Below are 144179 nucleotides of genomic sequence, written 5' to 3' on the forward strand. Positions count from 1 at the left end.
GGCCCGGCCCAGCCCAGCCCGGCCGCCGCACGCGGGAGCTCCGGGCACCCGCCGGGACCCGCGGGAGGCCCGAGGGGCCCCACCGGCCTGCAGCCCCGGGGCGAGGGGCTCCCCCCGCCTCCCCCGCAGCGCTTACCGCGCTCTGCAGCCCTAGGGCGGAGAAGAGCAGAGTGTGGTTGCAGGGCTCCGCCCGCCACCGGCAACTATCGGCAGCTGCCGCTAACACGACCTCCCACCGCGTGCGCTCGCGGCCGCCGCCATTGTCGCGTGACGTCACTCCGTGGCGACCGCGACGCCCGCGAGCGCGTTCCCAGGGGGCAGTGCTGGCCGCTGGGAGGAGGCGGCGTGCGCATGCGGCCCGCAGTGGGCGGGGACCTGGCCCCGGGGAGCGGCGGTGGCACGGTACAGGGTGCTGCGGCCCGGCGCGGCTTTCGTCACCGTTACCCGCTTCTGCGCGTCCCGCTGGCCGGCCCCGTGGAGCGAAGGGCTCGAGGGCAAGCGCCTGCCGTTAAACGGCCGGGTTTCCGCGCCGCCTGGCAGGTGCGCCTCGGCTGCTTGGGGACGGGACGGGGCTTGTCCCTTACCGAGGTTGCTGGCTGGGGCTATGCGGAGCGGGGGTGGTGCTGAGAGGTGCTGTGCAGCCGCCGGTGTCTGCTGTTTCTCCCAGAGATAAAGCAGTGTGCAGGTCAAGCGTGAGGGTTGTTAACAAGGCCTTACTTTAGGTGCCCTAACACGGCCCCTAATAGTGCTCTAGATTCCCTCTACGTTTGGCTGTATGATTGAGCTTCTTTAAGGAGACGAGCTTTCTAATATGTAAGCAACTAATGTGAAGAAATGAGGATATTCCCTCTTCTTGCCCGTTTTTAAAGTTACTGGAGCGTAGCATCTACTTGCTAGTGTTACTATCAAGGTAACTTTTTACTGCAGCTTACATTTTAAAGCAAACATCAGGCTAGCTGTGGCTTGCAATGTCCTTGGGCTGATCGTGACAGCTACTTCACCAGCATGGAAGAGGACATAATCTTTTTTCTAATCAGCCTTTGTCTTTATTTTTAACAAGTACATTAGTAGCTATGGTGCTGTTTGCATAAATAATACAAAAGTGTAGATTAGCCATACTGCTGCAGCCCTGACAAAGAAGGAATAGGAAAATTTGTTTACCTTCCTGCAACTGAAAATTTTCTTTCAGAATATAATCAAGATCTCTATAGATCATTTGTGTATTATTGTGTGCATAACATGTCTCATTCCAGAAAGAATGCATAAAGGGCCTCTTAAATTTCAACTCTAAAACAGCTAAGGTTGAATGTCATCAGCATTGCTCATTCAATAAAAAAGCTTGTTATTCATGCCTGCTTATGTGTTAATGTGTTGTTTATTATTCCTTGTTTGGAAGAGTATTGTGGGTAAAGTAATGCAATTTGGAGAAAAGTTGCAAATAGCTATAGAAGGAAGCATACCACTGAGGTCACAGCATGGTGTTTTTTTCCTCCTGTGCAATCAAGTGCTCTTTGCATCTTGATCTTGGTGTAGGAAGAGGACGTCATAAATTATATACTATGATAATGGTAGATTCTTATTTCTGCTAAAAGATTGGCAGGTGCTCTGAACAGCTTTTGCTCTGAGACATGGGGAAAAGAGGAAGAAACAGGAGGTTTCTAGGTGATAGAGACTAGGACAGTAGATTAAGGTGCAATTACAACAGCAATTACAATTATTTCTTCTCTGCGGTATCTGCAGGTGCTTCTTGGTTCTGTGAGAAGATGGGAAAATGGAAGGTTGTTTTCTTTGCCTTTTTTTTTCCTTTTTTAATGTGTTAAGGCCAAGGGCAGAAATAGGCACATTAAATGTTTTCAAGAACAGTTTCAGTTCCAGGTAATCATCGTTAATCCAACGCACAACATGCGGAGTTGCTTCCAGTTCATATCCCCATTTGATGCTTTGTCCTCATGTTCTGTAAGAAATGAGTTGAAATCAGTGAGAGTCCTAAAGTGGGTTCAGGAGCCGGATTTAATACAGCAGCTTTAACGCTTCAAGTAGCAAACCTTATTTATGTAGTGCTGAACTGGAGACAGAGGTGACTGACAGTGCTAGCTTGCTGATAGGAGCTGTGACTGCATTTTCACAGTTAAGTTTAATGAGGACTTTCAGCTGTCTTTATGCATTCCTTCATTAAAAGTGTCTTTCCTTCCACGTTGTGTAGATTCAAATTTATAAGTCACAATTTTGCTAGTTTACAATTTTTACGCTCTATCTATTTTACTGGATATTAGCAAAAGCAAATTTACAGAAGCAAAAGAAAATGATACTCTCAAATTCTGGTGTGGCTGACTTAATGCTGATCATGAATAAAAAGTAAAAAAAAAAAAAAAATGTGGACAGGAGACTTCTTAGCTGTTAATCAGTCCTTACACAGTTTCAGAGTTTGCAGCTCTGGCCTGAAAGAAAGATTTAACATGGAAATGACTTGCCAAATTCTGTTGAATTATGCTTTTTAATGTAATTACAGACACATTTTTACAGGACATAGGAGTATTCTGATTTTTTTCCTTAAGAATCTGTTTATGGATGCAGCTGACTTTTCTTCTTGATCAGTATTGAGCTCTATATACTATTTATAGACTAAAGGACTGAATTACAGGCCCTAAATCTCAATTTGAAAGAAGGCACATGCCTATTTGTAATGAGCGTGGAGGTTCAGAATGGTCTTACCTACATAGAGGTGGCAACTCTTCTTACTGCCATGGTGTGAACTGGTTGTATAAGAGGCATTAATTTTCTGAGTTGCTCTGAAAAGGGATAACCAAGGGAACGAAACATTTGCTTAGTTTTAGAGTAACAATAGTCTTCCTGAGCCTTTGAAACCTGAAAGTGACACAGATTTGGTATGTTGTGACAAGGCTTTGTCAACATGAAGTGCGTGTTTGTGTCCTACCAGAGAGTCAGCTGTTACACTCTCAGTAAATACAATTCCATTATTGACAGTGCAAAGCAAGCTCTTGGTTAAAATGCCAACGACAAACAAAGAAGTCGTCTGCCTTCCCCTCCTACCAACTTCTTTAGATCAACAGTTATTTAAATACCAGGAAATTGTGAATTGAAGATAATAACATGTATTAATAATAGTTAAGGAGTCATGTAATTTGTATGCTTGCATAGCTCACGTCAGGATATACATTTTGATTATTTTATCAATAATTTCCACATTATTTAAGCCAGTATGTTTGAGGGCCTAAGAGAAACTGAGAGGTTTGATGTCTTTATTGCAGAAGTTTAGCTGACAACAGATCCTTCTGTCCTTCCCAGCTGTAAACTTACAGCCCTGCAGATCAGTAGCCAAGAGATCATGGTTTGGTCCCTACTGTGCAATATTAGATATTATATGCTTTGTCAATTAATATTTTGATGTTTTGTAAAACATAAAAGACTTCTACTAAGATAGGTCAAGCCAGATATCTTTCTGATGCACACCTTTAATTCTGGGATTCAGATAGCTGATTTCAGCACCAGGAACTGTTGAATCTGCATGTGAGCAAACTGATGTAGGTTTTCACTTAGTAATCAAATTCTTTGGTTTCTCTCTTCTTTTTTCTTTGTCTTTTGCAGGAAGATAAGTATCTGCTTAACTACTGATTTTAATAGTCATTACAGCTAATAAAAGAATGTCACCATACTGTGATTTATATTAATACTCATTGTGCATTTTGCATATGAAAAACATGCAGCCACTGGCTGGTACTTGATGTCTCCTGTGCTTTGCAGGCTGTAGAATTTGCTCTTCTGTCTTTTCTCGCATGTCAGATGCAGCCCATCGTCCTGGTCTTGAAGTGGGAAGGTAAAATCTTGGTTCTCTCAGGCTCAAGGCCTTTGTTCTCACATCCAGAAGTTCTGGAACATCGTTCTAGGACTGACAAGACCTTCAGATATAGCCCCATAAAAATAATATGGTTATGATGTTATTAAAAATAACTCTGGGAGATGGGTTGTTAACTGGAGGAGAGCTTTAGGTTGGATTCTTCTTTCTGTCTTCTGCAGCATTCTGGAATATTTTTCCTATGTTTCTCCAATTTATTAGTTCTCTATCGTTAAACCTCATTTGAAAACACATACCCCTTTGCCTGCGCTGCCTTTTTTTTTTTTTATTTTTCTTTCTTTGTGCTTTTTTCTAACTTTGCAGATGAGTCGCTTACTTATCTCCATGAAGCATTTTTGGTATATAGTATGCTTTGTTGAAGATGTAGTGCTGCTTCTTCAGCTAATGTGTTCATAAAGCCAGGACAACAAGATAATCTCCAGGCATGACATTTAAGAGTACTGACACATTTACTCTAGTTACAATAGGAAAGACTTTTTCAACTACCAATATATCAAGGTGACGATTTTTCTGTACGACTGGAGAATAGCAGACACCTTCATTTAAGAGGAGGGAAACATTTGCAATGGTTGCAAATGCAGTCAGATGCAATAGATACTTCAGAATGTATTTTGAAGGAAGAATGATGAAGTTACGAAGATAACAGGGAATTAAATAAAAGGCTGTATTGGTTAACCAAGGGGAAATGGGAAGTCATGCCATGTCACTTGATAGGGTAACTGGTTTTCTGGGCAGAAAAACAAAGTTCATCTAATCTATCTGGTCATCCTCAAAATATTTTTTTGTATGAGAAATGATTAATACCAAGGAATAGGAGAGAACTTTGAGGTGAAAGGAGTTGGCTAAAGAGGAAGGGAAATGCCTGTTTTATTTGGGGAGCACATTGTAGTGTATATCTATAGATTAAGCTATCGGGTATATGGAGTTTACTCACGGAGTTTCTTAAAGTCTTGTGGACTAATCTTATTTCATTAATAACTGTGATACAGTATTAAATTTTCTGATGACATAGTTATTAATACAGAGGAGAATTATGGTATCAGGCAGATTGAAAGGATGTTGAGGACCAGAATAATTGGATGAATTTACTCATACAAAGTGCAGCACCATTCAGCTAGTCTAATACTGAGAATTTATACTATTAAGAGTTAATTAGTTTTAGATCACTGTGGATGAGAATGACCTCATGTATTAATTGATCACAAGATAACTGTGAGCTGCAAATGCAGTATATTTGGTAAACTAATTCCTGTACAGACATTCATTCTTCACAGGAGGCATTACTTCCTTGAAATTTTTATTTGCAATACAATATTCTGATCACCTTAATTCAAGAGAGCTGAAGTCAAATTGCAGCAGATGCCAAGAGGACTGTTAGGGTGATCATGGGAATGAAGAGCCTGTTTTAGGAGTGAAGACTAAATGCTGAGCTTAGCTTGTTTAACCCGGGATTAGAGCAGATATGACTGCAGTCTTAAATACCAGAAAAGGAAGAATAATTTAAAGGACAACACTGGCACAAGAAGAAACTCAGTAAACTGGCCAACAGTAATTTTAGGTAGGAAATCTGGAGTTTCTATGGCAACCAATGAGTAAAGAATACTTGAAGGCAAAAAGTTGTTAGTTTTAATATAAAGTTTGACATGCATATGACAGATAGTGTTCATGGTTGTCACAGCAAGAAACTGGACTCATGGAACTGGACTGTACCTCTGTGTTATGAATATAACAGAGCTGGTTTGGGTTTTGGGGCCACTCTTGTTTAACATCTTTATTGATGATCTAGACAAGGGGATCGAGTGCACCCTCAGTAAGTTTGCAGACGACACCAAGCTGGGTGGGAGTGTTGATCTGTTTGAGGGTAGGGAGGCTCTGCAGAGAGACCTGGACAGGCTGGAGTGATGGGCTAAGGCCAACTGTAGGAGTTTCAATAAGGCCAAATGCCGGGTGCTGCACTTGGGCCACAACAACCCCCAGCAGCACTACAGGCTTGGGGAGCAGTGGCTGGAGAGCTGCCAGTCAGAGAGGGACCTGGGGGTGTTGATTGACAGCCATCTGAACATGAGCCAGCAGTGTGCCCAGGTGGCCAAGAAGGCCAATGGTATCCTGGCTTGTATCAGAAATAGCGTGGCCAGCAGGGACAGGGAAGTGATCTTACCCCTGTACTCGGCACTGGTGAGGCCGCCCCTCGATTACTGTGTTCAGTTTTGGGCCCCTCACTACAAAAAGGACATTGAATTACTCGAGCGTGTCCAAAGAAGGGCAACGAAGCTGGTGAAGGGTCTGGAGCACATGTCGTACGAGGAGCAGCTGAGGGAACTGGGGTTGTTTAGTCTGGAGAAGAGGAGGCTGAGGGGAGACCTCATCGCCCTCTACAACTACCTGAAAGGAGGTTGCAGAGAGCTGGGGATGAGTCTCTTTAACTGAGTAACAAGCGATAGGACAAGAGGTAATGGCCTCAAGTTGCACCAGGGAAGGTTTAGACTGGATATTAGGAAGCATTTCTTTACAGAACGGGTTGTTAGGCGTTGGAATGGGCTGCCCAGGGAGGTGGTGGAGTCCCCATCCCTGGAGGTGTTTAAGAGTAGGGTCGACATAGCGCTGAGGGATATGGTGTAGTTGGGAACTGTCAGTGTTAGGTTAATGGTTGGACTGGATGATCTTCAAGGTCTTTTCCAACCTAGATGATTCTGTGGTCTTTGGCTTTAAGGCAGTCTGGTGTGGCTTCACCATGTCCATACTGGTACGCTCTCTTGACCTCTCGAGTTCGGGCGCTTGCATCCTTACTGCCTGCAGGGAGGTGCCTGGGCAGGCACTAACCCTGGCCTGAACCAGGGAACCACGTGGGAGCATGCAGGCTGGCCTTGGGGACTGCACTGGCAATGTCACTGTGTGAAACACTGAGCTTCAGTCCCGGTACTGTTTAATCTGTTACTGGTTCCAGAGGTGTTTTCTGTTCCCTGCTCACTGTAAAGGGTTGAAAAAAATGCCAGTAGAATATGGTGTAGACCTCCCTACTGAAATACTGATGGCACTGAGACTTCTGCCATTATTGCTCCTATTTCTTAAATGTAAACTCTGCTTTCTGCAGTTTATTTGAAAAAAATAGTAAACCTGGGCAAAACATGTTATTTTTTTACAATAGAATATAATTCACTTGAACTTCATAAAGTAGTTTGCTATTAGATCTTACTCTCACCTCAAAAATCCTACAAATAGCTGGAAGATGTGAGGAAAAATGGCACTTTCTATTTGCTCTGTTGTTATTCTGTCTTTGTGCATGTGCTATTTACTTTTGGAGAGGGTAGCAGATTAGACACTGTAGGAGGAGAATGTTACTAGTTCTTCCAGAAAGACATGAGGAATTCAGTGATTGCAATCTTACAAATTTTATATATTACATAAAAACAAAAACAAATTTAAGGATCTTTTCTGTGTTCTTGTAAAATAATCTTTCTGGTTTTTTAGATCTTATTGGAGGCTACTAAGTTACAAGAGAGAGTATGGGAGACCAGTTTACAGACAATGAAAGCATGAATACATTCCAGTGTTTTTTCCTTTATACCCCTTTTTAATTATATAGCTGTTACAACGAGATGACTGAATTGGCAAAAGAACAATCAGAAATTTTCTGCAAATGACAATAGGAAAATGAAGCAACAGTTTCTTAGCAACAAACTCGAAAATATGCTAAATAATATTTTTTTCACTGAGATTTGTGTATGTTATGTTCCAAGCGTTGTTCTGAAGTAGACACAGATTTTTGTGTGTGTTTCTTTCAGATTAATGTTCTTATAGGTTTGCCCTGACATGGACTTTTTCTGAAGAACCACTGTTCATGGAGACATTCTTACTTGGAGTATGAATGGAATCAAAAATCTTGTTTTGTAAGGCTAAGGCATTAGATGGAACATTAAAGCTGCATTTTTTTCAGGGTTTGGTGAACTGTAAAAAAACCCCAACATTCCAGTCAGAGGTTGCTCATTTGGAAATTATGAGCAACGATTGATACTGCTCTGTCTGTTAACGTGGTAGTGAACAGACTGAATTGAACTTCCTCACAGTTTAGGTGCTGAGTCCTGAGAAGAACTGTGCTTACACAGTGCATAATCTACATAGTGTACATTATGGAAGGTGGTGGCATGGTTTGTTTTTTTTTTTTTTGTTTGGCCATTGCATAAGAAATTCTGGCTTTTAATCTGGAGTGCACACATTTTGCCTGAAAGCATTTCTTGGCATGTCCTGTATCCCCCAAACCAGTTCCTTCATATTCCAGGTGATGCAGGTATTGCAATACATGCTGAGACTTCCTAAATTTTCAGCTTCTCTGTGAATAATTTGATTCACAGGTTAGTTCTTTGGGAATGTGTAATAAGTGAAGTAAGAATTGCAACCTTTTCAGAGTAATTTCCAGAAGGCAGACACCTAACTGCTGGGTAGCAAAGGACGACTGTGCGACATGACAAATCCCTTCACCCAAGAGTCCTTCAGGTACAAAGTCCTCCCATCTATTTTGTCTTTTTTTGATCTTTGTCTGTATTGCGTTTAGAGTTTATTGCTTTAGAAGGCATGAATAACACTTATTTCTCTTCTTCCAGTAGGTATGAGTGCCATTTTCCCAGGTGCTCTGTAGTTGTCTCCATCAATGAAGGACTATTTAAAATCAGCCCTGTTTTGGCTTTGCAAGCTTCCACAGCTCCTGTGTTAAAATGGAGGCTCCAATTCACTCTGGATTTCACAAAAGCAGTACGAAATAGCTCTTCATTCTATTACAATAGCTGTGACAAGGTTAGAACGAATCTGAAAGTAGAGCTTTATTTGTGAGAAGAGAGTAGTGGAAAAGGGAGGAGCTGAAAGCAGCAGCAGTGGAAGGGAAGTCATGCGTGACTTTCATCGCAGATGAGAATGACAGACCAGTTGGGGTGAATATGCCTGCAGATTTACATTCAGAGGGGATTAATTTTTATATATGTGGTTGTGGAACAAAATATGCAAGCTTTTTTTTTTCCTGTCTGAGAAATGTGTGGGTCTAAAGGAGATATGTTTATGTTGAATCTGAGCAAGCTAATTCCTTAAGTGATCTTTATTCTGGTCCAGTATTCATTTTGCAGAAGAAAAATCTTGTTTTAATTCTGCTCTTCACATTTCCAGGATATTTGTGGATCTCCTTGACATATCTACTGATGTTAAAATTAATGGGAGTCATGCCTGCACAGTGTTTCCTGGACTGTTACAAGGACAGATTTTTAAAGGCATTAGGGAGCTGTTTACATGTTTATAAAGCCCCCTCTTCTTTAGTGGCTTACAAAATATATGTAAAACATGATATGATAAGTCAGCCTAATTGTATATCTAAATTCCACGTTCTTCAGTCTTTAAAACCGAGTTATGAAACACCTGATTTGAAAACTGCAATGAATTCCTAGTTCAAGGCACACAAGAGAAAATGTCTTTGGTCTCATAAAATCTGTATGAGATTCATGAGAACTATTTGCAAGGTGAAATAACCACAAATTGTCTTTGAAAGAACTTGCAAAAGGATTTTCCTAACTAATTGAGATTGGGATTTCAATACATTTTCCTAATACTTATCCTTGGCAGAAACCTGCATGTCAGGATTCTCAATTTGGGAACATTTTATAAAACTTCTGTTTTTCCGTGTGGTGCTAGTTAATGAACTACTCTGAGCTGACTTAGGTTCAGTTACAGCTATTACATTTGCTGTCTGATGATGTTCCCCGGTTAAAAGGATAATACAAAGGAGATGTTCAAAATGGTGTTTCTCATTTTAATTTGTCATTATGCCTTGAAAACTCCAATTGGTTTTAGTTTTCTGTTATATAACAGTTTAATTATCTATATGTACTTTGGATTAGATTTTTCTGCTAGTAATTCTGTTGTACATTTGAAATTAATGGAGATGCTTTAATTTATTACTGTTTTACTGGTTTAACTGAGCACAGGATTTGGCCTAACTGGTACACGGAGGACCACGTTTATTTTTTGCTAAATAAAAGCTGAGGTACTTACCAATCATAAAATAAAAGTTAATCAAATTCTGGGCAATATAGTACATAGTATTACCTAATCCTTACAATTTCTGGAATTTTTATACTTTATCAACAAAACTTACTGGGTCATGTGGGCATTTCACACTAATAGGGAAATGTTGCACCCACTCAGATAAGCCCTTGTAAAATATTTACGGGGTGTTTCTAACTCCTGGTGTGTGATTGTTTAGTTGTGTTCCATATAATCATTGCAAAGGCCACTGTTTTGAGGCCCGCAGAATGACTTTGTTCAGTAAATGGTAAGTGCAACTATGTGTGTTGATTCTTGTCCTGCATGCATTTTGCATCACTAACATGCCCCAAATGAAGCTGTCTTTCTAAATCTTTAAGAAATATATAATTTTCCATGCATATGTGTCCACTAGTCCGGGGTAAAAATGGCATACCTTTATTTTGAAATAAACTCTCCCTTGTACCCCCAATGTACTCTGTATTTGTGAGCCAGAACAATAAATCCTACAGCATCCAAGGCCTAATTGCATCAGGAAGAATATCCATGTCTGCCCTGCTGCAAGTATGAGCGGTGTGTTGCCAGGGTCAGGGAAAGGGCTGTAAAGGTGAGGAATGAGAAGTTACAAAGCGCTGACGTGATGCCTTTGGTGTAGAGTCACAGTTCATTGCCGAGGACGTCAAGGGTTTTTCTTGGGTCTTTTTAGAATAATATAAAAGCATTCATTGGGGGAGGAACCTGCTTTGGACTTTTCATTAAAATCAGCATGTTTATAGCCTTTTTCTGTGTAATTCTTCTTTGCAGTAGCTGTGGGAGCGGGCCAGGACGCTGGCGAGGTGTCCTGGCACAGGTGGAAAGGGACCCTACCCGAGCTGAGGGAGAGGGAGCACTGACGAGGAGCCCCCCCGGGGAGGCCGCAGCAGTGGAACGGGAGCTTCAGGGAGGCTGTAGCTGTGGGAGGGCAAGCCCATGGCGGCCACTGCTGCGGCAGAGGAGCCCCGCGGGCGGCCGCAGCAGGCCAGGGGGGCCCGGCGGGGCAGGCTGGGCTGTGGGGGTCGGGCCCGCCGGCGGGGCAGGCTGGGCTGTGGGGGTCGGGCCCGCCGGCGGGAGGCGGCGGGCAGGGGCGGAGGGGGCGGCGGCGCCCCACGCGCGTTCGGCGGTTGCCGCGCTCGGGAGCTGTTTTGCCCCGCGGAGGCCGCTGTAGCGCCGCGTTGCCCCGGCGACCGGCTCGGCAGTGCTGGGGCGGCCCCACCGCGGGGGCCGGCGCCGTGCGGGCCGCGGGGCAGCCCCGGGCCGGGCCGGTGCCGAGGCGCTCGCGCCGGCAGGGCGACTGGGGCGGGGGGGGGAGCTGCGCCGCGGGAGCGGGACGGGGGCGGGGAGCGTCACCGCACCGCAGCGACCGTCCGTCCCTCCTCCCGGGGTGGGAGGGCAGAGGCGGCAGCCGGGCACCGCGGCGGGGGGGCTGCTCCGCTCCGCTCTGCGCCGTCGGTGAGGAGCGAGCCGCGCGGCCGGGGCGCTGCGCGGAGGGGTGCCGCCGTCCCCTGCCCGCGCCCCCCCTCGGGGGCGGGGGGAAACTTGGCTCGAAACTCCCCACGCCCCGTCGAGGTACCCGCGGCCGCACGGGGCTGCCGGGGGCTGCGGGCGCCGGCCCCGCTCCCTGCCCTCCCGGGGCAAGCGGAGAAAGTTTCCCGGCAGGAGGCTCGGCGGGGGCGAGCGGCGGCGGGCGGCCGGTGCCGCAGTGTGTGCGCCGAGGCGAGGCCGGCGGCGGGTTCCTGGCGGCCTCCCGGCGGCAGGAGGCAGGCGGCTGGCGCGCTCGGAGGGGGTGTTGCGCCGTGTCGGTCCTGCCTCCTTCAGCGCGATGTGAGAGTCGGGGAGAGCAGCGGTTGCCAAAGGCTTTAGGTGTTACATGCATCCAATAATCATCTTCTCCAAAATGGATTTTAGTCAGAGCAATTTATTTGGATACATAGAAGACCTGCAGGAACTAACTATTATAGAGAGGCCAGTACGCAGGAGCCTGAAGGTATACACTTCAAAATAGAATGATGCTTTAAAATCCATTTGAAATTGTGTCTGTTTTATTTATGCACAGCTAACTGAATAGGCAGTTTATTTTTCACAGCACCAGGATACTAAAAATGGTTTTTGGTCATTTTGGAATAAGCAGTCTCGAATTCTATACAGCAGAGGCTTAATATTTTCAGTATAAGAATATTAAGCTGGAAAAAAATAGACTAACTTAGTTCGTTAGATTAATTCCTATGTGACTTGTTTATACTTTAAGTGATTAATAGTGATGGTGGCTGACATGGAACTGTACTTCTATTACATTCTGTCTTTTCCTGGTGAAAGATTTATTTGATTGAATTTGAAATGTTGGCTAGAGATTTCAGGGATTAAATTCAAATTACTTATGGAACTATCCCTGGATATGTGGGGAGGAAGGGGTTGTTTTAAGAAGATTAAAATGATGAAATAGTAAGGCATTGTAAACTCATAATCTCTATTTCACGCTTGACAGACACCAGAAGAAATAGAAAGATTGACAGTTGATGAAGAGCTCAGTGATATTGAAAGGGCTGTTTATCTCCTCAGGTATTTCCTAAAATATTACTGTGAAACATTGCTCACCATCATGCTTACATACAGCTTTTTTTTTGGTGCTTTACTCTTTATTTTCTGTCTTTCAGTAGTAGTTTTTTTACTTTCTGCTGCATTAAACATATAGGCAAGATAAAAATAGGTACTGTAATTTTTCAAAAAGATGCATAGAATGGCATGCCTATGTACATGTATAAACATTTCTTTTCTGAGTTTCTAATATGGCCCTCACCAACACTGAGTTGTACTTCATCTTCTTTTAGCCTGCAGTTGATTTTGCAAGATTCCCTGAGTGTTAACATTAATAACACCAATCATCCAGTGACTTCATATTCACCCTAAGGCATGAGCAGTTACCACAGACTGGTAACAGGGCTGTTTGAGCATACTCTATATGTCTGGGCTTTCAGAAGAGAAAATTTAAGAGATTAGTTTTATAGTCCTTGGGAAATACTGTAGAAGATACTATATTAATACTTCCCAGTGTTCTGGTTTTTCGTTTTACCTCCTTCTTGTTCTTTGTTTATTTGCAGCTACTTGAATAACTTAAATTTTGATAGTTTGAGATACTGATCTTTCAACTACTGTGTAAGTCATCTTTGAGAGTACAAATGTTCTGAGGGATTTTTGATTTGAATATGCATTTTTAAACAATACCTAGTAATTGGAGAACCAGCTGCAGCTCCCTCTCAGTTTGCTTATTCTGCTATTTTAAATGCTCTTCTAGTCTATGCCTGTCCTCAATGTTTCTCTTTTTGGGGTGCATGCCATTATTTTTAGGCAAGTATTTTTGTCCACTGATACTACTTTTGATACTGAGTTTTGTTTATTTTTTTTTTTTAATGCTGAACTTTAATAAATAGTGGATATTAAAACTTGCTTTGGTAATAGTTCCTGTAATCAAAGCAGTCTGTTGACTCTAGGGAAATTCAGAGGAAACACTTTGCATGTGGTGTGTATCATTGCAAAGGATGCATATAAATTTTTGGTTTTACCTCACAGCAATCAGCATAGTTGAATTTTTTTCCCCCTTTCCCTGTGTGGCAGCAAATTTCTTTGCTCTTTTCCAAATTAAAGATCAGGTTTCCAGCAATATGTCTTTACTGGATCATTGCCTTGTTAAAGGGTAAAAGGTTCCACTTCGTATCTTTCATCTTAATAATTGCTTTTCAACCTGGCCTTGAACTTCTCCCGACATCTTCATCTGCTTTCTCTCTACTTGAGCAGCTGTTCTGGGGACATAATATTCTTTTCCTTGTGATGAAGTTTTCATTTTTGCCTCTGCATTGTCCTCATTGCTGAAAGGTAGCTTCAACTCTGCTTGATAAACTTCTTGTAAGGCAGTCACTTGCTGTGATTGTCCAGGTATGTTAATACAATAATCCGGTGGAAGCTTTTGGCTGTTCAGTAGTATATTATCTTCCCTGTACTGAGTGGAGTATAAGCAATCAGAGTTGAAAAGCTGCCTGTAACACAGGTAGTATCCTTTATATAATGTACAAAGGAATGTAGTTTTGGCTTGTCTGGAGTTTTTTAATCTATTATAATACAATAACCCTCCCTGTTCCTGTTTGACAATAATGTCAGTCTGGTCTTTTCATGCCTCATTTTCTCACATGGATGCATTATTTACTGTCCTTCAGGTTGTCCCTTATGTGGGACTCTCCTTGATGTTATCCAAAACAACACTGCGTTTTCTGAAAATCCCCCTATAAAAATTGCTTTGGTGAGATTGAAATGAATTGTTAATGATGTCTGTGTTGTGCTCCATTTGGAAAGGATGAGGCTATCTCCATATACATTAAAAAATACGCAAGAACAATAATAGAAAGCAAATATCTTACTTTAAATTCTACAAATAGTATCAAAATACTTAATGTTGTGTCACATTGTCTTTTATATTGTCACTTACTTATGCAACCCTAATCTGCAAGTTGGAGATTTTTAATTTACTGAGGAGGGTATCTTTGGTGTTGCTTGTACAGTACAATGGAGCTGACTAATACTGAGTGAAACCTTTGTATGATACAACAAAGCTAATGTTTACTAATTATTTCCTATGAAAGTGCAAGAGTCCTCACATTTTAATGGCTTTCATTCTGAACGAAAAAGCCCAATCACTTACTTCTCTTTTCGCATGCTCCTTTCCCTACAAAAACTGTCCCAACTTCTCTCCTCCCCACCCTTGAACTTGGATACTCTGGTCTGCTTATATGCAGAGTCGTACCTTTAGTAGATACTTGCTTTTTCTAGATTTCTGCTTCTGAAGTCTTTTACTATTGTAGTCTGAAAACAGGTACATTGACATCATAGTTGGAGAGAATAGTACAGCCTTTTACTGTCTGAGGTTTTTGGTGCCTGAATAGTGGGTTTTGTTTCGTTTGGTTTGTGGCTTTTTTTTTCTTTTTTCCTGTGACTGATTCTTGGTATACTGTGTATATGAGGAGGTATTAATTTCCCAACTCTGATCAGTTTCATCAGTTCATTCTTCTCTTTTCACCTCTTGTATTACTTCTAATTTGCCAGTAATACTATGGAGTTTCTGACATGCTCTTTTACTTCTTGATATTCTAGTTATTTGTTTTGCTCATCTGGTATGTATTTGTATCCATCTAATGATTATTTTGTATTTCCACAATATCTTGTCTGTCTCTATCTAGCCATGATGTATTGTCATAGATTTTGTAAATTTCTGTTCATTATCTTCTCCTAAGTATGACATAAATCTGTGTCTACCAATGTTCTTAGCACATGGTAAGTACATTGACATATTAATCCTGTTTCAAACCTCACTCCCACAGGAATGTGGCTTCATTTTAATTGGTTTTCTATTGTTACTTATCATGGTTTGGTTTTACATTCTAAAGTGCTAATTGTCATTTTGCCAATCCCAACAAGTTTTTATATATATATTTGATATTTTTAGGGGATGACTTTGCTTTCAGTCTCCCCTTTTCTGCCAGTACTATTCTTCAGATAGCTATGTAATGATGTAGACTGACAAAATGATCTAGCTATAGCTAATCATTTTTAGTCAGATTAGTTTTCAGCTAAATCAACTCCTTGATACAGAAACAGTCATGCAAGCAAAAGAAAAGGACTCAGTAGCTCTCCTGGTGGCCAGAGTCACTTTAATATGACATAAGCATGGGTGAACTTCAGCTTTAGATCACTGTTGCCCAGAGTACTCAGTTTTAATTAGGTAACATTCTGCAATTAGACTTAGCAAGTTCTAATTTAATAAGAATGCGGTAGCAAATTGGACTGTCATTTGTTGTAGTCTCAATTAACCTTGATTCTGGTTGAGGAACTGGGCTTCCTTAGACCAGTTTGTCAGGGATGTTTATGAATTTGCCACGGAAATCAAATGGATTGTGGTACCTAAAGAGGGAGAGGCATCTGAGTGTCTAGGATCTGTTTTAGAGCTTCAGCCTGAGTGCTTTGGGGGTTTCTGGAACATCTAACTGGAATCACTGAAGAGTTGTATTCTGACTGTATTTTGGATATTGCTGGACCAACAGAAGAACAAGGAGAGCAAAATAGTTATGTACATCTCAACCATGTTGTTTTCAAGATTGATGGCTTATCATAAAACCATCAGCAGGTTAAGACGAGGTGCCAGACTTTGCACCGAACCGACTGAATGGTTTGCATTCTGCTTCAGGGCATCATGACCTCTACCAGGACAGTGGCAATAAGCAGCTCAGGGACAGTAATTTTTATGCCTGCTATGAACTTTTGCCTGTAATCTTAGTTTTTGTGTTGGCTGATGTTTGATTGATGTTATTACTTATTTGTCTTACATATTGGCATACAGCCAATAGCAAAATATGTATTCTTTGCCTGGTTTGAATCTGGTTTGGGTACAGGGATGCTTACTGCCATGCACGCCGTAGCATGGTTTGTTTTCTGAGGACTTTTCTGATAGATTTCCTAGGGGTTTTACATTGTTGTGTGTATTGTATTATTTTGTATTCAGCTACTTTTTGTTTATTTCTGCCTGCTTTATGTTAAAGCTTCCAGGCCTTGACATTTCTGTCATACTCAAAATAACAGGGTAATAATGAGTTATCAAGGTGGAAGATTGAATTATTCACCCTTTTAGGAACATACTGTAATTTGTTTTTGGTGTGATCCTATCTCTCAGTTTAGAAAACAACACAATCCCCCTCCAAAACATTTTGAAGACACAATAGATACTTTATCTAGATTAGAAAGAATTCAATGCCTATAAACTTGGTGTGTCTTTAAAAAAAAAAAGTTATACTTTATTGTAGTCATCTGTGATTAGCTAGAGTATTCTCAGATTCTAAACAACTTTTTATACAGTATATGTTGTTAATTGCGAGTGTCAAAACCACTACTATTAAAAAGATTTTTAAAATTTTCTTTCTAGTTTTTAGTCTTCATCATGTTAGTTTTGGAGGTTGTAGGTGCAGGCAATGCACCTTTGAATTTAAATAGAACCCTTCATTTAAATGTAACTTTAGGAACTGATTTTCTAATATAAACATTGTGTCAATTTTTTTGTGTTACATAATCCTGAGAACTGGCTTCTCTCTTCCAATTATACAGCTTCTGAATTTATGGTCCTGATGCGTACATTGTATACTGAAAGATCCAGCTGTCATGCTAAGGACATTGGAAGATAATTCTTCCAACTATACTGGCAAGCTGTAAATACTAACATAAAAAGTATTTCTTCAGTCTTGTTTTTTTTCCCTGTCTTTTATTTTGTAAATGACAAATTTTATACAAGTTTCATTCCTGATTCACTTAATTGGATGGATGAGTTGCCTGACCTTGATTCAGTTACACAAATAAATTAATATATATGAAATTGATTCTTTCATCTTAAAGTGAAAGGTGTACCTGTAGTCTTCTGAAATGATGCCAAGTCACATCCTTCTTATTAAAATTTAGATTTATGCAAATACTTTGGTTGATCATATTTGCTGAGTTGAAACTACAGCTGAGGAATCAGCTCTAAGTGTACAGAGCAGAGTTCATGTAGTGCTCTGAGAAACCTCAAAAAAAAAAAAAGGGGGGGAGAAAAATCTTCAGTTTTCTTTCTCTGGCTACAATCAGTGCAGGAAGATGGCAGTGCCAGTCCTCTCCCCATTCTGGTGTTTGTGCTACGTTTGCCCTTGTGCCTGCACAGCGCATTGGGGAATTTGTCTGAGGCAAACCGTGAAAATAATGGTTAGTTTTAAAACAGATCAATTGTGTGATCCAGGACCTTGTGCAACTGAAAAAAAGCCCTGTGTCAGCACAAGAGAATTGGGAACAGTGCTTGGGAGTGGGTGAAATGGCTTTGAGACTTACATTTGACTGGCTTATAGTATTCATGAAGCTAAGGTTTCCTGGTGTATAGTTTTGCAGTCAAGTTAAGCTGAATGAAGCTCTTCCTATATCAGAAAGAGTAGCTCTTCTCTCCTTCCTTACATAACTGCGTGTTACTGATAAATTTTGTGTGCCTGCACTAATGCTATTGCAGCCATGCAGTCTCAGTCTGATTAGGGAACAGATGCTAATCCTAAGAAATTTTTCAGGTACTTGCTTCCAACAAAATGTGCAACTGCATGAGTTCTCGTGCTACTGTAAGCCGAAGCATGAACAGAGAAGTCACAGCTGGAACATCACTCTCCCATCAACAGTAGAACAGATTTAGTTCAGGTTACGCTAATCTTGAATCTATACTTTGAATCCGTGAAGTCAAATACTGGTTGAAATAATCAGAGAGTATAAAGTATTAGCTGTAGTGTATTTAATGAGCCCTTTGACATTAAATGGACTTCTGGAAGTCTATGTGAGAGCTGCGATGTGTGAGATCAGTGGTAGCTCTTCCTTATGCATTGCTTAATTCTCCTCTGGAGATATCAATTATATTTATGTTTCAGAGCATCTTTGTGCATGACATAATAAGGAGAAACTAGGTAGCTGTGTAGATGCCTTTTTTAATAGTAAACACAATTGAAAGAATTGTGGGTTTTCATAACTTCTAAAAATTGTTCTCTTGCCCTGGGAAAACCTTATCATGCTCTCCTAGAAAAGATCTACATAGGAATATCCAGCTAAACATTTACAATGTTTCATTCTTTCTACATGGCAAATCCCATACAGGAATAACATGTTGCCCAGCAGGAGACTGAGTTGTTTTGTTTTTGTTTAGATGAGCACTGGCATTTAATAAATAACTTTAACAGCTGCACAGTTCATTTTGAGATGGCACATAATTAATGTGTAAGTATAATAATTCTCCTTTATATCACCTTCCTTAGAAAGCTCCAAGTGTTTATAACAACATTTTGTACTTTTAAGGAGCTTTTATACTCATGCTGGCTCAGTATTACTAATTTATGTTCGTATCCTTTACGTATCCTGGTTTGGGAACAGATAATAGTATTGCGCTAGTTTATGTCAGGACCTGGGATGCATCCAGTGGAAACTGCATGAGGATGTAGATGGGAAAATGCAATGTTTTGTGTTAGAATATATCAAAGGTACAAACTCCTCAAGGAGTAGGCCAAACTGTTCATTTATGGCAAGTCTGAGAACTCTTTCACATGATGGTGCCCTGTAATATGACTGTCACATGCTAGTGACTGAAACAAGCATCTAGTGGATTTTCTTGCAACCTCTTTCTGATGTTTTGAGGACTACTTTGCCATGGGCATAGGGAGCCCTTCGCATGTCATGGCGAGATGCTTCCACAGCCCTGCACTTTGACTCTACTTCATTTGTTGCTGACAGAGAGAAGAAGCAGCAGTTAGTACTGGTCCAGCTACTCTTCCCCTAAAAGCAGCAGTAGACATTTCAGTTTTGTGAATATCAGGATAGTAGCATGTACCATTACCTGTCCCAAAAATGTGAGTACTTTAAGACTCTTCAGAATAATCATTCTTAGTGCTGACACACCACGTTTTTACATTCAGAGCTCTTTTAGATACTTCTCAGAATCTCCACAAAGTGAGGCAGATAACAATCCATTATGTATTGGTTCACATTGCTGCACTTTGTAAACTTTGTGTGAAAGGAAGTTGTTTTACTGAGGTGAAATTTTGATTATAATTTAGGGACTTCAGGAACTAGGACTTCAGGAACTAGGACTGCAGGCCTGGGCCTGTGTCTGTGCCTCAGCTGATATGCTATGACAGGAATAATTTGGAATGAGACAAGAAATAGCTTCACTGAGTTTTAAAATTAATCCTGTTCTCTGGGGTATACTTGTAGAACTGTTTTATTTAGCTATTTTTAGAGTTAACTTCAGTAATATTAATGCTTTTATTTCACCAGCTGGTAGTCTAAATGCCAACACTGTGGTAAAGTTACATCGGATCTTTGTCAAGACTCAGACCCCCAAAGCTTTATATCACAAGAGAGAAACCAGGATTATTTCATCACTTAAACAGAAATTTTTACACCATGAAGACAGAATGGGAATGTAGACAGTTCTTGAGATTAAGTAATATGAGGAGGTCTCCATTATTCATGGAGAAGTTCTTCTATGTTGGTGGGGGCATTTTATTCAATCTTTCAGACGTTCTCTTTAGGTCTTGAAAACAAACAGAAAAGGAAATTGGAAGAGATTTCTATAGTGAGGATTTCTATTGACATGTTCTGACAAAGCCCATGTTACAGCTGAAGAGCCAACTGTTTAAATGATACACAATTGTAGGACTCTGTGCCTGAAAAAGAAGATCGCTTCAGATTCCTAAAACTGATGCCACAAGTGGCATTTCCAAGCAAAGACAGTTATGTCCTCAGGGAAAGATTTTTAAAGGTAGGCTAGTGATGCAAAAGTAGAAAGAATCTTTTCATTTGAACATGATAGTGATGGGAATGCTACGTAACTGAGTTTCCAAAACTCACAGTTTGAGAATTAACGTGTCGCTGGCATTCTTACATTTTGATTCCCCCCTCACCTTTCCTAGATCAGGTTGTGTATGGGTCTTTCCAGTCTGAACAGTAACAGTATCCGTTGCAGGCTTTGAAAATAAGGGTTCTCAAACTCTTACACCTCAGTCTGTTAAAACTAGTTTTAGATGGCTATCACATTCACTACAGCTGAAGTCGCTCCTCTCTCCATGAATAACATTGCTGGTCTCAGAGAGACACTTTTTGACGAGATGGAGCTTTTCCCATTGAATGTTAATTCCCTATAGCCTATCAGATGAACACCCCTGTCTACAGAAGAAAAATGTCTTTCTGCTTTATGAGTCATAATAAAACAGAATGAGAAAAGAGACAAAGAACCACTTGGAAACTTCTGCTAGATTTCTTAGATACATCTGTCTGAGGCATGCTTTATTGCCTCTGGCTGATACTTTTATACAAGCAGGAAAATGTACCAGATGTTTCATATCCATGTTATTATTTGAATGGACTCTTGATGATGCGGGTATTCTTATTTAAATTCTACCTTTTAGCTTCTTTTGCTTTCAAATAAATGTTTTTGCATGTTTCTGTTTGCAAAGCATTACCCTACAAGGGGTTAACATTAAGTAATAAAAATATCAGGCTCTGGATATATTCCTGCGTCTCTTGGTAGCGGTTGTTTCAGGAGCAGTTTCTTTATTCCATGTTGCATGTCTGTGGGTTCTGAGAATGTGTACAACTCTCATGTGCAGATGAGCTGAGTCATTCTTTGTCAGCCGTATCAATTCACAGCAAAACCAAGGGGAGTTGCTATTTCTTGAACCTGTTTCCAACAATAATTAACATCTTGCCCATCTATCCCTACATACTAAGGAATTTTAGATACCTACCCCTTTCTTAACAGACTCTGTGGACAGACAGTACTTCTTAGTCATTGTATAATTCCCAAATTATGCATTCTTTGTTTACAGAAACATGCTACAGTGTGATTTTTAGCCCCAGTGTTTCTCTGATTTCTACTTTGCTGTTCTTCCACTGTTCTTAAATTTGCTATAGCATAAGAAAGTCAGGTTCAGGCTGTCTGTAAGGAGGGATAGATGAACTGAAATGAATGGAATTACATAATTTAAAGTGTGTATGAATCCAAGCTGAGTATAGTAACTAGGACTCTTGTTTTACTGACTTTATCTACTCAGCCTAACCAGGAAGGTATTTTAGGTCTTCAGACATTTTTTTTTAAACTTACATTTTCTGGAAGATTATATAAATAAAGGTGACCAGCATCACCAAGTCAAAATAATGTATAATCATGAAGAAAGACTGAAGCTTCAAAGAGCATAGTCTTAGGTTCTTTCTAACAGGGGAAAACCAAAAGTAATTTATACATTCTTCTCGTCCTTATTCATTTTTCAATAATCATTCAGTTTAAGAGAATTTTTCTGGCTTTGCAAATAGATCAATGCAGACATTTTAAAAACCTATGAGAAAAATGCCTTAGGAAAAAGTGAAATCTTCCACTTGACTGTGGAAAAAAAAAAAAAAAGAATTTTTTTCCTGTAGTGTCTCTTAAATCAGAATGATATAATTGTTTTTTATTTTTTTAAATGACAGTGCACTGTAACTTTGAAGAAAATTGCCAGAGTTGCCACAGAGTTTTATGTGGCAGTCCAGGAGTATGAGGAAGGGTGTAAGCAGAAAGTCTTGAGCCTGTTTTTTTTTTTTTTTTTCTTATGAGAATAGCTTTACATACAAATTGTCAATTATGTCCCTGTTTTTGTGTACAAATTGTCAATTATTTCCCTAGTAAAAAGCTTTGAGTCCACATTTCTTGAAGTAAAAACAGTGAATTAATTTGGGTGGGTATCAATTAGCTTTCCCCCCCGATGGCTATTGTTGAACAACAAAGAGAACAACATTAAGCACTGGAGCCATCAGTTTATGCTAAGATTATACAGAAGTTGTTCAGAGCTGCCTGTATAACTCCAACACATTTCCCTTTACGAGGTGGAGAAGAACAGGAAAGTTGGATTCAAGCTGGGTTGAAGCATTGATAACTCAATTGATATAAACAGAGCTGCACAGCAGGAGAAGCGCTGTTGCACTCAGTAATACCAATACATTTTGCTTGCAAGGGGTTATGTCTGAAAAATGGGTGATTTACTGTTTGCCTGTGCTGCATCAGAACTCCAACTGACCAGCTTGTGGTCTGACTTTCCAAAGTAGTATATATTCTCTTATTTTTCCCCCCCCTCCTTTTTCCTTTTTCTTTTTTTCTTCCTTCCACACACCCCCCAGTGAAACTGCTTGGTAACTTCTGTTACCAAGAGTATATCAAGAAGGCTAGATAAGGGACAGTAAGGCAATACTTCAAAAGTGCTAACTATGGTTTTTTTTGTAAATATGAATTAATTGTATTGTCTCTGACAGAACAGACATATGTAAAAGAGAAATGTGAAAGGCATCTGCTTTAATATACATCTTTACATGGTAATATTACTTACATTGTTGTGCAGGCCCGGAGATAAAAATGTTGGCTTTAAAGGGAGAAACAGAAAAGATGCCATTTTCACTGCTGAAATTGTAACTGAGCTTTTTGAGGAGGAGGATTTATGTCCATATTAAATAGCAAAACATGAGTCACTGCCTCATTGCTGCTTGCAACAAAATTCTTCTGTTATAAACAGTTAATCTCCTTTATGTAATTTCATTGTAAAGCTCAGGATTAGGATACCTATTTCTCTGCCATTTTGGGAGCTAGAAGTTATTTAGGGTAGAGACTTTTATTTTTATTTTTACTTTTTACAGCTGCATCAAGTGCTAGCCAGTAAATCAATGGAGAAAAGAATGATGACAACTTAAAATTAACATGCTTCTTTAGTACAGGTTTTAACCCAAGAGTATGTCTATTTCCTCTTATCACCATGTAAGGCCAACTGTAGGTGCATTTTAAGGGTTACTTGTAACTTCTTTTGAACCTTGCATGCCTGTTGTATTACACATGAAGAAAATACTTGCACCATGAGTTTGTAATAAATTATTAGGGGCATACTCTTAAGGACAGATAAATACACTTGTGTTTGGATCACTTAAACTGCCCCACCTATTTGAAAGTGATGTGTTAGAAAGTAGATAGATCAGTAAAATTAATATCCAGATCTTTGTATCTTTTTTATTTATTGCCAATTCTGAAGGCTTTAAGTACTTGCTTTTCCAGTGCCTCATCATACTTCCTGATTAAATGAAGATGATGATTTTTATTTTTTAAATGAATAATTGGAAAGTGGCAGCTTTTGGATCTGTTGTTTATAATGCCCAACACCTATAAGACCCATGAGCTGAAGATTTTAAGTAGATTTTAGTACTTGTTAGGTCATTTGAGGTGTTCATGACTCATTTTACGTGCCTTTTGTTGAAGGATGCAAGTGCTAGGTATTTTTTTTATTTTGTTGCTCCCCCTTTTTGAGTCCAACATACAGAAGACTGATTTTATTTTTCCCCAAAAACTATTCCTTGCATGTGCATACATCTTATTTTCCTTTTCTTTGCCGTCATCCCTATGACTGTGGGTTTGCCTTAGGCTCATTATCTTCAGAAGACTACACACCAAATACCAGTGGAGATGGTTAGTGTGACACCTGTAAAGAAAGACTACACTGGCCCTGTGATACTAGTAAAGAACTTTGGAGTTCTGGATCACTGAAATAACCAATAATCTAAGCACTGTGTGCTGTTTTTAAGGTAAAATCTACCTGTAGATATCCATTTGCATTGATGCCATATCAGATACCTAATAAAAGTATAATTCATGAAAATAATACATTGTGTTAATATTCCACAGTGAGTTTAGACTAAAAATTTTCTGTCCACACCTTTTAGTGATCAGTTAATTCTCTTCATTTTCAGTAACAAACAAACCAAAGGTAGGGGAAAAAAGTGGTGTTCAAATATTATTGTATCAATGGTTGCCTTTTACTGTAATTTTTCTTTTTCCATGTTACTTTTGCTTCATAGAAAGATATTGATACTAACATAGTAAATAGATAAGCCAGATATTCTGGTGGTTAACACTCGTATGCTGTGACGGTTCTATGCAGTTGAGCACATTTGACACACATTCAAATGAAAGAGATACTCTTTTCTTTCAGAGATTATTCTGAACTAATTTTAGTAAATGTGGGTGGAATTACTGGTAAATGCTTTATTTATTCTTTCCATTGCAGAATGTCAAACTCTTTTTGAGATAATTGTACTGTTAGAAATAATTTAAAATATGAGTATGTGAGGAAAAAATAGTCTAACAAAAGGCTAAGATCATTGTAGTGATTTTGAAGGTAGGGAATGTTATTTGGATTATAATTACCTAAACCTAGTTGGGTAGGCAGGAGGATTCTGATGCTGTGCTCATAATAATTTTAACAGGGATGTAAATACAGATCAATTATCTGTATATATAATAGTCATTTTAATCTACTGTTTGAAATTATTCTGTCAGAGAGCTGGAAATGTGCAATACTTGTGTCATCACTTCAATTTGTTTATTATGTTAATTGTATTATCTGGTTTGATTATCAGTCCACTCCAAGCTGTATGTCGTCAATGGAACAAATCTCATGTATTTATGAGAGACATAACTCTGACTCTTTCTTCATTTTAATTAAGTGGCTGAATTTTATCCTACTTTCCAAAGTGAACATTAATCAAGTAAAACACTTTTTTGTTTGACAGAACATGAATCAGCAACAGCTTGAAATTGAAGTAATTTTAAGTTATTTGCATGTTTACCTCAGAAAGCTGCCTTTGATCTATGATTGTTTCCAATGGATGAGAAAGCAACACCGGAGTTAGCTGTTTGACATTGTATTGCTGATGCATGTAACTGCTTCAGTCTGAAGTAAATGTCCCGTATTACTTGAAAACATTTGAATAATGAAAAGAAGGTGAACAAGCAAGGCTTTCCACTTCTGAGCTGTTTAAAAGCTAGTTTATATGAGGTTTTGACTTAGTTTTCTAATTATTTTTTTCTTTTGAGTCACCAGGCCCTTTGAGTATGACAGCAATAATTTGGTAGAAATTTAGTGTTAACTGGTTGAAGTCCTTCTGAGGTCACAGTCAGATTTCCTTGGTTGGGGAGAAAGAGCTGCTCCTACAGCTAAAGCTTCAAAAGAGTTTCTAAAATTTCAGATGTATTTTTCAGTGCTCACAATTTTACTCCCATATTTTTCAAATTGAAATATGAGCTCAGCTTATGTTATTGTATGTGATATCTATCTACTTACAATATCTCTATAGATATATAGATATATTTCTCTTGCATATGGGGGAAAATGCTCTGAGCAATGGCTTCAAATCCTTGGATTCAGTCTCCCTACCCTTTTTTATTTTTATTCTTATTCTCCTTGTGGCTTTTCATTCATTCACTGTACTCATACACTGTACTTTCATTCATTCTGTACTCAGCATTCTTTACAGTGTCTCTGCTGGTCTTTTACATTTGCATTTTCTTTTGAGCCAGTCTGTGTGGTTTTGAAAATGGATGGTCAACTTGTGCAAAGTATGTTTTATGCACCATTTGTCTATGTTACAGCGGTTGATGCAGCAACTTAGATTTTGTTGTTCTAGATCTTGTAAGCCTATTCTAAAAAGTTTGAATTTTTTGAAAGAGGGCTTAAAAGTCCTACTTGTACTTTAAGTCTTAAAAGGGCTTTTACCATAGTCTTCAATACAAAACAAACTCTTGCTTATCCAGAAAAGGTGCTTTTTTTGTTGTTGTTGTTCATATAGACAAATAGACCAGTAACAGTTGCTTTCCTAACCTTTGATGTGTTTTTGCTAATGGTATGCAGAGGAATTCCTAATGGAAGTAGTATAGGATAGTTAAGTTTTGAATAAATGATTGAAGAGACTCATAGCACAGGATGGGATGAAGGTAAGTGATATCTTCTGTTAGACTAGTAAATGTATCTTGAAAAAACAGACAATTTTTTTAGATCTGCAAGTCCATCTTCTAAAGAAGAGATTGAAATACACAGATACTGCTTTCTGAATCAAGAACCTTTAAATATTTCTGAGAAGATTCTCATCAATTTCCACAACTATGAGTTAGGGTTGCTGTGAAAAAAACAGAAAACCCACAAATTGATACAAGATGGAATATGTTATGGTAGAAGGGATGAGAATGCATGATAGAAAGGCACACAGGTAAGTAATAAAGTGGGAACTTTTGGATCTGTTGTGTATAGTGCCCCACACATGTAAGACCCATGAGTTGAAGAAGACTCTAAGTAGATATTAGGACTTGTTAGATCATATGAAGTGTTCATCTCTTTCATGCCACAAATAGCTAACTCTGTGGATGAAATGTACTGATACAACAAATAAGACTGGAGAATGAAAAGAAATCCTGTGTCTAAATTAGAGTATAAGATAAATTTAGGTCAGCAGAAGTAATCTACCCTTCTAGAATTTGGTTAGCATCTGTGAATTTTTTTTTTCTCCTCACTTTCTGTGTAGAAAAATTACAGGTCTTGTACTTTTTCAGAAGACTTCTTATATCATATAATGCATGCTGTGAAATGACAAATCTTGTTGCAAGTGAAAATTATAAATTCTGAGTCAGTGAATGAGGACTGGGCAGAGAGAAAAATACTATCAGCTACTAGCTCATTTTTGTTATATCACCTAGGAATTGGAAATTGCATTGTCTTGATTTTGGAGTGAAAGGACTGCTTTTACTTCTCAAATTTAGACTCAGAATGAAAAACACCAAGATAAATTCTACCCAGAGACCATAAAAAATGCAGTATGTGCTATAAGTCATCTAAGGAAGAGGAAATATTTATCTTCTAGGAGATAGTAACATTGATACTAGGGTAATATTTGAGAGGAAAAATGTGTTCCTTTGAGGCAATTTTTATATTCCTGAAAGTTTTCTTAAAATTCAAGGGAGAAGAGCTTAATGTTTTCTCATAGCAATTAGTGTCTAAACTCACAGAAATTGGTGATATTAGGAAGAATGAAGGTATTGTGTCATTACAGTACATTTGTTTTGGCTCAGGAACAGAAGGGAGTACTTGTATGAATTATAAATCCTTTCTCTCTTTGACAGTTGGTCAGCAAGCAAACAGAAATAAGAAACTTCAGTTGACCAAACTGATCCTGGTAAACAAGGTTACTATGAATACAAAAAAACTCCTGGGCAGCTAAATCTGGGTTTTCCATTCTGATTTTAATTGCACTAGAAGCTTCATGTTTAGTGGTGCATGTTCAGATATGTACTAAGATCAGATTAATTCTTCTTTTTTAATTCATATATCACATAGATTTTATTCAGATGTGCTGTAAAATTACTACAAGCACGTGTATCTGGAGTAGAAGATCAGGATGAGAAGGTGGTTTTGCAAATGAGATTTTAATGGAAAAGGGTTACAATATCAATTGCAAGGAGATGTTCATGTTGTGATATCAGGACTTCTGACTCTTGAAAATGGATATTAATCGGGTGTTACATTTTCAGATTCATTTTATTCTATCATATTTTCAGTAAAATTGTAGAAGCCTGAAAATAAAGTTTTTCCTCTTTATTTGCTCTGGCTAGACAGGTAAGAGAGGGAGGGAGGGAAGGGTTAAAGGACAAACCTGCTTAATGCTTCTTTGGCCCCATCACAGTCTTGGACTTTGTTACATTCTGGTTTACATCCCTGTTCAAGAATCTTGCATATTGTAATAAATTTCATATATATGAAGGCTTGCATATATAAATGTTATAGTGTATTCGTACATACAGAAAAAGGCCGTTAGCTTCTAGGACAATTTAAATTAGTTTTGAGGTTGTTAGATGTGGTGCCCAGCTAACTGTGGTCTTCAAAAGGTATTTCTGACAGGAAAGAAAGTGCAGCATATGGCTTAGGAGCCCCAATATTGTATTTTAATACATAAGATTGGTTATAATATATAAAATAGTTAATATGATGCATAGATCTGTAATTATGCATATGTGTGTGTCTAAATGAGTAATGTTTTTTAAATTTTTGTACTAGCTTTTTTTGAGAAAGAAGTCTTTTTTTAGCAGTTACTGTACAATGCCAGAAATGTAAGCAGTTTGATACATCAGATACATGATTTTAGAAATATATCCCATATATCTTGTGTATCTTTGCAGTTTCAAATCCTAGGGCAAATTATCAGATAAAACATTGTTTTGATTCCAGATACATTTATTTGTCATTTGCAATGTGGTAGAGGATAATATACAATTTTGAACAGCACTTATGTTCTATAAAATCTCCCTTATAACATATAGTTTTAAGACCATGTTAATATTTGTACAGCTTATGCTTCTCAGTCTTTGTTCAGCTAAGGCTCTTAAAGTTATTTTAATGAAATGATCCTTTGATGGGACTGGGTCAGTTTACAATATACTTATTACAAGATATGTCAGATATTTGGATACTCCTGGTATATAATTTATGTTTACAGAAGTATACTTAAATTGTAAGTATACATAACATGAAATAAAGGGAAAGTTACTGCTTTACACTGGTATTAAGAAAGGATTGTACTTTTACAGAAAATACCAGACTGTATTTTATCAAAGGAGTATTCATCTTGAAAGAAAACGGAAATTAGTCTTAAAATCACTCATCAATATTTGTGATTTCAAGACATTTTTCTACTTCCTGGAATTTTTTCCTGTTTTTGTTATGAAAAACCTGAAATTATACAATCAAAGACAAAATCAAAAAATAAAACTTGAAAAAGTGTTAGTTTTTACTTAGTAAGAGTAGTATATAGAAAGCAGTTTAATAAATTTAAAGTCTGTGTCTACCTGTCTGCATAGAAAAGATTGCTATATAAAAATCTTCACAGTAAAAGAAGATTCTCTAAGGAAGTCTTGTGGACCAAGCACTTTTATGTTATTGACGGAAATACTTAACTGGATTTCTAGTTTGCCTTGGCAACCAGTCTATTGTACAGGAGAAGAGAAATCCTGGAAGGAGAATTGATACTGAATCATTCTGAATAGGCTAAATCCTGTCAGATACTGAGCTTTTATACAAAGAGAAAATTAAGTTTAGGATTTATGAATCACAGTCACAGAATAGTTTAGGTGGTTGGGGATGTCTGGAGGTCATTCGGTTCAATGCCCTGCTCAAAGCAGGGCCATCTTCCAAGTCTAATTTAATTTGTTGTTAGATCAGGTTGTTCAAGACATTGTCCAGATGCGTTTTGAATGTCTCCAAGGATCCCCCAACCTCCAAGCACCCTTTTCCAATGTGTGACAGTGTTCTTTGTGAATGTCTTTTTCCTAATACCTAATAGTTATTGAATACTTTATTCATTTTTTATCATGTTATTCTAATCCCTCACTCATTGAAGTTGGTAAATTTTTACTTCAGCAAATGCAGATTTAGAACAACACAGAACATTTTGGAGTCTTGCACTGAAAATAATGTCACTTATGAGGTGTTAACACTGTAATCCCCTGCAGCCATCCCTCAGAACTTCTGGGTTTGTAAAATCAAGTTACACAAAGCACAGACTTCAGGGGTTGATTCAACAATGGCTATTTAGCAAATAATTTTTGTTGAACAGATAGTTAGCCACAGTGTTAAAGAAAAGTCAGTTTGTAAGCACAGTGCTTTAGTTGGAGCTTGGGTAAACACTGTACCTCAATTTTACTATGCTGTATTCAGCTCCTGTCATCGTGTTTTGCAGGCTAGTGCAAATGAAGGAGAGAGATATAAATCTATCTTGTCTTTTTGAAACTCCTTTGTGGTAATACTCTCTTGGGGAACATTCAGTGACTAATCTTTCTTCATGCTGTAGAAGGAGCTGTAGTCCTTCATTCCCTTTCTAGATACAAATGTTCCTAATTGAGTACCCAGGGTCCTTTTAAACTTTTTTGTTCTTATTTTGCATAATCTGTTTTTAAAAATGCTTTAAAATTTAAACTCGAGTTGAATATTTAAGCATCCATTTTAAGTAGCTAGTTATTTTAAGTATAAGAAATCTTATTGTCCACCCTGAGTTTGCTGAAAGTTTGCAAACCTGGAAACACCTATCCTGAATAGAATCACAGAATCATAGTATAGTTGTGGTGGGAAGAAACCTCTGGAGATCATCTAGTCCACCTCCCTGCTCAAAACAGTGTCAATTAGAGAAATATATTAAGGATCGTGTCCTGAGCTCAGGGTTTTGAATCCTAAGGATGGAGACTCTACCACCTGTCTGGGCAACTCATTCTAATATTTGAGCGTTCTGACATAGAAAGAATCTGCCTCTGTCTTCTTTACAGCCTTACATCAGATTTTATACCTATAAAATAAGGCCCCCAAGCCTTCGCGAAACTAAAAATCCTTGTTGTCTAAGCTTCTGCGCAAATTTTAGATGCTATAATCGTTTTAGTGGCCCTTCGATGGACTCGCTGCCATCTGTCTATGGGTTTCTTGTGCTGAATAGAGAATAATAATCACCTCCCTTTAGTTGTTGATGATGCTTTCCTAGTGCAGCCCAGAATGCTGTCAGCTGCCTTTGCCACAACAATGCATTGCTGACTCCTGGTCAACTTGGAGTCCACTGGGACCTCCAGGTCCTTCCCTGCCAATTTACTTTCCAGTTGGCTGGCCCCCAGCCTGTTCTGGTGCAGGGGGTTATTCTTGCACAGCTGCAGGACTTGCATTTCCTGCGGTTGAACTTTGTAAGATCCCTGTTGGTTTGTTTCTCCAGCTTGTTGAGGAAGCACAACCATCTGGTCTATCAACCCCTCCTCCTGGTTTTGTCATCTGCATACTAGCTGAGGGTGCACTCTGTCCCATCATCCAGGTCATTAATGAAACTGTTAAACAGTATTGCCCCTAGTGTAGATGCCTGAAGTAAACCACTCTTGGCTGAATTCCAGCTTGCTGCCTTTCCACTGATCACAACCATTTAAGCTCAATAGTTCAGCCAGTTTTCAGTCCACATCACTTTCCATTTGTCTAGCTTGTACGTCATCAGTTTATCTATGAGGATATTATGGGAGACAATGTCAAAAGCCTTGCTAAATTAAGTTAAACTACTTCCACCATCCAAGCCAGTCATGTCATAGAAGGCTGTCAAGTTGATTGTTCAGGCATGATTTCCTCCATACCAAACCTGACTACTCAACATCACTTTTTTGTCCTTTGTATGTTTGTAAATGGTTTCTAGGAGGATTTGCTTCAGTCTCAAGGCAGTCTCAAATATAATGTAGAGGGTAGAAAAACAAGTAAAACCAAATGTAGGGGCCAGAGGGAGAGGCTTAGTGCTACCCTTGCGCTTGAGAAGTACCAGCTCTTCAGTGAGCCTTGTAGTTAGACCAGCTCTGGTACCACAGGCTGGCAGCACGCAGCTGGTCTTGCAGAGGCAGTATGTATTAGGACAGAAGTGTTCAGGCATGAGAGCTTTCCCTCTGGTTGAGGATTCCCAGCATTGTAAAGTCACTGGGATCTTCTGTAGGATGAACTCAGAAGATGAGTCCTGAAGTTTTATATTTAAATGATATTATCTATGTGGATTTTGCTAGCATAAAAGCAGTTGAGCTAAATTGCTTCTAAGTATAGGGCTCTCTTGAATTCTTCTATAGTTAGCACTGTTAATAAAGGAATACCATCTTCATTGCATTGAGCTTACTGTGACTCTGAAGAAAAGATTTATCATTTATTTTAATATATTTATTAGTACAAAAATGTCTAAATCTGAGCATTTATCAATAATTCACTGTAATCCTGAGGTCTTTAAGATTTAAAGAAAATCTATGGTGCGGCTCCTTTAGAAATAGGAGAAAAATCTTCTGCAGTTGGAAAATTACAGGCTGTGTAGGTGTTGAAATGCCTCCTGCTTCACATTCTTAATTGGCAGCAAGCCAGATACTAAGCATTTCTGGTTTAAAGGGAAATGCTCCCCTTTTCTTTATGTTTCTGATGCATAAAGGTTGCATTTTGGTTTAATTTTTTAGCAGTTAGGATTTCTTCCATCTTGATACAAAATGAATAAAACTTTCAATTAAATAGCTTCTCCAAGTTACCTTGATCTTCTGCATTATTGCTGGATAATACAAAGGCATGCATATTTTCCTTGCAAGTTGTATCATAAGACGTTGTGGGACTCATCCACTCTGTGACCCTTTTCTACTCTGGAAGCCATAGATTTCTCAGTTCTGCTTTAAAGCTTTGTTGGAATAAGTATGTGATACCCAGAGAAATCTTCCATAAACATAAAAGGCTTTAATATTCATGGCTTTAAATTAGATAATAAAATGGTTTTGAATAATGCAAAAATATTGCAAGCTGTAAATAGATCAGTTATTAATCATTAATTTAAGTTGATTTTCAGTAGTTGACAGAATACTGTCCTTTCACTGAGTTTAGATGTTACTGGGAGACTTGTTTTTATTGAGAGAGCTCATACATGTTTACCAAATAAGATTTCAGGGATGCTAATATTAAAATTGGTTTAAAAATCTGTACTCTCATCCATTCTTGCTGGTTTTGAATGGCATTAAAAAGGGCTTTGGTATAGCTTTGCTCTGTCAAAACTTGCCAACATTCTTGTGTTTACAGACAACAGTTAAAAATATAGAGGGGTGTATATGGTAACTGGCCAGAAAATTGGTTCCTAATACTTTTTAAGACAGTCACATCAGCTTAATTTTACATCAGTAGTAGTCTTAACAGAGAATTAAAAAAATACAATAATACTGATACATTTTCTCAGTTGGAATACACACTGTATTTTAAAAAACATGCAGTATTGGATTAGTATTTTCTGTATTCCTAAAGTAAGATATATACCAAGAGAAAAAGATAACCGATTTTCAAAACATACAGGAAATGGTGATTGTTTTTATGCTCTGTCAAGTCTCTTACTTTTAACCTTGAAATTATGTAACATTTGTCTTGTTTTCAGCCTGTTGAGGTTTTTTTAATCAATATTTTTGTTATTACACTCTGATACTGTGGATTTCAGTGGGGCTTTTTTACATCTGTGTTGAGCTCCATCCCCAGCTGTAATTTTGTTTGCTCTTTATTGTTGTAAATGTATAGGCACAATAAAGGTGACGTCTCCGCACTGGGAATGATTCCCAGAATTTGCTTAGCAGGTCAGAATGTTGCAGCCCTGATGACAGCAATGTGTGATAACCTCAGAACAGTGTTCATAGCTTTCTTCTCACTTGGTACTCATCATAGAATTTATGATAACTCTCCTATTTGGGTTCTTACCTTTCTAAAGTATAAGGTATACTGGTTCCTGGCATTTGTGGTATGTAGCACCCGTTTAGAACAGTTATTGCCATGACTAAGTTTGCGATGGGATACTTCTTGATTGCTCTGGAACTCAGGGAAGTAGGAATGTTTTATTTTGTTTCAGATTAGTTCTATGAGTTAGGTGCTATAATCACACAAGCATTTGTAAAGATGTTAATTCAAGTTCATATTGGACATTAGGGAAAGGCTTTTCACTGAGAGGGTGGTTGGTCACTGGAACAGGCTCCCCAGGGAAGTGGTCACGGCACCAAGCCTGTTGGAGTTCAAGGAGTGTCTGGACGATGCTCTTAGGCATATGATTTAGTTTTATGTAGTCCTGTGAGGAGCAGAGAGTTGGACTTGATGGTCCTTATGGGTCCTTTCCAACTTGGGATATTCTATGATTCTAATATATTACTATGTGAGAAATCAGTGGTACTACTTGCAATGGTGAAGCTAAGCATAAACATGAATGCCTGTAGGACTAAGGTTTGTAATGTGTTTCTGTGGGCAGGAGCCATCATTTACTTACAGTGCAGGTAACATGCAGGAGAGCTAGTCTTTGTGTCTGCCTTTACAGGCAGTAGAGGGAAACAGGCACTTCAGGGGCACTGTTCATCTCATCTGTTTAGGCTGAGATAAATTGCTTTTTACTGAGTCCTATTTCTCTCCATTGATTTTAAAGGAAAATTATCTTAAAAGAGGAAATGCACAATCTTAAGATTAGGTTAAATCCATCATATATGCTTGAGATGCATACTTTCAAATTACAAGTACTTCGTGTAATTCTGCACAAAAAATGAGACATATCTGCTGTAGCAAGATTTACTCTTTCTGGAAAGGGAAGGTTTTGTTGGGGCAGAGGCTTTCTCATGTTAAGACCGTTATACAGAGTGATAGTTTGTAGTTGGTGAGTTGGGTAATTACGCCCATCTGCAGAATGGAAACCTAACACAAAAGTCAGCTGGGGTGTGTGTGGATGACTCTCCACCTTGCAAAGAGGATTTGAATTTCTGAATTCCTGCCTTCCAGCCTGCAGAATGTACTGCCTTCTAAAATGGAGAATAATCTTTGTGAGGATAGTAAAGAATGCTTTATTTCTTAAATATACTGAAATTGCAGTTTGCTAAACATGATTAAGTTAATGTTGGTGATACCTAATTGTTGTTTGAATATTTTCACTGGGAAATTATAGTGTGCAAAGAAAAAAAAATCTTTCCAGTAGGATATTACAGTATCTCTGTGGGGGTATTTTAGTTTCTGTTGATTTTAACCAAAGCTTTTACTTTTCCTTCTTGCTTATTATACAAACATATCCTCATTTTTAAAAGCACATTTGTATACATTTAACAAAATGGATCTAAATTGGCCTGCCCGACTGTACCTATAATTTCATTTGCTCTGCTGAAAGACATGAATGTTGAGGATGATATAGAGCATTAATGGAATGTGTATTTTCAGCTCTAAATGCTGCAGAAAGGCTTTGCATCTTAACTGTGAATTCCCTAATATACTCCAGAAAAGAACTGGAAAGTGGTTCTGTAAAACTGCTGTCCTCTGACCAATTTGTGTACCTAGATCCCTTTCTGAGCTCTTATGCTTCACTAAGAAAACTTGGAAAGACGATGGGATGGGGAGAGGCATATGGAACTATTTATTATGAGTTTCTTTTAAAATTATGTGTATAATCATATTGTACATTTAATTGTAATGTCACACTAAGAAAAACGCTTGCATGTGTACAGTTGAGCTTTGCGTGCTTATTTAAAAATGAGCTGCTTAGCTGTTGGAATAAATCTGAATTTGCTTAGCAAAGTGGATTTTATGCATTTAAATAGAATAAAGGATGTGTTGATGTTTAGTTTTATTTTTAATTTTGGCATCCAGACCCTTTCTCTTTCTGATTCTGTTCTAGAAGTTTATCCACTTGGGTAGGTTTTGTTTTCATCTCATGCCTTTTCTTCATTCCTGTCTACTGTTTCCCTCCCATCCTGCCTTTTTTTTTTTTTTTTTTTTTTTCCCTTTTCAATTGTGGGATACCATTGAGAGACAGGATGAGGAGAAAGGTATAAGATCTGTAATCTAAGTTTTTGCATCCTTCTTTAATCATGTTTGTCAATACACACTTGATTATATATCTGTTTTTCCTGCATAAAGAAGGAATGGTAGACTTCTGTTAAAGTGTTGTACATTAAGTGCAGTTTTCATTTATATCTTCTGTTTGTCCCCTTCCTATGCTTAATCACTTGTACTGTTAACATATAAAAGCTCCCACAAAACTAGTGCCTTGATCATCCAGTGCAAAAAGATCTTTCAAACATCTTATATTTTTTTCCAAAGCTACACTAAAAATTAGAATATTCCATGTTAGAAATGATACATAACAGCTTTTATGGTTGATTTTTTTTAATGTTGTTTTCTACTACATATTATATAAAAAAAGTAATGCCTCTCTCAACTTACTGTATGAATAACCTGGGTAGTGTGTGGGTTTGTTGTTCGTTTTGTTGTTTTTTTTTTTTTTTTTAAATGAAAGCTGTGAGCTTGTAACCATCATAGACAGTAATGTATTGTATGTATATATCTTTGTAAGTTCTGGCCAGGATATCCAAGGAACAAGTGTGGTGGCAAATCTTCCAGTCCTCATGCGACAGAATCCTGCAGACACACTTCGTCGGGTTTTACCAAAAATCAGAGTAAGTTATGTGTCATGAGGTTTGAATGTATTTTATCTGCCAGTATAAGTATTTTAACAAAGGCAAAAAAAATCCTCTTTTACTGCAAACTCACTCTCCAGGAGAGGTATGTCCAGTAGATCTTCCACATTAATTCAGTGAATTTACAAAGTATTGCATGTATTACATTTTTTAAAAAAGGTTACACAGGAAAAAAAAGCAGAATTAATACTATTTACATATCCTAAAGATTTACCAGTGTTTTGACAGCTTTTTGAGAACTCTTTTTTTGAGGATCAGCCAGTCATAATGGTTCGTTTTGATATTCTGAATCTCCTTCCATCCAAACATTAAGATTTTCATGCTGCTATCCAGAAACGTATACTTTGCTTTTAGCTGTCTGAAGTTTCACGTGCTGCCCTCCGCATTTTTAGTAAGTCATTGTTAGCTGTGGTAGATGCATACTGGCCACGTAATGTTATACGGTAATTTTATATACAGATATGTTTGTATAAAGGATATTTGGGTTGTTTAACCTGGAAAACAGAAGGCTCCAGGGAGACCTTATTGCAGCCTTTCAATACTTAAAGGGGGCTTATAAGAAAGATGGGGAGGGACTTCTTAGTAGGGCCTATTGCAATAGGACAAGGGGTAATGGGTTTAAACTAAAAGGTTTAAACTAAAAGATTTAGACTAGATATAAGGAAGAAATTTTTTATGATGAGGGTGGTGAAACACTGGAACAGGTTGCCCAGAGAGGTGGCAGATGCCCCATCCTTGGAAGCATTCAGGGCCAGGTTGGACGGGGCTCTGAGCAGCCCAATCAAGTTGATGTCCCTGCTCATTGCAGGGGGGTTGGACTAGATGACCTTTAAAGGTCCCTTCCAACACAAACCATCCTATGATTTTAAGGAAGATAAATATCTCTGTATTTCCATTCTGCCCCAGGTATGACCCCTTGCCTAGAAGAAATGAAAAAGTTAATTTAAGGAGCATCTTCAGCCAAATAAAAACAAATTGCATCACAAACGCAAATGCAAAGAATAACTCTAGAGCTAAATAACTAATAACTCTATGTAAGGCTACAATAGGAATTAAGACTTTGATTATGTTAGCCTGACTGTTAGAGTGGTTTTCAGTGGTTTTCAGTGGTTTTAAAGGCTACCAGATGAGTGGAAAAATACATTGGGTTTTGGCTATCAAAATATCTGAAAGTTTATTTTGGTAACAGCAAATTTCTGAGGGTTTTTTTCATTAAATCAGTGTATTATGAGTCTTCTACTGATACTATTAACAGTTTTAATGTGATTAAAATAAAGTTTTGATGTAGAAGAGTCTCTGGCCTGGCCTCATGCAGTTGATCACTGATATAAACCTGGTTCTAGTTTATACAAATTGTCAGGTAAAGGAACATTGTGTTTGTTAGTAGCTGTTTGAATGTATATGCTCTCTATGGGAAAAGAAGTAAAAATCACTAGGGTTTCTTGTAGAAATTTTATTTCAGAGCATTAGTTGTGTTCATAACTTTATGGACAGACTCGATTTCCCCAAAAATTTTTAGACATACATTTGACATTTTCAGTAGTGTGATTCAGTCATGATTTTACTAGGATGCTGTAGAATTTAGAGTTTTTTTCCCCATATAATTTAAAATTCTCTTTTTAACACAATTTGGCAACAGAAATATTGTTTTCTTGTTGCAAACAACTAATGCTTAAGAAGAGTATTTAGATCACTAACTTCAGAAAGACAGAGTTTGACTAGTTACTGACTTAAGCTAAATATGAATTTAATGATCTAAAATACCTTGAACTGGAAGTTTGAGTTATGTTAAGAATCTTCTCGGCTATGTTATCCTCTCTATGTCAAGCACTTTAGGGATGAGAAGAAAAAGTCTTCTGTAGTAGCTACTGTGAGTTTTCTTCCTATATCTGTATCAGATTCTCACTTCCAGGTGTAAGAAAGTATATAATTATATTAGTAACAAACGTGAGATGGCTGAGTCACATGCTTATGTTATGCAGTTTTCTATCTACCGAGGAGATGATTACTGAATAGCAAAGTGGGCCCATGCCAGAATGATACTTGTTTGTTTCAGTAAATTCTCATTTATAGTTCATTGTTTTCTTTGCTGAAGTTTTGGAGAAATTGTTTCTTTTCTTGAAAAGCTGTGTGGATATGTATCTCTCAGCTTTTTTTTTTTTTTCTTTTAAGGCAACCACCATAACATTCTATTAATAAAAGAATTCCAGAAAAAAATGAAAAATTACTTGGGATATTTCTTACTGCATGTGAATTTGGTTTTAAAGTGAATCCTACCTCTGTGTCCTAATCTTAAGAGGCTGCTCAAGGGACAATTCAGTATTTATGAAAAAATAATTTAATGAGTTACATTCTGTTCATTTGTTATGAATTGATTGACTGAAAGGTGAGGAACAAATATGTATGTAGTCCTCAACATGATTACTTAGCAAATATTCTTCTGTAGGATATTTAAATGCAAGCCCTACTGCAGAAGAGTCTTAGGTTCCATGTGGTAGATGTACTCAGTAATATTCCATGCACCAGTATATGCTGGGGGCCACCCAACTGAAAAGCAGTTTTGCAGAAGAGGACAAGGGGGTCCTGGTGGACACCAAGTTGAACATGATCCAGCAGTGTGCCCCTGTGGCAAAGCATCTGGGGCTGCATTAGACAAAACATTGCCAGAAGTTCAAAGATGATGATCCTTCCCCTCTACTCCACTTTCTGTTCTACTAAACTTGGAGCATTGTGTCCAGTTCTGGACTTCCCAGTACAAGAGAGACATGGACATAATGAAGAGAGTACAATGAAGGGCCATGAAGAGGATTAAGGGACTGGAACATCACTCCTATGAGGAAAGCCTGAGAGGGCTGAGACTGTTCAGCCTGGAGAAGAGAAGGCTTGGAGAGGATCTTATCAATGTATATAAATACCTGAAGGGAGGATGCAAAGAGAACAGTGCTAGGCTCTTTTCAGTGGTACCCAGTGACAGGGCAAGAGGCAGTGGGCATGAACTGAAATACAGGAGGTTCCCTCTGAGTATCAGGAAGCATTTTTTCACTGTGAGGGTGACTGGGCACTGTCACCCAGAGAGGTGGTTGTCTCCCTCCTTGGAGATACTCAAAAGGTGTCTGGACATGTACTGACTCTAGGTGGCCCTACTTGAGCAGGGGGATTGGACAAAATGATCTCCAGAGGACCCTTCCAGCCTCAGCCATTATGTGATTCTGTGAATATCAGATATCACCTTTAAACTTCATATATTATCTCCTGAAACTTCTGCGAGCCCAGGAGACTCCTATTCTTAAGAGGAGCTGTTCCAACTTTTGCTGATTATTTAAATTCAGCAAATGGCCAAGAAATAGCTGTCCTCAGAACTGAGGAGTAGTACAGACTGACAGATTGTTTAGAAAACATTAAAGTACTTCTTGTTATCATGTTCTGTGCTATAAGATGCAGATCAATAGGCATTTTGTTTAAATATATATGTGTATTTAAAAAAATGCTTTCAGAAAAAGAATGACTTGAAGTTACAAAGTAATTGAAAACCCTTTAGCTTACACCAAGTTACTACTAGATGTTATTCTGACATTCATAATGCATTCTTTCCTAAACCAACCTACGGGCTTCAAGAAAAGTTTTTTTAAATTTTGTTTAACATACTGCATCCATTTTTTTCTCTGGTGTTTCTGCTTTGAGAGCAGAGTTCTTCCTGAAATGAAGGAGTAATAAGAAACTCTGGGGGTTTTTTACCCTTATTTGTCAGGGTGTGGAGAAGTGGTAGTCTTTGCTTCTCTGTCTTTAATAAAAAGTATAATATAGGAGTACAGTTTTTGATTCTAGTCTTAGGTTTTTTATATAGGGATGGAGAAAACATTTGAAGGGTGATCATTAGCATGATCAGAGCCTAGGGCCTGGAAGACACTTATATGGTGGAGTTTGAGCACAGTGTGTTTAGATCAGGTGGTACTTAATTACTTTGTAACAGTATCTTCCTGCATAATAGTAAAGGACATTCAACTGAAAACAGCATATGAAGAAAGAAGAGTTAGGAATTGAAGACAGAAATATTAGAAATGAAGCAGACAATTAATAATAAATCAATTTCTGAGCAAATAACAGAGGAAAGTAGTGTGTTTTTCATCTTACAGTGTCATTTAAATTCAAACTAAATGCCTTCCTAGATGATAAATTAAATGAAACCTGAGTTAATGGGCTCAAGCAGAGGTAAAAGAGTGAAATAGAATGAGGTCAGTCTAAATCTAAGTGGTCCTTTCATGTTTAAGATTTATAAATTGAGAGTTTATGGAATGTATGAGTTACATTTCTTTCTGTGGCAATACTCTTATAAAGCAGGTTCTTCAGTGGTGCTCTGTTAGCTAATATTTATTTAATCTCTAATAGAACTGTTCTGTTGTATCCATATTCACTGCACTTTCAACTGCAAAACAGTATTTGGCATCATTAACCACTTGACCTTTTTTTTTTTTCTTGTCCTTGTTTGTATTGGAGGAATAGTCCTGAACATTAAATGGAAACTGTTAGAGTCTGTAAAGGCATAATTGAACTCAACTGCAATCAGAGTCTTGCAAATGTAGTCTAGCATTGCAGGGAAATAAACTGACTTAAATTACTGCACTTGGTTTCACTTCTGTAGATTGTGAAAAATAATATGTGAATTCAAATTTGCACATGAACAATGAGTTGTATAGTAGTTTCAGGGTGCTATTTATCTGAAAGTATTGTCACCATATAACTGGGTAGGGAAATCAGTATACTTATTTAGCATAGTTGCAGAAACCCAAAGTAAAAATAAATACTGTTTAAATTAGAGCTGAGGAAAAACAGATAGAGGAAGAAATAAATGTAAGGAGTGTTCTGGCTGGATATATTACAAATTTTTATTTCACTTGTGAAAAATTGATAAACCTGGTTACTTTTATAAATAAATATTGAAATAGATATATGCAAATTGCTTATTCCTTAAAACCTAATTAAATTAAAAGTATGTCAAAGACCCTTTATATATTTAACATAAGTGTTTTAGGTCTGATATGAGCAAAATCAAACATACAATACGTCAATAAATATGCCAGATCTAAGTAATGATTAAATTGGGTATCAGTATTTTGGTTATGCTAATAAAATAAATACGTTGTATATCATTTAGATGTTAGCATAGGAATGAGATTATTAAATATTTTTAAAAATTCTACTGTTAAAATGAAGTGGCATCCTTGTATGGGTTCTTTTGCGTAGAGATCCCCACTCTCTGGATTTCTGCATGCACCTCCTCCTGAACCTTGGAAGTCATTGAAATGCATATTTAGGGAAAGCTTAGACATTCTTCTCAGCATTTCTTGTTGTGCACCAAATGGCTCCTTTCAAATTGTGTTAGTATTTTCCCTGTTTTCCATCCTTGGGCACTGCCACTGAAAGCAGTGGAGGGAGATTGCAGACATCTATCTGATTGACTAATAAGAGATTTTTCCAAATGCTGTGATTGCAGAAAACTATGGCTACTCTCATTGAAGTGTATACATCAAGCCTTATTTGGTGCTGTCTGATTAGTTCCAAACTCATTTTCAGTTACCTGTTTTCCTAATATATCAGTCTCCCCTTGAAAGCTTTTCTTTTTCCCTAGTTGATTTTATAGTTTAACAAGAGTGGAGTGATTTTCATGCTGTCTTATATACCTAACATTGATTTTAAGGTCTATCCTCATTGTATCTTTGAGGTTCTGTAATCTCCATTACTTCTGTGTCTTTTTTAGTCCTTAACGAAGATTTCTGTCATATCAACAGAGTTGCTAAAACTATTGTCTATGTTTCTGCTTGCAGCATTCTTTCAAGAAAACTCTGTTGCTGCAGGACATAAATTAGTACATTAAACTACAGGTGCATTTTCTGTTTTCTAATTAGTGGAATAAACCAGGCTTTCTAAATTCTGCAAGTTTTGATGCCTGAGTTTAACTTGTAGGCATTAGGATACTTCAGGGACATGCTAATACTGTTAAATTCTGTTAAATATGCTTGGCTGAATAAGACAGACAGGAAAAGCTTTTTTCCTCCAGAGTGAGAATCTGTGGAGGATCCATGTCTATACATGGATAAAAATACATTACTTTCAAAATAAATACATTTATATTAAGTAAATTCAAGTCATTCAACTTGAGTTCAGTGCAACTGGAAAGAAGAGACCCATACATTTTCATATGTGGAACTGTAGAGTTCTGAGTGCAACAATCGATGCAGGCAGGTGTGTAAGCAATCTAGAAATTTACATTTCAATGTCTCCCGAGGTCCATGAGGAGACACATCCAGAGAATGTGTTCTCACACATGATTATCCAGAGTTGTGTGGATCTGTGGAGGAGACTATTTGGAAACTTTATTTGATGGTAAGTAACTCTGTTTGCATTGTGTACAAAGAGAATACATACGTAAAATTGAATTCAGCTCCATTATGTTCTGGTCTGCAGTGGGGTCTTAGCATCTATAGAGTGTAGATAGTTCTTTTGATTATTTTGGGTATGTAAACCGAAATCCCAGAACAGTGTGCACAGGTATTCTGATCCCAGAAACATTCAAATTACAAAATTGTTAGGTGTCCTTATTCTTGGCTGTTGCTGTTGTAATAACAATGGAGGAACAAGGACAGAGATAGGCTGTGGAGATAACAAGAGGGCAGTTTCCATGGCTATTGAATGCAAATATTTTATCACACTTTGATTTGTAAGATGCGCAGTGCTGTTTCTTTTTTTCATTTGGGAGAGCAGGGGCACAGAGAATGCTTTCACAAATATACACGGCTGTAAACTGAGGCAGCTGTTCAGAGATAAGTAATGGTTCTCTTTGAAATCAGATAAACTAAAAACTATAGATTTGCATGCACAAACTGGTTGACATTTGTGTAATGAAAACTTCTTGGTGCTTTACTTTGAAGTAAACAAAGTTTACTAAATTTCTCAGATGTTCTCTGCAAACTGTATTTTCTCAGCAAAATTCCTCTGCTATATAATACTTAGGTGCGTAATGAATATCTTCTTAAACTGATCTAGCACGTTTTAAAAAAAATATTAAAATATCAGCTTATCATTGATTTTTGATATGTGATCTGAGAAAACACTGTTCATCTCAAGCACTTTAAAAAACCAAACAAAACCACACATATAAAGTGTTTAGGAAGTGTTTAGGCTTTAAACTCTTACTGAGTTTGGAGTCACTTGTAAAATGAGTGTAATGCTTTAGTAGTAGAATAATGCACTTTATTTTCTCATGAGATAGAGATACATTTAGAAAAGTAAGCAAATGGAATGTTCACCTAACTGATAGATATGTACATACTTACAATGAATGCTATGTCATAGATTGCATCCTGCAAGCTCTTTGGCATGTGCATAAGTCTGAAATTTAAATTGCCTTTTTGTTTCATTCAGAAAATTTAGTAATATTTTATTCTGGTATTATCTTTGTTTAACTTTTGAATTGGTGCTTTTAAAGATGGCCTAATTATTTATATTCTTATATGTTAAAGCTAAGTACTAATAAATGCTGAGTTACCTAGATAAATATTCTAGTACATCTTGCTTTATTCTTGAGAATATATATATACACACACACACTTACGTATACATTTTCATTTGTGTTCCATGTCAGTTGGCAAGGGATGAAATTTAAATTGCCTTCTGCTATTTCAGTATCTCTCACTGGATGAATGAAATATTTCTTTTTAATTCATGTGCATAAATTGCAGAAGTGTAATTGTTGGCTGGTCTGTTTTTACCTCTCATTTTGCAAACTAGAAAAATCTACACGTATGCTTTAATGAAACAAAGTCACAAAAAATATTGTCAGTAACTTTATTTTTCTTAAAAGGTTCATGCTATAACATAAGAGATTTTAATATCTCCAAGTAATTGCTGTTAAGAGAAAATAATTTTACAGCCAATTTTGTAGTTTACCCAGGATGTTGTATTTTCACTCTTAAAAGTGAATATAAAAATGTGAGTCTTCTTTCAGTACATTTCTGCCTCATACTATAACTGATATAATTTGTAATTGTACAGGAGGTGCTGCATATTGCAGGAGTGGAAATGCAGTTAACAGCTGCTGTTTCATTTTTGACTGTTCTGCAAGAGGAGTCGGTGTCCATTCATACATACTCCCACTCCTTCCTACACATCATTCTCCAGAACCTGGAACACAGAGATGCAGGTCAGGGCTGAACAACTATACAGATGACTGATTGCTTCTATATGTTTTGTTTCCTTAGTGACCGTACAATACTGCCTAAAGCAGTGAGTGCAATCACTGTAACTTTGTATCTAGACTTGCGTGAATGAAAAGATTTTTGCATGCTGACTACTTACATACTGATATTTAAATGTAATTCTGACTGAAGCAAACAAAACGACTTTGTCTGAAGGACTAAATCCTGGAGTTGTTACTGAGTTCGAGCTTCTACTGAAGTATCAGAATTTTGTAGCTGAGAAAATGTAGGGAGGGTGGTTGACATTTCTTCTGTGATGATTAGTTTTTCTTATACTTTGACGCTATATTTATGATACAAAGAAGAAAAAAAAAAGGCCTCCTCTAAAACTAGAAAGTTTCAGTCAGCATAAGAAAAGTATATACTTCTAAATGAGGGAAATTATCTTTTCAAAACAAACAGGATCATTATTGTATTTGTACAGCAATTGAAAAGGTAAAAGAAATGGGGACAGAATTTGCTTCTCACCTATCCTACTTCTTAGTTTGAAGTCTTGAATGTTAATTTTGTGGATTTTAGATACAGAGGTCCTTGAAGAGGTGTGTGTAAGAAGTGAGAACCAATTTTGTAAAACTAGTGTGTGTTTTGTTATACTTGTATGTACAACATAACACATAACCCATTTCTTTCTAACAGGTGTCAGCAATGCATGGCTAGAAACCCTTCTTGCTGTAATAGAGGCTTTACCAAAAGAGACTATCAGACATGAGGTAATAATATTCCCCCACTTATGCTAACAAGTTAGTAATATTTTATAAGATTGTATTTCCCTGCAAGGCTCATTTACGTTAGTAAGATTTGTGGCAGTTCTATGCCTGTGAAAACAGTAATGCTTGTGGAACATAATGTAAGAGAGGACTGTGCTAAGAGGTGAAGCAGGAAGGTCACCTTAAAAAATTTTAGTGTTCTTCAGCAAATAAAGACTATTTACTGTAACACTTTCACTGCACTTAGTATTCTTAGTAACATACTCTCATGTTTTGGTTTATAGGATAGTATCTCATTCTGTGTCTTCATGAAGAAACTACATTTTGTTTGCTATTGGACTCAAATTCTGATTTCTGCTAAATGGCACTGAATGCTAGAGATCCAGTTCATTGTGTATTTCAGTTGTTCTTGATGTACCAAAACAGTGCCTTGCAAACACTTAATTTTTCACTGTGTAGCTCAAGAAACAGGAAGGAAATCTATCACTAAGTCATAATGTCACTTCCCTTTACTCAGCTAATTTATTCAGTTTTAAGTATTCATATTTCATTGTTAAGTTTAAAAGCTTTGCAACGGGCATATTTTACTGTGTTTATAATTTAAAACAATATGTAAATTTAAATATATGATTGTTTATTATAAAAATACTTACTAAAATTAGTGGGTAATTGAAACCCAGCACTGTTTAAAAAAATAAACTTCTAAACGGTGAAAGGTTAGGTCGTAAAAAAAAAAAAAAAGGAAAAATTATTCTAGTCACTTCCAATTTCTAACTGTAATGTAATTTTAAAGAGGCCATTTAAACAAGATGGAGTTTCTCGCCTGATTTGTCTCTAGGAATACATTTTTAAGTTTCCACAAAAATTTGCTTTGAGAAGAAAACAGTGCATGATAAAGCAGTGTTGATTCAGCAGCTATACAGAAACCTGAATCGGAAAAGGATCCTTTTGTTACTTCAAGGATCTTTATATCAGAAAACTTGAAATATTTTAGTTAATTTTTTTGTAAGTAAAAATCATAGGACAATCATAGATTCCAAGGACATAAGGAAAGGTGTGTGTCTCAAACCAAAGGTCAGTCTAACCCACTATCCTGTCTCTGGCAGTGGCCACTTCATGGGAGAGACTGTGTCTAGGTCAGTAAGTGGAGTTGGGATTAATAGTCCTGGTGCATTTGCTGTCATAGTTCAAAGACCATAAAAGTAATATACCGATTGTAGGTAACTAATGATATGGTTCTTTATGCAGTGTTATAGTTAGAAGCATACCTTAATGTACTAATTCTAGTCTGGGTGATCTGTTTTTCCTTAGGGTGGTAAGAGGAGAAGAAAAATGCTTTTCGAATATTGTTGGACTTTCCTGCCCTGTATATTTTCCTTGTTGTGGAGCTCTTCAAAAGAGCTTGAGTGAGGAACTGTGGCAGACTACAGGAGAAACCTCTCTGTAATGTTCCTCCTGGCCTGGCACCTGGATTTCTGCGATTATTTCTGGGCAAAAAATAATACATCTAAATATGGTGTTCTGCAGGCCTTTCTTAGTTTGTTTCTGGCACTGTAGAGGTGACCCAGCAAATGACAGCAGAGCTCCAATAAAGATGCAGATTTTCTCCATCTGTATGGAAATGAAACCTCTTCCCTTCAGATCCCCAAAGTATGCATAATCGAGAGGGATCGTTGCCTCAAAACATTACGTCAAAAGAGGTGTTTCCTGGGAAAACTTATGAGAAGGAGTCTCAGAAAGGCTTCCTTTTTCTTTCTCTGTATATTTCTTTTTTCTTGTGCAGGAACATATTTAACAACTTTTGTGAAAATTACCAGCTAATAGCTATAAATATTCATACACTACTTAGTCTCAAAATAAAGACACAAGTAGACAGATGTAAAACAGTGGCTGTGATGTGAATCATAAACTGCTATTTGGGCCAAGATATGGGCTTAATATGCTATAATTAGCACTGAATATTAAATGCGGGTTTCCAGTAGACTATTAATGTACATAGGCATCATTATTGTTAGTACTGATTAATTCCATGAAAGTGGTAGATGACATTTGGGGTATGTTTTTCAAGATTTTTTTTTTTAAGAGGAGGAATATGTTATTTACTGCTTAAATTTATTCCATTCATATTTCTTTTTTCTTTCATATAGATCCTGAATCCACTTGTTTCCAAAGCACAGCTTTCTCAAACACTTCAGTCCCGCTTAGTTAGTTGTAAAATCATGGGAAAATTAGCTAACAAATTTGAAGCTCATATGTAAGTAGACTGTACATATATTTTCATTTCATAGTATATACCAGTATTTCTTTGTCTGCCCCAAAATGCAAGAATTCAGCATAACAGAAAAGATGAACAACAGGACCGTATGACAAGACATTTAGGAATAAATTTCTTTAAATTATTATTTTTTTCTTCCAATAAAAAAGAACTAGAAGCAACCAAAAGGAACCTATCTACAACTTTATTTGCTATGTAGACTACACTTGTTGGACATGCAAAAGTTAATTTGCACGTTTTTTTGAGAAAGTTTGAGGATTTTTTGAGATTGTTACCAAAGCCTTCAAATCTTTATCTTCAAAATTTGTAGAATTCTGGCAGAAGCACAATTGCTTTTATTTATTTGATGTTACAGTCTCATGAAAATGAAGTGACTTTCCAGATGACTTGTAATCTTATGAGAGATTATAATAGTACTAGCCATAATAAATTCAGATAATCATACCTTCTTTTGTTGGGTTTCTTTAGTATGATTCCTTGCTTTTCAGAAGTAGGAAATCCCTGATTTCAGTGAACAGATATTAGCACCATTTCTGTACAGAAGCTACACGTTAAGATGATGGCTGAGAATTTTCTGGGACATAGTGGTAGAGGGCTTTGAGTGCAGTTCAGAGGGCTGAAAAGAGACCTGGATCCGCTGGTTTAGAATGTGACAGGCTGAGTAAGATTCATGACACACCCTCATTCTCCTTGCTTGAGGGGTCTTAGTATAGGCTTAGGAGATGTGTCTGGCCTCAGGAGCAGGCAATATATAAGCATATCTTCATATTCTTCTTCAGAATGGCACCATTTTACTCATAAAATTTATACTATAATTAAAATTTCACATGACTCCCAGGTTATTTTATAGATTATTGAAAATGTCCTAACCGTGGAATAGAACATTAGTTTTTCAACCCTCTGTTCCAACAGCTAGTTAAAACCGAGTCTTTTTTGGAAGTAGTCACTACTTCAGCGTATTCTAAAATGCCAAACTCTCAAGACTTTGTACAATTTTTGAAACTTGAGGCCAAATTTTTCTGTAAGAAGTAAATCAATTTTCACTGGAATGAGTGGAGGCTGTGCAAGCTGGCTTGAAAATTTGCTTGTCTGTGTCTTCATATTATTTCTCTTGAGTTTTGCAACAACATAAGGATTTGGATAGAGATATTTTATGAATACTTATGACAGCATCTTGGGCAGTGAAAGGAAACACAATGGCTGATTCTGCCAAGTTGTGGTATGTGTTTTTACTTAAATATAATTCAAAATAGTTATTTTCTATCTGCCATTGATTTAACATGAATACTTGGGTCTACTTGCATAAAGGCATTGCAGTACTGAAGCTTTTAATCTTAAAGTCTTTTTCTACTTTCCAAATACCACTTTGTCAATACATGCATACCAAAGATGAGGTATTAGAGACTGTTAATTGGGATTTGCACTTCCGTTTATGTAATTCTTTGTATTCTCACAGTGGCTGTTCGAAATTGCGCTGAAGATGGTTATTAAATGAGGACAGCATCTCTAAGCCTACGAACTATTTTTATAGTTCAGAAAAAAGATAGATGAAATATGAGCAAATTATAATGACTGTAAATAATCCTTTTGCTCTTTCTATGTAGCACATATTTGCATCTGATATACAGTATTCTTTTATAATTGCAAATTCTCAAAAAAATCATTTACCATGTGTGATAAATTAGTTTAATAAAAAATTGCCATTAGAAGTAATATATTGGTAAAATTTGAGTGGATCCACTACAGAATGTATTTTGTATATTGTTGTTCTGTATATATTAATAAAGAATGTTCACATTTTTAGTATTAAAAGAGAGATTCTTCCATTGGTAAAATCACTGTGCCAGGATGTGGAATATGAAGTTAGAACTTGCATGTGTCGGCAACTGGAACATATAGCTCAAGGAATAGGGTGAGTACAATTTGCATAACTGCTTCTAAATGCAAAATCTTTCTCTAAAATATCTAATGGTAACCTAAAAACTCATTTTAAGATTTCTGACTTAATTCATGCATACTCAGTAATGAATTTGGAGTGTACAGATGTGTTCTTAGGCATTGGCTGTTGGCAGTTGGCTCTTTTCCGTTTTCAGATTTTTTCTTTCTCTCTGATAGTAAAATTGCTGAACCATACAAACAACAGGTTTTTTTGTAAATAATTAGTTCATCTATAGCTTCTTGAAATCATGTCAATTATCCATTGATGTCGTTAGGTTTATTTAAAAATGGAAGAGGATTATGGCAAGTATTAGCAGTTTCTAATAATTACTGTGCATTTTTTTGCAAAAGGATGCTAAATGTGTTTTGTAAGCAAATTTCAGTTCAGTATCATCTTTTACTCTAAGCTTGAAGACCTTCAATATTGCACATACAGGAATAGAAAAAGTCTAGAACTTTTATTTTCATAAATAGAACATGTCAACTACCCACACAGGATTGGTCTGTGAGTGAACAAATATTTTAAAATTCCAGGTCTGTCCACCTGTAACTGTGTCAGGAAGGAAAAAAAAGCAGTAACTTCTCTTACAGACTTGAAGTTATCAAGTAAGGTTCCCTACCCTGTGTTACACAGCGGGGATAGATTAGATTTTAGGAGTCCCTCTGGCTTTTAATATTCTGAATTTATGAGAAAATTCAAGAATCAGGCTGAAACTGAAATGTAATTTGAAAGATACAGTAAATATGCACTTCAGTTTGTTAGTACTGGTGCTTGTGGAAAAGATGCCTCCCTGTGGCTGTGATTTATTTTTTTTAATGGAGAATTATGTTGTGGTTTAGATTCTGAGTTATTAAAAAAACCAAACAGAAACAAAACACCAGAAATTCCTCAAGCAATGCGATTTACCTCACAGCCATAGAATACTGGAAAAGTGTTTAGGCAGTGTTCTGGCTTACTCAGATATAAGAAATGAATATTCACAGCAAGAACTAAGTATTACTGCCAAGTACTTAATTTAACGTTGTTTTGGTAAGGTCATGCAGGATGGTAATTTCTAGATTCCTAGATAAACTTGTCTTTTTTGCATATAAAATACTTTTATATATGTGCTTTAGGCACCTCTTCTGCAAGGTCCTTGTCCTGCAAAAGTTCAAAGGATGTGAGTAATGTGAAAACACAATATTACTCATCTCAGTAAAGTTACTCATTTGTTTTTGTACTTACTGTCTTTTAACAAAATATAGGTTAGCGTGGTTAATCATTTTAACATTTTCCATATTGGCTTTGAATTTAAAAGAACTTGTGATTACAGAAAACTAAGGTAGTATTTGTCAATGTTGTTGATAATTTGTAAAACTGGATATTTAATATGCATTTTACTAAACTGAATTACTGAATAATTTGAACTTGCATTTATTTTTATTGTATTCATGTATCTCATGTATATCTATGTATCTTAAAACTGAATTCTGTTTAATGGAAGATTAAAGATGAGTGAGAGTCACTATTCAGGGACCAGTTGGTTTTTTTCCATAACTACTGAGTTTTGAAGGGAGGCACGGTTCTGTCATATTAGTTTGAAGATTTTTGATGCCACCAAAATGGAAATGCACAGAAACATATTTGCAAATCATTTATTTTTTCCTCTTTTTCCCCCCCCTTTCTTTTTCCCCTGATTTCTGAGTCTTGATTTAGGATGTAGTCCTACCTTTCTCTCCCCTAACCATTCCTAGGCCACATGTTCTTGTCTATCACAATCACCTTCCTTCCTCTTTTCTCATTTGTTATTGCTCAATCCCATGAGATTTTTTGGATCTCTTATTTGAGATACTGTCTGCATTTCTATGGATTCCTCTAATGTTCTTGGTTAACCTCTGCTATAGTCAAGAAGTAATCATATGAATTTGGCTTTGAAAATTATTTCTGACACATAATACAGCAAAATAGTTTTGTTTGGTTTTTTTAGATAGTGTAAGCATGGTATTCTGAGTAAAATAACTCTTATCTAGGATATGCATATAGTTAGAGAAAATTCCTTTCAGATATTACTGAAACATTTCTTATGTTTTACAGTAGAATCATAGAATTGTTGAGGTTGGGAAAGACCTTTAAGATCATCAAGTCCAACTATTAACCTAACACTGACAAGTCCACCACTAAACCGTGTCCTTAGGTGCCACATCTAAAAATGTATAGCTGCACAGATTTCCTTGCCTTGTGGCTCAGTCTGTTGAGAAGCAGAAAATGGTTTTGGTGGTAGCCTTTAGGAAGCACTCAGTTTGTTGGAATGTGTGTGAATTTGCTTTCAGCAGTTTTATTTTACATTTAAGATAGGTATATGTACAGCCAGCTGTTAAGAACTAAATGTGTGCATTTGCATCCTTTTCCTCATTCCTTCTCCAAATACTGTTTAAGTTCAATGTATACTAAGCAGTGTGAAAGAAGAAGCAAAAAAGTTGTTTTCATTTGTAACAAGGTGGCTATATCTTATACTAATAAGTGACCATTTTGGAAAGAAAATAACATATTCTTCATTCTGTTTAATGTCTTTAAAATGAACTAAATCGCATTTATTATACCTGGGAGCTGAAAGTCTTAAAACAAGATAGGTGCTATGCAGTGGCAAATGACAGTGTTACTGGCAATTTACCCAATTTAATAGGGTTAAATACGTAGTTATCAATTAATGGTCCATTCTGTATAATTTTCTTTAACTCTTTCCTCCCCAACTTTTATTTTTAGCATTAATGTATCCATATACACACTGTTCTCTCTCGGAGATTTTTGCCTAGTCCATTCCCAATGATTTAGATGCTTTAATCTTTAATCTCATAAGAAATGGTGAACTGTTGGTATTTTCAGTATGTAAACTATTGCAGTATTTCATGTTGAGGATGAATAGGTAGTAGGAAAATAAAGACAATTAAATAAACAGAAATAAGCACATTTTTAGGTAAATGCTGAAGGCATAATGTGACAACAGTCCCAACGCTTATTTTTACTATTTAGTGATATCACCACTAAATGATATCATGTAATTTTCTCATAATTTTATCTCAATGATTAATCATCTGTTTGGAAGAATACTGTTAAACTACATATTGATTTGCTGGTAATAATAAACTCTGTAAGGTGCAAATCATTTTGATGCTGATTATAAGCATTTGATAGTATTATTGTTCATACTGATTTACAAAAGGGACAGCTGTTACTTGTTTAGTCTGATTGGAAGGGGTATTTTGGGCATTTTTATTTCAGTAAAAGTCTGGCATCCTGGAGGTTGTGATCACTTCTGTATTGAAAATTGTGATTGAAATGGCAGAGTAAATTCTTCATACGCAGTTGCTCAAAGTATCAAACGTAGCTTCAATTTTGTCATCTTGGTTAATGATCATGTTGTGTAATTTTATCAGACTGTTTCCATGCAGTTTTGTTTTGGGCAGAATAACATTGAGGGCCAGATCCCTGGCTATTATAAATTGCTGAGGTCCCATTCTTCAGATGTGGTGCTTAGAACAGCTTTCACTAATTGACAAGCTCATTCATGAAAACAGGACAAAGTGGGCTTCTTAACTCAAGTGCAGACAAATTCAAACACTAGAAATCTTGACTACTATAAATAAGAAAATAAGTGTGACAAAAAAAAGTGGAAATACTGGGTATGTCTTCCCAGTTCTTGTTGATAGTAAGGCTGCAGAAAAGATCTTTCAAATCTCTTAACAGTCAAGAATCAGTTATACACTGGGACATGGGAAATTATGCTGGTTGGTAGCTTCTACAGGAGCTATGCTTTTGCTCCAAGAAGCGAATCTCTTTTTTATCTCCCTTATGCCAGTCACTTACTGCACAAATATTTCTATGTTAAAGAGTATTTCACTCCCCTTAGTCACTTCTCTGATTAAACTCTGATTTCTAAGTCAGTCTCTAATACAGCAATCTGCTGCCAATGTATAGATTCAAGTTGCCAGGACTGTGACACGCAACAGTGCTAGCAATTACCAAGGCAAAGAGACAAGCAGAACCCTTTCTCTACTACTTTAAAACAAGCCTAAAAGCTAGTGTTTGGACTAGTTGGGAAACCGTGTTTTCCCTGAGCAGTAGTTGCTTACCCTCTGTAAAGAAGGCTTAGCTTTGAAGTATAAGATTTCCAGACACTTCAGTCTAACATGACTCATGTTTGATAATTTTTGGCTTTGGACCATTGCATTGAGCAGTTTCTGCATATTTGATCAGAAGAGTTTTCTTAGTAACAGTGAAGTAGCTGGACTCCTTTGAGTTTTTTCAGACTCCATTTTTTTCTGATTTAAAGCTAATTTGAATGCTTTTTTAGTGATGAATTTCGCATTTTAAATTTGCATGTTTCTTTGGGTGGCAAAGAAAAAAAGTCTTGAGATTGACTGGAGGTTTTTATTTAATTTTCATTTTCTTACAACTTTGTCAGTTCTTCATGACTACCCAAAAAAATATCTAAATGAGTATTTCAAGGGAGAATTTGTTTTGCTTTGGCAGTATTGTTTCATTGTGAGTTTTCTCTTGACTGCTTGCCTCACTTTGCAGGACAGAACTAACAAAAACTGTGGTGCTTCCTGAATTAATAGAACTGGCAAGAGATGAGGGCAGCAGTGTACGCCTTGCAGCTTTTGAGACATTAGTGAATCTGCTTGATATGTTTGATGCAGGTAAGAATTTACTTTAAGCTTACTAGCCCAGTTCTTAATGCTTTAATGCATCTTCTAAATGTATTTAAATGCTTTTTGTTCTGCCTGCATTCTTCAGACATTTTTGATTTTATTTAGTTTATTGTTTTATCATTTATATATTTCATGTCTTACAGTGCATTATACATAGTAAGTTTTAAGGAAGGTGAACCAGTTGTCGATGAAATCAATTAACTTAGTCCAAGTTTCTAACATAACATGCCTAAATGGGAGGAGTAAAATTATAAATGACAGGCATATAGGTTTGTTAGTGTTTATTTAATGCTATCAATACACATAATACAAAATGTTAGCTCCACAGGTGCCATTGGTTATGCTTTTTTTGCTGTTAACTAGTTTTTGCCTCTTAACTGAAGTAAAGCTAGTCCTGACTACAGACTGCAGCCTGCCTTCTGAGCTGAAGAACCCATGCTTGGGCTATATGATATTTGTGTGTTTATCGGTAAACCTTGCAGGTTTTAACATCCAGTGTTATATGTCAAACACATTTGTAAATTTTGGAACAGAAAATGTTTCTCTTTGTTCCATACACAGCAGTGTGCACGATTGATCAGTTTTAGAGGTACTAAGCATCAGCAATTACTGTTTAAATCCCTTTAAGTTTGTGGCTATATGGCACTGAAAGCTTTCTTCTTTGCAATGAGAAAGTGTGTGCATTTTATAAAGCTTTTCTGTATTTAAAACAGGCAATCTAAATGCTTGTATTTTTCTCAGCACTCTATATCTTTCCTCTGATCAACATGCATATTTCATGCTTCTCCAGATGTAGGGGTGAGTGTCTGTGTCTTCATGTGAGGAAGGAGAAATTCTTTGTTGTATCTGGTTCTTTTGGCATAGTGGTGGTTGGTTACCTACATGCATGCCTCTCAGGTTCTCATCACAAGTTCAGTTCAACATTGACTGGGACAGACTTTAAGGAGAGCTACTGTGGCTGCTCCAGTATGGGGGAATATTCTGGGTAACTGCTGTGCCTTGTCCTCCAATCAGGGGGGTGTAGAAGACAATAACAGCCAGCTTTTCTGGCTCTGTATCAGTTGTGCTCTCTGATGTTTTTTTTTTTTTTTTTTTTTTTTTACAACTGGAAATGTACAAAGCAGCAAAGTACATGATAGATCATTGCAATAGTGTATATGAAAAAAAAAATTGTTGATCACTGCTCATTATTTGCCACTTTGCTCTTTATACTGTCTTTTTCCAAACTCTTCAGTTGTTTATCTTCATTAGCAACTCTGTATTTTGCACCACATTTCCCACTCCCACTCCCATCTTACTGACTCTACTACTCCTTCCTGATGCATAAGTGAGGAGGAAATATTTACTGTACAGGAACTTGATGATGAATTACTAAAATTCATGACTGCATATAAGCCGTATGGAGGAGTACATAAAGAAATAAGATAGCTTTGGGGAGAATACCATAAATGGACTTTTTAGCAGCTAGCGCTTATATCAGTAAATATGATAGTAGGTTAATTTTCAAATTATGGAGCTTTTGCATTGATGCTATCAAGTTTGTGCTTCTCTTTGCACCTCTCAGTCTTCACTCCTCCTCCCTCATCCCACAATTGCTGTAACTACTGCTTTTAGCTATTGAAAAAACTTAGAGAAGGTAATCAGGGATTATTTACAGATTTGTAAGGACTGTGTTTCTAGAAATTTGGTTTGTGTAGTTTTTAGTTTTGTAGCTGAACTAGAAAATGAACATTTTGAAGGTAGATGACCCAAAATTATATCCTAGGGTCTCTTTCCCACAATATCAAAATATTTCTTCAGGTCAACCTAAATATTTTGTTCAGCCATAATTATTTGCTGAATTTTGGTGTTGATCTACCATTAGAAAATCCTAATCCCTTTAAAACTTGAACATTTTAAAATACAGTATTTTTATTTAAAACAAGTCAAACCACATAAATTTCTTCGATAATTTACTCATTTTATAAGGAGGCAGAGTGCTTGGATTTGACTTTATTTTCTAAATTATTTAATTTCTTTCCTCTGTCCTTAATAATTTTGTTTCTCTGTGAATTTATTGTTTACCAAAAGATTTTCAACCTCTTCTTCTCAGTAGCTTGAAAAAATTAACTTCCAGCATATCCAGATTTTTCTTTTTACTGTCATGCTCATGTTTGGTCTTGATCTCCCTGTATTCCTACTATTGTAGGAAACATTATTGTAGGAGTACTGCAATATTCTTACTCTCCTTGTATTCTTGGTGAACAGAGAAGCTAGTGACTGTTCATTTATTCTCTATCCCATCCTTTACTGGGGGATGTCTTTTCCCTAAAAGCAAACAAACAAAACAGGTAAGGTATTAAAATTTATGACCTGTATTATGGTAGTATGTTCATCATTCTCTATACCTCGTTTTCTACCTCCAATGAGTGCCTGCCAAAAATACTCATAAGCATGTTAAATGAGATTTTTCATAATTTATTATGGAAGTCCACTCTGTGCTCTTTTGTTAGAGGTTGACAAACTAACTTAAAAAATTTCTTTTGTTTTTCAGATGATAGGAGTCAAACTGTGCTTCCCTTAGTGAAATCATTCTGTGAAAAATCCTTCAAAGCAGATGAATCTATCCTGGTTTCTTTATCTTTCCATTTAGGGAAACTATGTAATGGATTATATGGTATGATTTAATGTTCTTTTTAAAAAAAATCTTAGAAATGAGGGAAGATTAGAGTTTGAAGCCCTTGGAAAATATCCAGATTTGAATGTATCAAATGAAATGATAGTTAGGAAATGAAATATGGAAGTAAAATTCTGAAATAATCTATTGCATAAATATTGGATTTTGTGAATTTTCTCTTTGGGTGTCCATCTGTTTATTGGGTTTTTTATGTTTAAACAGGGACGGAATTTTTCGTTTAGACAGAGTTAGAAATGGAAATGTGGTGGTTTGTATTTATTGGTTTGACTGATTTATTTTGCTTCCTTCTTGAACATTTTGGAGCTTGTGAGGCGGATGAGTGAATTTTTGAAACTACTTTGAAACTACTTTGAAAACACAGTGTGATGTTAACTGTGTATGTTCACTTCTGTGCTTGATATCCTTTTTGAGGTACTGTACAGAATATGGCCCATAAGGAACTTCAAAGGAGAAAGGAGACCTGACAGTGTGTGGATTCCCAGCTGCAGGCTGAGGCCAAATCTGTACCCATAATTTTTTGTGGTTTTCACTTGAGCTTGGTCATTCTGCCCACCATATACCCTCTACTCAGAGTTTACCTGGGGAAGAACAGCACAGAACCATGGTTTCACATTATAGAGCATTTCCCCCTAGACTCTTAAACCCTTTGATCCTTCTTACAATTCTCTAAAATGATCCTTTATGATCGTGTTAGAGACTGTCAAATTGATCGTAGCTTCACTACAAATAACTTGAAAGGGCTATTCCACAGTGTCAAACTGTTGTTTACAGAAACATAAAGCTAGGACAGTCCATCCTGTTTTTATCATGTCTTCCCAGTCTTTTCTCTAGGTTGAATGACTTTAATTGCTGATCTCTCTTCACCTCTGAACTCTGTCTGGCAAGTTCATATATTTCTTGAAGTGTTACGCCTTAAGAGAGCTGAACAAAGTAAAAAGGTTACTTCATGTGTCTTGCAAGCTCTATTGCTGTTTACGTTTTTCAGCATGAAAAACTGCCTTTTTTTTGCAACAGTTTGACATATTTTTTTCAAGTGCAGTCTACGAAGCCTTTTTTTTTTTTCCGAAAAGATCTGACAGCTAGTTAGTCTTTCTCTTTCGTGGTCTTGTCCAGGTGATGCAGATCTGGCTAAGCATGGTACCTTACCTCTGTCCTAATGGAATAATAGTCTAAAGTTTTAAGACCGTATGTCCAGTTTCTGAAGATCATTTGAAACACTTTCTTCTGAATAATAAGCAGTCTCCCTCCTAGGTTGATGTTATCAGAATATCGAATAGGCGAAGTCTCTAATCCAACATCCAAAAAAACAGTGAAAATATTGAATAGTACCAGAACTAGAATAAACCTTCCTTTATACAGTTGCCTGTCTTGTCAGTGAACTGTGGGTAACTTTCTCTTAACTGTTTTTTCTGAGCAGTTATGCAGCACCTTTATAGTTTTTCACCTGTTTCCTGATCCCTCCTTCTGCTTGTGAAAAGCATGACCTTTACTGCCTCTTTTGTATTCACAGGTCCTGTTATCCAGTACTAGAAGGAAATGGAATCAGTTTGACAATTTTTGCTTTTGCCATGTTGGGTGCTACTCATTTTCTTGTTTTCTTTTTGGTATTTACAAATAGATTTTTTGACTTTTTTGTTCCAATTCTTTTCAAAAATGTGGAAGTAATCTGACTGATCTGTAATTATATGGCTTTTACTTCACCACTCCAACTATTAATTATCAGTACCACTTCAGCCATTTTCCATTTTGATATCTCACTTATTTAAGATTTCAGCAGCTAGTACGTTAAATGCTTTTGAATACTGGAATGAAACACATCTGACCCTGCACATTTTGAAAACCTCTCATGTTTAAGTGTTCACTGACCTGTTCCTTCTCTGCTTAAAGCTTGAATCTTTGTCATGTTTATTAATTGTACTGAGCCTGATCATACTAGTGGAATTTGAGAAAGAAAATAAAAACATTAAGTGTTTCAACTTTCTTGGTACCAATCACTGATAGCTTTTCTCTCTTTCAAGTAGAAAATGGAGCCTTTCCTTGATTGTTCTCTTTACTAATATACTTATAAATTTACTTGTAATTTTTGAAGTCATCTTGCTAGTTGCATTCCAGTTTGTTCTGAGTTTTCTAATTTTATTCTTACACCTCTTTATTATCCGTAGCAACATGGCCTAATTTTTCAACTTTCTGTAGATGTGCATTCTTCATGTGACTGAGTTCCATAAAGATCTAAAAATGTAATCAAGAAGAAAACAATATTAGTGGAACAAACAAATATATTCACAATCCTGCCGTTTAAGTCCTGAATATTTCAAGAATTATGTAAACAGAAATTAAGATTCACTCTCTTACAGTTAGCTGTCATATTTCTGTAATCACTTTTTCTGTATAATGTATACTGATGATACTCTGCGAGACTCAAGGCAGGGGGGAGGAGGGGTAAAAATCAATATATTTGATAGGTTTGCAAATGAGATTTGTTTTGGGGCATTATTAATAGCATTTGTAATGAGGAGAGTAAACTTTTTTTTCTTTTTTTTTTGAGGCATTTTTACTCCTGAACAGCACTTACGGTTTTTGGAATTTTATAAGAAGCTTTCCACGCTGGGTTTACAGCAGGAAAATGGGCACAATGATAATCAACTACAACTTCAAACTCTGGAACAGGAAAAGAAGTATATTTCAGTCAGGAAGAACTGTGCTTACAATTTTCCAGTAAGTAACATTAATTTAAGGTTAAAAAAATGATGTTGTGCATATAGTCCACTAAATAGGACTGCATGAATGATAGACAAATTATTCTCAAATTGTATGTGGTTAGCTAAGTTCTAGCTCTCTCCTGGAAAGTTAAAGATAATGGCTTAAAGTAGACATCCAAAAAATTACCAAGAAGGATTCCTCTTTGTAGAGCCTCAGAAAATTATTGGAAAGTTTTGACTGAAAGAGTGTTGGTCTAAGAGGTTACTGATCTCATTCTTTCTTATACATTTTCTCCGAACACTTAGCACAAAGGCTTTGAGAAAACGGCTATGAAACAAAGTCCCCAGTTTCAAACCACTCAAAGCTAGGTTTTAGCATTTGCTGTGTCATGGAATTCTGGGGAGTTGAACATTGAATCTGAATGGTCAGATTCATGTTTTGGTCATGTTCCTGCCTGAATACAGAAAGTCTTTTCAAGTTTATGTGAGGTCTTTAAACTTACCACTCATGTTTCTGTAAATCTGCTTTGTATTTTGACATTCTGCATTGATATTTAAAGAAAATATGTTTGTACAAAGAGCCAGTAGACAGTTATTTTTATTCTAACTTTTGAAGACAAGCACCCTGTATGTAGGTAGACATCTGTTGGTTTATTTGAGCAAAAACAAGGTATGTGCACACACAATTCTGTTGAATTCAGATGCTTGCTTTGCTCCTTGATAAAACGTTCATTTTTGAAGTCTCCAGTTGCAGCTTCTGCTAGTGTATGGAAGCATTAACAATATTTATAAAAATAAGGTTTTATATCTTGTGGTTTTAATCTGTGTCTTCAGGAAAAAAAAACCTGCAGCATGTCTGGAAGATATGTAAATCCAGTTTAGTTCTCAACTCCAGAACTTGTCTGGTGCCTGTTTTTTGACACGGCCATCAAAAATGCCACACTTCCTCTTTAAAATCACAACCTGTTATCTCCTGTGTCTTGCTGGTTGTAACTCAGTGTTTTCATCTGATAATCTCTGATAGTGTGGTCCTTTAGCTATACAGTTAATAAAAAACTTTTATCTTTCCACAGGCCATGATTGTTTTTGTGGATCCAAAGAACTTCCATTTAGAACTATATTCTATATTTTTCTGCCTTTGTCATGACCCTGAAGTTCCTGTCAGATATACTATGGCCATAAGCTTCTATGAAGTGAGTCTACAGCTGTTCTTTGTTAGTAGTTACATGTTTCTGGTTTATGTTGTTTTCTTCTTTAAGATTACATTTGTGACTGTTCAACCAAAATAAAAAGACTTTAGAAAACTTGTTGAAATGATTCAGTTTGTCAAAGGTGTTCAGTCCCTTCTAACCTCTCTATATAGCCCATATACACACACGCTAGTCTGTTTAAGCTCTGTGGCATTTGGCTGCAAGAGCCTACAGGTAGGTGAGCTTTTAAGGAGCAAAAGCTAGAAGAAACTTATAATGGTCTAGTACGACAAACATAAGCAATAGTAGTAATTACAATATTTGAAGGTTTTCAATTATATTAGAAAACAATGAGACAAACGGGAGAAAGCAACTTGCTGCTTCTGGTCCTGAAAACCTTCTTTAGAACTGTACGGTTTGCTGATGTGTGCCGATATTCTGTGGAGAATGCTTATATGGCTCAATCTGAGCTAAATGCTCAATTTAATAGGAAACTACTTGAAAACTTATGCAGATGTAAAAGCATATATATTCTTATTATTCCATTCAGTTTACATTAAGTTCCACTGTATTATTTTCATAAAAGTTAAAAACCATACAACTGCATAGCTATATGGGGTGAATTCCAGAAATGAAAATACACTCTCTGCTGATTGTAGTAACCTATACAGGGTGATCTTCAAGGTTTTCATAGTGTTTTACTGAGAATCCTTGTGTTGCAGTCCTTGAGCTAGCCTTTTATCCCATCTTCTTGCTGGGGAAATTGGTAAGCTAAGTGGCTTGCTGAAAGCATTTAAATCACTAGTAGGGGCATAAATCACTTTACTTCTAACATTATAAGAAAGATAGATGCATTTCCAGTTCTTGTTACCTATTGACGCCTTGTCTTAATGAATGATAATCCAAGGTGATTATTGAAATTGTAAAATTAGTATCTAATTCTACATAATGTTTTGTGTTAGATGTATAACACTTTTAAGGTACTGCCTGAATATAAGCAAAGTGTTTTAGCTCATTTTAAAAAAACTGTAAAATTATAGCTTGGTCTGAATGTACATTTAGTGCTGGTTGATTTAATTTTAACACCATAACTAGGCAACCACGTGACAGCCAAAAATGAGTAATTTATGGCTTTCACTGCTAGGTGGATTTTTTTTTTTTTTTAAATAAATGCCCTGTAGCCATTTTCTTAAAGCTTCCGCCTGATTGAAAGTAAGCTCTTATTTTCACTTGGCTTATATAAATAAAACTGTTAAAAAGCGTCACCTAAATATTCCGTAAAGCAAAAATCTCATTCCTCAAGTTTTTCTCCTATTTGCTGTAAAACCTTTTTAACAGTGTGGAGATGGACTGGTGGTTATTTTTAGAAATTTATATGTGACTTATGAATCACAGTCAAAAAACCCAAAAAAGTAAGGAGTGAAAACTTCAGATGGAAAGGTTGGGGAAACTTAAAATCCAGCACAGGCTAAGCCAGTTTTTATATTTTATCTTTTGTAAATTATATAGCAGACTGACTGTTAACTCTCCTAAGGAGCATGAAGTACAACATTTGAATATTCCAGAAGGAATTTTTCAAGCCCTGCAGTGCAGCCTTAAATTTTTTTGTTAAATGTGAAATACAGTTAATTCCAAAAGCATGTTTCATGGTTAGATAATAGGCCTGTTTCTTGACTCATATTCTTTATATAAGCATATTTTTAATGTGATCAATGGGATCACATTAAATGATCAAACTTTAGAAGGCTGATATTAAACAGTTGTTCTGCATCACTTCTTCATGTTTGCTGTAAAGTAAGCACATGTAGTATAGTTGTTGTAGTGCCGTGGAACTAAAGAATGTTTCACCTTTCTATCTTACTGTCATTTTTTAGGTTGCTAAGCTTTTAAATTCTGGTGTATACGCAATACATAAAGAACTGGTTACGCTATTACAGGATGAGTCACTAGAGGTAATATACTTTTATTGGAACTTTCTTTTGCTTGTTACGTTGAGGCAGATGATTTTGATGTTTAATAAGTCTGTGATAAGACAGTAAAGTAACTGTTTAAAACAATCAGCAGCTTTTGCTTCTGTTTCACAGATGTTTCATAAAGATGTCAGCCTTCTGTGAATAGAAAGGAGGAAAATAGGAAGATGTTTGAGTTTAGTAAACACACACTGATTTTATTAGCTTTTTAAAATATTAATTCTAAATTGTTTTAATTGCGATATTATTACTTTACAAATTCTGTGGAAAGATTTGGGTTTGATACTATATCAAAATAATAATTGATAGCGTTCAAGGTTTTTGCTTTGTTTTATTTTCATTTCTCCAATTGAAGAGTAGATGAAGAAGTTGTGTATGGTTCAAAGATCAAGATTTATAGAAAGAGTTTCAGTGCAAGATCTGATACAGAATCTGTGAGTGTTTATGAGACAGTTTAGTGTACCTCAGTTTCAACCTGAGTAAAATATGAATCACTTAGCTATATTACAGACAATATAGTGAGACTTTTTTGGATTGAAAAAACCCCAAATATTTATGTTTGAGACAAAATTATGATTTCCTCTGATACCAGTTATTCCAGTAGTTGATCTTTTTTGTTTTCTGTGTAGGATCTTTGGATATGGCATGGAAAAATGAGTTTTGCTTTCAGTTGCTCCTTTTTGTTCTGGTACCCTTCATTAGACATTTTCAAGGAAATTAAAAGTCTTCATAGAACATCATAGAACATCTCTAATACAAAATTTATGAAATTCTGACCCGTCTTAAAAGATTTCTCAAGTTGAACACCTGAAAGTTGAGACTCAAAAGTAGCTGGGGATTTTGAAAAATCCCTTGGTTTGATCCCTATAGAATTATCTAAATAATAATAGAAAAAATGGTGCTTTATCTTATATACCACCTCCGACAGAATTGGTGCCAAAAATATTTAATCATGTACTTTTCTAGTCTAGTTTCAAGTATTACAACATTTGAAAGTAGGCCTATTCTATTGATATAGACTCTATATTCTATTTTAATTTATCAACTGCAGTTTTTCTTAAAGTAGGAAAAATGGCTTTTAAGATTCATCTGACAAATATAAAAAAAGTTTGTGTTTGTCAAGGCTCTTAACTGTCTATGAAATACAGATCTTTAAGAATGAATGTTCATTTTAAAATATTGTATGCTGTGAATAGTTCAGAAGGCATTGGCTGTGGTACTCACATAAATCAAAAGTATAGTTTGTTCTAACCGAAACCTGTAATACTTACATTACTTACTATGTTAAAACATCAGTTTTAAATCCCATCCTCATCAATGCAAATGTGTTGCATTTCTTTTTTTTTTTTTTTAAACATGGATGTGAGAGAACAGTAACATAAGAGATGTCAGCAGGGATATGTTGATGAGAGATAAAAATTGAGTCAAGTTAATTTACAGACCTCATTCATGCAGCGTTTCTTTAAATAGGTGTTAGATGCCCTAGTAGGTCATCTTCCTGAAATCCTTGAACTAATGATTAATGGAGGAGAAAACAGTGGATCAGAAAGCAAGGTGGGTATTCTTATGGGTTTTTTTAATTTGCTTTCTAAATAAAGGTAGTATCAAAGTTGTTCTAACATATATTGTATGAAAAGGCTTTCATGATTAGTTTCTGCTTTGGAGAGATATAAAGGTTCTGTGATTTTTTGATTGCTTGTTGACTTTATAAGCTTTAAAATAGAAAAAAAACTTTTGAAAGTTTAGACAATATAAAAATGAACAGTTTATCCATGTTCTTTTTCGAACTTACCACAGATTTGCTGAAATAGATCAAATTTTGAAATACAATCATTGTTAAAACAAAACTTGGTTTCATGCCAATGGAGCGATAGCTAATACCCTATTTATTTATTTATTTTAAATATATTGATGTGGCCCATCATTGACATTTTCAGACAGTTTCTGTGGGAAGGAAGCCTATTTTCTGAAGACACTGAATTAGGATTTAGAGGATTTTTATTCAGCTCCCAACTGTGTTAATTTAATTGTATGTGGCTCTGGATGATGGTTTATTCAGTGACTCCTCACCTATAAAATGGAACATAAAAGATCATCTCTTGCTTCAAGATGCTGTTTTGAGCATACTTCCTAAATGTATAGAGAAATAAGAACTGTATGTTTATTTTCTTGTACGGATGAAAGCTGAGAGTGTAATTTAAAATGTGAATTTATCAGATGTTTACAGCTGTAAATGTAGATAACATATAACAAGTGCAATGTCAAATGTGGCAGTCTGTTTCATTTTGCTTAGTGCTAAAAAGAATTTAGCTTGGCTACTATAAAGTCTTTGCCTCCTACTGAGAAAAGGTGTATAATTCCTACTAAAATTAATTAGGGAGCTGAGAAGAATAACTGCAAAGATTAAGAGGCTAGAAGGAAAATGAGATTTATTTGTTTTGAGAAATACAAGACTGAGGAGGGTTGTTATAATGGTCTTCATATCTGTAAAAAGGTATTGCGAAAAGAACAGTAATTAGTTTTTCTTTGTCAAGAGGAGGAGTTGGAAATGAAAGTGCATTTAGTTAGGTACTGGAATAGCTTTTTGACTAGTTAAGTGGAATTTACTGCTTAGGGGAGATTGTTTAAACCTGATCATTAACTTTTTTTAAGAACAAGTTAGACTAATAATCTACTGGAAATATTCACAGTGTAGCTGATCCTGTCAAAGGAGATGAATTAATTGACCCCTTAAAATCTCTTCCTTACTTACATTGTTGTGATGTGCTTTTTAAGCATAGTAACATGACATACAGCTAGACGATGTAAAATTGTTTTAATGTTTATATTTTTATTTCTAGTTATTGTCTATTCCTGACTTGATTCCTGCATTAACAACAGCAGAACAGAGAGCAGCAACTTCTTTAAAATGGAGAACTCATGAGAAGTTACTACAAAAATATGCATGTCTCCCTCATATCATATCAAGTGATCAGATTTATTACCGTTTTCTTCACAGAATGTTAACAATCATTTTGACAAATGTGAGCCCACCTGTCTCTTTCCCATTGTTTTTTGTTTACACCATTTAGAACAATGACCACCAGATATTTGCTATGTGTAGTACTTACATTAATCTTATTGCATATGGTATATCAAGCTGTGTTTTTTTATATAAGGCTGAGAAATTGCTCTGAGAACTCTCCCGCTCATTTGAGAAGCAAAATTTGGATTGACAGATTGTCATGTTTTTTTTCCCATCCAAGACTTCTTTTCTTTCCTTGTGCTCATTATCAGTTTGTTTCTAGGTAAATCAAAACTTTTTCCTCTGATATATGCTGTCTTTTTCCTGATTCCGTACATTACTTTTCATTGTGTTCCATACTTTGTGAAAGAACACTATTCTAAAAATGAATGGTCATTTAGAGCTACTAGTCTGAAATTTTACTGAATTAATTCAAGAGTAAAACTGTCTGTTGTAAGAGAAGATGTTGTAAATTTTATTTTCTAACATCTGCAATATAGAAGGTGCCTTCCAAACATGGAATACTTTAAGGCATTTATGAAATAGTTGAATAAGCAAGTTAGGCAGAAGGGATAAATAAGTAGGTGTCTCATGAATTGGCCAAGCTTCCTTATTCTCCCTTATGCCAATTATTTCAAAATTGATAAAGTTAGGCTATTTTTTAGCTATTTTTTCTACTTCTAGAATTTTTATACTTTTTTTTTCATATTCCTTCAGGTATGTTTAATTGTATTCTCTGTGTTTCTTTCAAGAATGTCCTCCCTGTCCAAAAAGCAGCTGCACGAACTCTCTGTGTTTATTTGCGTTATAATCGCAAACAAGAACAGAGGCATGAGGTTATTCAGAAACTGATTGAACGTAAGACAATTTTTCCTTGATTACTTAGAGATGCAAGTTAGTTTTGACTGAAGATCTATTTATGGTTATATTTATTCAGTGTAACTTCCTGCCATCATTGGAGGGATTACACTTAGAAGACATTCAGTTGCTCATATTATCACCAGGCAAAATATATTGTGCATGTGCAAGCTTATGCAAATGAATCGGGAAAGAGGCAATATGGGAAACTGATAATATGCCAAGACCTTTCCAGCCCTACTTCTTGAAACCAAAATTGCTTAGCTGTAGGTCCTGCAATATACAAAGCAGAGTTCCTCTATAGAAGTAAAATTCTCTAGAGGCTTCATCATCAGAAGTGCTGAAGAAATCTTCTCAGAAATTAATTTATGAATGAGTTAGTCACCTAAGTTGACTTTCTAGTCTACACTATGTGTTCTAAAGATAGGTTAGAAGTTTGAATGGTTCCAATTAGCAATCCTTAATATTCTCACAGTAATTTTGATATACCTGTGACGTGGTTTGAAAGGCATACAGGGCTTTGATCAACATAGTAGCTAGTTCACTCACTGGTTTTGGTTTTTCAAATGGTTAAAGAGACAGGTTGTATTTCTGAAAAAAATGTTCACTGACAGAAATAGTCATTGTATTCAGAAGGTTATGTTTTTACTGAAAGAAGGAACTGAGACTGAGAAGGTCTGCGTTGTGATGAGTGTGATTATCATCTTTGAGTCAAAGATTAACCTTTGAATTGTTTTCTATCTGACATTGAAAACTTAATAGATAATATCTGTGGATTGTTATTTTTCAGAACTGGGCCAAGGAAAAAGTTATTGGAACAGACTTCGTTTTTTAGATACTTGTGAATTCATTATGGAACTGTTTTCAAAATCATTCTTCTGTAAATACTTCTTTCTACCTGTGCTTGAACTTACACATGATCCAGTGGCAAATGTGAGGTACTGTATGAAGAGAATATAGCAGGAAGAAAGCTTTAAATAATATATTAAGAAATATTGCTACAGGTTTGATATCTTATTTAAATAATGGGACTTGAGTAAAAAGGTACAGAGCCTTCAGGGTGACCAGTATTAAAGGTGTAGGGGACTATGGGAATAATGTTAGAAAACCACAGAAGCAGGTCAGTCTGATCAAAAGTGTCAGGTTTTGGGAGTGAGAGGAACACTGAGGCAGAGGAGCCAGAAATACATGAGAAGAAAGTAATACGCTGTTTCTTGGGTGTTGAGAGAGAAACTTAACTTCAGTTGCTGTTAATTTCCATCCATTTCATCACTATATGTAAAGTAAAACACACAAGCAATTCTTTCAGTGGTCTGAGCTTAACAAGTTAGCATAGGTTTTACCTTTTGTAAAAGTGTTCTATTCATTGTTGAAGTAAATTGAAAAAGAATAGAAAAATATAAGGGAATTTGGTATGTTATTCATTTTTATACAGTGTTTTTTCCATTATTTTTCTTAGTCGATTTTTTTCTTCACTAAACAGATAGGGACCAGGCAGTTATTACCAATAAGAAAATAGTTCTTTTCTTTTTGTCATGTATTTTGTGTGATTTTATGCTTTTAATCTTATTTCTGATGTGTGTAATTCATTTTGTCATCATTAACATCTAATACTAATGCTGCGTAGAGATTTAGTAAGCATAATTTGCCCATACATGTGTGCATTCAGTAAGCTTCACTAAGTACAGTTTATTACCAAGCAAAGCTGTTTAAATAGACCTTGTGTTTAGTATAACTCCAACACCTCAGTTCAGCAGAATCCCAAACCTAAAAACTGAGCCATTTTGTGCATATAGGTTAGCATTCATGTCTCATGCACTTAAATTAAGAGAATTATATTAAAACAGTAAACTAAATTTGTATATAATCTGAAGTAGCTTATTGCTTTTAACAGACATTTTAATTGAAAGCCCTATTGATACAATATTAAAATTTAATGGAAACTTGAAATAACTTGCAGTCCCTTAACTGACATTAAAATTAATTTTGTCATAATTCTTTTCTGGGTTGTTGCCTAACACTTTTTACAAAAGGAATGCACTGTCTGTAGTGGACAGAAATTTAGAAGTCAAACATAGTTATTAGCTCATGATTTTAAAACATACTTAGGGACATATTATTCTAGGTTTCTGCAGAGTGGTGTAACCCTTTGTAATGGAAAGTTGTGAAGGTTAAAATGTTTTGAAGGTATAAAACCAGTAAGATTAATTCATCTAAAAATTTTTTTGAATGTTATTGATCAGAAGGTTACCATTTCTGGCACAGGATTCTCTCATCACAAGCCAGTGGAATCTGGGAACAGCAGAGAATGTTACAATGTGTTGTTCTTGAGGTTTTTTTAATCTGTTGCTATAGATTAAAACTATTCACTATTACACACTATTACAGTCTGATCAAATTCAATAATTTTTATTTTCTTAAATGTGTGAAATATTTTTTATGTAATCTGCAGAGTATTTTGGTGTTAATGATATAAAAAACAATAAACATACTTTTTTATATAACCAGTTTAGAAACAATATCTAGGAATTAAGGCAAATCAATTATTATAGAATTGCAGAATCATTTAGGTTGGAAAAGACTCTAAAGATCATTGAGTCCAACTGTTAACCTAACACTGCCAAGTCTACCACTAAACCATGTCCCTAAGCGCCACGTCTAAACGTCTTTTGAACATCTCCAGGGATGGTGACTCAACCACTTCCCTGGGCAGCCTATTCCAATGCTTGACAACCCTTTCAGTGAAGAAATTTTTCCTAATACCCTATCAAAACCTCCCCGGCACAACTTGTGGATGTTTCCTCTCATCCTATCATACGTTGCTTGGGAGAAGAGACCGACACCCACCTTGCTACAACCTCCTTTCAGGTAGTTGTAGAGAGTGATAAGGCCTCCCCTGAGCCTCCTTTTCTCCAGGCTAAACAACCCCAGCTCCCTCAGCCGTGCCTCACAAGACTTGTGCTCTAGATCCTTCACCAGCTTCACTGCCCTTCTGGACACACTCCAGTACCTCAATGTCTTCCTTGTAGTGAGGGGCCCAAAACTGAACACGGTATTCAAGGTGCAGCCTCACCAGTGCCAAGTATAGAGGGACAATCACTTCCCTAGTCCTGCTGGCCACAGCATTCCTGACACAAGCCAGGATGCTATTGGCCTTCTTGGCCACCTGGGCACACTGCTGGCTCATATTCAGCCGGCTGTTGACCAACACCCTCAGGTCTTTTTCTGTCCCCAGGCAGCTTTTTAGCCACTCTTCCCCAAGCCTGTAGTGTTGCATGGGGTTGTTGTGACCCAAGTGCAGGACCCAGCACTGAGCCTTGTTGAACCTCATACAATTGGCCTTGGCCCATTGATCCAGCCTGTCCTTATCCCTCTGTAGAGCCTTCTTACACTCGATCAGATCAACACTCCTGCCCACCTTGGTGTCATCTGCAAACTTACTGAGGGTGCACTCGATCCCCTCATCCAGATCCTTGATAAAGATATTAAACAGAACTGGCCCCAGTACTGAGCCATGGGGAACACCACTGGTGACTGGCCATCAACTGGATTTAACTCCATTCACCTCCACTCTTTGGGTCTGACCATCCAGACAGTTTTTTCACCCAGCAAAGCGTACAAATTCATACTGTGTTTAAAAATTGCATCCTCAGTCAATAGAGCAGCTCACAGTTCTGAAAGCATCCTAGCCTGTTACTACTTTTCTTTCATCCTGTTTCCTAACCACACTGTTCACCCCTTCCATTGCCTTGAGGAGTGCTTATTGGACCTTTGGATAGGCTGATTAAACTCACTAAGTCATCAGAAAGCTGTCTACTTTTTTCTGCCCTCCCCCTCTCAAGTAAGTTGTTTTTCTGCTATGTTAATCAGTTGGGAGTTGGGCTGACTGAGCTGATGAAAGGTCCAGCCGGTAGCAGAGACAGCACAAGCAGGGGGAGCCTCCAGACAGAAACAGGGAGATAGGGTAGGGGGACGAAGGGCTTTCTTCTTTTAGGAGCCAGTAAATAGTTCAGTCCTTTTAGTCTATCTGATACACCATCCTTGCAGTTGTATGGAACTGCAGTCACACGATTTTTGGTGAGACTTAGGCTCCTTTGTACTGATGGACCAGATTTCCAGGGTATTTAGGTACCTAATAGAGTTAGGTGTGTAGATAATTTTGAAAATTTAGAGTTTCTCTTTCTAGGTTAAAAAAACCCCTCAAATCTTTATTGACTTTCAGATACAGGACTGTAGTCCTGATCTATGGAGAAGCTTTTGAAAATGCTGCAATATATCTGGAAACAACACATCAGCAATAATTATTTCTGAAAAATAAGACCTACTAACTTAATTATTTTATGTTAAATGCTAGCATACAATTTAAAAAATAATAATGTTCATTAGACATCTGCATCAAAAGGTGAATATTTACTCTTTTTTTTGTAGAATGAAGCTGTGCTATTTGTTGCCAAAAGTTAAATCTACTCTGAAGATTCCCACTGATAAACACTTACTTCAGCAGCTGGAATTATGTATAAGGAAGCTTTTGTGTCAAGAGAAAGACAAAGATGTCCTGACTATTGTAAAAAGAGTAAGGATTTTTCTTTTCCAGCAGCATTTTTTCTTGGGGTTATCAATGAAAGTTAAGATGATCAGAGTTATGCTTTCTGTTGATTCTCTTATTGTAAGAACAGGAGACTAAATAATTCTGTTGTCTATTATGTAATTTCGAACAATTAAGAGAAGATGTAGTATAGTGCATTCTGTCTAATCTAAGAAAGTTGGTGTTTCCTTGGTTACTTATATTGCAGTTATTTTCTAGTGATTGGGGTTCAGGATTTTGGCTCAATGACCATTGTGAAAAAACAGTAGATGACTAAAGATAGTATTAAATGTTGACTCTAGTAAAAATTATAAAGTCTTTGAGGTAGAGACATCTTGTTAGTCTATATATTTTACAATATACAGATAAAGGATTTGCAGGATTTTGAAATGTTACAAATGTCTTTGTAATATGAATATTCACAAAAAAGTACATCTTTAAGGGATGCCCATACTTAGTCTCAAAGAAGCCATGAAGTGAAGTAACTAAAGTAGGTGGCTTCTGTATAGGGCCAGTCTGCAGGAGAGAATGGGTGAAAACCTGCATGGAGCATCCTGGCTTATTCACAGATTGCTCAGTTGTTTTTTCAGTCTTAGTTCCTAGGTCCGTGCTCCAGTCATTCATACTTCTGTGCTTTCCTTGAGTGTATTTTGAGTTCTGTATAGATAGTCTTACTAGTCCTTCATTGTGAGTTTCAGCAGGGCTCTGAGAATACTCATAGTTTTTAACTGCATTTGTAGCACAAAAATGCAAGCAGGAAGAAAAGGCATATTTAATTTTAAATACCACTATTCTAAGCTTCTTATCTGGGTAGTTTTTTAGTTAAAAGTGGCATGCTGTTGAGTAATGATAAATAACATTTTGATTTTCTTTATAGACAGTGTTAGAATTGGACAGAATGGAGATCTCTGTAGATGCTGTAAGTACTTACTAACTTTAATACTTACCAAGTACTTTTAATTCCCATTTTCATGTAGTGATTTTTTATTTTTATTGATTTTATTTTGAAGTTTCAGAAAAGATTTTACGAAAATGATTTATTGGATCAAGAAAAAGAGAGACAAGAACATCTCCTTTTGGAAATGGTATATTTTATCAGTACAATCTGTCTGATATATTGGAACATGGTATATTTTTCCAAAATATATTTGGAAATGGTATATTTTATCAGTACAATCTGTCATTTTTTTAATAGCTTGTAGCTAAATATTAATGAGGCAATAATTTTAAGGTAGGGGAGTGCATATTATGAGACACCTGATACGTTCATAATCTGTGTGTAAATTTACACTTTACAATAGGTTTAAGTCCTTCAAAGTAACATAAAACTTCCTTTACCACCTAAATTTTGCTGTATCAATTAGAAAGGCAAACTGGAATTTCTTGAAAAATACTCATGCTTGATGCCTCTATAGTTCTGAAATCCAAGCCCTTCAGCACATCCTTATGAAATCTTTTTGAGGGAGGTTAGCCGTTTGTCAGGCATGTATAACATAATAAGTTGAGTAATGAAACACCTCAGAATTCACGTACAGCTTCTGTAGCAAAGAAATTAATGGCATAACTTCTTTTGTGCTGAGGAAGCTGAAGGAGGCTCTGTTTGTTACAAGCTTCCCTGTTAGACAGAAAAAGGCAGAGAGAGAGAAATGCCATTGATATCTGCAGCCTGGCAGGAGGGAGACTTAGTGAAGGTTGTAGAGAGCAAAAGGAGCTACAAGTTACTTAGGATTTGTAAGAGAAGTCTGCAGAATGCTTTTCCAACTTATAAAACTATTTATCTTCAGTCATGGCTGTAAGCAAAACCTGCAGCAGGTGCTTCACTACATAGCCTAATACATCTTCACAAAATCTAGATTAGATTACTGCAGTTCTCCATTCTGCTGCCTCCTCTCCAGCCTGAGGTGGGAGAAGCTAAGAAGCTGATAGGATTTAGAAGAGGTCAGATTTCATTAGCATGGTTTCTCTGACTGCTAATTTAGGTCCCCTGTAGTGAATCAGAACAGATTCAAGACTGTCCAAAAAATGTCACTTTTTCATCTTCGGGGTTGCTACAGAGCCTACATATAGGATCATATAATGATTTAAGTTGGAAGGGACCTTAAAGATCATCTCATTCCAACCCCCTTGCCATGGGGGTTTGTGGCTCACTGATGTCAATAGGTCCTGCAGGCCTTCTCTTGGGCAGCTGATGATGATTCAATTTATGATACCTGTCTGGTCTATTTCCTGCCACATCCCATTAGCTTGAGGCAGCAGTTCAAGCTTTGTTCTCAGGACTTGCATACACATATTCAAAGACTTGAACTTAGCTGTAGTGTTTTTTAGGTAGATTAATGTTTTAATAGTGAAAACATTTGGGGCTGTGGTAAAATAACCTCCAGTGCACTCTGTGTTATCATGTATTGTATGATAACATTAATTTTTACCCTGTTTCTACAGCTAGACTTTAGAAGAGCACCTGTATTTTTATATGCCCCATTGATATGGGCATACCTTCTCTATCACAAAGGTCTCGTTAAGCACTGTCTGGGAGAGACATGCTTTTGAGGAACTGGAGATGTACACAAGCAAATTGTGACATGTTGCAGTCCCAAATAGATGAGGAACCATTGAACCCAGTTAAACGTATCTGACTGCTACAGATTTTAATATTGAATATGTTAATATGTTTCCTTAATTTTAGTAACTGACTTAGTAGAAACTATATTTCAGCAACCTTGACCTGAATTAATTACCTCTTTTCTTTTTAACCTGGGTAGTAATTAGAGTGAAATGAGAAGATAGAGTAGAACAATTAATGTTCACTTGGTACTTTTTATTATTAACACAGTACAGAAAATAATTACATAATTACATAACTTTTTGAAGTTGGACTGATATCTATTCAGCAAGAATCCTGAATCCTGAAGCAAGTATTGACTTTTGAAATTATTGATGTAGCTGTGTTAACACCGCTTTCTGTCTATGGATATGCTCTCAAAAGGTATTCTAAGGCTAGCTAATACTTCAGGAAGGCAAATAAATTCCTTAAACTTGAAGAATTGTAATACTTGGTTTTGTTTTGCGTAAAGGTTTATCAACTGTAAATGTTAATTTTAGACCTTTAAAAAGTTTGAGCATGTGTCACACTTCACCATTTCAGGAAAACATTTTCACTGAATTGTATGTTTGAATTGAAAATATTGCCAGTTCTATTGTTAGAGTATCTGTGTAGCACAAAAAGTTTACATTGCCAGCTGCCAATTTCTGTATCTTTTTAATTAAAAAAAAAAGCCAGGCTTAATTTTAATAATAAGTTATAAAAGCGAACTTCAACTCTGAGGTCCCTTCATAATTAAAGTCAACATTTTTTGGTGTGATTTTTATATAGGATATGTACCCTGTTTTCATTCTGTACTATTTAATTGGTTCTCTGGATCTTCACTAGGGGTTGTACTAATAGCAGGAGAGAGTAGAAATTAACTGTTGTTTTGGTGATTTGGAAACAATCCCCAGTTGAAACACTATTTATTTATTTATTTATTTATGAGTAATACCTAAGAAAATTTATTCATTTTTTTAGGAACAATTAGAGAAAGAGAAGCAGCAAAATGAAGGACGATCTGCAAATGTTAACGATAAAATGTTTGAAAAGAAGCGTAAGTTTGTTTATTGGTGTCCATATTGTTTGTGCATGCATTACTATTCTACGAAGATAGAGGAGAAAGGAGCAGAAAAAAGACACTTTATATAGTAAATAACAGAGTTCCATAAAGTGGCAATAAAACTTTTTTCTATGTATTTCTAAAGATACTTATAAAACCTGGCCTCCTTATATTAGAAGCAAGATCTGTGGCTTTATTAACAAAATGCATAAGAGTTTTAGTTCTCTGGTATTTTTGATTTTGGGATGTAATGTAAGTACTTGTCTGTGTTATTTCTGAAGTGTTAGTAGCACTAGATTAGATAATGTTACTGTCTACCCCAGGACTGTGGTATGTTATGTCCTCTTTCTTTATTTAAAGTTAAGCTTTAAGAGAGAAGTATTTATACTGGACCTTTTTTTAGGTAGAGACAGTAAAACATCATCAGTGTTGACAAAGAGTATCACTCTCTCTGTTCCTGGAAGCTCTTCTTGTACATCAGCAGGTAAGAACCCTTTAAAAACTCTTCTAGAACGCTTTGATCTCACATCAGCAGGATAAAACCCAATAAAGCTGCTGTTGGCATTTGTGGGCCAAAGTTTCACCTACTGCACATAGGAAAAGATTCTACTCCTAGAACTGAATGTGTTTTCTATATTTTTTGTTTTATTTTATTCTTCATTATATAAATAGGTGGCATGAGATTTATTTATTGTTACTGGAGTACTTAAATCAGTTCCTTCAGCTAGCACAGGTTGACAGAAAATTATATTAAAAGTGTTCTTAGTTACTGAGGAAATGCAATGACATCCATGTTAAAAATTTTGCTACTTATAATTTTAGGCAAAGAAGACAAAAAATCCAAGTTGGTTCGAAGCCAGTCTTTCAGTACTCAAGCACTACATCCAAAATACAGCAACATAGACAAGTGTCCTAAGTATCTTTATTATCTTCATTATCTTCATTGCTTACCTCATAGGCAACTGTTTACCTAATAGACTACTGTTATGAAACTAAATGCACATGAATCTATGAAAGTAGTGATGTGCTCACTGAATTGTGACCTAAATTTTCAGCTTTCTTTTTAATTGATTAATGTACACAGTTTTGAACTGAAGGAGGAAATACCATTTTAAGGCATGCCGAGGCCTAAAAATTGTTATGAATTCCTTTTAAGTTAATACACGTCACCTTTTATGACATATTAAAAATACTTTTCAATATGAACTGCTAAATCTAAATTTGTATATTTCTTAAAGAAATTTCAGCATAACTTTCTCATTTAATTTTTTTCGTATAAACTCAGAAATAACCTCCAATATTATTAAACAGCAGGATGATACAATGAATAAGAATACTTTTCTGTAATAAGCAATTTGGTTTTGTTTTGTTTGGTTTTTAAGTAAAAGCTCTGCTACAGGATATACATCTTCAGTATCAGGAATGGGAAAGAGTTGTATGTTATCCTTTAGTGGTAAGTAGGTTATATTTTACATCAGTTTTTTGTGGGAGTGCTGAATATCTGGGTCCCATTAAACAGGCATACTGTAAGATATCATTCTCCTAAAGAATGTAGAATAGTAGAAATCCAATATATTTGAGCACTTAAGTGCTAATCTAGTTAGTCTATTTTTCAGATTTTTTTTTTTTTGGTTACACGTTTGTTTAAAGTTACATTTAAAAGCAGTAAAAGTAAAATGAGTTTGGCATTTCTTGACTGGCATTTTGGATGTCATAAAAAGGTTGGTTTTGCAATTTGCCTCCACCCATTTTATGTGAGAAAAGGGATATTATATATAACTTATGTTGAATTAGGGAAGAGAAACTGCTGTCTGGAACTGCCCCTCTCTCCATTTGTTGTTGAAGAGTTTGGATGACTAAAGATTAGAATGAAATTAATTGCTACCTAGAGGAACCTGTCTTTTTCCATTCACTACCAATAGACACTAGACATTTAGTTTAGATGAAATAGTTAAATTTTAAGCAGCTAAAGATTGACCAATTAAATCCCACAATTTTAATGTATTAAATGTATTAATCTTCTCTTCCAAAATGTGTGTTCTAATTATTTTTATTTAGCATTTTTTCATAGAAGTACTTGAAGAAATGTTAAGTTGAAACCATTCCCCTTACAGAAAGTTAAACTTCTGGATTATTGCTTTAGGAAATATGCCACTATTGCCACAGGAGAAACAGCTCATTCTGTTTACTCTCTGTGTATTTTTTTCAGACAAAATTCTTTGTCTAAACTGCAACTCTTTATTTCAGATGATTCATTCCGGAGTCATTCTACAGGTAATAGTGGGAATTCTGCCTTCCCCTCCAGTTCTTCTTCTCGCAATTTATTTAACTCAGCTGACCAAAAGAACAATGGAAATAAGGAGAGTCAGTCCCGAAAGATGAGCATGTAAGTGGTTGCCAAGAGGTTAAATCAGGCTTATGGGTAACATTTTCAAAGGGAGCTCAAAAGAACCATGTAAAATTAAGCCTATATTTATGATACTTCTGCATCCAGATTTTGAAATACTAAAATAGCAGAGTAGAAATAATGATGTGTGCAATTATAAGTGTTTTTAAGATTGAGTTTCCTTTTAATTAGTTTTTCTCATTGTTTCTGCTGCACAAGTTTGCATTCAGCTGGTACATTATGGGGAGGGTGGAATAGGACAAAGAGAAGGTTAGTGCATTTGATATATAATAACTACAGTCACTGTGATTTAGCTGCCTGTAGTTGGAGAAATAAAATGTATGTATTGTTAGATGATCTAATTTTTCCTTTTCCTTCTTTTTATGTGCTTATATATGTTTATATATTATTATGTAACAATTTCATGATGAATTTTGAGAGTTACGATGAACTGGTAATGCTACTTGTTATTAAGGCTGCCTTCTTTCCCTTACCTTAACCATTTAGATAAAAAAAAAAAAATCAATGCTAGGCATCTTCCTCAGGTTGATTTTCTTTAAACATCAGCCTAAATTGTTCATGTTTTGCAAGAACAAAATCAAAGATGAATTTGTTTGCTCCTGTGATAAAAGTGTATCCGTCTTAGAAAATTGCTGTGATATGTACTTACTTGGCCAAATCTCTGTAGAATCTAGCAGCTAATTCCTTGCAGATTCCTTTTATGCTACAACTTATAGTTCTAAATTACTATCATTGGACTAGCTGTAATTTTAGGTGCTCACACTGAGATTTTTCTTTGCTATCAGAGATTTGCTTTCTTAGGCAAGGCAGAATGGAGAAAGGAAAGGAGCCAGCAATAGCAGGAAAGGGAGGTTGTTTGGGAAAGTAGACTTAAGTGTAATAGAAACTAGAACTAGAAGCTGAAAAGTAGAGGGCAATGCAAGCTGGGCCTTGGAAGTCTGAATAGGTATGAGAGACCAAGAATGAAAGGAGAGTCTAGAATGTGAGGCTATGACTTGCTGGTCAAAGATAATGGAGCTGAGATATGGAGCCTGCACCAGATAGGAAAGAGGAAACACCTTACACTGGCTTGCCAGGTATAAAGAGGAAACAGCAGTGACAGTAATATCTCCTGAGTGGTCCTTTCCAGTGAATTAAGTATCTGTATGAACTCATATTTTTCCACATGAGTATTTTCAAGTTCCTTTAAAAAACAAACCATAACAACCGCTTCAACTTTATTCACAGATATAAGTTAATAATATTCCTAAATTGTAAAATAAAACACTCAGAAGTTTAACAAATGTAAAAAGAATTCTCTAAACACCTTGCATTCGGCTACTTGTATACATTATATTATGATACAGTCTCTTGCTGTGCGTAGGATTTTTTCTACTGGAATTTTACCACCTTCACTGTACAAGATAAACTTGTTCTGGAATGAGATCAAGCTTTCTCTTAAATATTACCCACAGTACCTACTTCACACTTCTTATAGGTGATCATTAGGTGGTCACTTATTTCAGAGTGCATGATTTCAAACTCAATAGTTAGATTAGTAGATGTGCTGACATTTTCAGCTATCTATAAAGTAGATATATCTTGAGTACATAAAATGACATAGTGCTTCATACTTTCAAAAACTAGGTGTGCTCAAAAACCCATGCGCTTTCACCATAATCACTGTATACCTCTGTTCCCTCTCTTTGAAACCAGAAAATTAGTTCAAATGTTGTAATTTTTTTTTTAGCAACCATTGTAGAAATACCAGTTACTCATCCGTCTCACAAGGATTTGTGGAAAATAAATGGATTAATATTCACAAAGCAGTTAGATGCAAAGATTACTTAGACATATTTTTTTACATTACATGAAGCTTTTCCAAATTTCAAAGATTTTTCTATCTGTCATTTAAAATAAAACTGATATCTTTTGTTTGAATACAAAGGGACAGAAGAAGACTCACACAGAGCAGTTTGTACCTTTGTCTTCAGGCAGGAAAGTGGAACGTAAGAGACTCAGCTTCAAGTCTCAGTGTACCATTCCCAAGTGAATACCTTAACAGCAGACTATTTGAAAGCAGGTGTCTGATCAAACACAATGATCTGGATGCTCTCTCTAGTTCAGAAAGTCCCTAAAATGCATAGTGTCAGAAGCCAAGAGGATATACTAGGGGAAGAAAAACGTTTTTAAGAGCAGATTTAGTATGACCTACATTTAGTTCTGAATAAGAGTTTTAATGTTTTATGTTCTTATGGGAAAACACATCTCTCAAGTTGGTATAATGTCTGAGGCACTGTACATTCTCTTTTGTAATCTGGCCCAATACTTAATTGTTTTCATAAGAAAATGGAGCAGCTCTATGAGGAGGTATTAAGAGATACAGAAACAGGAATGGTTGGTGGTGAATGCAATCATCTGCATAACCTTGCTGACCACAGATCTTATCTTGCTTTTCTTCAGAAAGTCAGTCCTGGTGCTAAATATACACATACTAAGATATAAAAAAAAGTCAGTTTCAAGGAAAAATTATTCTCTAAGTAGAAGGATAGAAAAAATTGATACCCAAATATATAAGCAGTTGACGGAAATGACTCTTACTGAGACAAGAATTTGAAAATTGTACAATGAGAGGTGCAATTGAATAGTTGCTCTTGAATGAGTGTCACCATCTGTGGACTCGCTAAGGTAGAAAACTTGTCAGAAAATAATAACTGAGTATATATTTAGATAATATCATCATATAAATGTACATATGCGCTGGTCAAACATTTCAATGACCATCTTAATTCTGACAAGTCCTAGCTTTTAGTTTATTGGCTCTGCAGGATGAATAAGGTAACTTCTAATATGTTTCTTTTTCTAAGTAATTGTGTGCATTGGTGAAGAATTGGGCAGTAATATGTTGTTTGATAATTAAAATATCAGCAGATATAATTAATGATTCTTAGTGCAAAATGATGTATATTTGGACAGAATATTTTTTAATTGCTTAAGTGTAATCTTTTCCATAAAATGTTGGCAAATGTTCACTTTTGACAATATAGTGCAGTTTGCAGGGATGAAGAATTTCTGATTTCATATATTCATGTTGTTCCAGGAATTTTTCAAAACCCAAAGCTACTCTGGTGGAGAACTTACTATACTCATGAGTTCAGACATTTTGTTTGTCTCATTTCAGAGATGTGTGTGCCAATTAAAATATTACCTCTTTTTGAAAATAATGTAGATGCAAGAAAAAAAAAAATCTCAGTAAATCCCGATCCAGTGCTTACAAGCAGGTGACAAGAAAATTACCATTAGGTTCGGTGTCATTTGCTAGACCTTAAATAATACTCAGGTAATAGGAAATGCAAGAATTATGCTAAAGATGCATCTGTATGACTTAATGGTGGAATCACAAAGGAGAGGAATACCTGCTTTAAGCACCTTATGGAACAGGAAAGAATCACAAAGAACACTGGTTGAGTATTTCATCCCACAAGAGACCTCGCTTAAGTCAGTGTGCAGAGCAAACATGCTGTTCTGATTTCATGTTGAAAAGTTGCCAGTTAGATCATGAATCATCCTAGTGCAGAAATTGGCATGATTCATAAACGCTGTGTTCCATCAAGTAGTCCAATCTTGTATATTATTTTGCTATGTAGTTTTATTATCTTTTTAAAATGTTTTCATTTTTATGAGATTAGGATGTTTTCTTTTAGGATGAGAATTGCTGGTTTGCCTAAGTGTACGTTACTGTAATGTGACTGATTTCAATATGCAATTGGTTAAAACTGTTTTCCAGAACTTTGTAGATTCATCAATAAAAATATGTAGCTCTATAGACAGCATTTTAAAATTTTGCATCTTGCCTATAGACAGGCAGATAGTACCTGATTTTATTTCACTTTCAATTAAAACCTACTTCAAGAATGAGGGGTACAGGTTTTTCATCCTGTAAAAAGTGGGAGTAGATGTACTGTTGCATAGAAATCGATTTCTTAATAATAAATTGATATCAGTATTTTATCAGATGTCCACAACTGACCTTTAAGACATCCACATTGATGTGTGACCATGTTGTAACAATTGTATGCATAAGCATCTTAAAGTAGTGTCTTTCATCCATTCATATAATTGCTTACAAACTTGAGCACAAGATGAAGTAATTCTACCACTAATCTACTACACTTTGAGTTGGTTATTTAAAGCTTCTAAGCACGTTTTCCTTCTGCTGTTTAAACTGGTAAGAGTTTTGAGGTCCATTGTGACTGGCATGTGATTTAGGTGCCAATTCTAAGACAAAGTTAGCAGGTATCCTAACACTGGTGTATTATCATGAAAGGTTCCATCAGCAATTTTAAAAGGGTGAAACAGAACAATATCTTGCTTCGTTTGTAAATGATACTGTAAAATATTGATGCAAATATTTCCACAGAGTTCTAAAAGTTAAGCCCTGTTCTTCTGGAGATCTCTGACCATTTCAAACAGTTGTTAATTGACATAGCTACAACTGTGAAGTTGAAGAACAGTGTATTTAAAGATTAAAAAAGTAAGGCATGAAAAGTGCAGAAATTGCCCAAATGACATGACCTAGAAATAACACTGTAAAGAGCTCTTAAACTCCCTCTCCCCATCTCCAGATCTTATCATGGGTTAAGCTGGAAATCTCTGTCATTATTTGTAGCCGTGAGTAAAATATTTGTACTACCTTAACCATCTCACTTAGAGGGATCTCTACATAACCTTCTGTAGGAAACTTCATGGAGAAATATACCCTTCTTATGAAGAATGCCCTCAGAATGTGCCCATTTGGCTTCTTCAGTGGGCGCAGTAGAGCAGCTAGTAATTTTTGAAGTACAGCAGCTAAGAGTTATATTAACATGTTGCATGCAATAGCAGTTTATTATGTTATTTAATAATATAGCAACAACACATGATATATGTTTCTTCTTTTGTATGAAGCAAAAACAGAAAATCAAACTCTTAGATCTTCTGACAGAAAAAGAAGGAAACGAGAGACTGTTGGAAGCAACGTTCTGGTGTCGTAAGGTGGGAGCAGCAGATGGACTGTCTAATGCCTGGAGTGAATAAAGTGCATCTTGCAATGTTAAAACTTTCTATCTTTTAAATAAAATCCCAAGCTGTAAAATATGTTCCGATAAGTAATGTAATGGTTGCAGAATTCTAATGTTGTAGTGAAATGTTAAGAAATATAACTTCAGCTATGTGCTCTTAACTGCTGCAGCTAAAGAGAGGATTTTGTTTTCTTCAATTATGCCTTTGTAGTTCAAATTCTCAGATTTAGAATGCACATATCCATTACTTAATTGGCTTATTTACAATTTTAGCAATTGTTAGCACCCATGTTTTATGCAAGAAATACAAGGAACTGTTATGAATATGAAAAAGTAATCCCACATTTTAAAGAACTTTCAAACCTAATTTAAGACCAAAGTCCAGAACCATTGCTAAGTCTATAAAAAAGATAAACTTCAGTAGCATTGTGCTGTGAATTTAGAGGTAATGTTTTTACAAGTACTAAGTTCATAAAAATCCTGTGTAGGTTTCAAAGCAATCTAAAAGCAGATGTCTCCAGATGATACAAAAAAAAAAAAAAGTTTTATTTCATAAGTTTTGTTGTGTAAATACTTGTTTTAATTTTTAGTATTTCAGATTGTATTTTCACTTGAATAATTTATAATGATGAATCTAGTTTTTAATCAGCTGCTATTGCAAGCTATCATGCTTCAGTGATGTCATCTGCATTTGTTTGTATTAATGCTAATGTTTCTATCAAAATTTGTCTGTGGAAAACATGCAATTCTATTTTAAAAAGTTCTATTTATGCCAACACTTAAGACAGAGCCTATGAAGCTATTGTCAGCTTCTTTATTTCAGAATGGAAGCAGCATAAATATATTGATATCAGAAATATGTGGTTTTTAAAATTTATTGGTGTATGATAAAGATGATCTGATCTGTGAATGCATATGCGTGTGTGGTTACTTTTTATAATGTAAAAATATGAATGATGGTTTACGCAAAATAAAACCTAGGACAATGCTGTACATGCATGTTCTTGAAAAAAAATTTTCTCAGGGCATCTTTTATAATGAAAATAAATAAAAGCATTTACCTATAGAAGGTATTTATTTTAAATAGTAATAATGCTAGATGTATGCTGCCATGTGTGAAGTACAAAATGTGTCTTTGGATTTAGCAGTTTTACTGTCTGAATTCTTAAGCTTCTTACACTGCAGTTGGATTTAGGTGTATTCTCTGTCTTTAGTCACAGACATTGTTTGGATTCTGTGGAAACACTGACGTTTTCAGTTTGTTCTGCAGCCTGGTGTAAGGATCTTGTAAATCACAGATTTCTTTAACAGCTTCTTCAAGTATTATGATGTTTAACATGCAATATTGATGCAGATATACAGACGACCTATGTTGTGTCCTCCCAGGTTCTGCTTTTGTCTCATTCATGAAAGCATATATTCCCTGTTCCCCAGGGACAGCTAACTTAAGGTGCCAGCTACAGCTGCTCACCTGTGGGCCACAGGAGGCTGCTCAGTCTGTTCTCAGTCTGACTTCTGCCAGGGACCGAACGCAGATCAGCAGTACCCAGCTGCAGAACAGGACTCAAAACTCAGATGCCTTCACTAGAGCAATGCAGAACAACCAGTAATTTCAGAAACTTCAATCCAAGATATTTTTCCCCTTAATAAGCATGTAATGAGTTCTGTATACAGTCTGTCATTTGTTTCTTATTGGCTGTCATTTGTCTGTCATTTTTAACTGATTAATTTATTTAATACTGATAACATGCTCCACTCAGTAACCCTACTATGTATTAAATTCCTGCTATGTAATCTTTAAATGCTTTATTTAGACATTTTTTGGTCTGCACATCTTCCTTGTACAATACTCCTGGTGTCTTGTGTGTACTTTCATCAGTCCTTCACACTACAGACCTCCATCCCAGCAATCTTCTGTGGGGCTGATTACTTCTGGGTTACTTCTGTTGACAGCACCAATACTTTTGAATCCTTCATAGCATTGTTTTTACCTGCAATTCAGAGTAACAGCTGGAGGTCAACTGTACAGTGATAACTGGGTGGTTCTGTATAGCAACATTCCTCCTATTAACCCTTCAGGGGCAGGAAGGAGTGATTCTCCTTCTTTCTGGGTACATTTGTACTGCAGTGTGGAGTTAGGCTAGATGCACCTTCATAGTCTAGTCAGAAACCAGAGTCTGCCTGCTAAATCCTTTTTTGAGCGGCTTACGTCAGTGTCTGGATTGCTGCAGGTAGACATCTGATGGTAACTGAAGTGATTTTGAGAGATGTTTACCAGCTTTACCCTGTAACGTATCCTTTGTATCTTCTCCTGTGAGTGCGTCTGTCTATGTGTGTTTACTCATAGACAGCTTTGAAGCTTCTATGCCAAATGGTTTTGAAAACTCTTCTGCCCCCTTTTGGGCAGCTATTTTGTGGAGGCTGTATGAGCAAGTAGAGTAATGCTTAGATCTGTTAGTTAGATTCTATAGCTAGAAGTAGCTTTTTGCATTGTTTCATACTTTATATACATTTCTTTGCTGCTAATTAAAATTTACTGAATGTTAAAGATCTTGCTGTTCTATTGGAATCACTGCAATAAAATGAATGGGATCTAGATCATGGAAATATTTTTCTAAAACACTTTGGAAAAACCTTTTGGATTTTAGGGTCAACTCTGTGAATAGATTTATTCCACTTCTGTGGAAGGATGTATATTTTATCCTACCAAAGTCTGTCTTAGTTCAGGCATAGAGTCCTGTTACATAGTTCACCCTGATATCTAAATGGTAATACATGCAGAAATTCTGTTTTAGGAGAGGCCCAGTTTGATATTATGAAGTAGTACAGATTCAGATTTTCCAGGTTTAGAATACTGAAGTTATTTTGCAGAATTATTTTGTCTTTAATAGAAAGAATATTTTAAAAGCAGGCACATCATGTACCCTGAGAAAATGAGGTGGTTTGATACTTTCATTATTCACTTTGAAAGAGGTCACACTCAGACCATGTAGGCTTCATGATAGACTGGGCACAATTTCTATAGTAATAAAGATCTCTAGACAGAGCCTGTAAATTCTCTTTTAGGGCTTGATCCTGCTTCTGTTTTTATAAGTGGCAAAATTCAGCTAGCATTGAGATCAGTAGTCTCTTAAGTCTCATTGCAAGAGAAGATAACAGGAATATCAAGGTGCAGTGTTTGGGAATGAACTTTGTGAATATTTTGGCATATGATTCTGTGGGTTTCATTCAGACTTTCACTAAAATGTTGACTTTTGTAAGTTCAGTTCTGTGGGGTCTTTTTAATTTTCAGGGTAGGTTTTACAAGACACATTTTTGTCACTTGGTGCCTTAGTGAATTTAGCTTGTTACTTAGGCATTAATAAAGTCTTAACAGGATGACTTACTGCTAGGTGGAGAGACAAAACAGGTTTTCACATTTTCATATTTCACTGTCTTTTTATTCTAATGTGAATTACTAAAGTAGAAATAAAGCCTCTTACATACCCCAGAATAGAAACTGTTACCTTTATTCACATTTCTGTTGGATCAACCACCCTGCCAATGAACAGTAGTGTTTTAAAAGTGTCTTCAAAAATCATAAAAAGGAATGGTCTGTCCACTTTGATGACAGGAGGCACTGTGAATGCAGTTATTTCTGACCCACTAGCTGCTGTGGCCTCAGTTCCTTCTTCATCCACTTCAATTACTGCCTTTTGGACAACCTGAAATGCAATGTAGCAATAAAATGTGACAGAAAGAAACATTGGCATGAAGAATATTTTTCAAAGAGCAAGGCTTTCAGCTGAAGTAGGCTTCTATTAGCTTAAAATGAGTAGGTCTGTGCAGTCTAGTTCTGTGTGGTAGACTGTGGTAGACCCATATGCTGTCAGCTTCAGCAGCAGAGGAGTTAGTACAGCCACCATGACCACAATACTTACTATGTGGATGCTAGTTCAGGTGTCATTGTGCTTTTCCACATTTCTGAGCATGGGCCTCACTTAGAGGTTTTGTTCTTGCAGCTTGTAGCATGAAGCAACCATTGCTTTTGTATAGTGCTTCTCTTTGACTAACTGTTTCTCGAAAGTGGGAGGTGTGTTTTCATCAGTCACCCCACTGACTGGCTGGATATGTCATTCACAGCTGATTTTGTGAGAGCTTAGGCAAATGCACCAACCTTAGCTTTTTTCCTATATATTTCTAATTTGTACATTTGGTAGCACAGAGTAATGATGTACAGCAATGAGGTATAATCCTGGGTTGGTCTGAGGACTTTCCCTTCCCACTGAAATCTCAGCTTGGCAGGATCTGATTCTTTTCTCTTTTTGTTCTTTCAGCCTGCATGTACCTCTCAGTACTTCCCCTGTATTTGGGTCTGTACTGGTGAACTGCCTGGTCAGCTAGTGCATTCCAAACTCCTAATTCTAGGAATGAGTTATGTGAAGACAGCTGAAGGACTTCAGCGGTGTTGAGCTCTTTGCTAAATATTCTTAAATAATGAATCTGGCTGTCATGATTCACAAGGATGCTTCTCTGGCACTTTATAACTGATGCACATATTGCTTCTAATATCAGTTAGCAGCTACTATTCAAGTGTGATTTTTTTTTCATGATAACACAACAGTTAACTGCTGAGAATCAGCATGGAATAGTTATATGATCAAGAGGAAGTGAAGAAAGTGCTGCAGATTACCATTGTACTTCCCAAAAGTTAAATAGTTTATACCAAACTGAAAATCACTGCAATTTTATCCTTTAAATATTTACGTTATGTTTTCCCAGAAAGGTTATTTTGTTAACCCGGCACAGTTTTGGAAAACTGTAGTTCAGGGCTTAGAGTTTTTGCAACTTGTATAGAAGTCCTTATCATACTGCCTATTAACAGTTTTGGCAAATCAGAAAGGCTTCTGTAATGATTTGGTGTAGGGAGACTTGTACATGTAGCTTAGAAGGATTCTTTCTGACAGAGTACAAATACCTGAAGGGAGGGTGCAAAGAAGGGGGAGCCAGGCTCTTTTCAGTGGTGCCCAGTGACAGGACCAGAGGCAAAGGCCACAAACCAAAACACAGGAGATTCCCTCTGAATGTCAGGATGTGAGGGTGACTGAGGACTGGCACAGGTTGCCTAGGGAGGTTGTAGATTCTCCCTCCTTGAAGATACTCAAAAGCCATCTGGACATGGTTATGGGAAACCAGCTCTAGGTCGCCCTGCTTGAGCAGGGGGGTTGAACCAGATAACCTCCAGAGGTCCCTTCTAATCTCAACATATTTCTGTGAAGTTTCTCCTGGAGTTACGGTCTGAGGTTATCAACACTATGCAACCCCATAGAACCTCAGGCAGTTGTGTTATATAAATTCCTTACATAGGTTTATAAAGCTATGTTTTTAAATTCTGTGTTAGATTAATCTCATTTGAGTCTTGTTTTCCTCAACTGTTTATAAATCGAGCTTGTTGCAGGAATTTTGTTGCTTTTACTCTAATGTGTGAATTTGCATTTAGCATTAATTGCATTTTGTCTTGTTTCACACACTCTTGAAGTCACCAGTTTCTCTGTGTGATATGTCTTTTATCTTCCTTCTTTGTCTGTGCCTCTTAATTTTCTATCATCAGCAAATTGTCTTTTGTATAGACTAGCAGTTTCTTCTTAATGGGACATCTCTGGTCACATAGACCTGTTCCTTCTTGATATTGGTGTGATTGTCAAGTCCTTTCTCTTCCATTCTTTTCTGCTTCTCATTCTGCCTCTGTTTTCTATCAGTCTTCTGAAACTCATTTTTGCTCTCCCTTTTGCTCTCCCTGGTACTCAGTTGTCTTCTCTTTTCCTGTGTTCCTGCCTTCTTGACCATTCATCACCCTTGCCTTTGCCTGTTTAAGTGATCTTGAAAAGTTTCAGTGTATGAAGTGGTGCATCCATATGGGTTGAAATACAGCTGTGTTGTGCAGATGCTTTGCTGTGAGATTCTGTTTTTTCTCTGCCAAGGTATGTAGAAGGAAAGGCAGGACTGCTTCAACTTCTCTGTCTCACTGTTACCTTTTTGAGATTTTATTATTTGAACTTTTTAAAGTTCTTTATTTGTAAGAAGAATACCTGTCTCTGAACTGTGTATGATGGGTTCCCTCTTTGGGTTTCCTTCCTTGCTCTGGCTTTTGCCATTTGACTGTCATTTACGATGTCTTTCTTGTTCACAGTTTTTCTTTAATTGTACTCCTTCCCTACCAACCATACTCTCTTCTTGAGGCAGAGCTTTCCTCCTGTGATGGGTTAGCTTTGGAAGGTGTTGAGCATATATGAAATGTAACCACCCTGTATTTCTACACACCTCATACTTGAAGTGGGATCCATACCGATTGAGGTGTGCAGATTGCGTATACTTGGCAGATAAAGTCCTTTCCTATTAGTGTCCCTCTAAGTGTATATGACGTAGTCTCTTGGTTAGACCATTTACATACTATTGTAATCTGAATAACAAATAATTTTAGAAGGCTTACCTGTGAAACTGCTACATATCCTTGATCTGTGAGATGACTAAGATTTGCTGTACGTGTAAAGAGATTTTTAATTCCAAGAGCATGAAGCAATTTCTTCATTTTGTATTTTTGCTCTAGTTTGAACTTTGGAAATGAAATATCCACTTCTCTGTTTGGAAGAAAAAAGTTCAATGCAAACTTGGACTATATAGTATATCATTTGACTGCTAAAACACATGCTACTCAGGAATTAAGCTTTACACAGGAAAAAGAAGGGGCAAAAACTAGAGTCTCTGCTGGAATTTAGGTTTGCATCATATCATCTGACCTTTTGACTGCCAAAGATGCTAGAAATCATTTCCTTCTGTGTAGAAAATATTTCCACCAGCACTTAGAGTGCCCTGATACCAGGGTGACACACTAGTTTATTGACCAGTGAAAAGAATTGTCACTTTACATTTCACAGGAATAATTTGGGTTTGCATTTTCATATTCAAATTTATCCATTACTCGGGGTTTCCACGGGTAGGGAAGGTTTAGTAAAAATACTGTATAACTAGACATTTTGCCTGGCAGTGCTAAATTGAAGGAGAAAGGCGGCCTAAAGAAGAATTTGAAAAGTCTAGATTGACTGTGCCCTCAGTGAGACAGACATTTCTTACTGAGATGAGCCACAGACTTGTCACCTCATAGTAGAAGCTTTCACATGCCACGTGGGCTGTGGGTAGCCATTAAAGGACCTCTGCTCTGTAGGTACCTAATGCCGCAGAGATGCCAGCATGTGAAAAGGGTTAGGAAGACCAGCTAATCTTCATTGTGCTTTTGTTGCTTTGCTGCAATAGACATAAAGGACATTAAGACCAATGGTTGTCAAAGCAATACCTGGTTTTCATGTTTCCAAGCCAGGATTCCACAAGCTCCGTAGTCAAATGGTCTTCAAGTGAAATGTAATCTCCCTCCTTTTCTGGGATGACAATCAGCATGTGGGCTTTCCCTTTATAGGGTAGCTTTATCACAGTGCATCTTAAGTTCTCATCAAAAGTTGAATTAACTTTATCTGACTTGAACATCATGGGTACCTGTACACTTCTGTATTTGTTTATGTGGAAAGTCTCCATTTCTGTGAATTTGGAATTAAATGGATAGAGCCACTTGCCTGAGGAAAGAAAAAAATTAAGTAATTATGTGCATTCAGACTTCAGAAAAATGTTCAGAAACCCTTAAAAAAAGTATAAAAGTCATAAAAGTTTTATAAAAGTTATTATAAAAAAGTATAAAAAGTATTTTCTGTATCTAGTTGAAGTGGATGTCAGTTGTGTCTGGGATAAGTGGATGACAATTGCAGTATATTTAGTGTATGTGCTTTTAAATTTTTTACAGCAGGAAAAGGAAGTAATTCACAAAGTAAACTCCTTCATTTGCAGGGAAAGAAGGGAAATCTTTTTCTAAGGTTGATTAATTGCCAGTCAAGTTCAGAACTGATATCCTTTTTGCTTATTGAATGCCAGATGAGCATCCATCTTTAACATGTCACCTTCTCTAAAATTCTCTACCAGCTGTTCAACATCCTGGTTTTAAATTAATTATACAATTTTTTGAATGGGGATTCAGCAGTACACTGACTTGTAACATGCACTGGAATATAACCTCTTCTATACTAATGATTCTGATCTCTAGCATTGCTTTCAAATGTAGCCACAGCCATTTATCTCTTCTCTGATTTTCTGCCAAGGAAAGAATGGCATTGGACAAACTGCACTTTTGTAAATATGAAAGAATAAACTCAGTCCATAGGGAGCCTGTATGGCTGAGGGGTAATTTTCTTTGTTCTCAGGTGTGCATTTATTTCAGTGGGGTTTCCATGGATGGCATCTGCTGAGTACTTTGGACTGGAGTAGTGGCTGTGGCTGTGGCTTCTCTGCATAGCATTCCTCTTCCCCCCGTTGTCAGTCTAGCTCTCTGTCTTTGCTTTTTATCTAACCGGCTGTCTCTGGCTTCTGTATGGCTGTTTCAGAGTAGAGGGTGCGCTACGGCTCCCTGTCATTCCCAGGACCTCCATTTGGAGTCCCTTATCTATCTTCTAAGCCAGTGGACAGAAAGACCCCAGCAACAGGAAAAGAAGTGTAAGATATTTGGCAGTAGAGGACCTCCACAGAACAGTCTCTGCCCATCACAGCTATTTCTTTCCCTTACCCTGTAAGGTAATATAACAGGGTACTTTGGTTCCTCTGGGGAAAAAGATTCTTGACTAAAATAGTGAAATTATTTTTGTTTTCATGATTTTTACATATACTATGTAAAATCAGATGATTTTATGCCCAGTATCCATCATTGGAAAGACTATCAGGATTAAGGTTTCTTCATTTTAATTGGTGAATGAAAATGAAACATCATTTTATTTGTAAAGTGGGATCATTCAGAGATGGATTGAGATAATTTGATGCAGGGCTTTTTGTTCCCTTTGAGACTGTTGTATGGAAGAAAGTGTAGAAGATCTGTGGTTCCCTACCATGAAAAATAATTTCCTATTACATAAACCTAATAGAAGAAAGTAAATCTGGATAGAGATGTAGAGAAAACAGAACATCTGAATTCATTTAAACTTCCCCTAATATAGCTGAAGTTAGAGTCCTGATTCTTCTAATAAATAATCATTTTGCAAAATAAAAACAGCAGTTACCTTTAAAGACAATGTAGTCCACAAGTAGTAGTTTATTATGGCGGTCAAGCTCTTCAAAAAGCTTTGGGATTTTTCCTTTGGTCCTTTTGTTAATGTTGTGATTTATGACAAATTTTGCCTGTGTAAAGTTTTGAAAGTCCACTCTCAGGAATTCCATATCAAAGTACTGCTTAGATAAATTGAGGAAAGACTCCTTGAGTCTGAAGTCCTTTTGGATAAAAGAAAGAGTACCTTGCACAAGGAGAAGTTCTTCATTCATTGTCATGTTATCTTTCAGTTGTTTAAACAAAGCTGGGAAATGATGGCGATCCACTCTGTTCTTCAGAGCATGGAGGTTTAGACTTTTTACTATTTGTCTGTGTGTTTCCCCTTTGGCTGCCAGCATATATGCAGTCATGAGAGCTGATACAGAAAGGGGGGAGATGATTACATTGTTATCATGTGTCATTGCAATTTTTCTGTAGAGGTTAAATCCAAAATTTGCAGTCTTTTCAGTGAAGTTGTAAAGAGAGAACTCTTCAAGACCTCCGTCTTCAAAAGGCTTAGAGATATTTTTATGATGTTGCCACTCTTCAGAAATACTGACATTTTTATTTCTCTCCAAGAAATTACTCTCTTTTTCCTTCTTTGGAATTTTAGGTTTGATGCTAGCCTCTATGCTTTCAACACATATTTCACTTAAGAGAAGTAGGTAAATTCCTGTTTTCATGTTGACATCCAGTAATGAGATCTTTTTTTTCTAGTAAAGAAAATGGAAAAAGAAAAAAAAGCAACACAATGACTTTTTAGTTTGTTGTTCTATTCACAGTGCAAAGGGTCAGAGATGTAGCAAGGTGGTCTTTCTGTGTCTCCAGTGTATATACTCTAAACCTGAGATCTGGTTCCTCTCTGAAAGATCAAATTTAGATAAGTGAAATAGGGCAGTTTTCAACGTCACTAAGTGAATCCAGAAGAAATATCATGATCTTCTGGTATTGGTGGTTCACGTCAGAAGTATTTCACTGATTTTCCCTTGCTAACTTGTAATTCCTTTACAAAATGAAAGCCAAATTTCAAGTACAATATGCAGCTCAAAGATGAAAAATTGGCTTGTTGGACCTGTGTCGCAGCCTTTGCTCCTGTGAAATAGATGTCGTCTATAAGCACAAGAATTCTAGGCAGCATGTGGTGGAAATGACATGCTTGTCTTTCATCATTTCATTTCACTTTTCATCCTTCTGTTATAGGTTGTTTATTACCCCATTCAGATCATTTTCCTGATCACATGCCATAGGATTCCCTGTTCTTTTATACTTCACCATCCAGCAAACACTGAAGCAGGTTTGTCAGTGCCATCTCCTCCCTGAAAATACCATTTGCCAGTGTCAAATAGCACAAGGATGAAACAGTTGTTCTGTGCTTAAAAATACAGTATTCTACACAAGTTGTGATTTCTAAGTGAAGTTAATACAGGGTCTCTCATCTGTCCGACAAAATCTTTGGAGAGAACTGAACACATCTTACAGAAGGACTCAGGCAGACTTTAGCATCGGACATTGCTTGTGTAAATTTGCACATGCAAACACACTTTTCAAGCATAAAATGCAAATATGCTTATCATTCATCTTTCCATTGAAGCAGTATATAAATTTCTCTCCCATACAGCAGTGTTGAATTGCACCTTATGGAAAAATTTTGTATGGCTATCATCTTTGGAGATGCGTTTTCCCATTGTAAATTAAACAGGATATTCAGGACCACCAAGCCTGCACAGAATCCTGTTGTATAACAGTGGCATGCAAATGGATAAATGAGGTGAAGAGATGGATTATGTGGCCCCATCTTTAAAGTAGTAAGTGATTCAACAATCTAGAAAACACATGGCAACTATTAACTACTCCTTTTAATTTAAGGATCTGTAACAACAAATTACGGTCATTGTATAATTTGTGATTTGGCATATAGGAAAGCTGGCTTTATTTGATTGCCGTTTATTTAGAGTTCAGCTGAATTTCACAGTTGCCTGATTCAGGCTGTGGGAGTTAGTCCTGAAAAGGTATTTTGATTTGAGTACTGAGGCATTTGGGTGCCAAGTCACAGGGTGCTTTTGGCAGTCAGGTGGTGTGCTATTTTCTTTTGTGATAATAGGTCACGTTCTGTACTTGGTGCAACACAGATGGGCTATAATGACTTAATCGGGAGGTAGTGAAATCCCTGAACGTTATGCCTCTTCTTGAGTGCATGGCAGCCAGGGAACAGCGTAAAATATGCAGTGTACTGTGATTGTGAATATTTTTTCTTTCTTTCCCATTAGCTCTTGCGTTTTTTCTTTTCTTTTCTTTTTTTTTTTTTTTTTCTTTTTTTCAATGAGATTCACAGTGTCTGGATTCTGCAGGAACGAAACAGAGAAGGGGATGACCTGACTTCAGCTGCTGCCTTGCTGGCCAGATGGTGCACAGGATTTCTGCAGGGTTGGGATACTTACTCTGCCCTGATGGACTGCAAGCAGCACTGTTAAGAGCTATGCCAGTAACTGGTAGGCATTTCTGCTCCTTATGTAGTGACCCACTTCTGTGGGAAGTAACACAGGCACTGAGGTACTGTTTCTGCTACAGTGCTATGCCTGCCCTGGCAGCAAAGAAGGAGGTCCTTTCCCTGGGAGTCATCCCTACTTCAAAGAGGTATCCTTGGACACTGCAGTCAGCTCTAGCAAAGGGCAGGGATTGGAAAATTTTGGTTCTGATCATATTCAGTCACAAAGAAAGGGCTTTCTGCAGCAGCAACAGTCCCTCTAAAAGAGTATCAGACCTAACTGCTCACTGGACATTGCAGAGCACCAGCTCTTCCCCATCTTTTCTGGGGATAGTCCAGTTCTTGTGCAATACCTGACAGTGCTGTGTTTGGCAGACGTCACTGTTGCGTCTCTCTCTGAGAGGTCTAGGACGGTACTTGGATCAGGCGGGCCATCTGACCCCCCCTGGGAGATGTGAAGGGACCGAATGGGGAAAGCGGTGAGCTGCTTTCCAAAGGGCTCTGCCTTCCTAACACAAATACGTTTCAGACTGAAAGGACAGGAGAAACGCAAAGCCCCTGTTTACAGGCACATCCCAGACCATTCAACACTCAAGAAAAGAGTCTTGCGTCCTCAGGCATACACAAATGCTACTGATTTGGGTGTTACAAACATCACAGGAATAAGAACTTCACAATTGCCCTAAGCATTCACTGCAAATTTGAGATTGCAAAAATTTAAAGTTGACATTACAGCAGTTTTATTATTTACCTTCAGTAAGAGTTAGAAATAAAGCATGTCCTCTAGGATTAGGAAAAACAGTTCTGGAAACAATAAAGTGATATTTCTAGACTTGTATTTTTAGACCTGAGTGAAGCTTATTGCTAATTTTAGAGAACTTTATGCATAGACTAGACAGTTCATTAATAAACGTATAAGTGTTAGAGCAAAGTTAACATTCTTTCCATTTTAAGAATTATTTGTTTCTAGTATTCTCAGATATCAAAGAAGTTTGTTACTGAAATACATTTTTCTTCTGAAGGCATTAGAGCAAGAGAAAACTATATTGAAATGCTGATTAAGATCTAGAACCACTTAAAACATCACATCTAGGGAATAGGTGATAAATATATAAAATTATGTGTATATATATATATATAAAAGATAGTCCTTCTCTTTACAATCTAAATGCTTCATATAAATCTTGTCTTACCTATTAGGTAGCTCCTCTGTTACTTTTCTCAATCAGCTACCTTTAAAAATGAGATGAAGATGTCTGTCCCATTTAGAAGTTTTTCAACAAATATTTGCTCTTCCAAAGAGTGATAATCTGGGTTTGTCTGTTATAAATTAACTGCTTTATAAACACTGCATCTTGTGTTTCCCATAAATGGCATAATGAGGGAGGGTTATATTCCAGTAAATAAGTTATATCTTTCATGAGAAACAAGAGAACAGTAAACTCTTCGCATCCAGCCCTTCAGCACCCCAGCAGGATTTGGCCCCCCACACATCTAGTTGCTCATGAGAATTATTTTACAGGCAGGCTCTGAGCTACTCAGTGGTGGAAGCAGTGTCTAATCCTGCTTAAAATCCCCCCTTCTGTAAAAGAATCGGTCACTATTCACCAAGGCAGGGGGAAACACAAGGGAGGGAGCTCCTACAGCATTTGTAGGGGTGTTGTCAGCACCCTCGCCCTGCCATTTGGCCATTCCTTTTAGAGCAGAGACCAAGGCTCAACTCCCTGTTTCAAGTGCATGCCAGCTATTCAGTAACATATCAGTATGCCAGAATGAACTGACTGATAAGCACTGAGTGATGTTTCTCCTATAAAAGACAAAATGGGGAGAGCTGATATTCCTGTAAATTTTGTACAGAGCTACGGGAAGTAAGAATAAACTTTTAAAATCTTCATTTGGTCTGGCTTGGACAGATTTGACAGGCCAGTTTTGGGTCTTGAACATTATTAGTTGGGCAAGGCACATTCTTTAAGACAGATAGTTTACTCAGCAATTTCTATAGGGTGGGGATGATCTAAACTCTTCACTATTTTGGTCATGGGCCTAATTCCAAATAAAATATAAACATGGAACTCCCTATCTTCCCCTCATTCTCCTAAATTACTTTTTTAAATACTCCCAAATGAAACAGAACATTCCGTTCTGATTTGGATTGTAAAAGAAAAAGAATTTGGCCTTAAAACTTGAGATAAGGGGACTAGTCTCTATTTTTCAACTGAACGGAAAAAAAATTATATACAGTCTAAGTGGAAGCACTGTCAGAGAAAAGGATGATATTTTAGAAAGCCCGTAAAGTACTTGGGCATCCAGGACTTTTGTTTGTTGCTGATGAGTATTACTTCTATAAAAGTGACAACAGTGTTTTCTTACAAAGTGCAAGATTTGCTTAGGAAGTGCTTAAGACCTGAACGTAGCCCCTCCATGGTCTGACCAGGTTTATATCCATGTTGCAAGGACACGTTACTGGAGGGCACTTCTGGGTTTTATGCTCTTAAGAAGTTCAACAGAGGGGTCGTGAAGGTTCACAGGCTCTAGGTACTTAAATTCTTCCTTGGTTTAAAATAATTTAAAATATTCTTGGTTTAGAAACAATCCCAGTCATAATAGGCCCCAAGTATAGGCATTCTGTTAAAGAACACAGCAACATAAGACAGGGTTACTGAGTGAAGGCTCTGCCCTAACATCATGCAGCCTATTCCCTAAACATAAAAAGCTTGACTGTGAGTGCCCCAGTGACTCCAGAATTTGTTCTCTGTCCATACTGAACATTTTTTTTCTACTTCCTAGTCTATTTGTGGTTAGTTCTGTTGGATTTGAAATTCAAATGTCTTCTCATTACATGGAAAAAAATTACATCTGATATGGTTGAACAAAGCTGCATTTCTGTGATGTGTTTCTGAATCTGCATCTTCTAGAGGCTGTGGTACTGTGCTTGTGGCCCAAGAAGACAATACAAGGATAATCTAGTGTACACAAAACCATACCTAGCTTATGTGCTCAGCAAGATTAGCAATGTTATTTGCAACAACAGTAGCAACTAAGCCTCTTGCCCTCTCATCAGAACCCTGACACGCATGGTCACCACTGGAAGCTCTGCCTGAGTTAAGATGCAACAATAGTGATATTTAATATTCAAAAGATGAAATCTTGTTTATAGATGGTAGGGAAAAGAAGGATTTGAATAAATCTTAAAGTCTTTGAGTCTCAGTGAAATCTTTTCTGGACCACAGAAACCACAACAATCCTATTTTATCTGGAAGAAAAAGGAGGCTGCTATGAGACGTATTAGCTGTATACAGAGATCAGAGGGGATTGTCTTCCTCTCTAGCTACTCACAAAGCCCTTGCTAGTTTTTCATGCTGGGTAACACCTTGCTGGGAGTATCCTCCACACACTTTTGGGAGTAACGTATTCCTCCCACCAACTACTATTTATATTGTCAGTCGCCCTTTGGATTCAACAGAGCTCTCTGAGCAGTAAAAGACCACACAGCATATGGGTAACACTCTGCCAAACTATACATATTCACAGAGTGATTTACTGGGAAAGAATTGCTGGTGTGTCACACTGGCAAAATTACACTTTTCTGCAGTTTAAGACAAAACTGCCATGAGACCTGAACAAGCAAGGGCAATACGTGTGTGTTGCTGCCTAGTTGTGTCTCTGCTGGGAGCTTGTGCCAGCACAGGGCTGAGGCTGGGCAATAGGCAACTGATAAGTCAGCACTTGACCTAAAGACCGTCTGTTCTCTAATGAACAAGTGTTTTTGGATGCATATGCAACTCTGCAAGACTTGACAGTGATTATGTAGTCCAGGTTCTCACCAATCTATTTGTCAAAAGTCCTGTGACTCTTGAGTACCTGGGGTTAGATACTGCAGAGGCAGGCTCAGCTGCTTGTTCCAAACATTCAAACGATTTTTGTTATAAGTCTCTTTCATCCTTTTGCAGTTCTTGTGGGGCTGGCAACACCTCTGCTTCAGTGGCTGCTTTTCCTCTTACTTGTTTTCCCCAGTCTGGTTTAGGAAAACTTCGGTGACCATGGAGCAACCAGTCATCTTAATTTTTGGTTTGTTTTGGGCCTAGGTTCCCTGTGCTAACTATGGTTCTTTCCAATGACAAGCTCCTTGGTACAGCAATAGTCCTTGATTAGGTAATGCCCATATCACATGCCTTGCCCCATTTTAGCAATGTTTGTAACTCGGTCACAGCTGAGCTTCAAAGTGATCTGTAAGATATGATGGGCAGGATTGCAGTACCAAGAGATCAGGTTCCGGGAAGGAAACTAGTGATTTAATTAAGTGTATCTGTACCAGGTTCCCAGTAAGAAATTTTTTGAAACTGAGTTTCTTGCCTTCCTCAAACAAGGTAGTAACCAAATAGATACATTTCACTCTAGGCCCTGTGAACTTCTGTCCTCAGCTAGTGGCTACCCATTTGGTTTCTCAAGGGCAGAGACAGGATATTTACACCTGTCTTGAAGGAGCTAGTTGAGATCAGTCAGTAATACTGTCCAGGACGGAGTCTGGTGAGAAGAATTAAGGTAAAAAGTGTTACTTTAAGAAAATATTTGGGCTGTACGTGATTTAACCTCTTCCACGTTTCTTAGACTGAACAAAATACCAGTGTACCAATAGTGCAGGAGATACAGAGATTTTCAAGGATCTATATTTCTTCTGAAGTCTCACTGTGAAATTACTCATAACACATAAACTAACATGCTCTAACAGTTATAAAACAGCTCTTTATACATTCTATTGAACATAGTTTGTCAACGAGATGATTCATCAAGGTGGCTGCTGCTTCTCCCACTCAAAGAGTGCACATTATAATTGAAATCATCTGGATGCAAACACCCTGATGGCTCCACACCTACACTTTTTATAAGCCTGACCCTTTTCTTAGAGAACTAGACCTATGCAATTGTTCATATGGGAGAATTCCTATAGTGAAAGCATCTTGGGAATGTATGTATTCCTGCGTCTCACCTAAGGTGAGATGGGTACATTACTGTATGAGATGACTAAAGCAGTAAAGCTGTAGTATTTTATAACACAGGGCTGAAGTATCTCCTTTATATTTTCAGCTTCACAGTCAAGCACTGTCTAATTGTCCTTGAACACACATAATTGTCTGTTAATAAGACATCTTACTATGGAATCTTTTATAGAAAATGAAAAAAAACTATGAAACACTGTAATAGTGTGTCCAGAGAAGTACTATCAGTTTTCAGTAACAGGTAAAACAATGACCCATGAGTAGCATGAATCCTGCTTTATTCCAGGGGATGGAGTAAATGACCTTTAAAAGTCACCCCCAGCCTTCTTTCCTGTGATTCTCTGACTCACAGCAAAGGAATATTTTCATTCTCAATAATTTATTTGGCCTGTGTTTTTACATACAAGAACTCAAGCACTGCAGCAAGGGGTGGTTGGTGTTTGCCTAGTCCCTGTGGAGCCAGCAGGTGTCATCAGAACCTTTATTTCTCTGATGGGAAGAAGGATAATTTTATGTGTTTGGACATCTGCCCTTCCCCGTGCCTTACTAAGTTTGTATCATGAGTTGGACTTAAGCAGGCAGGAGACACAAACTTAAAAAAATGGCACTGGAAGATATGTCTGTTCCCCTGGGAGGGGATCTCAAAGTTTCTCCAGTAGATGTGAAATGCAGGTGCATTTCTAATTTAAATTACTGAAAAAAAATCAACTTTAAAGACAGGAGTTATAAAGTGTCTAAGAGATTAGTATGTCTAAGGGGAAAAAAACTTACTGCATCTTCAAAGTGGCAGAAAATACAGACATCAATGACTTCTGATCACCTGAACCTGGAATATATTTTCCTACTATTCCTTGTCCAAATTCCATGTTTACATGCACTGTGTATGCATCTCCTTATTGCTGTGATAATCAAGTTGAGTTCCTGTGACTTGCAGTCTTTGACTGTCTGGCCTGAAGCAATTATGTGATGTAATGAAGAAATCTCTGCACTTTGGCCTCTGTAAAAGACAAGCAAAAGATGTTCTCCTGCATTTCTGAAATGTGCTGAGGTTTACTAACTACCAAATGGATGCAAGTTAGTGTTATCCACATTGCCCAGAATGGCTGGCGAAAGGCTCTGCATTGTGGGGTTGGGTTTTTTGTTTGTTTTTTTCCTTTTAAGTAGTGATATCAATACAGTAACCTGCTACAGGTCGGTACGAGTTTTCATGGCTTGAGTGTTGGCTTCCCGTAGGCTGCATGTGGTGGGTATTCCAGGAGTTAGTTTTCATACAGGACTTGGTGTCCTTATTTAAACTGCTTTAGCACTTTACCTGGTCTTCCATGAGACAAGCCAGTATCCATGTGCTTCTATTCATTGATGCATGCTGGTCTTGAGCCCAGTCCCTTCTTGAGATTTTTAAAGACAGTATCTGAGTTTAGCTGAAAACAATAAAACTGAAGTGGACAAGCAAGGGCAGATAAACAGATCTTTAAGAACACATGAACATTTTCTTCAAATACCATATGAAGCTGTCATTTGGCAACAACATAGTTCTCATGAGTTTGAGTTAAAAGGATAATAAATTGCACACTGCTACATGCAAGAGATATCCATAATGATCAGTCTCAAATGTAAGGCCAGAGACACTGGATACTTATGTCTGTCACTTGATCATATATATTTTCAAGAAGCAGACATATTATACTAAAAATCCACTATCAGTTGAAAATTTGTAACTAATATTTCCATTGTTTCTTTCCCATAAGTAAAAATATTTAGACAGTGAAATAGTTAAATGGACAGCAACCCCTGTCTGTGAGCTGTGTGGGGACTCAAATATGGTTTTCTTTATGTTTCATAAGAATATTGCATTTAATATGTGGGCAGTGCCAGATGTGAAGTGTTAATTATTCATTTCCTTGATTTAAGTGCTAATGTCACTTAGCAACCTTACTCATCTTTGAAATGGAACTTTTTAAGGATGCACATACATTGCTAGTGAGAATAACATTTATATTAAAAAAATTATTTGGGAAATGGAACAAATGCATGAATCTCTTCACTTCTGATGGGAACCAGGTAAAAAGTTGATAGTTCTTTTGAGAGGTTTCCTTCAGACCATTACAACATTTGATTGCTTTTCCCAGTTCCGGATATTTTCTGGCTAAAGTTCCATTCAACTTTGTAACTGTGACTCTGAATTTTCAGCTTGTTTTTTTTTAAGGAAATTCAGGTTACACTTTCTCTATCTCATTCTCACTCTCTCTCCTTCTCTCCGTTCCATTTATATATTTTGAAAGTATCTCTTTTTGCATCCAATCTGACAAAAGGTAAAGGTCTGAAACATACCAAATTCATACAAGTTTAATGAAGTTGAATGACCTGATCTAGGACAGAGACACTTTACAGCCTGCACTGTGGGAGGAGCTGATTGTGGGAGGCACTGGCCTGCCAGCCTTGCACAGCCTCTGAGAAAGTGCTAGGCTTTGATGAAAAACAGGCCTTGGAAGAAAGATAAGAGGCTGTTGAGTTATGCCAAGGTGGCAGGGCAAAACAATGGACAGCTGCAACACTAAACTGTGGAAAAGTACTGAACTGCGAGAAGATGCTACCACAAGAACAGCACGTGAACAAGAGAGTGATTGGCCTGCACAGCGCGTGTTAGAGTGGCCTTATGCTGATAGGAGAAAAAGTTGATAGCTGTCTAATTGCTGATTTGTTAACTATGAAGTAAGAGCTTTTCTGACAGCATCCGAGAGCATAAGTATGTATCATTGTAACAATAAACTCTCTCTTTCTTTCTGGATTTCATCGGGAGTCCATGCCTCAGTTGCCACAGCTGATGAGCTTGTCTTTGCTAGACATCAAAGAATCCACACCAGAGCAGCTATGGAAACCAGGTTGCACTGAATCTGTAGACCAGATAACTATTTATATATAGAAAAAAAAGTGCATCGGTTTTTTTTTGGATATTTATTTTTATGCTGTTAAGTTAGGCCCATCAGTGTGTTGGAGGTAAATGAAACCTTAATATTCCCTTGCTGGATAACAAAGAGTAGCAGGATATGTTCATGTTGAGCAGTTTTTATATAAGTATCCACACCTAGAGGGTGACAGAACAGCTGGAAGGAAGGAAGAAGAAAAGGAAGACAATCAAGGTAGCAGGAAGCTGAGACTTTATTGAACAGAGCTCAGAAATAGTAACTGTCCTTGGAGCCACTCAAAACCTGGCCCAAGATTTCATCACTCCATGAAGCGTAACTGGTCATTCGAGATCTGTTCCTTAGCTAGTGACAGCATTTTTCCACGTGGTTGGTGCTGGCAGTGCAGTCTCTTTGGACACTGACTCACTTGGAGTAGAAAGTTGTGTTCCCACAGGATGTGGACCATGGGCCAACTTGAAGCACCTTCACCATCAGGGCCTCTGTGAAGATTTAGCTGTAGGTTAGTCTTGCTTTTCTGTGTGACAGCCATAAGCACAGTATCAGCACTGCTCTATATGCCTTTTCTTGGAAAGATTCCCGGTCTCCTACAGTTGGGATTTTGTGCCAAACTGAAGTATTTAAAAGCCTGTAATACACTGTATTATATATTCCTTTCAAGAGTGGTGTCTCCAGCGTGGGAGCAGTCTTCAGACACTTCCTGGGTCTGTGGCCAGATCAGAATAAGACACTGAACACATTGAAGACATCCTTCTTACCTCCCAGAAAGCCTCATCTAGCATCTTCAGTTTTCTTCTTAGTCATTTTTGATTGAAAGCACCTATTTTGCTCCCCCTATAATGAAACAATTTTTGGATCCCACTGAAGTCACTCCATACTGAATGATAGTAACCTTGGTCAGCGTCTGATTATAGAATGAATATGAGATTTCTGCATCATATAATTTGCCTTTGATAGGGGTATTCATTTTTCTTTTTGGCATTGTAATGAGCATGGAAGCATTTGCATTGACAGGAGGTTTAAATTACAATTCACCACCCATTCTTCTTCAGTGAGCAGCGGTGTCTTCAAGTTGCAGTCATTGTCCTTCTAAAGGACATCCAGTCCTGTGGTCAGACTTCTTGTCAGCCAACATTTCTATTTAGTAGAAGATAAATGTAGGTTGAATATGATACTTCAACTACATTTTATTGAGTGAGTGGCTATATTTAACAAGACTTTGCTCTCTCTGACCAACAGGAAAACAAGTGCTCTTGTGAACACCAGTGCAGTAATATCATGAAATTGAGGACTCTGTATCAAGAGAACGTTTGAGAGCAGACTTTAGCCTTTAGCATCATGGTTCATACACTTGCCACCCAAACTCATGTCTTCAGCTTGACCCTAGTTATCTTATAGCTTAGCCACATCATACCCGTAATAGGCATTGGAAGATCTGAGCTTGGACACTTGGACTGCAGTCCCTTTCTATAGTAAGAATTGGACCTACTCTGATAGTTGTGGTAGGTCAGACCCAGTGATAATCCACCTTGTCTGTACTCCATACAGGTTGGACTGTATAGGCAAATGTCTTTGCTTCTGACATGCTCCAGACATCAGGTCTCAAATCCTTAGACTTGTGTATATAAGTAATGTGGACTGTATGTGACAATGTGCTCAGATGCTCAGACTCCTGCGATTGTGTACCAGATCCAATTGTTCTTCCCAGGTAACGTGTAATGAGATGAGCTACAGAGGAGGGATGTCTGCTAGCGGACACATCAGAAGCACTGAAGAGGACATGAAAAATAGAGAACTGGTGGTTTTGGTCTGAATAAAGGAACCTACAAGATACAGATCATTAAAATAATAAAGAGAGAAAAATTAACAGTCTTTTCAGTGTGGATAAGTTTTATCATTGTATCAGTAAAATTTAACTGACATAAGACTGTCTACATGAGAAAATAATGCAGTGAAACTCTGATGGGAAAATGTATGTTACTACCTTGTGTGGACTTTCATTCCAGCATAAGAGTGACTTTTTGGTTGAGCTTAAAGTCTTGGCCAGGTGACAAATTTAAAAGGATGTCTTATACCAGAACAAAACTTTCTGTACAGGCCATTTTCATTCTAGAACTATATTGCTTTAAACTAATCCTTTAGATCATAGCAGAAGCTTGTTCTTCTGCACATACAATTTTAATGTGAAGGTCGAATTATTCATCAAATATAATTTTTGGAAATCAGTGCAACTGTTTCTGCCTTTTTGACCAAAATTCAGCATATGAAGCCTTGCAAAACTCACAGCTTCCACTGCTAGCCAGCACCACAGGAGTAGATATACTGCCCATCCTGTGTCTGTGAGACTCACACACTTACCTGATTTACGGAGCAGCTCTTAGCCTAGGCACGCCTGGACCGGCCATGGCGTCATGGGTTTTGAGTTCTTACTGAGAGCTGAGCCAGTGAGAGACCCATGTAGGAGCAATTACACTGGTACAGCTGTGCCTATAGCAGTACAGCCTGTGCTGCTCAGGGGAAGTGGCATAAACAGCCTCCGTATGAAGCAGTTGTATAATGACATAACTGTATTACTTCACTGAGCAGGCTGTGGGTTTAACTGTCCTTGCTCAGGCAAGAACCAATTTAGTAATTAATTATGCACATGCTGCAGTGTATGTTGGTAACAGCACATCTAGTTCAAGTAGATGTGATAGATCCAAGTGTTGAGGCCAGTCTGCAGCATGACACTGAAAGCCTGCAAGCGAACAAGCTCTAACAGAGAAAATTGCAAAAGCAAAAGTTGAAGCCAGGCTGGAAATTTGGTCCTAAGCACCCATGAAATGTAAATACTTCTCTTTTTCAGTTCTGCTGAAAGGAAAAATAAGCTGTGCAATGGAGCCTTTGTGCAGAGTTTTATCTCCTAGTTTAAAATCAAGCAATAGGGCATGAGGGTAGGAGTGTGCAAAGTCAGCATGCTTGCTGCAATGCAAACATGAGGGTTATCTTAAATTTACCCTGAGAGAATGGAAAACAAAGATATCAGCTAGCAAAGCATTTTCTCATAGAATCTCCACTGTGCATTGAGAGCGTCTTAGCCACAATCTTCTATAGAGTAATTTGATTTTATTATAAAAACAGCACCTAACACTTTTGTGACACCAAAACATACAAGATGAGTGTATGTGCATTTGTGTGTGAATGCATCTGTAGGAAGGAAATACAATGACACTGAACATAGCTAAATGCCAGGACATGAAGCAAACTGATGCAGAGCTGGATAGACCCAGGCTGTGTCCCTTTATTAGCCAGGGTTTGCTCAGAAATGGTGGCAAATTGAAGCCAACCTGAGAGCAGATCTGGGGAAGGGAGCTGAGAAGAAAGCATGCCTTGGTGGAGCACACTCCACCCAGGGGACCCTGCTGGCATGTCAAGCAGCACCAACACTGCTCAGTGGTGGTGGGGAGCAGGCGGGAAGGAGCAGAGTCCTAAACCCCACCGTTCCTTCTCTAATCTCAATGCATTTGAGCTAGGGAGAAACCTCTGTTACAAAGTGCTGTCATCTGAGTCTCCCAGTAATCTCAAAAAAGTCCAGATTTTGTGCTGCCTTGTTGCACAGTCTTGGTCACTTCCTCATCTGCATGGGGTGTGAGACTCACCTCTTCTTGAAGTGCTTAACCGGACATTGAGATATGCCCTGTGTGGGTAAATGTAACCTGCATTGGTTACAATATGATATACATGGTAGGCAGAACTAAGCTGAAATAAAATGTGCTGGCTGTCTTGAAGCGTCTATTTTTGATTCTGCAATGATATCGTGAACCCAGTTGTCATATCCAAAAAATATGGGGTTTGCTCATACCAGATTAAAAGAAACATTTGGAGGTTGGTGTTTCTTCTGCAGGGGAGATCGTGCTTCCGAATGTGGCAACAAACACACTTATACTCCTGACTTCAGACTTCCAGCTTCATGGAAGTTTCTCCTTTCCCCTGCCATCCCCATCTGTGCTACCTGGGGAAGGACAGCATTGTCAGGGGCATGGGGCAGATGGCACTGGGGATCTTGCATCACAGCCAGTGGCTCTCTGCTTGGCAGTGAGGCTGGGAGCTGCAACCCCATGGCTCCTTCCACCTGGGCTCCTGTTTATCCTCAGCTATCATCACAGGGATACCCCTGGTTTCTCAACCCAAGTGGCCTTGCATGTAGCCAGGCTCATCACCCAGCACTGCCAGTCCTGGTGGCCATGGGCAGAAGCAGACCAAGCTAACCTCCCATACTAAAAAGGGAGGCAGAGCTTTGCTGCAGCTGCCAGATTAAACACACCCTTTTTTTCTTAAACTTTGCGTTTGTATTTCACTATAATCTGGAACCATTAGAAAGTTTTTCTTCTGTGACCAGAGGAAGCCAACTTCATGAGGAAAAATGCGTACGAGATCTGCCTTTTTGGGAAGACTGCTGAGTCAGCCAGTCTTCCCTGACTGATGCTGGTGGGCTACATGGGATGGCATCACCCTCACTGCCCAGAATGACCAGCTGAGCTCATTGCCACTGCAAAGCCACCCCAGAAGTGTATCTCTTCCTCACTACTGTATGAGGAACTCAGGATATATTTTGAGAATATATGAAAAATAAATCCCTCTAGTATATATTGCTAAAGCTTTTGTTAAAGTTTTGGATGTTATACAAATATTAAGTCATGCTAGATTTTTACCTGTGGCCAAACACATTACCTTAGTTAAACAGTTATCTCCCTTGTTTTGAAGCCAGCTATTTCAACACACTAGGTAGTCTGGTAATCTCTCAGCTGCATCGTTTAGCAGACAAATAGCTTCTCTGTGTAAAAAACCATAGCAAACCCAGGGATATAAAATAATGGATAGAACTAGATCAAGCTGTAACACAAGTAGTTAAAATTCATATATTCAGATTGCCTGGAGAGTGATCACAAACACAACCAGAATCTCATGCTGGTCTCCTACAACCAGTAACCCTCACAACCACATTCACCCCTGGCCTGCAACAAGCTGTCCTTAAAAATGCTGGCTGTCATCAATGCCCCAACACCAACAAAACTGTATGTTTCAACACCAGTTCTGATGAGAGGCTGGGTGCTCTGGGAGTGGTGATTTTGACACACGTGAATGAGCACACAGGGGTTTTGTCACAGCAACTTCTGTGTAGCTGTCACAGAAGGACAGTCGCAGTTATTTACAGCTGGGAAGATCTGTTTTTAAATAGTTTTGCCATGTAATCATGAAGAAAGCAACCTAATAGAGTTTTTAGCTGTGATTTTTACCTCCTCTGGGTGAACTGCTGTCAGTGAGTAGAGGTATGCTGATGCCTTCCACTAATCTGTAGCCGACTGGCTCAGTTAGTGAAGATAAGACAGAATAAATAATGATGAAATATTATTTCTTATGGCTATCCAGGAAAAAAAAAGAAGTGCTTTTGGTCAAGTTGCTAAATATCTAGTGACTGAATAACAGAATATCAGTATATCAGATAAGATAAGGAGGCAAAGAAAAAGAAGTCATACTGATGCCTCTTGTACTGCCTTCCTTGGTTTCCAGACTAACAAAGCAATTTGAAAGACTGCCCATGGGACACGTCTCCTCTGACCACCTCAACAGAGCACAGGGGAGCCTGTTAGCCCTGGAGTAGTCACCCAGAAGGTTCCTGGGCTGCACGTCATAGCCTCCTGCCTGGGGGTGTCCCCTTGCACCCCGAGAGAGTGGGGGCAGTCAGGGTGTCCTCCCTGCGGCCTCCCAGACCTTGCCCCTCTGTGATGTGGCCAGCCTTATGCCAGCCTTCTCCATGATATCTGCTTCCCTACGGGTGATGGCATCCTCCGACTTACTGCTGAAATGAGGATTTTGGTGCAGAAGCCTCGGTGCCTTTCCCTTTTGCCAAAGAGATGAGTTGGAAAGGTCTGTTGTCACTGATAGATCATTGCAGGTGGCAGCTGCTGGTCCCTCTGTGTTGAAAGCTTCCATTTTCCCCAGCCCTTGGGTCTTGCTCAGTATCTCGGACATCCTGCAGTAATTACGATGACAGAGAGCAAGTAAGGTGTTAGTTGTGCTTGTTCACATCTGTGGTCTGCAACAGCCCCAACCTTGAGACTCAGTCAGGGGAGCGCTATGTTTTCTGGTAGCACTGTCTCTTCGCAAAAGGCCAGGGCTCTGGTCATGCTCCTCCTCCAGATTCACTCATTTCAGAAAATACCTTGCACTATATGGGGTATTTTGGTATTGCATATAGGAAGCAAGAAAGCAATAGGGCTGTTCTGTCCTTTGGCTCTACCCAGGTGGGCAGGGAGCTCACTGATATTACCAATTTTTTTGCATCAAGGTAACAGAGTAGGTGGCTTCAATTCCTACCATTCCTACCAAAATCCTATTATGGTGAAAAAAAGCATGCCTTGTACGCAAAGATGAGAATTTATCAGTAGTATATTTAAAATCTTAACAGTATTACCCAAGAAGTTCTGGTCTGGTTATAATACTAAGACTTGCAGTTCAGATTATGGATCATTAAAATTAATACACATGAACTCTTTAGCATCTTCCCCATTCTCCAGTGTTATATTCACCCTTTCTCTGCCCCGCTGGTTCCTCAGGTCAATGTCTTCAGCCCTAAGGGAAGGGGACAGCAGGACAGCCACATCCTGCATCCTTCCCAGGAGGAGTACAAGGGTAGTGGGTGCAAACTCTGTGCTCTGGGGTCTGCTTGGGGTCATGTTTATACATTTGCTTGCATACTCTACCCCTTGCTCTTCCTTCATTGGTTCACAGATCCACATTACACCTGAGTTTACTACCTGTGCTGTGTTTTACATACACTGGGTACTCAATCTTTGTTCTCCTAGCTATCCCCCAAACTGGTTTTACCCAGCTCCCAAGGCTGAAATTCTTTGATGACCAGTAACTGAGTACTGGCGAGATGTTCATAGCCCTGAGGCCTCCAGTATCATCCTGTGCCTGTACTCTCAAGTCTCCTGCTATCCTCCCACTGTGCCTGTACTCCTTCATGTTTCATTCTAGGGCCATAGACACTCCGCTCTATGCAGAATAACTACTTTATATCTCCTAGTTATAGAAATATCTATATTTGTAACAATATGTAAATGTATACCATACAATCATATAAAGCTAAGGAAAGATTTGAACAAATTAAGTAATAGCACCTCATTATTGGATAATTACTGTTATAAACAAAGAAGCTAAAGCAAAACCCCAGTGTACAGTACAAGTCCAAGCAAAGCCTGACAAGTGCAGAAACCCAAGACCTGTGCTGTTAGTTTAACACGAAGCAGGTAGGTGTGTTACAAGCAGCAACACTGCTGTATTTGCAAGGCTGAAGGTTATACTGACCCATGTCTTTCTTCATGCTGAACAAGAGCTATCATGTTACACCTGCCTGAAGTGTAAATGGGGAGTTTCTTCCTTGACTCCTCTTTATAGGGGGCCTGAAGGACATGGGGTGGAAAGTGAAGGGAGTTTCAGTTCCCTTCCTCCAGGTACAGCCTTGGACAATGGTGAGAAAAGAGCAAAATGTACCCCAAACACCTCCTTCCAGAAACAGTGTGTGAGCCGAGGAGTCAGTTCCAGTCTTGGGATGTGGTACTTGGAGTGCTTGGGGGCTGTTGGGCTACAGCCGATGGCATAGCCCTGGTGCAGTCAATGAAACGGGGCTTTCTGCCTAGCCAGGGGATGAGCAGGTCACCCAAACCTGGGATCACCACAAGCGCAGCTGTGAGTCCCATCCCCACGCTCACTAGCTGTGTCAATGGCTAATGAACCTGATCGTTAATTGCTGCTGAGATGTACCTCTGACTCGTTTATATGCACACATTGCCCATCTCACCGAATGGGAATAGGTCAGTGGCCTCAAGCCCTGCCTTTCTGCCCAGCCTTCCCTGCTCTGCCGTTGAGTGTCCTTGAGGTGGTCTGTGGGAGGCAAGGAGCCCTGTCGCCTCCTGCCCTCCGTTTCCTGGGAAGGAGGAGACCAGGACGTGCTGGTGAAGCAGGCGCTACAGCCGAGCTGGCAGCGTTCACCTCCTGCACAAACAAACGGCACCGGTGGGTGGGAGGGATGAAATGTTAGCCTACAGGAGGAAGAGTGGGAGGCTGTGAAAAAGATCTGGTGTGGAGAGGAAACGCAAAGAGCAAGCGTAATAGGGAAAATCTGTTTGGTGTTGCTCGCGGCAACAAGACCAGGATTAGGAGAGTAGGACTTGGTGGATGGGGGGAGAGAGGAGAATGGGCCATATAATGAACTGTGCAGTGCAGCACAGACGTAGGCAGTGAGCAAGCTGTCTGATGCTCTTTTGTGCTAAGTGTGGTGCCTGCCTCTTCTTCAACACTGTCTCTGGCAAATCCTGCAGTGGAAAATCACAGCACGATGTCAATACACCAGGAGCTATTGCCTGATGAAGTAAGTCTGGCAGACAGCTCCCGGACGCTGATCATGACATTGGCAGGAAATCCCCTGCGGGAAGAGCAGACACCCCTCGTCACCACCACTCTGTCTTCCCATGGCTGGCACACAGGTACCACGTCACTCACTGTCCCTGCAACCTCTCCAACACATTTTACAAACACAGAGAGATCATATAAGAGATGCAGTGAGAGAATGTCGTGGTTTAACCCCAGCCAGCAACTAAGCTCCGCCCAGCCACTTGCTCACTCCCCTCCCTGGTGGGATGAGGGAGGGAATTGGAAGGGTAAAAGTGAGAAAACTCGTGGGCTGAGATAAAGACAGTTTAATAGGTAAAGCAAAAGCTGCGCGCGCAAGCAAAGCAAAACAAAGAATTCATTCAACACTTCCCATCAGCAGGCAGATATTCAGTCATCTCCAGGAAGCTGAGGCTCCATCACACGTAATGGTTACTTGGGAAGACAAATGCCATCACTCCGAACATCCCCCCCCCTTCCATCTTCTTCCCCCAGCTTTATATGCTGAGCATGACATCATATGGTCTGGGATATTCCTTCAGTCAGCTGGGGTCAGCTGTCCCAGCTTTGTCCCCTCCCAGCTTCTTGTGTCCCCCCAGCCTGCTTGCTGGTGGGGGGGTGTGAGAAGCAGAAGAGGCCTTGACTCTGTGTCAGCATGGCTCAGCAATACATAAAACATCCCTGTATTATCCACACTGTTTTCAGCACAAATCCAAAACATAACCCCGTACTAGCTACTGTGAAGAAAATTAGCTCTAGCCCAGCCAAAACCAGCACAGAGGGAAAGCACAAGCTGTGGAGTGCCAGTTCTGCGTGACAACATGTCTGCCCCTGCACCTCCTTCCTACAACCCTGTGGGCTCATTTTCCTGGAATATGGAAGGAAAACAGAATTCCCAGATCCTGTTTCTGAAGAGGGCATACATCTGTGAGAGCACCAAAGTACTGAGGGTAGGAAAGAAAGGAGTCTCCTTCCCAAAATATGGATTAACAGACTGCAATATCTGATGTAGCTGATGTGAGGAATTCTCTTGATCTTCAAATCTCTCCCAGAACCACATGGGGACATCCTTCTTCCTACTGTGCCATATTTATATGGAATATAAATATTATATTTATATTTAATATAAATATATATTAATATATCAATATATTGTATAAATATATAATTGGATATATATTTATGTGTAAATATATATAATTATAATATATAATACCTCCATCCACTCCAAAATAGTTTACAAGGCAGTGAGCAATATTTAGTCTTGCAGCTCCCACAGGATACTGGGACCTCTGTTTCTTCCACATTTCTTGATGTAAACTGAGGATCACTCTACTAAAATCAATTATGTCAGTTTTTCAACTGGTGCAAATTGGTGCTGCTCTAGAAAATTCAATACATAGCTAAGGATCTCACCTCTTTGAGCTCTCTCATCCCTAAAAGTTTTACTGTTGCTTTGCTAAATGCCCATTCTTTAACAGCAGTTAACAGTATGAGTGATAATGGCTAAGACTGACCCTATAGATGCTGCACCATGCAGTCGTATTTCAGGAAGACAAGAACGCTGCACAGTCAGATAGGATGCCTTATGAATTATCACTGTGTGGACACCGGGCCACAAAGCCACCCAAACAGATGGAGGTGAGTGCAGGAAGGAGCCGGGAAGATGAAGTAGTGCACATGCATCTCTTTTACTGGGAGTCCTGCCATCAATGTTTGTGAGTTCATACACTTGTCTATAGAGAGACTTGTCAAAAAGCACCATGTATGATGAGAGTTAACACCAGTTTTTTACTAGGAACACAGAGCAGAAATAGGGCTTTCCTTTTGACTGTGAAAGGGGAGACAGTGCTTTGCACCAGACTGATAAAATCACATTTGCTCTTAATTTCACAGAGAGCACACAAAACCTGGCTGAGGCTGTGTTAGCTTCCCAAACCATTTGACTGCTCCCAGTGTGATTCCTGACGCCATGACACCATTTCATCTCCTTTCAAAAACCACAAATGTAGGGAATAAAGGTGCTCTTTCTGGTACCTGTTGCCAAGGCAGGTCATTTGAAAGCAGTTACCAGCCAGCCCTCAAACTGCCCTATGTCCTACCTGGGTGCCTGCCACCACCCCCTGGGTCAGGTGATGTACTTATTGGGTGCTCCCTACCTACTTTTTGGCTGTAAAAGGACAGCACTTGAAATATCTACAATTTTCTAAAACTTCATTATATATTTTCCACAAATCTCAGCTGGCAGTATGCTTCTGTAATTGTCATCCAAATACCTCACTGCCCATCCAGCTACATCCTCCTGACCACTGCTGGATATATGTGTGAGAAGTCAGCTACTCATGCGAGCTATCTAAGTCTGTCAAATTGGCAATGCATAGTTGAAAGTCCTCAGGTTCAAGAGTGGATTTGATCCCCCTGTTCTGTTTTGAGCTGTTAAGAAACCCAGGAAGATTTGCTGCTAGATTAGTACTAAAAATGATGAAAGGTTTCTGGTGGAGAAAGCACATTTCTTTCTCTGCTGAAGACAGCTTTTCACATTCCCAGTGCTGTCTCCATTAGATGCTTCAGTTTCCTGTGACCCTGCATTGTTGATCCAACTCTTCCCATCTCTTGTTTACTTACTTATGGTAAATTACAGCCACTTCTTCTTTGTTTGCAAGAGTGTTAATCATTTTATCTGTTATTCTGGCTGACAACCACCTATTAAGCTGGAGTCGTCCGTTGTAATACAAATGTCTCTCTCTCTGAATGCTGGCAAATCTTAGGTCTTTCTTTGGCTTTCAGTCGAGTAAAAAAGACATTCTTTGCTAGCTGAATTTAAAACATTTTCCTTTCTTCCTCTTAAGCAAGCATCATGGTCAATATCAATATTTTCTGATAATGGCATAGAATGAAAACTCTTGCTAAAAAAGAACCATATACTAAGATAGTAAAAATGGAAATAAATCACATCATGCAGTTTCACATCTTCTTTAATTAGTAATAACAAGCGGAATTCATACGTCACTTCAGCTAGTGATGGTCGGGTTAACTATTTTTCCTATGAAGAGTGTACTGTTTGTATCTCTATCGAAAATCAGCATGAGGAAGGGATGGTTGAATTCAATGGTTGGAGGAAGAGACATTGTCACTATTTCAGCAGCAGTTGCTGCTGCTGCCTCAGTACCTCTCTCATCAACATCCAGAGCAGCCTTATGAACAACCTAGGAAGAAAGAAAACAGTCATGCTGGGCATAAACAGCCACCTGAGAGATGAGTCAGACCCCTTTTAAAGCAGTCCTGCTTTGGAGAATCCACTGAGAAGTGAGTAGAGGCAGCAGAGATGTGAGCTGTGTTGTTGTAGTCATGACTGCTTTAAATGAGGACCACAATGAAGTTACAGAAATGTCCTCAAAAAAACCCCCCTCCCAGACCATTTTTCCTCTGTCCCAAAGACTGAATGAAGGATGGTGGCTCCACATTTAAGAGTTTGTCTGCACCTCTGAAACTGAGTCTCCAGGGTGGGAGGACAAGCTGTGGTGTGGGTGGGAGAGTTATCGTCTCCCCTCAAAGGCCCAGGGCTTCATGTTCCTCTCATGTTCCAGATACCGCCCAAGAAATCTTGGCCAATACCAGGCTTGAAAAAACCAGGTGTGCAGCAAACTAATCTGATCTCCACCATCACTGAGGGCCAAACTCCTCTTGTAAGCTTACAGGCTGAGGCCAGGGTGAGCCTAGCAAGCTGTATTTAGCTGGTGTTTCTGTATACTACCTCAGAGGGGTTTTCCTGCAAGTCTGTGAAAGAAAGGAGACAGCCAACAGCCACGGACTTACTTTAGAAACCTTCAGCTCTGGGGTGCCAGTGATGCCAGAGAGATCTGCCTTGTCGGTGAACACATCCACAATTCCCATCTTGCTAAGGGTGTTCGTTATTTCATAGCTCCCAGAAATAGAAAATTTGGGGAAGTAGAGGCTCACCAGGCTGTTAGGTAGAAGAGAAACAGAGAATGTGGTGAGCAGGATTTTTCACTGGGGTAAATGGTGGTGAGAAAGCTGTGTAATTCCCATGAGTGTCAAACCCCAGGGTATTGGACCCTGAGTGTACAATGAGCACTAATTCAATTGCTCAACTGCTGGCATTTCTCATGGTGATACAAGCACTATCATTCATTAACATCGTCATCATCATCATATCTGGTGTTTTGCTTCAGCAAATCTTTGAGCACTCTGCAAAGGAGGACAGTAATGAGAGCCCCTCTTTACAGCCAGAGAAGATAAGGTGCAGAGGTGACAGCCCATGTCATTCAAGCAGGTGGAGACCTCCTGAAGTGGGGCACAGACAGAGTCTGTTTGGGGAGAAGTGTGGCAAACTTCAAAGCAAAGCAGTGATTTTGGCATAACTGTGGCATTTGGCATGGCTCCAGGAAAGGTCTGTACCCTGCTGCCTGCATCTTTTGACACACTATCCTCTAATAGTTTTCCTCCCATGGACTGGCCATGATTGAGCTTGCCTTTGACTGTGAGCTATCTGTAGGCAGCTCTTGCTTGGAATGCTTTCTGCTGAATTGCTCTTCATGCACTGTCTAGGGATCCTTGGAGCCTCCAAGTCACCCACTGCAGTGATTAATCTTTAGGTAGGTCAAGTCTTTTGCTGTCTCACCCAGAGACAGCTTGGGTTGAATAGCAAAACAGACAGGATCCAAATCCCACGGCTGTAGCCTTTATGTGATGCTGCCCAGTGCACTAGAAAATGATGGGACCAAGTGTATTAGTGCTGGCATCAACATAACAGTAGAACTGAAATTGCCATTTGGTTATCACAACCTCTCCCATGAAGAATTTATTCCTATGTTGATCTTGAAGGAATTTGCACCAAGAATTCATTTAGATAAGGATTTTCCTGATTTTGCAGCTGATAATGATACACTTTTATTTTTCATATTTGAGATATCATGCTATTAGCTCATATTCAATTTGCTACCCATTATGTTTTTATTAACTGTGCTGGCATTTCTATAATGATGCACCAAGAATCATGGGTGTGAACTGCACAGCCTTATTAGTTGTGAATCAGGGCAGAGCTTGGTAAATTAGGCATGTATTAACTTGATATTACTCATCTGCTGGTGCTAAGATCTCTTTCCTCCCAGACAAACAAGGTTGTAAAATGTGTTGGCTGATGTTAGTGTCAATGGTAGGAGCTAACAAAACCTCATTAGATTTTTATAGTTTCAAAAACAAAATGCCAGAAAATCAGGACACCCCAATTAATCATTAGCCTGTTCTAACAACCATTGTGTGCTGCAATGGTTTTTGTAAGGAAGATATTTGTGTAGGACACATTAGGTATATATGCATTGCTACAAACTGTTTAAGTTATGGTTTATTTAAGGTTTAAACATATGTCTGAGTCACGATGTGTCAGTGACATATGAGAGGTAAAACACATTAGTTGAAACCTCAATATAGGAGATTTGTCTTAGAATTGCCACCTTCCCACTCAGTCAATGGACTGTTTTAGAAACACCAATCTAGGCTTGTTATTTGGGACTTCTGGGAGTCCATCAGGATGGTCTTCGCTCTGGTAGGGGGAGCAGCAAGTCACTCATGCGTCAACAAAATAGTTAAATACAAACCAGCTGCAAGAATTTTACAGCTAGGGTGCACAAGCCAAAAATAACCCACTCAGTTCCCAGAATCAGCAAGTTCATAGTCTTTGCATTCCCAAAAAAGAAAAAAGGCTATAAATCTAGGTGCTGCTGCAGCTGACTGGCAAAAGATTACCTCTGGAAGAGATGGTCTGACCATTTCTGGATGGTTTCCTTGACCAGAGTTTGCTCTAACTGGTTCATTTTCCCTTTTGCTGGCAGAACCAGAAATGCAGTAGCACTCCCATTATAATGAAGCCGTACCACAGTGCATGACAGCTCCTCATCAAAATAGAAGTCGAATCTACCCGTCTGGTGCATCATAGGGACTTTCACAGTAGTTTCAGCATCCACAAAGAACTCCCTTTCTTCAGTATGCTCTGGTTTAAAAGGTGTTTCCCAGTTGCCTAATACAGAGAAGGAGAATGCGACTGAATATCCCATGTCCCATCCCATCATAAATTGAATTTTATGTAGCTAGCAATAATATTCACCTATTCATCCATTTGTTAAATTCAGAATTTTCAAACGTAACTTTTGAAAACTTGTATCCCAGTAAGGCAAGAATCTTTTACCTGGTCAAAAGGGTGCATTAGATTCCAAATTCACTTTATTTTTCAGATGCTGGTAATGAACTAATTAGGCTTTTTCTTCTTACCTACCACTCCTTTTCTGTTCAGGTGATCTAAGTGGCCTTTCTGTAAGTTGCCATTTAAGGGTTTACCTGACATCATCTGTCTGCTCACATACTTCATTCATTTAATTTCTACTGACTTTAATCATAAGCCTCACTTCGTAGATAAAATTAATGTAGGATCTTATATCTGAGCGCTGCTGTGTCAGGCTTAAGAGCACATCTAACCCACATCAGAAATGCACTGTGGTTCCACTTTGTTCCTTAAAATGTCCTCCCCCGTTCATCACTAGCTTGTTCCATATATAAATACATTAGTGTGTATACATAAAGGAGTCTGATAGGAAAAAAAAGGAGTATGTAGTAAATTAGGCCATTGAATCATGCATACTTTTAAAGAGAGGCATTACAAGGATTAGGTCATGCATGAGTCTCAGCACCTTCACTGAAAATTAGAAGAACACAGGGCAATCAGAGTTACAGCTAAACCCATGTAAGCAAGCTCAGGCTGCATGGGAGGCTGCAGCTTGGAGCAGAGCTCCCATGGCTGCCACAAAGAGAACGAAGCCTACGTGGCCCCTGGCTGCCTCTCTGTGCTGAGCAGGGTCCTGCCACCTCTCCACCACCTCCCATATGCCATTCTGGGCTCTTCTGGCCCAGTAAAGATCATTTGAAATTTCACCCAGAGCAATTTCCAAATGAGGTAGCTGACATTAGATCTGTTGATAAGAATGAATAACATGAATGCAAATCCTAGAGGACTTACTTTTAAAGAAAACAAAGCTAACCAGAAGCATTACAGTTTGTGGATCCATGTCCTTGACCAAATTAGTAATTTTCCCATGTGTTTTCCTCTCTACATAATCATTGATCTGCTCCTCAGCCTCTGTGGGATTGTTAAAGTCAGTGGTAAAAGCTTCCAGCTGATACAGAGCTTTGGCATCATCTAAAAACTTTTTTTGAGGTTTCAGCTTCTCTGTTAGAAAGATGGCATTCCCCATGTTGAGCTGGACCCCATTCTCGGGATGGCTCAGCATGTGGTAGAGGTTGTGGAAGCCTTCATGTATCTCTTTCTCCTGAATCTCTGTAAGGTTGAAGGTGAGTCCTTCCAGGATCTGAGTCTGAGTGGTTGATCTAGCCCCTAGGGCCAGCATTGCAAATGCAGTGGAGATGCTTACAGGAGAGAAGAAAATGTTCTTATTAGGTGCCTCCAGTGTAACTTCTTTAAAAAATTGAAATGCAAAGTCAGCATTGTTTGGCACTAGTTTGAGGCAAGCGATTGCTTCACCTCTGTGATGCATGCGGTGTTTAGGTTCATTTGGATCGTGTCCATTGTGGTGGTTGGGTGGGAGCTGACCATGGGCAACAGCATGAAGCCCAGCCAGTAGCAAACTTATGTAGAACGTGATCTTCATCTTCTTGTATTAAAATCCTGTGGAAAAAGGGAGAAGCTATTACTAAGTTATTCTGTCATTCCCACTGAATAAGAAATCTTATCTCTTTCTTTTGTCCTCTGTTTCAATGTTCTCCAACTCCTGCCAGATATTTTTTTATTTTCCCAGGCCTCCTGTCAAATTTCTAACTCTTTCTGCTACCCTCCCCCTAAATACGTGCAAAGGCAAAATTCAGCATGGATTAGCTGAATACACAGCACCCTCAGCAGGCCAGGGAACGGATCATATCCCATCAGAAAACAACATGGCTAATCACTGAAGGTCTGCAATACCACTGTGCTTTTGACACTAATGATCTAAGACAATTCCTGGAAGCACATCATGGAAGAAGTCTGGATGTTTTGTGAGTAAAGGGAGAAAGAGGAAATAAATGCAAGTGGGCAGCAATCAGTAGCCACATACAAACAGAATTTGAGCAAACAGGCATGAATGAGATCTTTAAATAAACTTTTGGTCAGATTGAAAAGGCACCCTATTTCAGGAGAGGACAAAGGGTGATGGCTGTTTTTCAGTAGCAAACTGAATATAAAGCCCTATGTCTCTAAGGAATAGGTGTTCTTTTTTTCTGAATAAAAATGTTGTAATGCTTTAAATAAGAACCTGAAGTGATGTGCTGTGTCTTAATAGACAAACTAAACCATTGGAGTGGGTTAATTTTCAGCACAGCAGAAGGACTCAATGTCATTAAGAAAAACAAGGCCTTATTTTTATCAGATGCTCTACTGGTCAAAGGGTGATATATTTATCAACCTGTTACACTTGGCTGTGGTAGCCACATTCCTTTACAGAGCTGACACTCTGCACTGTATAAGCTCTTACAAAGGGACCTTGGAAATGTGGACATGAATGTCCCAGTGGGCCTCATTTCTGAGAAGGAATCTAGGACAAAGAAACAGTGAGAGAGTTGCAAAGAATTTGGGGAGATAATGAGCCAGATTTACTAAAACTTGTGCAAGGAGAGGCATATTAAACCAATTGCACATTTCTGTTCCGGCATGATTCAACTTGAGAGACTATTGTCATAAAATGCTATGCTCACGGTCCTGCTTTCTCCATAACATCAGAGGGAGCAATTTATGTTAGTAGTTGAATATCCAGTTACAGTTAGACCTGCATAAGAACAACAAAACATTTTTGAGCTGTAATCAAATATTCAAACATTTATGTGTTTGACAAAAGTATTTCTAGAAAGCAGGCCTATTTCCAGTAACACCCACTGTGTTACTGACAATGGAAGAACCATAAGGGTTCTTGGTAACTATATTTTCAACTACTGTGCACAGTAGTTTTGAATTATAGTTTGGCCTCCTCTGATTTTGACATTGATATGATACTTCTCAATATATCTAGCTACTTGTAACTCAGCATAAGAGTTCCAGTTCTGAATATTTAAAACTGCTATCAGTGAGCCAATGTATTAGTCAGACTCTGAAAAGAAATCAACTCCCAAACAGAAGCATCAGAGCTAAGCCTAATCTATTTCCATATATCCAGCAGGCCGATTCAGAAGCTACCTCTGGATAAATTATTCACTGTGAACTATTCACTCAGCTGCAGTCATCATTTATTAAGAATAACATGAATACCAAAGAATGAAACATTTCATTTTAAACATAAGTCACCAACTGTTCCCTATCTCATCACATTTAACACTTATTACAAAGTACAGCAGTAAGATGGACTTTTCTATATACACATTGAACTGCCAATTTCTATTTATTTGGAATACAAAGTAGACATGGAATTTAACTGACCTGGCCTCAAATTTATGGCTAATGGATATACCTTGATTGTGCTGTAAGCATTCTATAAAATATTGGTTAGTTTTCTGAAGGTTTTTTTGGTATCCTGATATTTTTGCTCTATTTAGTTATGACATGATTGCATTTTGAGGTTAATTTATGTACTTTAATGGAATTAATTTTATTTTATTACATCTTTGAATTCACAGATAATTAAATACAATCTGAATCATCCATCTGTTACTCACTACTGGCCAATCAAAAGCAGTCAAGACTCGTGAGTCAGCCTTCACAAAAATCTTGATAATGGTTGATTTTAAAATCATAAGATTATAAAAGACTCAGCAGCTACAGTTTCTAGAGATCTTTTTTGTTGTTTAGGCCTTGTTGAAGATACAAGTGGCCCACTCTATTAGGCCCTTCTTTGAAATGTAAAGGTACTTTTATAATTGAATTTGCATCCTGTAAACCTTTAGAATATGATTGGGGATTGTTACTTCATACTTGATATTTACTATTCCTTTTGATATTATTGTGGCTTCTAGGTTAGCAAGTGATCAGCCAGTGATAAACTGATAACAGAGATCCTTTCAGTATGAATGAGAAGATGCAGATTCTCATATGGTCTTAATGACTGAGAGATTTTCCTACCAAGCATAGTTGCTAACAATTTGTTAAAAAATGAAGAGTTGAGAACCTGTGCTAAAAAGCCCTTAGGGAATTCCCTATCTGAAGGAGCTAATTTTGCAGGAAGCTTCCTATTTTAAGACCTTTACTCATATAATCTCCAGAAAAACAGTTTGTTCATAAACATGGAAATAAAAGTGAAAAGCCCTTCAATCCTAATTCCAAACCTACATTGAGTTGTTAAATAGCCTGGGAGGAAACCCATTTACCTATCTGCCTCTTTTCTTCTTTCTGTCTATGTTATGGAATGACAATATATTTCTGATATTCAAGAAAAGATTGCTTTCATAAAGAGCTTTAAATCAAACTAGACAATGACACAAGAGCATGCCAACACCTGGAGGACAGTGTTCCTTTAAGCAATTTATCTGTAATAGACCTGGTGATAACACTTGTGAATATATTACCTCATCCTTATCACACAATCTTCCCTACCATGCAACCCAGAATTGCAGTAATTATTTTGGACAGTATATCCTAGAAAGAAAATGGAGAAAACTGGGATTAGCTGAAGTTACCCTAGACTAATTCCACCAGAAGACCTGAAAGTGAGCTGGACTAAGTTTTCTGAATGACAGAGCTTGTTTTTTTGTGGATATAGCTAATTTGTCCACTTTAGGGATGATTTTTATCTCTATGATTTGGAGAGACAATTCTGAAGACAATTTTCTGCCATTAGAGTCCCATGTCATAGTCCAGGAGATGAATATTCATCCCATGCTGCTCCCATAAGGGGTCCTCACAATAATCTCATTTCAGACAACATGAAATTTTGAACTGCTCAAAAACATATGCAGGCACAAAATAGAAAAGCTGTTTGCTCACCAGATGGTGCTGCTTCCCTCCTGATTGCTTCTAGATGAGGAAATCTGAGAAATCTGTTGGCCAAAAGCTGCACTGTGAGGGCACCAGGCACATCAAGATGCCCCCTCCCTCACCAGTGGTGTCTGCTGAACTAATCTCATCTACTCAAGGTCGTATCCAAAAAAAATCACCAAAGTCACAAAACACTTGATAAGTCACATCTGTGTGTGAGAAAATGACCTCAGAAGCCTACTGTCCAGGGCCACTTATTCACAGAAGCACTTCACACTCACATGTGCTTTCCTGGCTCTCCAGAAAGCTCTCTGCATACCTCATTGTATATGCCTGGACACACTCGGGGGCTTTTCCAGGCTGATTAACTAGACATTTACTTCTCTTGTAATTCAGAGTTTTGATGTCTCTGTAGCTGAAGTCCCTGAGAAGATTGCAACCACAAGTCAAGGGCATTGGATTCTGCAGAGAATCCAACCAGTGTGACTATTTCTTTAAAAGTAATTATTTTTGCATCAGAAACATGGAATCCAAGTTTACACTATCCTTTAGAAATGTATATGACTGTTCACAGAGCTGTTCCCCGTGTCATCTATCTTCTGTAAGTTTAGCATTGGAGAGCTCACCCGGAAAGTGCACCCTCCAAGAGTAGCATCACACACTTCTAGGCTTCCTTTTACTTGGGAACAGTGAACATGAGCTCTCACTCTTCTACAAGGCCACCATCAGTACTTGCTGTTGAACCTGAGTTACTGCATATACTCGGAGATGAAGCATCACTGAGGCCAGAGGGTGAAAAAAGAAGATAGAAAAGAACCAGTGCAATGGTTAGGGCAGCCAGGTGGGACAGAGGAGATTTTCTTCTCTCTGCAAAGCAGCAGCAGTCCCAAGAACAGATCAGACCAGGTTCCCAGTTTCTACTTTCCAGTGTGTACCTGACCACTTCTCGGTCTCTGGCTCCGTGGACATGTTGGCCTCACTGTGATCTTAATTGCCCTGAGCATGTGGAAAACACCATTTTCTCTCCTTCCCTCTCAATGATCCTGTAATATGATGATTAGAGCAATAAGGAGATGTCTCATCTAAAAGAGAAGCAGACCTTAGATATCCCATTCCCTAAGCAAAGATATTTCTTGTAGATCTTGAATATAAAATTCAGCAGAATCACTTAAAAAGAATCACTAATACATTAAAAAAAAAAAAAAAAAGCTGTAAGCACCCATCCTCAGGCTTTTAATGGAGCAGAGCCTATTTCCTCTAGCAGCAATTACATCTGGAAAAGACTCACTTTTAGGTGCTTAGGATTTGCTGGCTCCAGAGATCACATTGCTTCCCTGCAAGGCAACTAGACACCCCACTCTGGCTTTTAGATTCCTACGCCTCCTGCCAGCCACCTGACAATGTGCAGGCAACTGCATGCCTAAATTATGATCCCTATGTCTTTTATATCCGGCTGACCCAGTAAAAGCCTCTTTATCACTGGAACAATTGCTAAGACAGATTTCAATATAAGAAACAACCCTAGGAAAGATTTAAAATCAATTGTGTACAACAAGAGGATACGCTTTTGAAGTCTCTATAGGAAAGAAAAAAAATCACTACTTACAGCAGCTTCCAAGGATCCTGCTGCCTTCACTAGGACTACCCGGCAGCTCCGTCTCTTATTTATACTGTTAAGTAGCATTATGAAAGAAAAGTGTCCTCTAGAAAACATTAACCAGGGCAGACAAGTGTTATTACTTTTGGAATGGTGCAGAGTAAACAGTGAAGACAATTTTTTGGGAGAGGCACTTGATTTTTGCTGTATATGCATGGCCAAACCCTGCCTTTGGTTACAACAGTCATAAGAGTCCTCCTGCATTTCTGCAGATCCTCCTGCTGGGAATCCAGCCCCTCACTCTAGCAAATACTTCACATGCATCATTAACTTCTGTAAACTGCATGAATTCACACAGTAGAAGTACTGAAATGAATAAATTAAAAACATACATAATACTAGACAAGAACCTAAGGAAAATACAGCTGGATGCATGCTGTAGCCAGATCTCATCTTAGTATTTTGTGCAGGGATGTTTTGCTTCCTCTATGCCAGACTTTTAATAGCTTTTATTTGGCATATTTATTTTAAATAATCCACTATTTCTTAATTATCTGCATAGCCATTAATAAGGGCCAAATTCTGGGACATCACTAGTAAACTTAAAATTAAAGCATAGTACTGATGTTTGTAGTGACTGAGGATTGCTATAGGGATGGTGACATGATGGAGAGATGGACATTCAGGAGCCCATGGTACCTAGCACACCCCAACCAGACTGGTGTCACCCAGTACCTCATGCAGCAATGGACTGAAGGACAAAGTGTTGCCCTGTTCTTCGTGAGTGTGGGCTGACAGAAGGTGAAGACACTGCTGAAATGCAGGCGAGGAAGTATCAGGCCAGTACACCACAGCATGCTTTCACACAGAGGTGAACCCATGTGGTTGGGCCACCTGTGTTTTACATGACTCCCCCCTTAAAGCCAAACTCCATGCAGGAGGCTGTGCTCCTGTGGCACCCATGGAGGGGCAACCACAGGGGATGTGGTAACGTGGGTATAACTGAGGGACTGGAAAAAGCTCACAGGTCAGTTCCCAGCTGAACACCTTCCACCCAGGAGGAGCATCACCTTGTGACGTTGGGGATTGCAGGAGAAAAGGTGTTATACTTCACAGAATCATAGAATCATTTAGCTGGAGAAGACACTAGAGATCATGGAGGCCAACTGTTAACCTAACACTACCAAGTCCACCACTAAGCCATGTCCCTAAGTGCCACATCTCAATGTCTTTTGAATACCTCCAGGGATGGTGACTCAACCACTTCCCTGGGCAGCCTGTTCCAATGCTTGGTAAGAAATTTTTCCTAATATCCAATCTAATCATCCCCCTGTGCAACCTGAGGCCATTTCCTCTCATCCTATCACTTGTTACTTGGGAAAAGAGACTGACACCCACCTCACTACAACTTCTTTTCAGGTAGTTGTAGCAAGCAATAAGGTCTCCCCTGAGCCTCCTTTTCTCCAGGCTAAGCAACCCCAGTTCCCTCAGCTGCTCCTCACAAGACTTGTGCTCTAGACCCTTCAACAGCTTCCTTGCCCTTCTTTGGATGCACTCCAGAACCTCGATGTCTTTCTTGTAGTGAAAATGTCTTTTCTTGTAGAGTACTTTAAAGGAAGAATCTTTCAGAAAGCAAAGATTTACAATAATGGGATAACAGTTTTGGTGGATTTTTACTCGGGGCCATTTCTCAGGGGTTAGGAGCAAACAGAAGTGTTTCTTTTCCTGTTTTCCAGGATGTATCCTTGCACATGTGAAACTACCAGTATGTGCAGCACGGAGGGTTCCATGCACACAGGGCTATCAGAGCTGCTTCAAATCTTCTCTGTCCTGGCTTCTTTCTTTTTCCTCTGCAGGTGCCTTTCACCCATGCAAAGGGAAGCAGAGCAGCTCAGAATGAGTTTTGATCCAGGCTGCTAGAACACGTGTTTGTATTGCTTACCAGCTGGTAAAACAGCAGCTGGGCACATGCAGCCTGTTTCTCTTTAAAGTAACAAATGAAAACAGCCTCTGAAGTTACAGAGCCTTATCTAGAACATGTGCAGACTGAAGACGAATAATACATGCACCAAGAGACAGATAAGAACACAATTAAAGAAGAAAAAGTGCAGCTATGAGTAAAGTGAAGAAAACAACAATTGAATTAACATTACTTTGTTTAAGAACAGTTTAGTCTTGCAATTCAAAGTGTCCTTTACCTGCTGACATTTCTATGGGAGTGCAAGAGGGAAAATGAATGAAATAAAATCTAATTCATATCAATCTCCAATGTTATATGCAATGTGATACCCTCATGTATACAACAGTTTCATCCAATTATGTAAATTATCCTGAAATTTGCAGAGACTGTTTCAATATTTGATAGCAGAATATGTTGCATATGAACTTGAAGCTCTCTCTTTGTACAGGCAACAGGCTTATGTGGACACTTCTCTGATATTTTGAAAGAGCTTATTACCAACAATACTGTTAAGAATCCTTCTATTTTCTCCTCTTGGTCTGGAATATTAGGTGTCTTATTACTTTGAACCTCAAGTTACTTTGGGTTTTTTTAAATTATTATTATTATTATCATAGCAAGATCTTAATAATACTATTTCATTTTCAGTAAATTGACAACATTAACAAGAGTCATCCAGCATGAAACAGGCTGGCTGTAGTCCAAAAATAATTAATTATTTAAATTAGAAGAACTGTATGCTTGCTTCTCTGGCAGAGAAACACTTTCATCTTTTTTAAATATATAACTAATTACGCTGAAAGCCATTTTAAAACATGATGGGTTGTTGTTGTTCTGATGATGCCCTCCGGAATACAGGGAGCACACGAGTCCCTCCTACAATGCTGAGATTAAATATCAGCATGGATCTAGTGAAGGCTGTGTCTTTCTCTCCACTGCCAGGCTATGTTTAATTTGTGGAGCTCTGTTTCTTGCTGTGTTTCAGGAGGAAATGCGCTCATAGTTATATGAACAGTTCAGCAGTGACCTGCTGGAACAAGTTACCCACAGCATCAATACAGGTCAGTGCAACTGTGTCAAGTGTCTGCTGCAGTCCTTCCAAGAAGATACGACAGACCTTCACTGTTAAGTTGCTTCTTCCTTGATTTCATGCTGTACACAGGTCTTGTCCCCTGCCAGCCCCACACAGTAGGTCCGGGATTACCCCAAGGGGGAGTGTCTCACTCAGATGTTAATTCCAGCCCCAAAAAGGGAATGCAGCCATAACACTGTCCCCCAAGCCACTGCAGTGAGTCCTTACTCTTGCTTTCACTCTAGCATCAGTTTCTTCCTACAATGCAGTAAAGAACCTCTGGGTCCCAAGGAGACTCTTACTTTCCATCACTTCCAAAATTTGGCTTTGAGTCTGCTTCCTCCTCTTCTCAGGCTGTGGTTTCACAATTGCTTTAACCTGTCCAAAGTGCAGGATGCCGCTGCCAGAGGTGTCTCATCTTCCCGCATCCCTGCCATCTCTCCAGGACGGTCAGGGGGCTGGAGCCCAGGACAAGTAAGGAGAGGCTGGAAGACCTGGGCTTGTTCAGTCTGGAGAAGAGAAAGCAAAGGGAGAGGCTGTACCTGCTGTCCTCCCCTACATAATGGGTTACATTAGAGAGAAGATGGACCCAGAAGTGCACAGTGGTAGTGTGCAAGGCAGGGGATGCAGGCTGCAGCAAGGTAAATGCAGATGAGATATAGGGAAAGTAATGTTCACAGGGAGGTGAAATACAAAGGCAGGTCACCATGTGAGGCTGTGAAATTGCCATCCTTTGAGGCATCCAAACCTGGCTGGACATGGCCCTGAGCAACCTGAGCTAGATTCCAGTCTGGTGATGCTGTGAGCAGATGGTGGGATTGGATGACCTCCAGAGGTGCCTTCCAACCTAAATTATTCTACTTTTCTAATAAACATGACTGTGAAACCATGTTCTCAGGAGTCCCTGCCTCCACCCGCACTTAAGGTTTGCACCTCACCTTGCAGAGAAACCTCCCTCTGCTTCTCATCGCATGACTCCAGAGGCTTTTTCCTGAAACACTCAGCCCCCTGGGAAGGTGTCATCTCCCTCGTCCTCTGGCATGCCCCAGCAGAGCCAGCACAAGGCAAGAAGACAGCCTCCCTCCTGGCTGCCCAGACGCAGGCTCTGCCGGAGTGTGGCACACAATAGGCACACTGGGAACAGATAAATCTGGTGGACCATCTGCTGCGCTCCCAGCACGCCACAGCCGTGGCAGGTGCCATGCACCCCTCCGTGATGTCACCTGGGCTCAGGCTTGCAGCACTGTACAGGTATGTGCTTTTCTCCTCAGAGACTTTGAAATTTTCCAGCGCTGATCATGATCTCAGTAGAGATCCATGTAGTTGCCTTGATTTCTCTAGACCTGCCTGTAATTAAGACCTGCTAATGATGTGCTTTTTAAAAGCCTATGTGGGAGGGGAGAAGGCAAATGGTGAACCCTGGAATAGGCAAACTTGAATGGGCTATTTCAAAATTAACGGTAAGTTGCTGTCAAAGAAACACTTGATACTGTCATTTTCCTTCACATATCTCCATTAAGATGGTAATTTTTCAGATGTTTCCTTAGTGGGGTGTTCAAGGAGTTGAGATTTAACTCTTTTTTCTTCCCTAGAGATGCAAGAAGCATGACTGTGGGTGTATCAACAGGTCTGATTTTTGCTGCCTAAGCTCAGGACAAAATAGAGCATCTCCAAAGATGAATTTGTGTGATTGCGGTGTGGAGAGCTGTCTCTGATTATTGACAAAGTCTGACAGCACAGAAGAATGGAGTTTGGAAAATGTTCAAAAGTTTTGTACATTTATATTTTTTATTATCTGAGTAGACTGATGTTCTGCTTTCTTGTGCCGTGAATAAATAACATATGAGTGGGTCTGAGAACAAATGTTGACAGTTCTCTACCTTTTATCTGGGCAAATTTCATTCCTCGTTGTGTCTGTTTGCAATTGTTCCCTCTGGAGAACCATAGGGAAAAGGAAGATTCAGTGAACCTGTTGCTTCTGTGCTCTAAAATTATGTGGTCTGAGCATACTCAGATCTTTATTTTGATAACGGTTGGTTCTTTCAGCAAAGAAAAGTCCTAGGTTTCTGCAGGTTTAAAAATATCTGCACACCTCTTGCCCTGCACTGTGAGACAGATGATCCATAAGAGATTTAAACACTGGAAGCTGCCCAGGGGATACCAACTTCTGCACATGCCCTGTGGAAACACTTTCTTCTTTCAAATTCCTCCTTAAAAAGCATATCACCTCTGCCAAGATGCCTTTCAATCTCTCTGAAATGGCTAGAAAATTGGAGACTGGCCACTTACAGAAATACCCAGAAGACTGAAAGCTAGTTTATTATTTAGCCTGATTTTGAACTCCGTAAGTCTACCATCACCTGTGTGTTAGGCTGATTGCTCCAGCATTTGTATTGTCATCTCTTCCCCCAGAATCTTATTTTTTATCCCATCCACCATTTGTAGTGATTATCATGTTCTTAGACACCTCAGGTGGTATGGGATACTGCAGGTGATAAAATCTGGGACTCGTGGATGTGCTGTCACATGCCAGGTGCCTCAGCAGGACACATTAACTGTAAACTCCTACAGTTAGGAAATGTCAGGACGAAGGTGGTTGTGTTGTGCGTCTTGGCCAGAGATGGGACTGCTGAAGTCCTGCTTCACTGACACTGATTTGATGTTACATTTCTCCAGAGGCAAAACTGAAGCCCCCCTGTTCCTGTACCTGGCTGTCACATCCTGCCCCTGGGCTGCACTCTGCCTCCTCCTCTTGTTATACCTGGTGTCTTTATACCAGTGGTAATTAAAATATTGAATCAGCCTACACCCAGAGCACACCTATGAGAAAGCCCAATTTCTCCTTAAAACTGGATCACTAAAATCTTTGAAAATGTTTTCCAATATTGCACCAATCTTGTAGTGCGTATTTCTGTACCTTATGTAAGAATATGTCATGCAAGACAATAACGCCTTACTAAACCTAAATATAACCTAGCAATTGCTTAGCTAAACTGTACTTTAGCTCAACTATTTCCTAATGACAAGGCTTGTTACTCTGCCATCAGAGGGGATTAGGTTGATCTGATGTGGTTTGTTTTTGACAAAACCATTTTCATTTTGTCATCCTGCTTTTTTTCTTGCTATTTATCATCTTGTTGTTTTCTAGATGTTTTACTAATATTTCCAACATTTTTCCAAGAACTGGAGTTGGGCTGAGTGGCCTATAATTCCCTAACTCTTCTTTTCTCTCTTTTTTAAGAAAAATACTTTTAATCTTTTTCCAATGCTCTGAAAACTTATTGATTTTTTTTTTTTTTTTTTTTTTTTAAGGTTGACTTCTCTGTCCCTTTGCAGGGGCTGGGAGGGACGCGGAGAGCTCAGAGGGACTATGGGGTATCTGTAACTCAGATGGGGAGCTGGGGAAAACTGTAAATGGGGGGGAGATGTGTGTGAGGGTATTCCCGCATACACACTTTTCCTTTCAACTTTCACAAACTACCGCTTGAGTAGGAATTATGCACAAGCATAAAGACAAAGTCGTGTCTGTTTATGTAGAACTCATTATAATCAATGCTGGCAGTGTTAATCCCTCCAATTGAAGGCTTTTAGTTAGTAACAGATTAACCACTGTGGAAATACACCTTAATAGCCACCTTCTGTTGTTGATGTGAACATGGTTTACTGACCCGCTGTAATCAGTGAATCAAAGGTAAACAGAATGTATTTCCAAGTATAGAGTTTTCTGGAGGATTTACCGTTTCCTCCAGATCGAGAGTGCTGCTGGTTGGCCTATCAACAGAGGGAGGCAGAGGATGATTGGCTCTACTGAAGGGGGAACCGATCCTTCTCCTGCATGTATGTGAGGATCTCCTGCAGCAATTGTCCCACCAGAGAGATAACAGCCTTAGGAACAGGTTGCAATGAAATAATGAGAAGTAACCCTCACCTTTTGAATGTGAGACATGGGTTTATGTGTAGTACTTGTAGTTATGAACTCTTTTTAAGCGCATTGTCCTCGAACAGACAAATCATGGATTATTTTCACTGAGCAAACAGGACTGTTCTTGCACTCTTGGCACAAGAAAGTATCTCCCAGTACTGTTGTGCACCATAGGTGGGTCCAAGCAGGCTGGCAGGCCTGTCCCACACATTGTTGTCCCAACAGATGGATAGCTTAGGTATAGTGGTTCACTCCCAAATGAAAAAAAAAAAAAAAAAAAGCAAAATAGAACAAATCTCAGTCTGGTAGATGTCTGTCCTTGATCTAATCCAAGCAACCCATGAGGTGGCGCTGTGGATTGCGTGGGCACAGCAGAACAGCAATTGTCTTCTTGAGCTGAGTTTAGGGTTGGGGTGGGAGCCAGTGGTGACACTCACACCAAGCAGGCACAGAGAGAGGTCGCAGTTGTCCCTGGAGTCTATGAAGGTTCTTAGCTAGGAATGATGCATTATTATCCTATTTTTCATCAAAACAAGAAGGAATTACCCAGGTATGGGCTGATGAAATGTCTCGTAGGTAGGCAGACCCTTCCTAAAGTATATATGAGATATACACAGAGGTATGTCCAGGCATTGCTCACCTGCTTGGAATAGCACAGTTTTACTTCCCAGGAATTCCCAGCAAGCACGGACTGCTTTGATGAGTACTTTGGTCCCATTCATTTTCCTGAGCAGGTCCATTCGCTCATGCCAATTGGATAATATTGGACTACACAAACATTTGCCACTGCTTAGAAAAAGAAACCTACAATAAAGATTAAAGCATTTAAGTGACTATATTGTTTAAAATGTTCTAGAATACTTTGCATGAATGTAGACAAAAGTCTTTAGTCATGATCACTAAAAGTTACTGTTTGTATTGATAAGGAGACTGGTGGCAATATCTGGCACTTGTATGCATAATTAGGGTAACCAAGTGAAGATTTTGCCACAAGTTTAGTTCCACTTCCTTGTATTTATGACATGCTTAAACCAGTATCAGCTTACACACACTACATAGTCACCCATGTGCTCTGGAAATGCTGTCCAGTGAAAGCTATTAGTCCCTCACCCTCAACTTAAAGATTAAAATATCCTGTGGCGATCTGTTAAACCCACAGAAAAGTATGAAAGTACACATGGAAGAGAATGGGGAGAAAAACAGAGTTCAGTCTGAAAGAAGTGTGAATAGTTTCAGTGAAATTTAGTATGGAAAAGATTCAATATGAACATTTACTGAAAACACAAATAACAATCATCAAATCATACAGTACCAGGTTGGAAGGTACCTCAAGGATCATCTGGTCCAACCTGTCTTGGAAAAAGCACGATCTAGACAAGATGGCCCAGCACCTGTCCAGCTGAATATTAAAAGTGTGCAATGTTGAGGAATCCACCACTTCCCTGTGGAGATTATTCCAGTTTCTGATTGCTCTCATTGTGAAAAATTTTCCTCTTGTGTCCCATCAGAATGTCCCCAGGATTAACTTGTACCCATTACCCATCATCTTTTCCATGTGACTCCTTGTAAGAAGGATGTCTCCATGTTCTTTGTAGCCATCCTTAAATACTGAAATATGGTGATAAGGTCTCCCCTAAGCCTTCTTTTCTCAAGGCTGAACAAACCCAGTTCTCTCAGCCTTTCCTGACATGGCAGGCTTTCCAGTCCTTTGATCACCTTTGTGGCCCTCCTCTGGATCCTCTCCAGCCTGTCCACACCTTTTTTGTATAGCAGGGACCAAAACGGAGCACAATATTCCAGGTGTGGCCTGGCAAGGGCCAAGTAGAGTGGGATAATGACTTCTTTATCTCTGCTGGTGATGCCCTTGTTGATGCAACCCAGCATCCTGTTAGCTTGCTTTGCCACAGCAGCACACTGTTCACTTATGTTGAGCTTGTTGTCCACCAGGACCCCCAGGTCCCTTTCTACAGAGCTGTTCCCCAACTGGGTAGATCCCAGCCTGTGCTACAGTCCTGGATTATGTTTTCCCAGGTGCAAGACTTTGTTCTTGTCCTTGCTGAACTTCGTAAGGTTCTTGCTAGACCACTTTTCCAGCCTATCCAGGTCTTCCTGCAGGGTGGCTCTCCCTTCCAAAGTGTCCACTTCCCCAATCAGTTTGGTATCAGCAGCAAAATTCATCAGGGTACACTTGATCCCATCATCCAGATCACATACGAAGATATTAAAAAGCACTGGGCCCATTATCGATCCCTGGGGGACCACACTTGTGACAGGTTGCCAGTTTGAAAAGGAACTGTCAACCACCACTCAACATGATTGATCAATCAACAATGATTGATGACTGAATATTGGTATCTATTCCATTTCCTTGTGGTGCATAAAACTTTTCCCATTACATAAGTGGTAAACAAAAAAGAGAAATCTCTCTGGGAAGGAGGTGAACTGGATGATCTCTAGCATTCAATAAGAGGAAACAGATTTTCAAAACTTTTTGCCAGATTATTTAGTTTTAATTAATCTTTTTTCTTTAGTAAGCACAGAATTAATATAGAGCTATTTTACACCTGGGCAGCAAACCAGTTGGTGCTGAGGACCCACTGTCTCCACTAGACTCATTTCAGGGGAGTTTCCTTTTGGAACAGGTGTCTCCCAGCACTGAGCAGACATGCTGGGAAGTCCTGGAAGGCATCGTCCTATCCAGCTTCACCCAGAGGGGAGCCAGCTCCCACCCCAGAGCTCTGTTGACCTTGGAGCATGTTATTCCTGCCCTAAAGTTATCCCACATTTCTGACTGCTTTTGACTAGTTTTTTTCTTAGTCCTCCAGTCAAGGTAAAAGTAAAATATGGTGCATAATTCACCATAGTGCTTTATCACCATCTAAAATATCCATGGAGAAATGAGCAGCTGAAGGGTTATTTGTGAAATTGTTTTTCTCCATGACTCAGAATTTCTTCTGGCAGATTATCTTCTGTCCCCTCTCTACATTTGTACTTCATTAAGTGGGGTGAAAAACTCACTGACATTTCCCAGGCAGGATAACCACAGAGGAAGGCCCAGCAGCCGATCACCCTCACCCAGGGTGTTCATAAATACATTGTCCTCCTGGAGATAATGCACTTGTTTGGTGATCTGCAGGAAAATCCTCTTCCTCGGGAGTTCACCAAATCTTTTCTCCCGTTGGCTTCTAGTAATTGAAGATAGAAGATAAAAGCTTGTGTTTTCAGTGTTTAGATGTTTGTCTTAATCTCCAAAGAGAACAAAATGTCAGCTTTTTTAGAATAAAAACTGAAAGAAGAGTCAGGAAATGTGTATTTTGTGTCAGCAGTGTGTCCTGAAAAAAGCCAGAACAGGAAATTGGGTTTTGCGTTGCACAGACCAAGGAAGTCTTCATTTCAGTGTGAGCTGTTCATGGCTCACTGGGGAGCCCTTACTCCCCATCCATGTTTTGGCTAGTCTGCAGTGCATCCTGATGCACTGCGATAACCCAGCCTTAGGAAGGGCCAAGGGAAGCTGCTCCACCCTGGCAGTGGAGTGCAAGGGGTGCAAGAGGTCATGTGGGTACCACAGCTCACAGGATGCACTGCACTTGGTCAAATGGATGCAGACACATGCTACCAGCTGATACCAGAGAAAACATTTTGTTTTGAGTTTCCTGGGTGAAATCTCTGCCAGCTTACGCCCATAGCCATTAAAGATATACATTTTGATGTAATTATATTGGTTTTGCTGAAAAGGTTGCTTCAACTTAAATCTTTTTTACTTGTCTCCTGGTGTTTTTAGCTGCATGTGGACTAATGTGGAGATTGCACTTTTATATTTGGGAGGATTACACAAGCTTGAATGTTGGTTTTCTATTGGGGCTTCTCCATTGTGGAATGTTTTCTCAGAATCAGAAATAATGGGACATTCTGAAAAAAATTAAGCAGGTACAGTTTATAATGATCTTCTTTACAATGTTTAAATAATATTTTGGCATTAACTTTGTATTTGTTCTACATTCTTCCTTCTGACCAGAAGTACTGACTGGAACATTTGTAGTTATTTGTAGTACATGCTAAATACTGTATATAACTACATGTATAGCATATAACAATATAATTCTAATTCTTTTTGATGTATGCAATACAGCTCTAAAATCTCCATGGTGACTGTGAATTATGAATTCTTTTGGGAAGTCCCTGGTGATAATCACCTGCTGGGTCTTGTTGTGCAAGTATCTGACAGTGAAATGCCCATGCACTCTTCAATAGCTCTTCAGTGAATTTCTTAACAATTTTAAAGCAGTATAATTATGTCTTTACACGTTTCTTACAACATTGTTTGCACTAAATTGCTTTTAAATAGGTGATCAGCCCCTAGAACTCCAGATACTCTTCCTTGGGAAAAACTTTCCTGCCTCAAGCATCTTTAGGCAAATGTGAAAACTTTTTTAGAGTTGAGACTAAAGTTATGATTAGAGATTTGACACTCTTTAGGCTTTTCCAAGGCTTTTAGGTAGATTACTGGTATTTCTAGCATCAATAGAGCTCAGAACCATATACCCATTGTATTTATACTTGTATGTTTGCAAATTAAGATCTTTTAGAAGTACCTTTAACACTACTGTTGCTGCAATTGATAGAACAAAATTGGCCAAGATATCTAATTTCTATTTGCTTTCCTACAAACATGTGCTGTAGATCCATGTTTCTCAGAGGAAGAGTGACTACACTCATGTGTTCATAAATGCTTATCAGTATTCACTTCCTTGCAGCTAAAAACTGCATGCTGCATTTCCCCAAAAAGCCACAGGCTGATGTCTCTGGAGTGTGTGTCACACCACACTCCGTGGTTTAGAGAGCTCTCAGCATTTTTATGGCTCTGCATAAGAGACTCCAAGTGCTGGGTCGGGATGGGTCACAAGCTCTCAGAAGATGGTGCTTTCCTCCAAGGTGTCCCTGAGCTGGAGTCCTTGCTCAGAGCATGTGCTGATGAATGGGGGGCAGCATCACACAGTGCCCCCAGGACCTCAGGCTGGACATAAGCCTGGGAGAGCTGGGTGACATCAGTGAGTGAGACCTGGCAGGACTGCACCTACTGTTCTGTGCTTCCTAAAATTGAGGAACAATTGTCAAGAATTATTGACAAGAATTATTGCTTTGTTTATGGGATCAAAACCTTTGGCTTCCTCAGGGACTTGCTCACGTATTCTCTGCTTCTTGATCTGCTGCTCTTGATCTGCTGCTCAGTTTTGGTGAAGTGCCAAAGGTCACTGGAGAAAGCATCTGCTTCATAAACATCTTTCACATCTGTAGCAGCTGTAGCCACTTATTTGTGAACATGACATTTCCTATATTTGATTTTATGAGAACATTTTATGAATAATTTATCATCTTAATGAGATGACACAAGATTTTGCTTATCTCCTTTTCCTTAGCTCTCTGGCAAATTAAAGATAAAGCCTTTTGGTGTTCAGCTCAGCGTGGCAGATCTCTTACCCAACACTAACACTGCAAAAGCAGTGGAAGTGCTGATGGGGAGAAGAAAATGTTTCAGAAAATGTTATTTGTCTTACACAGTGTGTGTTGTCAGGCTGGTCTGTATCTTTGTGATTATCACCTGCACCTGAGCTACTGAGCTGGAGCAGTGAAGGATCCCATGAAGCCAAAGAGATTCACAAACATGAAAATTTTTGAGCTCACCCTTTGCTGCGGGTCAGGGAGGCCAGGAGCAGGAGTGGGTTTGCTACTGACATGATGTTGCTTTCACAGAATCATAGAATGGTTTGGGTTGGAAGGGACCTTTAAAGGTCATCTAGTCCAACCCCCCTGAAATGAGCAGGGACATCTTCAACTAGATAAGGTTGCTCAGAGCCCCATCCAGCCTGACCTTTAGTGCTTCCAGAGATGGGGCATCTACCACCTCTCCGGGCAACCTGTTCCAGTGTTTCACCACCTTCATTATAAAAAATATTCCTTCAGCTTTTGAACAGTGTTATAAACCCAGACTATATCATAAACATTAACCAGACTAGAGGCTCATTCCTGAGGAACAGCGAATAATGTAGATATTGCCCATGTCTCTTTTTTCACAAATGCCAAGGGACTTTATACTTAGAGGGAGGTCAGCTACATGGTGAAGAGTCTCTGACAGGGTAAAATCTGCTTGTCAAAACTCCATCCAAACATGTTGTGTTGCGTTGCCCAGAGCAACTCCTGAAGATTTTGCTGAATCTACTGAATAGTTTCTCCCCAAATACCTTTCAGTTGAAAGATTAAAGCATTTAGTTTTGGCAGTTTCTGAACCAGAGAAGTATTTTAAAAAGCTTCTTTCAAATTTTTTCTGACTGTTCTAATACCTCCCACAGCTCAGTAATACTCAGCTTTTCAGCTGGGGTCAGACAAAACATGCTGATCACTTGGAGAATATTTCAGCTCGTTTACTGAGAAAATGAAAAGTGGTTTTCTGATTATGTTTTACATTCAAAGGGCAAATTTGAAGCTGGTTTTTAACACTATTCTGACATGGTGTTTCATTCACTCGGGGGCAGATCTGGGGATGAGACCGGTGGGGATTAGGGAAGGGTGTGGAGGACTATGAACAGGCACCAACCTGCCTCCAAGGGGAAAGATTCCCATCCCACGCACTCACTTCAGCAGCAGCTGAGTCCTGCTGCTGGTGACTGAAACTCCTGAATGCCATAAAAGCATAAGGAATAGATGACACAAATGTGTCACATCCCACTCAGACAAGGGAGACAAGTGACTCAGATTCATAAATCCCCAACGAAGTGGACAATGGTGAGACAAGTCTCAAAGACCAGACATTTATTACCTTCCCACAATGTACTAATTAGATACATGATAATTGGCTAAGTATATAACAAGTTACGGCAAGCATTATAGTATGCCTTGAAACACTTAATGGTAGTGACGGAAAAGAGGAAGAAGGAGGGAGATAGAGAGAACAGAAAATAGAGGAAGAGAGCAAATAGAGATGATTGGTCCGGGTTCCTGTGTTTGTCCCGTCCAAGTTCGTCAGGGATGCAGCTGTCTTCTTCACTTCCTCATGTCTTCTTTTTCCTTTCTCCCTTTCACTCCTTCCGCCCCCCCCCCCCCCCCGCCCCAATTTATACACACTTTCCTTGGGTCCATTCCCTAGGTCAACCCACATACCTACATATCCCATGTACGGGGAGGGGTAAGGTGCTTCATGGGATGATGTAGTTAGCATGGTCTTGTTAATCTTTATTAGCATATTCAGGGGTGTCAACTTTAATATGAATTTTATCGATAATGAAACAAAGGTCATTCACCAGACAGATGGCCCTTGAAACTTTACAAGGTGCACCAGAGCAGAACCATCCTGCCTTCACAGGGCTTGCTCCTCCAGCTGCATGGTGTGCTATCCAGGCAGCCTTATCAGCTCGAAGCTCCACACTACCCACTCCATGACTATAGTTTCGCTACTTGCGAGTGTTTGAGACATTCCTCGGCTCGGAGGGCCTCTGCTCCCCACCCCTCCCTTATCTCTCTCAGGCTGTTTTTTTCTTGCAGGCCTGTTTCTCTCAGGCCCTGTTTTGGGGGAGTTACAAGTCGTCTCTCACAAAATGGTGCCTGGAAAATTCTGGTAATCAATTGCTATGAAATATTATTAATAACATTGTTCTTAAGAAACCTGTTTGAGTTTTGGGGTTTTTTTCTACTTTCTTCAGTGTGTTTGAGGAGAACAATATTGATGGGTGTGAGAGAGCAGCTGGTCCGAGGTCTGAGATGGAAATCAGTCACCTCAGTCAGTCAGAGGAGGCCCTGCATCTTTTGGACTCAGGTAGTATAAGCAGAGGAAGGTGATCTAGCAAGGTGAATTGTGCAGTTATTTGATCAATAAATTGAATTAACATTTGCAAAGACAGTGCAGGAAGAAGGCTGTGGTTTTCTGGTCAGGATCAAGAGGGGAAATTTCCAGCAAAATAGAAGTGGAAGAAAACCAACATAAACCCACAGATAGCCCATAAGATGATGAACTGCAATGTGGAATCTGCAGGTGTCGAAAGCTTGTAATTTATAGCCTCTTTTGTCCTTAGACCTAAAACATAACACTTTGTTAAAGATCCCAACTCCTCCCTGGTAATGACCATCTGGCAGTGTTCCTGCAGTTGGTGAGTTGTGAGCAATAGAGAGGGAAGGACCAGTGGGACTGTAATTCATGCAGTGCTACCTTGCCCTCTTAGTAGAAGCATGTTGGACCCCTGGTGCCTTCTTACCTGGCAACACAATAGCCAAAGAAAAGGAAAAGTGGCCAGGCATTTACCATGATCAGTACTAATAGCAGCATGGATGTCTATTGGTGATGCCATTTATCCATCCTTTACTGTTTTCCTTTTTTGCCTATGTATAAAGCAAACCATGAGGAGCAGGGACTGAGTTACAGACAGTGACATTGTCTGGAGCATCTCAGTTGATGGACACCTGCAGTGGCTGCTGTGCATCCCCATTCCCTGTGCTGCTGTGCCTGTCAGGCCACACAGCAACAAGGATGAAGATGAGGGGAAGTGATGGGCAGCGTCAGGTGGATATTTTCCACTGAAAAGAAATGGGAAAATCTGACTTTAGTGGCACAGACAGTGCAGAGAAAGGCTGAGCATAGCATGCCTTTTTTTTTTTTTTCTTCTCCCTCTTAAATCAAGGGTGGTGGGCCACAAGAATTTCATAATTGAAAGAAGGTGCTTTTAATGAGCTGTTCAGAGTAGCAGCTCATTGACACTGGGCAGAGATGTCCTTCATTGCCTCTGAAGTGACTGTTACCTGAAATGATTAATAACAACCTTTTGGAATAAGGAAATGAACTGTCCCTTCAAATCCCTCTAACTTCTTAGGTCTCTGGTCCTCAGGATTTTCCCAGAAAGTCTTCTGGAAACCTGCACTGGAATCTGTTGGGAGCACCTGATTTTCTTTTCATTCATGGTTCTGTCTAAGAGAAGAGCTTGTTTCCCTGAAGAGTTTCATAATTCTTGGACTCACTTCCAGCCATCCCAGCGTGGCCACCTTGCACTGGCTTGGGGCTGCCTCTGTTACAGTCACAGGGCTGCCTCTGTTACAAAACTGTCTTCCTCCTGTAGGAGCTGTTTTCTCACTCTGACTCTATCCCCTAAGTGCTAAGTGCAACATCCTAATACCATTTACAAATATTGAGACTAACACAAAGCCAATCTTTTACCTTGAACTCCAGCAGGAATTTCCGAGTGTTTGTTCAGCATGTTGTGATGCCTGTGAGGGCTCTCTCTGTTTTTAACATTTGCAGATCAGGTACACAGATATTCCATGCATGTTTTGACCAGCCAGCACACCATTGCACAGGTATTGGGAGTAGGAGCTGCTTTAGGTGATCATCTTGGAGTGAAGGATTCTGGGTCCAGACACAGGTAATTATTATTGCAGTAGAAGTGTTATGTGGAGTCATCCAAACTGGAAAGCTACTTATAGACAATCAGTTAACAATAGTAAAGGAAGCAGCTACCAGTAGTGTCCCCATGCATAGTCATAGAATCTCTTGAGACTTTTGTCTCAGCAGTGTCTTTCTTGTATGTATCATGAGTACATATACAGTCAAGTATGCCTTATGCTCTCAATTCTTCTCAGCTAGTGATCCCAAATACAGATGATATATGAAGAAAGAAATTGAGAGCAGAAAGTGAATGTGTATATGTAAAATTCTTCCAGAAAAATGCAGGTTTTGCTAAGCACCTTTCCTTTTTCATCCTGAAGACGATAGGCCTTTAGGGTCAATACATCTGAACTAGACATAAGAAGGAAGCTGAGATATGTCGTCAGAAGGATTTGCGGAAAAAAGACTCCACAACTCAAAATAGAGTTATAAAGCAGGTATGTTTTACTCTGGCTGGGGTGCAAGGGGATTTCTCCACAAAGCTTGCACACCAACAGCACTTTTTACCAAAAACTTATAGAGTGTGGATATACATATTAATTGGATTACATAACACAAACATACATATGCATGAGTAAGGCTGCGTTAGTTCAAAAGGCTGGTGTCAGCAGTTTATGTTATCTTTGCACCTGCGCATTGCCTCCTGGGGGGCGTCTTTGGGGGTCTTTGGGAGGAAGGTTCGTAGTCTTTCTCATCTTGTTTTTTCCCCCGGAGCATGCGCAGATTCTCTTAGCCAATTTCTTGAACAACAAAAATGTTTTTCAGCCAGTTTACTCATCCTATCTTATTTAAGGGAACCAATGAAACTTCTACCATCCGTATATGGCTATCTTTACTCATTACTGAGGCCCAACTAGTTAGAGCACACCTGTTCCTCAAGGACAAAAACATGATATTTTGCTGAACACTGCAGTTCTTGGTAGATTTTCACAGTAAACTGCTTTGTTTTGATGGACACTGTATCCTTGGTAAAATTCCACAGAACAGTCTGGGCAAGCAGGATTCTTAGCAATATTAAAAAAATACTATACGTCATACTGTAACTTGCTATAAGTAAGTAAATAAGTTGCTAAGCAGTTTTCTATAAGTAAATAAGTAAATAAGTCTTAAAACAAGTAATCATTTCTCTGTATCAGAAAGAAGATTGATCTGGCTGGGGGGTCTGAACACAATAAAAATATAATAAGGTGGAAATATTAAGAACAACAGTGTATGCATCTGTGTGTGTATTTAGGCAGGTAGGCAGTGGGTCCTTAGCTGTAGCAGAAGTCTTAGGAAGGTGTCTCAAGGTGAAACTCTCTCCTCCCTTTCCTGAGCTACACTTGCAGTGTCAGATGGTCTTTTTGGGAAGGGTTACATGCTCTCAGAGGTGGCAAAGCATCTCTTGTCCTTAACTGTTTCCGTCTCAGTTATTTTCACAGTTTTGCCTTTTCTTTTTTTTTTATCTCTAGGTAATCATGAATTTAATTTTCAGCCTCAGAAGTCTTCTGGAAGTTTCTAGGAATAGTGTTAACATCATGCAGCCTCTGGGCATCAGCCAGAAGCCTGTGGAGCAGTGACGCTTGATTATCTGCTGCTGTCACAGTCATTCAGTAGCTGGATGAAACACTGAAAACAATCATGGATCTCTTGCTGCTCCAACCTTTGTGTAGCTGACTCCGTGTGGCCATTTTGGTCCCCAGGAGAGCATTGCAAAGACCATGGACAGGCTCAAAGAACAGAAGGAAATGACCTTGTTACCTGTCTCTGCCAAGGCCTGCTTTTAGAATGTAATGCAAAGTCTGTGCTCCTAGGGGATACTTGGGATGAGTCAGATTTTCATGACCGCCCCACCTTCATTGGGGGAATGTTGCTCTTTCTGTTTGCTGTGGTGGTCAGATAGGGGCTGACATGGGGCTGCAACATGGGACCTGGTCAGCAGCACACCCTGAAAAAGGACTCTGCTCACTTTCTTTTGGGACCATTCACTTCTCTGGATAATGTAAGTAACATCAGATAGAGAATCTGACTGTGTATTTTTCAAATGGTCAAGTCCTGCTGTTGCCCCATGTTGTCATCCTCAACCTGCTTTCATCACCACTTCTTTCTTATCTTCTTATTGGTCTGTTTACCCTATCCTCCCTCTTCACCCCCAGTCCCTCCCCACCTGTCAGTCACCTGCTCAGAAAAGGCCCTGATCTTCATTCTCCACATTGGCACCAATTCTTTCATGCCACTTAGATCCCTCCTCTCTGACCCCACCAACAACCAGAGGTAGGATGTCTGCTTTGGGGTCCATTCATATGAAGCTGCAGATTTTCTTTTGAGTTTCCTGATTCTCTCTGTAGGTTTTCTGCTATGAGACCCCCTGGATTTAGTCCTTGCTACAAGGCCTCTGTTCTGACAGACCTTATGTGTTGAAGTACAGGGAGCCATCATTTCTGTACCAAAGAAATAGATACCCTAGTTATCTACTAATGATGAGAACTTGTCCTTCCTAAAAATCCTGCAGCTTTCTATAATTTGTGCCCAGTGATCCATGTTTTCCCCGTTGCTGTTTCTTTAAAAGTTTCATTCAAAAATAATTTTCACAGGAGTGAAAACTTCATCCACCTGCTTAGCCGGCTAACGAAAAGCTTCTTTGTACAGGGTAGATTGTCATTGCCATAGTGAACTGCATCAGCTGTGCATGAATGAATTAAACTATTGAATGCATTAATCTATTGAATGCATTAATCTATGATGCAAAGAGCTAATGTGAGTTTAATGTCTGTAGCTACTAAAATCTAACAGTATCCACGGCTCTTTCAGAAGGACCCCATCATATTTATCTGACCTTTACTGCTTTTTGTACTGTTTTTATATTGTTTGAACAGACTTAAACAGTGAGCACACTGTTATACATTAAACAGAGCAAATAAAGTTTTTACAGTAGCTGTAGAACAAGCAGTGATAATGTTCTCCTCTGGACACAAATAAATACCTGATGCATGCCAGCACAAGAGAGCAAAAACAGCACTTACTAAGAACTCCTGGTTCCCAATAGCTCCGCTGTTTCTTGCTATCCTGTTAAGACTCATGCCAGAAATGCAGGGCAATGGGATTTTTACACAGCTTCTCTTGGACAGAGGCTGGTAAGCTGTAGCAAATTCTCTCCTTCCCCTGCATTTCTGAATCAAAGTCTTCAAAGGAAAACCTACAGCAGCATGGCTCCAAATTCAGATATACCAAGTAAAGCTGTTTTCTTCATAAATCCTGGAAATCCTGACAAATTAGAGTCCTAGTTGCATGTGACAGATGCAACGTTACTTCCTGAGACATTTTTTCTAAATTGCATCTCATCCTTGAAAAATCAACCTCTTCCTTTGAAGCTAAGTGTCACTTTTGTTCTCTTTCCCATGTCTGGTTGCTAGAAAGAGATGATATTTCAGTCAAGGAATGTAAAATTATTTACCTCCCAAGCAGTTACATTTAAAAATCTAGAGAAATTTTAAGATTAATTAAAATAATAATTACAGTCAAAATACAAGCCAACTATATTTTATGTGGTTCTTTGAATAAACTTAACAACAGACCCTAAGCTGATCACAAATATCAAATATGCCTTTTTTTGGTTTCTTTCCTATCTGAGTATTTGAACAACTTTTCCTAGTTTATAGCTTTAGGATAAATTAAGCCTTTAGACCAAAATTAGCAACATGGTGTCATGATGAGATGTTTTGGTTAAGGCTAAGTAAGAAGTCTTTAAGTGGTAAATTGACAAATGAAAATGTTTAGCACCCTGAATATTGCTAGAGTTACTGACTGTGCCCTCTCTGAAATATCCCTAAGAATTTTGATCCCTATATCACACAGGGTTCAGCATGATGAAGAGTTCAAGGAAACAACTGAGGGTTCACAGAAAGTAAAACTATGTGCAAGGTTTGGTAAAAACTCTTGGATCCTTACCCAAGAAAACCAGCACAGAGGAACAGGCATGTTAGCCAGGATGGTACTTAGTGGTTAAGAACACAGGTCATTGTAAAGAACTTTCTATCAGATGCTCAGTTAGAAAAACATAAAGTTGTTAATTACAGTGAGTTCAGTACATGACTGGGAAATCTGGGTGTCCATGTTAATGAATAACTGTGAATTCGGCTGTATTAAAAATGTGGCCTAAATCTTGTTTAGGTTAGTGTCTACTCTCACACAGCCTTTGTGGTTTCCAAGTCTGACCACCATGTTCATATGCTCACTGCTTTGATACTCTCTGTGCACCTGTGTTAACCTAGTTGGAGCCTGAGTTGGCATTGGCACTTGGAGCCAGCAGTCAAGTTGTTGTGAAAATGAATAAACCAACAGAATGTGAGGGGTACACATTTCTTTTCTCTGGGCTTCACAAATACATATTTGCCCCACTCAGACCCATGGCTTTGACCCTTTGAAGATTTCACTGGTTTTTCTTTGTTATTACTGCATTGGTAATTGCTTCTCTTTTGTTTCCAAGGTCTTTGCAAAATCTGCACCTTTTCTATTGCTTCCCTTTCAGTATCAAGAGGCCAACTCCCATTTCTGATAAATTCCATTTGTACTGACAAACAAATACTTTATTTTTCTCTCCCTATCCACTGATCCACAAACCTATTTTAAGATAATCTCTCTAATTACTCCTTAAAAGTCTCCCTTGAACATAGAACCCCCAAATAATACTATTTCACCAACAGACTATTCCTTATAGTGTTGAAGGAGCTAAGTAGGAGGATTTATAATTTTCCATACTGGAGTAGGAGTTGGCAGTCTCTGATCCAGCATGAAGAGAGGGAAATAGTCTTATTTTAGTTGGAGTATGATGGCTCCTTCAACATGACTGCTCTGGGGAAAATACTAAAGGAATGATTCCCTGTGCCCCTTCCTACCAGCTGTGCAAGATGCTGAATTTATCACCTGTGAGGGAATTGCAAACCTTGACATTGCAGCCCATGGGGAAGAAAAAGCCTGTG

General features: G+C 38.4%; 4 protein-coding genes across 9 annotated transcripts in view; 1 reads left to right on the top strand and 3 right to left on the bottom strand.

Annotated features, from left to right (window-relative positions):
• DDX24 (DEAD-box helicase 24) overlaps positions 1-278 on the bottom strand; it is a 14818-nt gene extending 14540 nt beyond the window's left edge. For both annotated transcript variants that reach the window (XM_074868676.1, XM_074868677.1), the window contains exon 1: positions 137-278. The gene's annotated coding sequence lies outside the window, so the exon portion shown is untranslated. The remainder of the gene's footprint in view (positions 1-136) is intronic.
• Positions 279-11335: 11057 nt separating this feature from the next.
• On the top strand, positions 11336-83283 carry PPP4R4 (protein phosphatase 4 regulatory subunit 4). Of its 4 annotated transcripts, XM_074868678.1 has the most exons (25): positions 11336-11918; positions 12417-12490; positions 36230-36332; positions 44403-44550; positions 45242-45315; positions 47460-47566; positions 49392-49499; positions 54084-54205; positions 56751-56873; positions 59440-59609; positions 60667-60786; positions 62658-62735; positions 64224-64307; positions 65594-65776; positions 66510-66615; positions 67406-67553; positions 71044-71188; positions 72078-72119; positions 72211-72285; positions 74763-74838; positions 75248-75328; positions 75667-75760; positions 76227-76297; positions 77092-77230; positions 82178-83283. In XM_074868678.1, the coding sequence occupies exons 1-25, from the start codon at positions 11802-11804 to the stop codon at positions 82200-82202; spliced, it is 2613 nt and encodes an 870-aa protein (XP_074724779.1). In that variant the 5' UTR covers positions 11336-11801; the 3' UTR covers positions 82203-83283. The 4 variants fall into 4 exon arrangements, with proteins under 4 accessions (XP_074724779.1, XP_074724780.1, XP_074724782.1 ...); XM_074868679.1 differs by lacking the exon at positions 72211-72285; XM_074868681.1 differs by lacking the exons at positions 11336-11918; positions 36230-36332 and having other exon boundaries at positions 12426-12490.
• A 798-nt stretch (positions 83284-84081) lies between these two features.
• On the bottom strand, positions 84082-95518 carry SERPINA10 (serpin family A member 10). Of its 2 annotated transcripts, none has more exons than XM_074868684.1 (6): positions 95123-95518; positions 91419-92157; positions 89621-89894; positions 88760-88907; positions 85797-85994; positions 84082-84281 (listed from the first exon to the last, which is right to left on the bottom strand). In XM_074868684.1, the coding sequence occupies exons 2-5, from the start codon at positions 92125-92127 to the stop codon at positions 85803-85805; spliced, it is 1323 nt and encodes a 440-aa protein (XP_074724785.1). In that variant the 5' UTR covers positions 92128-92157; positions 95123-95518; the 3' UTR covers positions 84082-84281; positions 85797-85802. The 2 variants fall into 2 exon arrangements, with proteins under 2 accessions (XP_074724785.1, XP_074724783.1); XM_074868682.1 differs by lacking the exon at positions 95123-95518 and adding an exon at positions 93676-94219.
• A 17722-nt stretch (positions 95519-113240) lies between these two features.
• LOC141942279 (alpha-1-antiproteinase 2-like) lies at positions 113241-122319 on the bottom strand. Its single transcript, XM_074865227.1, has 5 exons — positions 122182-122319; positions 117314-117979; positions 116050-116320; positions 114100-114247; positions 113241-113489 (listed from the first exon to the last, which is right to left on the bottom strand). Exons 2-5 carry the CDS (start codon positions 117960-117962, stop codon positions 113295-113297), a joined length of 1263 nt encoding a protein of 420 aa, XP_074721328.1. The 5' UTR covers positions 117963-117979; positions 122182-122319; the 3' UTR covers positions 113241-113294.
• Positions 122320-144179: the final 21860 nt, after the last annotated feature.

Source organism: Strix uralensis, chromosome 4 (genome assembly GCF_047716275.1).
Source record: "Strix uralensis isolate ZFMK-TIS-50842 chromosome 4, bStrUra1, whole genome shotgun sequence".
Taxonomy (NCBI): domain Eukaryota; kingdom Metazoa; phylum Chordata; class Aves; order Strigiformes; family Strigidae; genus Strix; species Strix uralensis.

Bases quoted from the DNA above. Each gene is read 5' to 3' on its own strand.
- SERPINA10 (XM_074868682.1), bottom strand. From the start codon at position 93,708: ATGGGAAAGAAAGAAAAAATATTCACAATCACA. The intron at 88,908-89,620 runs GTATTGCTTTGA...TCTTCCAAACAG, and splicing joins CTTGGAAACATGAAAACCAG to AGAAGTGGATATTTCATTTC. The intron at 85,995-88,759 runs GTAAGCCTTCTA...ATTGCATTTCAG, and splicing joins GATATGTAGCAGTTTCACAG to GTTGTCCAAAAGGCAGTAAT.
- LOC141942279 (XM_074865227.1), bottom strand. From the start codon at position 117,962: ATGAAGATCACGTTCTACATAAGTTTGCTACTGGCTGGGCTTCATGCT. The intron at 116,321-117,313 runs GTAAGTCCTCTA...TCTCTGTATTAG, and splicing joins TAGCTTTGTTTTCTTTAAAA to GCAACTGGGAAACACCTTTT. The intron at 114,248-116,049 runs GTAATCTTTTGC...TCTACCTAACAG, and splicing joins TCAGACCATCTCTTCCAGAG to CCTGGTGAGCCTCTACTTCC.
- PPP4R4 (XM_074868678.1), top strand. From the start codon at position 11,802: ATGCATCCAATAATCATCTTCTCCAAAATGGATTTTAGTCAGAGCAAT. The intron at 72,286-74,762 runs GTATATTTTATC...TCATTTTTTTAG, and splicing joins AACATCTCCTTTTGGAAATG to GAACAATTAGAGAAAGAGAA. The intron at 77,231-82,177 runs GTAAGTGGTTGC...TTTTGTATGAAG, and splicing joins CAGTCCCGAAAGATGAGCAT to CAAAAACAGAAAATCAAACT.